General features: G+C 38.2%; 1 pseudogene across 1 annotated transcript; it reads left to right on the top strand.

Moving 5' to 3' along the window:
• Positions 1 to 71,288: 71,288 nt before the first annotated feature.
• LOC307060460 (solute carrier family 23 member 2-like) lies at positions 71,289 to 71,628 on the top strand (annotated as a pseudogene). The gene has a single exon. The product of its transcript is annotated as a solute carrier family 23 member 2-like (transcript).
• Positions 71,629 to 144,179: the final 72,551 nt, after the last annotated feature.

Below are 144,179 nucleotides of genomic sequence, written 5' to 3'. Positions count from 1 at the left end.
ACATCAGCAGGCCTCAGACAACCGGGTGCAGCAAGGCCGTATGGGAATGGGGTTAGAGAAGGGGCGTCTAGGTGAACATTCAAGGGAACATGGATAATTTTCTGGTGACAGCACTGAGACCCTCCAAACCACCAGGCAATAAAGAATTCTATTTTACATTCTCAGATGCAGGGTTTTTGATGACCAGCCCACATTAATCAATCAATAATTAAGTCATGCAGGGAGTTTGAATAATAGTAAAATTCACAGTTGGTACTAATTTACCTATGATAGAAATATTTCACCTACAGCAGAAGCTCTTTTAAACAATCTCCACTTCATCATGTCACCAAGTTAATAAACATTCCCCATTTCCTCTGTAAAACATATCAGTGGATATCCACAACCTAGTAAACATTCTCTAGTAGCCTGTGCACTTCTGCTCACAAAATTGCATGACTGATCAGAGGCAGCTGAGTTTATTCTCAAATTTATCCTGGTTGTACTTTTTGATCAAAATTGCATAAATTAAAGTATCTATAAATTGATAAAATACACATATGAAAAGGACTAGTTGCTATTTTTACAAAAACTACGTAAGTGATGTGGAAAGATAAGGTCATGATTGCTCAAATAATTGCTACTGAATAAGGTATGGGGAAAACAACTGTAAGAAACTGGAAGAAAATATAAAAATCTCAAATTCTCTAAACAGATTGATATGCAACTGTGTTTAAGTTTTCCTTCTACTTCAAAGCTATCAAGATTCATAATGACTAATTATCATTATTAGTGGGTTTATATAAGAAAGATGAAGTGTATTCTGAGCAGTGGGCTCTTAGAGAAAAGTCCTTGGTCTAACATTAAAATATTGATGAATGAATGCATATTTGCTCATTTGAGGTTAAAACAAAATGTATAAGATTATGTACAATTTGTTTTATGATTCTTCATTTTTAACTGACATTTAAAATTAATCAGCCAGCTATTGGCCAAGTACACTTAGAGGGTTCTTTCTGTACTTTATTCAGGCAGGCTCACTGAATTTCTTCTGTGGTTTTATTGGAGGACTGCTCCGTGTAGGAATAGTAAGCTGATTTTCTATGGTCACTGAAGGAGAAATATGTATAACTTCTTATTTGCATCCACTGTAATGAAATGATAGAAACTCCTCAAAATAACTGGGGTTTATTGTTACAAAATGGCTCCAACTGAGTTACTCCTCTGTGATTTCATACCCTTGGTGTAACGATCTTCCAATGTTAATTTCTTGGGCAGACAGAATATGGCAAAAGCAGTGCTGCACAACTGGGCCTTGGCTTTGAGAAGCCTCAAACCTTTTGTCCTCTTGTTGTCACAAGATGCCATACAAGGAAGCTCAAGCCAGCCTCCTCATGGACTGCAAGCCATGTAAAGAGAGAGAGTCTGGAAGATAAAAGACCGGTTTGAAGAAAGAGAGGCCAAACCAGCCCCCTCTGTTCCAGCCATCACAGATGAGATGTGAAACATACGCATTAAGTCCATCTTGGATGCTCCAGACCCAGTCACAACACCAGCTGACTGCAAATACATGAGTTTGCCCAGCTGATACCACATGGAGCAGAAACAGGCTGCCTGACTGAGCCCAGCCTGTTTGCAGAATTTTGAGCAAATAAATTATTGTTGTTATTTTAGGCCGCTGATTTTGGGGGTCAGTTTGTTACACAATAATAAGTAACTGTCACAAAACTGAATGGTCACAAAACTTTGGAAGCCGATGGCAGACGTCCCAGTGCTTCTCTGATGTCCAGAAATATATGATTACAAGCCTTAATGCACCAGCTATAGTAAAAATAAGAAAGCCGCCTCCACACTAAAAAAGAAAGCTAGCACTTGTGTTTGTTGAAGCTTTAAGAAAGGGGTTCTGATATTTTTCTTTGATTCAGGCTTAAAATTAAATCTATAACCTTAGAAGCAGCATTTTCCAGGGATGATTTTGCTCATACTGCAGAAATAAAATATGCTATGCTAAAAAGAGAAAGTGCAGTGCTGGTTCTACATTATTTTAAAAGTAAAACAAAAAGATGAAGAAGCAGAACAGGTAATCTATGAATATAAATTTAATATTGTACTAATTTGAAAAATATAAGTCAGACAAAACAGACTGGTTGTTATAGATAAATACAGCCCTGATGACAATTGTAACTATTGTCTTTGGAATCAATGTGCTCATGGCAGCAGCAAAAGACCATTGTTAGAAGTGATTTCATACTATCACCTTATCCCTGTATTTCCCCAATTATTCTCCCCCCTGCTGTGTGTGAATATGGAAAACGCTAGAAACCTGCACTTAGGGTGGGAATGGGAAAAATGGGAGAGGAGGAATACCTCCCTCAGGAACTGCTACAAAAACCAGCAATATCAAAGTAAAAACAATCTTCCAATCATTTGTGTAAATAATCATTAAAATGATGAACCATCTGCATTTTCCCCTTTCTCTCCAGTGCACATTAAAATATGACAATTTATTTTAAAAATGACCAACATTCTTTGAATATTTGCAACAAGGGGGTTTCACACCAAAATGCTAATATTTTCAAAGCAGAAAGTGCTTTCAGCCTGGTATGAGAAGATAAAATATTTCAAAAATTACTATGCAGTATTTTTGTAGCTTTATTTTCTTTCCTTCCTCAAGAGACGTGTTTCTTCCAGAAGCACAGTTGATAAAACATGATTTATTTTTATAATTTCACCAGAGAGAAGACGGAAGTACCTAGCAAGCTTCAATAATTCTGTAAAATTAACTGCCGGTGATTTTTGTTCATTTCATATCCTTATTCTGAGCTTTGCTTTAAGGACTGCCTTATTTTTCTGTTTAAGTCTAACAGAAAAATAAACTTTTAGAATAAAAAGAAATTACTAAAATATTTCTTTCCATCCTATAGTTTTCAGATAAACTTAGAACTCTTTTTCTTCATTCTAGAATGCCATCTAAAATGACTAAATGTTAATTGTTAAGATCAACATCACTAATCTGTGTCCTTTCACTTCAAAGTGACATTTTCCAATAGCTAAAGTAATGACATTCATTATAGAACATTTCGCAGATAAGAAAATCTTAAAAAGAAAATAAAAGTCAAGAATAATCTCATGACCCAGAGATAATCACTGTAAATTTTGGTAAACTGTCTCCCAGTGAAGGAATATGAATGTTTATTCAATCTTAAGCGTATCTTCTGTTCCTCAATAAAACATCAAACTTTGGTCTGATTATCTCTTTGTAATTTATATTTCTTGAAATCTTTGGGAAAGTTTTTGATGGATGCTGTTTTAAATTATTTGCCAGGCCGAGTGTTAAGCTAGTGATGAACAACACCCTGTGTGGAATATGGTGGAAGAGGATAACTCTTGATACACTCATGTAATCACAACACAATTGAGACATAAAACATTTCCATCATGCCTGTAAATTCCTTTGTGCATTTTTGCAGCCAATCTCTTTTGCTCATCCATGGCACCAGGCAAAAATTGATCTGCCATTTATTGCTATAGCTTTGCTTTGCCTTTTCTAGAGTTTCACATAAATGGAATCAGACAGGATATGATCTTTTGTGTCTGCCTTCTTTCCCTTAACAATCGTTTTGAGATTCATCTATATTGTTGCATGCAATAGTACAATGTTATTTTCATTAGTAAGTAGTAGTCCATTATATGGTTACACAATGGTTTGTTTATTCACCAGTTGATGGACATTTAGGTTGTTTCCAGTTTAGGACTATTATATTTAAAGCTACTATCAACATTTGTGTAAAAAGTTTTGTGTGGAGATGTGTTTCATTCTCTTGGGTAAATAAATACTTAAGAGTGGGATTGCTGGGTTCAAATACTGGGTAAATATATGTGTGACTAGATAAAAAGCTGCCAAAGTGTTTTCCAAAGTGATGCAAACCATTTACATTCTCATCAGAAGTATTTTGTTAGAATACTCCCCCAAACTTGTAGCCATTTTTGTGGGTGTATAGTGCTGTATCATTAGGGTTTTAATTTGAATTTACCTAACAACTAATGATGTTGAGAATTATTCATGTGCTTATTGGCCATTGATATCTCTTCTTTGGTTAATTTTTATATATGGTGTGAAGTAAAGGTTAAGGTTCGTTGTTTTCATACAGATAACCGATTTACCAGCACCATTTATCAAAAAGATGAACTTTTCCATCATTCAGTTACTCTGGACCTTTATCAAAAATCTATTGACCCGGGCTTCCCTGGTGGCGCAGTGGTTGAGAGTCCGCCTGCCAATGCAGGGGACATGGGTTCGTGCCCTGGTCCGGGAGGATCCCACATGCCGCGGAGTGGCTGGGCCCGTGAGCCATGGCCGCTGAGCCTGTGCGTCCGGAGCCTGTGCTCCACAGCGGGAGAAGCCACAACAGTGAGAGGCCCACATACAGCAAAAAAAAAAAAAAAAAAAAAAAATCTATTGACCCTATATGTTTGGATCTATCTCTGGATGCCTTATTCTGTTTCATTGATCTATACGTCCATGATTAAAGCAATACACACTCTATTAATTAATGTGACTTCAACAGAAGTCTTTAAACTAGGTAATGTAATTCTTCCAATTTTTTTCTTGTTTTTCAAAATGATTTTGTCTATTCCAGGTTCTTTGTATTTCTATATAGGTTTTACATTCACCTTGTAAATTTCTTCAGAAAAACCTGATGAGATTTTTATTGTGACTGCATTAAATTTATAAATCAATCTGGGAATTTATGACATCTTAATAAAATTGACCAATCTTCAATGAATATGTTATATTGTTCCATTTCTTTAGGTTTACTTTAATTTTTCTCAGCAATGTTTTATAGTTTTCAGTGTACAAGTTTTGCATATATTTTGTTAAATATACCTTAATTATTTATTTTTGGTGCTATTATAAAAGTTATTCTTTAATTGCAATTTCCAAATATTGGTTGCTAATATATAGTAATATTGATTTCTGTACACTGATCTTGTGTCTCATTACCTTGCTAAACTGACTTTCTAGTTCTTAGGATTTTGTACATAGACAGTCACCTTTTCTGCCTTTCAAATAAATATGCATGCTATTTCTTTTTCTTGCCTCATTGCACTGGCTAGGAACTCCAGAGAAGGTTGAGTAAAAGTAGAAAGAGCACACATCCTGACCTTCTTCTGGACCTTATCAAGAAAATATTCAGTCTGTTACTCTTAAGTGGTTATCTGTGTGGTTTTTTTTAATAGATATTCTTCATCAAGTTGAGGAAATTATTTTCTGTTCCTAGTTTGTTGAGAATTTTTTCATGAATAAATGTTGAATTTTGCCAAGGGTTTTTTCTGTATCTATTGAGATGATTGTATGACATTTCTTTCTTAATCTGTTAAAATGTTGAACTATGATTTAGTTATACATTGTAAACCAACTTTCTATACCTGTGATAAACCCCACTTGTTCAAAGTGCATTAGTCTTTTTCTGTGTTGTTGGATTTAGTTTGATTTTTTAAAAATTAATATACAGCATTCATATTCACAAGGATATTTACTGTAGTTCCCTGTTCTGGAACAGTCTAGGTCTACTTTTGTTATCAGAGAAATGTTGGCCTTATAAAATAAGTTGGGAATTCCATCCTCTTTTATTTTTCTGAAAGATTTTGTGAAGAAATGGGATTATATATTTTTATATGAATTTTTATATAGAATTCACCAGTAAAGTCATCTGGGCCTGGAGGTTCTTCTTGGGAAGATTTTAAGCAATGAATTCAATTTCTGTAATAAATATGGAGCTATTTAAATTAGCCATTTAATCTTGAATGAACATTGATAGTTTGTGTCTTTCAAGAAATTTGTTCATGTCATATAATTTGTGAATTTATTTGTCATAAAGTTGTTTATAATATTCCCTTAATAGTCTTTTAAGATTGTAAGTGATACCCTCTTTCATTCTTGGCAATTTGTGTTTTCTCACATTTTTTCCTTCATCAGTCTGGCTAGATGTGTATAAATTTTAATGATCTTTTTAAAGAACTAACTTTTGGTTTCTCTGACACTTCTCCACCTTTTTTTGGGGGGGGGTTCATTTTCTATTTCATTGATATTTCTTTTCATTTTTCTTATTTTTTCCTACATTTTCTGGGTTCAATGTTCTACAGTTTGTTAAGGTGAAATTTTAGATATTTAATTTTAGACTTTTTTTCTTTTCTAATATAAGTAATTAACATTATAAATTTCCCATTTAACACAAATTGTGATATGCTGTTTATTTTTCTTAATCACTTGCTTTGAAATATTTAAAAACTGACACATAGATCATTTAGAAATAAATCATTTAATTTTGAAATATGTAGGTAATTTTAGATATCTTTCTGCTACTGGCATCTAATTTGATTCTGATATGGTCAAAGAACATACTGTATATAATTTTGATTATTTTAAATTTCTTGAGAATCATTTTATGGCCCAGAATATGTACTTTATTAGAGAATTTATATATGCACTTGAAAAGAATTTTTCTGCTATTGCTGAAGAAAGGGTACTATTAATGTCCATGATATAAAATTGCTTGATTGTGTTTTTCATCTTCCCTATCAAGAATTTATTTTTTGTCTATTTACTCTAACAAATATTGATTGATAGAGGAGAGCTGAAGTCTCCAGCTAAAGTTATGATTCATCTAATTTCTTCTTTTAATTTTCCTTTATTAGGTGCAAAGTCATTTAGAATTTTTTTGTCTTCTGAATTGATCCAGTTATCATTTCTGAAGTTTCCTTCTTTATCTCTAGTAACATTCCTTGCTCTAAGCTCTTTTGTCTGACTTTAATAAAGTCACTCCAGTTTTATTTTGATTATATGTGTACAGTACATCTCTTTACATTCTTTTACTTTTAACCTATCTGTATCTTTATAGTCAAAGTATGTTTTTAATGGGTATCATATAGTTTGCCTTGATTTAACAAAAGCCCAATCTTACAATATCTGCCTTTTAATTGAAATATTTAGACTGCTTTTCTTTAGTGAGATTATCATTTTTTTGGATTTAAATTTATTATCTTGTTATACTTTCTATTTGTTTCTTCTGTTCCTTGCTCTCCTCCTCCAACTTTTCCTGCTTTCTGTTGAAATAATCGATCCTCTTTTGAATTCTACTTCATTTCCTCTTTTGGCATATTAGCTCTTTGTTTTTCACTTTTAAGGACTGCTCTAGTGTTTACCATATATACATGTTTTATTATTATTAGGTATAGATGATGGCTTATCATATACTATTATTATTATTAAGTACAGAAGAGGACTTACCTTGCTTTGTCTCGCTCGTATTTGCAAGATCCAGAGGCAAAGTTTATTTACCAAGTCTCTAACATGTTTAAGGGTAAATACATTTCTAATCCGAAACTTTTCTGAGATGATCATTGTGAAAAGTCAGTGTCGTGATGTGAGCAAAGTGCCTGCGAGCACTACATCCAGCTGTGGATTAACACAGTATTTAAATCTTTGCTTCCCCAATAAAGTCAGAGCATGCTTGGTGTCCTGCTACCCAATGAAGAATATAAAGAGAGTATAAGAATTATGTATTCTTATAAGGGTAAATATAATTTTTTTAAGTTTCACATTCCCAACATGGCAATTAAGTGCTGTCTCATTTTATTCTCAATCTAATATAACTAACAAGGTAGAATATTTCAACTGCATTTAAATGTCTCCACAGAAATCCTTCTCAAACTGTGGAAGCCTAGACTATATCAGATACGTGTCATTAGTGATTTTCAGAAAAAATGACCTAAGAACTCACCAAAATATTTTGACAACCGCTTTCTGTTTACTTCCATATATTAAACTGTTACTTTTCATTTCTTAAGATAGAACTACAGAAGCTTTTTAAAGTAAACATAAAGAACTAAAATACAATTGAAAGTTACTGTATTTAATAAGACTTGAAACTTGAGCAAAAGACTTGGGGCCCAAGAACTATACCACCTCCAAGGGAAACAAACAAAACCACTCCTAGACTGATAGGAGACAAGTGAGATGATGTCTGAAAAGCATTAATGTGTATCATGTACTTATTTGAGGATAGTGGAAGATTACTTTGCTGTTCCAACCTTGAGCTTTCAGGAAATTATCATCTAAGAAGTATACCTAGGTCTTGTGAGGCAGAATTGACTTCTGAGCTGAAAATAATGAAAACAAAGAATGAAGTTAGGAATTTGTCATTTTACCTCATTTTTAAATTCATGGCTTTGTGAACTTATATTTGGAATGATTCATTATCTTTAAGGCAAGGCTTCCAAAAGAAGTGAACTACATGAATTATTAAACACACCTATACTCAAAACTATGAAGAAGGCAAGAGTACCCATCTGAACAAATATGCTGAGTGCATACGAACCAAATGCTGTTAGCATGTAAAACATAAGCGTTTGTATGTGCCAGAAACACACTTGGAGCCTCTTCAGGGCTCTGTTGTCTCACACAAGGATCTCCTGAGCATCTTCAGGAGCACAGCAGGGCCCAATTATAGACCCGAGGGCACATCACACAACCAGGGAAACATGTAACTCAAAATCATCTGGCCAGTCTGGCTTTCCTGATTTAGGGTGTGGTGGGCAGAAAATGTGATGATGACACTGGGTCTGCACTGCTGCAAAGCTAGACTCCACAGAGGACAATGACAGGCACTCAGCCTGCTAGGGGAGCCAGCATTAGGCAAACCCTTTCTTCCTTTCATATCTATCCATTTAAAAAGGATAGCTTTTTAATTATGGAGCTTTGAAGAATAGCTCCAGTTGAACAATGTGAGCACAATAAAAAGAGGACTAATTGTTTTTTACAACATGAAAATAACCTAAAATCACAACTTCCTCTGCAAACTAAAAATGAGCAGTATGTCTTCATTCTCTGCTTTCTTTACCTTCATTAGTTCCTCCATTCTACTTCCTTCAACATTAGACTCAATTCAGTTGGCATATTTGAAGGTTCAAGGACTCTCTCCCTCTCTCTCCATGTTTTCACTTTTGTTTGCATAAATCTCAGGGGGTTCGTGCTTGGAAGGAAAACACATTCGAGACCTGGAGGCTGTACACGGGGATTTGCAAAGCTCTTCAAGTACATAATTATGATGATGGATAGAGATGGGCTTAGCTGAGATAATTATCACACACCTGGTCTGGAAAAAGTGGGGAGAGTACTAAGTAATGGAGGAAGGAGGGGTAAAGGTAAAAAAAGTATGTGTGAGCCAACACAAAAGCATTAAAAGTGGAAATTCCTGAGCTGAAATATTTTGGTCAAATTAATTTCAAGCATTCCTGTGATCTGAGTAATAGGTATAGTCATTCAATATTTTTGCAGGTCCTGCTATGTGCCAAGCACTGTGCTAGGCGCTGGGGACAGTCTGAGTTCCTGCCCTCAAGGAGCTTACAGGAGGGCAGGAAATCTGGGCAACTACAACACGGCTTGTAAGAGTGGTGACCAGAGTCTAATGGGAGCAAAGAGAGGGACATCTAGTTAGAGGTGGGGACCAGGAAAGTCTTTCAGGAGGCAGTGATAGCTAAGCTGAAACTCTAAGAATAGGTAGAAATTAGCCTCTGGAGAAGGAGGAGCACCTAGGGAGAGAGAAGCATCCCCTAAACAGGGGATCCAGAGAGAAGACAGTGTGGGGCTTTTGAGAGATTGAGAAATTCAGGCTGGCTGGCTCGTAGAGAGAAGTCTGGAAGTGGAGCAGTCATGAAGCAGCCTTGTGGTCACATTAGAGACCTTGCACTTTAAGAGCAGTGGAAAGTCACTGGAAGGTGATAAATAGATGAGTGAGACCAACTGTATAACATTTTAGAAAGACAGCTCTGAGTGCAGAGTGGAAACAGATCAGAAGGAGGCAAGACTGGAAGTCGTATCAGGGTTGTGTTTCCATAACTTAGGAAAGAGGGAGACTGTCCAGAGCCACAGTAGTGCTGCTATAAAGAATTACTACAACCTTAGCAGCTTAAAACCACACAAACGTATGATCTTACAGTTCTGGAGATCTGAAGTTCAAAATGGGTCCCCTAGGGCTATAAGCAAGCAGTCAGCAGGGCTGTGTTCCTTTCTGGAGGCTTGAGGTAAGAATCTGTTTCCTTGCCTTTACTAGCCTCTGGAGGCTGACCCATTCCTTGTGCCATGGCCCCCTTCTTCCATCTTCAAGGCCAGCATGGTTGATCAACTCTTTTCCATATTGTCATCTCTCTGGTTCTGAATCCTCTCTCTCCCTCTTCCCATTTAAGGGCCCTTGTAATTACATTGGGCCTAACTGGATAATCCAGGTGAATCTCTTTATTTTAAGGTCAGCTGATTAGCAACCTTAATTCCATCTTTAGCCTTAATCTCCCCTTACCATGCAACATACATCCAAAGACTGGGGATCAGGATGTCAGCATCTTTGGGTGATGATTATCCTGTCCCCCACAGTGGGCACTGGGAGAAGGATTCAGGAGATATTCAGGAAACTGAAGTAATACCACTTGGTGATAAATGCTTCCTCAGGAATCAACCTTGTATGCTCAGTCAATTTGTTTTTGTCCTCTCTTATTTCCTTCATTCACCTATAGCCTTGCAGTATATGAGGGAAAGAAAATCAAGGTGGCTGACAAAAATGAATCATTACAAAAGGGGAAAAAGAGATCAGAGCAGAAGTGGCTCAAGGAAAAATCCGAGTAAATGAGCAAACCTTACCTCTAGAAATAGTTCTGAGATTCCCAACAAGGGAGTGATTTCTATGTTTTACTCATAGTCATGATGATTTTACTCTGGGAAATTTTCAAAGAAACATTACCACTCATCTTTGATAACTCTTCAGAAGAATCTCAGTAATTACCCATAAAACATCTAGGTTTAAATGATGTAACTTCCTGGTGCTATTACCAAGATAAATTACCACATTTCCTCAATTCTAAAATGCACAATTTCCCCACACTCTAATGTTTCTAAAATCAGGATGGATGTAAACATTTAATGTAGTTATTAGTTTTTTCCTCTCAAAAGCTATTTTCAGCTGAAGTTGTCTTACAATTAAGGAAATATGGTCATTATGAAATGTCCTTCTAAAAGTTGTCCTGCTATACTGGGTTACTGGTTATATAAGAGTTTCTGTGAAACTGAATATAATTATTTTAGAGTAATTGATCTAAAGGTAGTTATAATAGGCTGAGTAATGGCCCACAAAGATATCAGATTCCTATCCCTAGAAACTGTAAATATTATTTCATGTGGCAATATCTTTGCAGATGTAATTAAGTTAATGGTCTTGAGACAGGGAGACTATCCTGAATAACTGGGTGTGGGAGGGGGGTGGTTAAATGTAACACATGTAGTCTCATAAGAGAGAGATTTGATGTGAAGACAGAGCAGAGAGCAATTTGAGGATGCTGACCTTGAAGACTGAAGTGATGCAGCCACTAGCCAAGGAATGCCTGCAGACACCAGAAGTTGAAAAATGCAAGAAACAGTCTTCCCTTGAGACTCCAGAGGGAGTGTAGCCCTGCTGACACCTTCATTCAGCTCAGTGATACTGATTTTGAATTTTTAGTCTAGAGAACTATGAGGGAATAAATTTAAGCCACCAAGTTTGGGGTAATTTGTTATAGCAGCCAAAGAAAACTAATACAAGTTTTCCTGATAGTAATTGTGCAGCAGGACCAGCTGTGTGTTTAGAACAATCTTATCTCTGTCTTGTGACTATAAAACAATACCCTGGAGGCCTAGGAGAATGTTTACTGTTCAATCCTAATTAAGGTAACTATACATTTTTCTTGACTATTTCAGTGATCACAGTGAATTTTGTGTTTGTCTCTTTAGCAAATATCCCACTGTTCCCTGAGATGTAATAGACATGTAATCTGGATAAGAAAATGGACCCCATCCCCAAACTTAGGGTAAGCTCTGCTTTACCTATCCAGGTTGAAAACCCATTTCTCCAACCACAGTGACTGTCCTAGTAAAGGCAGACTGTGTTAATAAGTAAACGGCATTCCCTTTGCCAAAGAAGTTAGTATAGACCCAAATCAGACCAATGAGCTGTGAGATGTTTGAGAAAGATGGTTCTCCATACTGGGAGAGAAACTAGAAGGCAGGTACCTTCCTACTGGATGTGAACAAGGAGGAAGCTAAAAACATGGTAGGCAGAAGACAAAGATATGGCTTCTGGATAAGAACGTTAATGTAACAAATCCTTTATTGAGCATCCATTATGTGTTAGCAGCTATTTTATGTACTTTACAGGATTAATTTATTTAATCCCCATAACAATCCTATGAGGTATGTTGCCAACTTGAATCCGGTTACATAAAAAAAAAAATCCCCTCTATTATCTCAGTCAGTTTGAGTTTTTTTTGTCACACACATTCACGATGATACAGCTAGATAGCTTTATCTGGGGTGGCTATGGGAAGGTAGCCACCACCACCCAAAAAAAACTAAACTTTGAAATCACACACTGTGGCATAAGCAGAAAACTCCCGCCTGATTTTCTGCAGCACAAGTCTGACCAGTCACAAACTCTGAATCAGCCCAACTTTCTGCTTTCTCCTCAGTGGTCAAACAGTGTTGGTGAAACTAAATACTTGAATAGCATAACATGCCATAACCCCATGGTTCCCCATTTCATTTTAGACATCAGTGCTGCTCAGATTTTTCTTCACTTTCTACTAGCTATCTTTGAATTGTCCAATGCAATAATCTAAATATGTATTGCTTTCCTCTTGGGCCCTAATCCACTTCATTTTCCTGCTCTCAGCAGAACTTTCTTACCCTGTATTGAGATGTTGGACTTCACCTGTGAACATCCTTAACTCCTCCACCTGTTTTCCTTGCTCACTCAGTCAGGGGTTTCACCTGGATTCAGCTGCACCTTTAGATATAGTTGCAAATAATTTATCCAATATGGTGTTAATATCCACAATATTCAAAGAACTCATACAACCAGATCAAATAAACAAGCAACCCAATTAAAAAATTGGCCAAAGTAGGCATAGAGGGAACTTTCCTCAACATAATACAGGCTATATATGACAAGCCCACAGCCAACATCATCCTCAATGGTGAAAAACTGCAACCATTTCCACTAAGATCAGGAACAAGACAAGGTTGCCCACTCTCATTACTATTATTCAACAGTTTTTGAAGTTTTAGCCATAGCAATCAGAGAAGAAAAAGAAATAAAAGAAATCCAAATTGGAAAAGAAGAAGTAAAGCTGTCAGTGTTTGCAGGTGACATGATACTATACTTAGAGAATCCTAAAGATGCTACCAGAAAACTACTAGAGCTAATCAATGAATTTGGTAAAGTAGCAGGATACAAAATTAATGCACAAAAATCTCTAGAATTCCTATACACTAATGACAAAAAATCTGAAAGTGAAATCAAGAAAACACTCCCATTTACCATTGCAACAAAAAGAATAAAATATCTAGGAATAAACCTACCTAAGGAGACAAAAGACCTGTATGCAGAAAAGTATAAGATACTGATGAAAGAAATTAAAACTGATACAAATAGATGGAGAGATATACCATGTTCTTGGATTGGAAGAATCAACATTGTGAAAATGACTCTACTACCCAAAGCAATCTACAGATTCAATGCAATCCCTATCAAACTACCACTGGCATTTTTCACAGAACTAGAACAAAAAATTTCACAATTTGTATGGAAACACAAAAGACCCTGAATAGACAAAACAATCTTGAGAACGAAAAATGGAGCTGGAGGAATCAGGCTCCCTGACTTCAGACTATACTACAAAGCTACAGTAATCAAGACAGTATGGTACTGGCACAAAAACAGAAATATAGATCAATGGAACAGGATAGAAAGTCCAGAGATAAACCCACGCACATATGGTCACCTTATCTTTGATAAAGGAGGCAAGAATATACAGTGGAGAAAAGGCAGCCTGTTCAATAAGTGGTGCTGGGAAAACTGGACAGCTACACATAAAAGAATGAAATTAGAACACTCCCTAACACCACACACAAAAATAAACTCAAAATGGATAAAAGACCTAAATGTAAGGCCAGACACTATCAAACTCTTAGAGGAAAACATAGGCAGCATACTCTGTGGCATAAATCACAGCAAGATCCTTTTTGACCCACCTCCTAGAGAAATGGAAATAAAAACAAAACTAAACAAATGGGACCTAATGAAACTTCAAAGCTTTTGCACAGCAAAGGAAATCATAAACAAGACCAAAAGACAACCCTCAGAATGGGAGAAAATATTTGCCAATGAAGCAACTGACAAAGGATTAATCTCCAAGATTTACAAGCAGTTCATTCAGCTCAATTACAAAAAAACAAACAACCCAATCCAAAAATGGGCAGAAGACCTAAATAGACATTTCTCCAAAGAAGATATAAGATTGCCAACAAACACATGAAAGAATGCTCAACATTATTAATCATTACAGAAATGCAAATCAAAACTACAATGAGATATCATCTCACACAGGTCAGAATGGCCATCATCAAAAAATCTACAAACAATAAATTCTGGAGAGGGTGTGGAGAAAAGGGAACCCTCTTGCACTGTTGGTGGGAATGTAAATTGATACAGCCACTATGGAGAACAGTATGGAGGTTCCTTAAAAATCTAAAAATAGAACTACCATACGACACAGCAGTCCCACTACTGGGCATATACCCTGAGAAAACCATAACTCAAAAAGAGTCATGTACCAAAATGTTCATTGCAGCTCTATTTACAATAGCCAGGACACGGAAGCAACCTAAGTGTCCATCAACAGATGAATGGATAAAGAAGATGTGACACATATATACAATGGAATATTACTCAGCCATAAAAAGGAACAAAACTGAGTTATTTGTAGTGAGGTAGATGGAGACTGTCATACAGAGTGAAGTAAGTCAGAAAGAGAAAAACACGTATTGTATGCTAACACATATATATGGAATCTAAAAAAAAAAAAGAAATATAAGAAAATGGTCAGAAGAACTTAGGGGCAAGATGGGAATAAAGATGCAGACCTACTAGAGAATGGACTTGAGGATATGGTGAGGGGGAAGGACAAGCTGGGACAAAGTGAGAGAGTGGCATGGACATATATACACTACCAAATGTAAAATAGATAGCTAGTGGGAAGCAGCCGCATAGCACAGGGAGGTCAGCTCGGTGCTTTGTGACCACCAGAAGGGTGGGATAGGGAGGGTGGGAAGGAGGGAGATGCAAGAGGGAAGAGATATGGGGATATATCTATATGTATAACTGATTCACATTGTTATAAAGCAGAAACTGACACACCATTGTAAAACAATTATACTCTAATAAAGATGTTAAAAAAATTTTTTTAAATGCTATTAAGGTGAGGATCAAGGATGGACATCTGATGGGGTCTTGGTAGAGGAGGTGCTGCAGTGAATGGGTGTCCTCCAGCCCCATAGGATACTGGGCACCTGCTATGATGGTGAGGGGGTGGCATTAGAATGTCAACTGAAAAAAAAAGCACAACCTTAGAGTTGTGAATTAAATTTTATTTGGGGTGAAATAAGAACTGTAGCCCAGGAGATAGCATTTCATAGAGCTCTGAGAAACTACTCTGAAGAGGGAGGGGGAAAATTAGTATTATATATGATTTTGGTGAAGGGGGGACGTGCAGTCAAGCACACATTTTGGCAGAGACTTGCTGCTAGTCATGAGGAACAGATGTCGCTGTCAATGATTTTAGTGCTTTTCTAAATGAGGAGATGGGAGAATTGGGCTCATAGAATCCTCTCCTGAAAATATCTAACTATCTGAAGACCTGTTCTGCCAGTTTTTTCCAGAACATAGAGTGTGTCATTCCTGGTCTCCACTCTGAACTCCTTTCAGGGTGTGTTGAATGTCAGCAGCTACAGCAGCTTGTGACTTAAGTTTTGTAGAGGCGGATGGCAAATGCCAATTTTTAGTTGGCAGGAAGGAGTAAAGAAGAGAAAGGGAGGGGCTTCCCAGGTGGAGCAGTGGTTGAGAGTCCGCCTGCCGATGCAGGGGACATGGGTTCGTGCCCTGGTCCGGGAAGATCCCACATGCTGCGGAGTGGCTGGGCCCGTGAGCCATGGCCACTGAGCCTGTGCGTCCGGAGCCTGTGCTCCACAACGGGAGAGACCACAGCAGTGAGAGGCCAGCGTACCACAAAAAAAAAAAAAAAAAAAGGAGAAAGGGAGAAGGAAATACTAGCAACAAGTTTATCAATTCTCAGTGTTGCCTTAAGCCAGTCTTGGGGCCCTTTCTCGGGTTTAGAAAATGATGAGAAAAGGAAAGTTTTTTAAAACTTTTAATATTAGAGGCACTCATTTGGCTGAGTTTTGTTTGGGAGCTTTGTGCATTTCAAATATTTTATTTAACTCAATAATTAATGAAGGTACTAGTAGATGTTAAAACTATCTCAAAGGAGAATTCCACGAACACACATACAAAGACACACACCCATAAATCAGGGATGATGAAATATATTTGCTAACAAGCAAAAGTGGTTGGTACCATATAGGGCGGGAAAATGTAATATCTTGAGGGTTTCTTTTCCACAGGGTAGAAGTCAATTGTATATTCATAATACAAAACTTTGGGGCATTTTTTATGACAAAGATGTTTGGATTACTCTGAGTTTTTCATAACTTTTTTCCATGCAATATTGTAAAATAGTCTAATCAAGGCAAAGATGGTCAAAGTTGTCCACAGCTATAGAGTCAGATAATCCCTGGAGGGTCCACTGGACAAGATACCAGCACTCCACTGAAAGGATAGCCAGCAAACCTTTTTGCCCACTTATAAGTCTGGGATAATTTTCCTGACAAAATGAGGTGAAAATGAAAATGACTCTGAGTAGGTAGTTGATTTCACAAGAATGTAGTTAAGTAGGCTAAGGACAGTAGCCTTATATGTATCATCATTATTTTAAGTACTTTAAATTTATTATCTACCTTCTTTCATCTCTGTAACCCTATGAACTGTGTACTATCATTCCCAAATTACTGATTGAAAAAACACAGAGATGTTGAGTTACTTGTCTTGAGGTCACACAGCTGGTACGCAGCAGAGCTGGAAGCCCAACCCAAGGAGTTTGGTTCTACAATCTGTTCCCTGGCCTGGACTGAGGTAGTTAAGAGAGCAGCCAGGAAGGAAGATAAAATAGTGGAAAGAATAGAGAATGTTTTAATCCATGTTTATCTGGTATTTTGAAGATTGGAGAAGGGTTTATCAAATCATATTGTTATGGTGTCATTTTATTGCAAACAAATGTCAAGTACTATAAAGTGTAATTGTCCCTGGCTGGACACTGCAGTCATCACTGTTTCCAGGATATAACACGCTTCTTGTTAATAGAAATTAATTTCTTGATGATATAATTATAAACATCTCTTATTTATATTGGACATAGATTAGGTTGGAAAATGCCCTCCTCTCCCAAACAAAAATGGGGCGGAGTTTAACATTTTTTAGCTTTTAAATCAGATGTGGGTTCAAACCTTGGCTTCCTGTTTTACTAGCTTTGTTAATTTGGACCACTAGTTGCCCTCATTGGTTAAACACTGTGGGTATATCATCGATTAGAATGCTGGCAGACACCCTTATAAATGGTCTCTGTCATTAGCATTACCCAGCTTGATGAAACCCAAGTGCTGTGTTCCTGTGGTCCTCATTGTTCTTGCAAATGGAGGCACATCACTCACAAAGCTGAGGAGACAGACCTTGTATCTGTTTCTCCTGAAAATGCACCAGACGGTAGGATTTCTTTTGTACAAAGAAGGTCATTTGAAAAAGCTGGGACTTGAAAAAAATTTGTGTTTTCTCTAACACAAAGGCTTATGCTAGGATATTCTGTAAGACTGCTTCCAGTACAGACCATCCTAGATGCAAGTCAGTGAGATATCTTTGGGCTATTGGCATAATCTGTGGAGGGTTTGAGCACCAATCCTTAATCCTTGAAATAAAATGCTATCTGACAAAGATCTAGTCCCCACGGAAATGCTGCTATTAGACTGTGGGTACTTTGATTAAGCAGCAGCCTGCCCCAGGACAGAACGACCTTCAAGTTTCTTTAAAAATTGCTAACACTTAAAAGATGAAAGAAAAATGAAGCAGAGGCTAAGAGGAAGTTGAAGTGCTGAATGTCAGCGCACCTGTGTTTACCGAATGATCTTGGTTAATGCATAGTCTAAGGCAGTGGTCCCCAACCTTTTTGGCACCAGGGACCAGTTTCGTGGAAGAAAATTTTTCCACGGACGGCGTGGGAGGGATGATTCAGGCGGTAATGTGAGCGATGGGGAGCGATGGGGAATGATGGGGAGCGACGGGGAGCAACAGGGAGCGACAGGGAGAGATGGGGAACGATGGGGAGCGACAGGGAGCGATGGAGAGCGACGGGGAGGGACGGGGAGCGATGGAGAGCGACGGGGAGGGACGGGGAGCGATGGAGAGCGACGGGGAGGGACGGGGAGCGACGGGGAGCGACGGGAAGCGATGGCGAGCGACGGGGAGGGACGGGGAGCGATGGCGAGTGACGGGGAACGACGGGGAGCGATGGGGAGTGATGGGGAGCGACGGGGAGCGATGAGGAGTGGCAGATGAAGCTTCTCTCGCTTCCCCGGGCTTCACCTCCTGCTGCGCAGTCCAGTTCCTAACAGGCCGTGGACCTGTAGCGGTCCTTGGCCCGGAGGTTGGGGACCCCTGGTCTAAGGGAACGAGACCATTGGAGTCTGTGAGAAGTGTGCGGAGAGGGGACCTGTAGGATGATAGTGACTGAACAGAGCCAACAGCAAAGGGCCGCATGAGGTATCTTGGGTGATCTGCTCGCCCTGCCACTGTTACACTGCTTCCCTGCCGCCGCCCCAAAGACTCCATCCGTAAAGTCTAAAGTCTCTGCAGGCATTTAGTGCCTCTTGTAAGAAACTGAGCTGGCATCTCACGATGCAGGGGTGAGGGAAGAAGCTGGTTTCCCACCCGTTTCAGAGAAATGACTACATGCTATACATGGCAGAGACAACAATGACGATGACAATGACGATGGTGGTGGCTGGCGTTTATTGAGTTCTCACTACATGCCAGTCACTGCCTCAACACATCCTCACTCCCCACATTTGCGGGGCCCAGGGCAAGTGCACAGAGGCCATATGCTCTATGTTTGCATATTTTAAAAAAATATTAATCAAGCTAAACACTTAAAATCAGTCTGTTTTCCTATTTGACAAATATTCCTTCATAACAACCTGGAGAACCTAAGGCTCAGGCTCCCCGACGTTCTGTGTAAGAACGTGGAAGCCCGGGAAAAGTCAGCTCCTAGCTCACCACCTTCCTACTCACTGTGTGACATGTGAACATCCCATATCACAGGGCCAAGCCCTCCCCAGCCTTACTAAATGCCACTCTCTTGGCCCCCTCAGGAGGGGAGATGCTCACACCAGCAAGGGCTCAGCTTTCAGGAGGAAGTGTGCAGAAAAGAAGGCTGCAAAGGCCCTGGGGACGTGGGAACATTTGGGTCCCTGCAAGGGGATGTGGGGACATTTGGATCCCTGCCCAAATGGAGTTCTTGGTGCTCACGTTTTTTCTAGGAAGGATAGAGTGAACTGGAGACAGGGAGGGCCCTCCTTGCCAACCCTCCACCCTTCCCAGATTCCTCTCTTTGTGGGAAAGAGCCCTGCTATAGGAGGGCTAGAGTAGAGTCCCCTAGAGTCTAAGGTCCAGGATGGGAGCCTCGTGCCTGGGTCTGAGGTATACTGGCTTTAAGTGTATCATCTAATTTTAAATTTTAGTGCTCCTAAAATCCCATGAAGTTGTAACTGTTATCTGCTTACAGATGAGGAAACTGAGACTTAGAGGGTTCTGTAACTTGCCCACAAGTAATGGGATGAAATCAGGGCAGTCTTGCCTCCGGAGCCTGTTCCTAACACAATACAGTAGCCCAGAGATATCTATATAAAATAAAACTGAGATAACTTTTTCAAAATCACTGAAATGAGATATGGTTTAAAGAAGCCATAATTCATCCAAAATAATCACTACTCAGTTTTGAAAATATCTTGACAGGTGTCACATTGCTTAAGATCCTAGCAAAAATATTATAGAGATTAAGATGCTTCTCCAACAAGAAAGATGTTCAATATCTGGTTTAATCCACACCTCATCAGTCCAGGATATTGAGAAGAGTACTCTCTCTCCATCTCTAAGGAGCAGGGCGAGGCCTCTTTTTTTAAATGGAAATTCAAGTGAATAAGAAACAGTGTGCTTTTCTGGCCCTTCGGGAGATGAAACCAGAGCTCAGCGGTCCTGATTGTGAGGAAAACCCAGGGCTCTGGCAGGAGATCTTTGTCCAGAGCACAAAAGAGCCAATGTAAGCTACTGACACATGAGAACCATAAGATAAAGTCTGGTTGCAAATGTCTGGTTTTGCTCCATACTAAGAATACAAGTTTGCACTTTCAAACATGTACTTTCAAAGCATGTTGAGAAGTGCCACTGCAGTCTCAGGGAATGGAGCTTGTCCCTGGCACATAAAGGTGAAGATTCTTTTGCAGACTAATGGTACCTCCAATTTTGAACATAATTTTATTGACAGGAAGTTCAGAATTCAATGCTTAGAATAAGTAAAGATACTGTGCTTCTCTCACTTATACTTTTATGGTGCATGTCCAAAGGGGATTTATCACGACAGGCAAATTAGGAATATTTGACTGTTCAAGTTAGAATAAATCCAGTTTTCTAGCTAAGCTTTAAAACCTGTCATTTTAGAACTTTCTGAGCATTTAATTTCTGTGTAGATTGTACAGATGCACTTTCATTAATCACCCCAGAAGCTTTTAAGTGATGAAAGAACAATACTTTCCATTCTGACTTACATAAACAACTTTCTAATTCTGGGTCAACCATATTATGGTTTTTATGATTTTGCTGTGGCTTCACTCTTTGATTTAATCACATGCTGCTAAAAGATCCTCTTTTCTGCTACAGAGTACTGAACTTCTACCTTTTTGCATGTTAATAAGTTCACAATCTGCTGAGAGTACCTATAAATAACATTAATGATATGAGACAGATACAGTTTTACCACCTTATTGTTTAAAACAGTCACAGGTACTTTTCCAGATTAAAGGACACTAAAGAGACTCTACAAATATGTGCAATACTTGATGCTATACTGGGCCCTGTACCAGAGCAGACAGTGCTATGAAGGACATTATTGAATCAGTTGACACAATTGGAGTGCAGGTGGCATATGAAATTAGTGTGTGTGTGTGTGTGTGTGTGTGTAGAACGTGAGAGCATGCAACTAATAAAGAAAACAGAATAAAGTGTTAAATATCAGCAAGAGGTGAATCTGGGTAAGGGGATATGGGTGTCTTTTTATTATTCTTATTTTTACAACGTTTTGGTAAGTTGGAGATTATTTTCTAATAAAAAGTTTTTTAAATGGCAGGTTACAAAGAAAAAGCTCTATTAGAACATTTTCCCCTGGAAAATTCTTTCATGCATTATTCACAAGTTTATCTATGTACTATAAATAGATATTTAATATTTACTTTCATTGCCTTACTATAATCCTGTTGGTTCCAGCTGAGTCTGGGGAAACCTGGCCGAGTCACTAAGGCATCTGGTGACAGAGCTGGAGTTGCCGAAGAGAAGCTTGGGAAGAAAGAGGCCAGGCCATGGCCTCCCCGCTTCCCGGGCCGCTCCTCCTAGCTGGAAGCCTTCCTGTACTGACACGTGCGGCTCCCACTCAGCGCTCCAGAGTGACTGAGCAAGTAAATGAACAATGCAAGGAGAAGGATGGGTTTTTTAACTAATTTCATATCAAATGTAAGCAACTGACTTCCACTTCTGGGAAAGTGGAATATACATACTTTTCCCTATTCTGCTTGTTAAGTACAACTAAAATCCCTGGACTTTATAAAGTCTGAAAGGTGGTAAGAAGAAGGCAGACCTCCTAGGTCCATTCAGGACCCAAGGAATGGCCCAGTGGTAAGTTCCCTGGCTCTCTCTTTGCCTTCTGTATTCCTGATTTAGAAATGGGGAAGCCAGCAACTCAGAAATTCCAACAGTGCAGACACAAAAGGCCCACTAAAACCTGCTCTCTCCAGCTAAAGGACCAGAAAGGGGCGTCCTGGCAAGACAAGACACTATGACACAATAATTGCCCTACTCCAGCCAGAAATCCCAGACAAAACTGTGTCTGTCAATTTAAAAATTGAAATGTAGTTGACATACACTATTAAGTTAGTTTCCGGTGTACTACATAGTGATTTGATATTTGCATACATTATGAAATGATTACCACGACAAGTCTAGCAACCATCTGTCCTCATTCTTCTTCTTTTTTTGTCTTATTTGGTCTCATACTTATGAAAACTCTTTCATGGGCCTAACCAGTATTTGGGAATCGCTGAGTTGGCCCAAGGCTCTGGTTTCACAGATGAGAAATTGACTGATTTACCCAAGGTTACTAACCAATCAATGGCATATGGGGCATAATGATTTCTGGTTCAATGTTCTTTTCACTACATTTGCTAAGTTAAGTTTCTGGTCACGTTAAATGATCACCAACTATATTTAATCTCAATTAACCATTTCTCTCTTCTAGAACTGCTGAGACTCTGAGAATCTTAGAGTTCATGTCCATAGATGTCTCACCAGAAGGGATCTCGCATATCAGATACAAGAAGTAGTGTGACTTCCATAGCAGCTTCCCTGGTTTTGTAATTCCAAGAAATAAATACTGTAGCATCATTTTAGTAGCAATTCTTATTAATAAAAGTTTGCTTTTTAAATTGAGTGCTTTGATTTGAAGATTTTACTCAAAACTAAAAATAACAGAGGCTGCTCTTTTCAAATTTTTTTCATATCTCCTGTGTGTGCAAGCTCAGGGACTAAGCAGTCAAACAGCATCACTTCGTAAACTTAGAGCTATTTTTAATTTTCCTCTCTTTCCCTAACAACATTATCCAATTTCTACTCCCATAGTCATGTTATTTTTGAGCAGTTCTATCCTAAGATATGAATTCAGCTTTTCTCTTTCTAGTCTATTTTTCCACATTCTTCTCATTCATGTTTTCCTAAAGTAGTTTAGGAATTTGCTCTTGGGCCCTAAAGTGAATAAATCACCCTTAATCTGGCATGTGAATGAATATCTGTTCACATTCTATGACTTTATTTTGAAAGCTCTCAGCAGCTATTTCAGTTTCACTAATCCTAAGAAATTTTAGACATTTGACCCATTCTAACATGGGTTTTATAAAAGACAAAAAAGGAGCATAAATATATGTTATTCTTAGGAAAATAATAAGAGATCAAAAGTTTCAGGAAGAATAATACAAACCACAAAGACTCCTGCCTATTCAAAAAGGGCATCTGTAATCTCTGTTCTTTTTTTCTGCCCTTTTCCCCCTGTCACAAACTAAATATTTTCCTGGTTCCAGAAACTCTATATGAGAAAACAGTTTCTTCACTTGCAAATCTTTGTTACACAAAACTAGACCACTGGGATTTTGATGGCAGGATTCTTGGAAGTATCAAATTTTGATCACTTAACAGAATTAAAAGAACTGAAATATTTTACTAAGTTTTATCATTTTTAACTATTAGATAGAAATATACTTTAGAAGGTAAGAAATTTGGCATTAAACACCAATTAACTCTGCTGCTTAAGAGCTGTGTGACTGGGCAAGTTACTTTACTATTCAAAGCTATACGTTTCTGTATTACCTATCTGATAGAGCTGAGAGTGACAACAGTAATGATAAATAGCTAACATCTATTAAACATTTACTATTCCAGATATTGTGAAATATTTTACATGATGATCTCACTTAATTCTCAAAATACTTCAGTACAATGAAGCTTGAAGTTATCACAGTTAGTGTTTAAGATGGAATTCAAATATGGAATCTCTGACTGTAGAAGCCATGCTGAAAAAGATGACTTAAAATGAGTATTGTATGAGGCAATGTGCATAGCATATCTGACATATTATAAGGACTCGGTAAAACTTTGCTCTTTTTTGTTAATATCAAAAGAAAGTTTCAATTAATATGAAGGAGAATTAATATAATAACATTCTGAGGGCTATTACAGCTTATAGAGTATTCTGCTTAAGCACTGACAATGACTAGGTTCCTTGGGGACACACACAGAATGACATTTACTTTTGTTGCTCAGATTCTAATACTAAGCACCTACTTTAGTGAAGGTGGTCTATAAACATCAGTTGAATTAAAAGCTGTTCAGAATGATCATGAATATTTAATGAAGTCCATATTTAATCTATCGCAATAATCAAAACCCCTAAAGAAGACCTTGACATTAACAACTGGCCTACAACAAAGGTCCCTGCCTTCTTTTTCCTGTCTGTAACATGGTTATAGCCTTCATTATGGCAAGGCTTCATAAGACTGTTATTTTAAGACCCATTCAAGATGCAAATGACTTTGCCTAGTTTTGCCCTTATCAAATAGTATTTATTAAGTAACCACCTGATTCTCAAATTGTAATGAAGTCATATAAAGCAAGCCAAGGGATGATTGCTTTCTTAATCAAGCCCAACCGAACAAGACCCTGAATTGTCTCAAGAGAGCTTGAATTATAGGTTTTGGGGAAATAAGATTTTGAAATGCATTTCTAAATAAAATATATGGCTGTGATCATTTCTAATCAAAAAAGAAAAAACTTATTATTTCTTTATATTATGTGGATTTATTACATTCCCTTCCAGTAAATATCATTATTATATATTTTTCATAAAGTAAATAATTTTATATATTGTTCAGTGAAATGCCTCCATTCTGCAAATGAGGTACAAACAAATTTTGTATCATCTTATAGTCACACAACTGATTAGTGGGAGAACCAAGTCTCTCTCCAGATTTAGGGAATTTCTAGGCATCTGAAACGAAACACATCCTCAGAATGATGCAGGTTGAATAATACAAAAGACAAGCTTCAAAACAGTTCAAATATCCAAAAATGAAATGGCATTATCTAATCATAAATACCTGAATACTGTTAAAAACTTTCAACCTTATACTATGTTTCTTAAGGCCACATTCTTATGAGAGTTCCTTATCTTTAATTTTTTATAGAGGAAAAGTTTCATTGAAACTAAGTTCTGCAATTAAACACAATTAATGATTTTATGCAAATCAACACATTTCTAGACAACTACTTTAATTATATTCCAGAAAACGTAGATATTTGGTCAAAGACTTTGTGCTAAGCTGTTGCTGCTAAGAACCTATATGTACCCAAATCAATATTTAAAATTTCCTGGAAATCTTTCAATTGTACACAAAGCCTTAATAACTAAAGTGAGTGGGCCTGAATTTAATCTTGTACAATAGCTTGTGAGGTTGTTTTTAAAGCTGTTGTAATAAAAACCTTAGATTCACGTGGATCTGTTTTATGCATAAAGATTTTTTCCTCTCTGGACAAAAAGATGGAGGGCAGGTCTCATTAAAAAAGAAACCAAATACCATAATCATTTAGGTATGTAAAAAACTTTCTGGGCCACCACAAAACCCACCCTGAAAAAGAGTTTGCTGGCTGGAAAGAATGGGAAAACCAGGAATAACAAGTCAATTAAAATTTCTTTATGCTCCAGTGTAGCAGATTGTAATTTCTAAAAATGGCCGTAACAATATTTCTGGTCCCTCATGTTCCTTCTTGAATTTGAGCAGTGCTTTGTGGCAGCCAGAATGAATGGAAGTGGCAGAAGTGATTCTGCATAGTTTCTTGGGCTAGGTCATAAAGGAGATATGTTTCTGCCTGGCTCCTGGTCTCAGGACGCTCATCTTGGAACCCAGCCACAATGTGTGAGGAGGCATAGGCCACAGAAAGGGGTCACCTGTAGGTGACACAGGTGACAGCTCCAGCTGAGCTCTCAGCTTATGGTCGGCATCAGCTGCTGAAACAAGAGGAGGGAGACTTCGGGTAATTCAACCCCAGTCTGAGCTGCCTGGCTGACCCCAAGTGGAGCAGAGATGAGCTAGCCCCACTGAGCCCAGCCCAACTTGAAGATTCCTAAGCAAAGTAAACGTCGTCGTAAGCCACTGCTTTTGTGGTCTGCTACTCAGCAAGAGATAACCAGAGCATCCAGTTTTTGAAAGGCACAATCACAAAGTACAAACTAATTTTCATTGAATTCTATTCTATTGGCTTTTAATTGTCTCTCTCATTTTCAAATCCTCATTGAAGGAATGAACAGATTAGACCAGTGTGAACTTTTGTAGATCGGTGTGCTGAATATAACAGAGAAAACCCACAGGTGAGAACTCGGCACATCAAAACATCCACGTGTTGCACCTCTGACGCGACTGCCATCCAGAAACAGCTGATATTTCTATGGTGCAGTCACTGGGCTGGGCCTAAGCAAAACCCTAAGCAGAGGAGACTGCTTCAGTAGCCCCTGTTCTTTGCTTTCTGCCCCTTTGAGCATCCCTGTCACCCAGGTACCTAGTCCTCCCCGGCAACAAAGGAGCTGGAAAAGCCAGTCACAGGAAGGTACCAACAGAATTTTAAGCTGTTGTCTTCTCAGAAATGATATGAATTACGGGGTGGGGAGGGGCGAAGCACAAAGAGAAGCAAAGCTGAGTATAAAGGGAATTAATGTGTGTTTCAGGGGCCTGTGTAGGAGACTGTTTGAGTCGGAGAGCTTCCTTGGCATTTTTCAAATTCTACCAGCAACATTCTAGGCAGAAGTTCCAGAAGATACAAAGACAGGAAGATGTAGAATGCCACAGTGTTTTTACAAGCCATTCTGTGTTTCTTGAGTGTATAGGGGCAAGGGAGGAATGGCAGGAAATCAGACCAGATTTGTGGGCCGGAGACTGAAAGTGAGGGTTTCACATGCCCTGCTTGCAGTCAGCCCTCACCGAGAAGCCAGTGGGAAGCTACAGAAGAGTCCCAGGAGCACGGGAGGAAAAGTCCCCAGGTCAGGGGTCAGCAGCCTGGGAATCAACTCGTGGCTCTTCCTGTTTTAGGGGCCTGATAAGGCTCAGGGTTCAGTGGGGCTGAGTCACTGCAAAGATTCTCCAGTTCTGAGAATCCACGTTATCTGAGCTACCGTACCCTGAGACAGGGGGCCATCATGGGGTGATGGAGGTGGAGATTCCACAGCAGCACGAGCTGTGAGCTACGGGGTCTGACCTGCCTGACGGGTGAGGAGCAGATCCATGCTTTTCTTTATTTTTTTTTTAATTTTTTTTAAATTAGTTTCTGCTTTATAACAAAGTGAATCAGTCATACATATACATCTGTTCCCACATCCCTTCCCTCATGCATCTCCCTCCCTCCCACCCTCCCCATCCCACCCCTCCAGGCGGTCACAAAGCACCGAGCTGATCTCCCTGTGCTCTGCGGCTGCTTCCCACTATCTATCCAGTTCAAGACCATGACAAAATGCCCACACTCCGTGGGGTTAAATTTGAAAATAATATTCACCAATGCTTCTTTAGCTTCAAATTCTACTGTTCATAACACTATTTTCCCTCCCTCCTCCCCGGTCAGCCAAGTTGGATTTAAAATATTTAAGATGATATTTCTTTAAATTGCACATGCATCTGCGAAGTAGAAAGTTGGAAAATTAGGCAAAAATATGTCACTGAGATGAGTCTGAATTTCTAAGGACAAGAAAGACTGGGAAAGCAGCCCAGTTTTGAAACTGGGAATCAAAAATTGGCTAAACTTTTTTGTAGCTTATTTGACAAAATTGTCTTCAAAATTATAGCTTATTTTAGCCAAATAAATTCAGATGAAACTCAAACACAATGCAAAGGACCATAAATGAGGCATTTGTGGCATTTTCCAAAACAAACATAGTGCATTCGTTTCTAGGAAAAGAGACCAATGGAAAGGTACATATTCCAAATTACAAGGAACAGAAGAGACATGAGAATTAAGACAGCTAATGACACTGCCACCTACGACACACAGGATTTCTGCCTTTAATTAACTATGTGGCTTTAGACTTTTTTATATTTTAATCTGTCACATAGTATATGTTAAAAAATACAGTCATTACAGACCTATTCTACCTCCTAGCAAACTTGTGGAAACAATTGGTGGGACATTAATAGATTCCCACAGTAGGTATTACTGAGCTTGAATTTCATTTTCTGGCTTGGGCAGGTCTTCCTGACCTGCAAGGAGGTAAGCATCTTTTCTCAACACTCCTGTTAGAGTCTCTGAGGTGACTGAGTGTCAGCACAGAAAGTGGCTTAGCTGCCATCGGCACAGCCGTGCATCTGGCCAAGCAGCTAACAGAACAGCAGTGGCCTTGCTCGGTGCTATAAATGACCACAGAGGAAACCCAGCCTGGCGCTTAAGTGTAGCCTGGAAGCCTGGCTTCCAGAGCATGGGGCAGAGTGGGGGAAATACACACACAGATACTCACACAGTCCTCCACATGTATCCACAAACAAGACAGAGACAGAATTACACACAAGCACACATGTATATGAAGACAAATACACAGATGCATGCCCAGTCCATAAAGATACACACACACAGATGCACACACACACATAGACAAGACAGACATGGACGGACACACACATACACACAAATACATACATATCCACATGTGTACACAGACAGATGCACACAGATACACACACACCCCCCACATACACATACACAAAGACAGAGACAGACACACACAAATCCGCATGTACACCAATGTGAGGCATTCTCTCCAGACTCTGTTGTGGCGGGCAGTGTGGGGTTGAGTGTACATGAGAGGAAGAGGGCTCCTGCCCACCCAGTGCAGACTCCTCCCCTGCAGGCTGTTCACATGCTCTACCTCTAAACAGGATCCTGATGTGTTTGGGGCATGAGGGTGTTTCTCAGAGTTCCACACATAGCAGCTATATTTCGATCCTAAAGATCTGTTTGACAGCCAGAGGCCCTAGCTGTCTGCATGTAATTTATAAATTTTCGGAGAAGCTGATGACAGTCAAGCTCCCCACTTCAGTCCTGGATTAAGACACTTGCCAAGCTGACAACTGGCAGGGCTACATCTCTGCTTACTTAGACTCCCTGCTGCATTCACATCAGAGGCCGCATATTCTGAAAATTCATAATCCTTTCCAAAGAGAAGTATTAGACACAGCCATCCAGAAAAGGCATGCCCAACAGGTGTGAGGCAAACCAGGAAACAGTGAAGCCTGCAGTTAGGGGGGTCTAAGCATCCCTCTTTGAGGCTTCCTCTCCTTTCTGCCTCTCCTCCTGCAATAAATATACTGTATCTTTCCTCATGCTTTCAATTACAATCCAGAGAGTGAAACACGGGAGACACAGATCTAAATGTATGGGTGTTTTCTACCACTGTGTTTGTGTTTTTATGCTGTTGCAAGACAGTTGGCGATTTGTAGTATTTCAGATGTCTTAGTCACTCTTTAAGACGTGTTCCTCTTCTCCAAGAAAGCTTCCCTGACTGCTCTACACACACCTCTCTTCCCATTGTCTAGGTTAGATGTCCCTCTCCTGGAAAATTCTAATACCCTCTACAAAATTCTGTCATTGTCCTCCATCTCAGGTGGCCTCAGCCAGCAGCAGCTTGAAGCAGAATTTCAGTTCCTGGCCAGAGCTTGACATCAGGCCGTGGCAGTGAGAAAGCTGAATCCTAGCCAGTAGACCAGTGACCAGTGACAAGGCCCTGGCCCTTTGGCTTTGCAGAAATGAATTCCCACAAAGATGGAAAGTAGTGAAGCAAAGTGTTTATTAGGAGGAAAAAGATTACGTGTGGATAGACACACAGGCAGACTCAGAGAGAGAGTCACACCCTCGTGGTAGCTTAAATCAATTTTATGGGGCAGTTCTTCCAGGCTTCCCTTGGCCAATCATCTTGCTTTGCCTAGTTCTGAGTCCATATTTGGTACATCTCAGGATCCTCCCAGGTGTGCCCGCGCATCTCTTAGCCAAGATGGACTCCAGCGAACAGGCTTATGGGTAGGTTGACATGTCTCCCCTTTTGAACTCCAAGGAGCCTTTCTGCACATGTGTACTTGGGAAGGTCTCCTTGATCTCAAGAATGAGTAATATGTGGTCTTTTATCTCTTATCTGGACAGGGCTCAGCCTCTCCTATTATCCTCCTGTTATCTTCATCTTGGAATATCTGTCAGTAGGGGACACCCTCCAACTTCTCAGCCTGGGGCCCATCTATCGCCTGCCTCATCTTTTTTTTTTTTTTAACATCTTTATTGGAGTATAATTGCTTTACAATGGTGTGTTAGTTTCTGCTTTATAACAAACTGAATCAGCTATACATATACATATATTCCCATATCTCCTCCCTCTTGTGTCTCCCGCCCACCCTCCCTATCGCACCCCTCTAGGTGGTCACAAAACACTGAGTTGATCTCCCTTTCCTATGTGGCTGCTTCCTACTAGCTATCTATTTTAGATTTGGTAGTGTATATATGTCCAGGCCACTCTCTCACTTCATCCCAGCTTACTCTTTCCCCTCCCCGGGTCCTCAAGTCCATTTTCTACATCTGCATCTTTATTCCTGTCCTGCCCCTAGGTTCTTCTGAACTATTTTCTTTTTTTAGATTTCATATATATGTATTAGCATACAGTATTTGTTTTTCTCTTTCTGACTTGCTTCACTCTGTATGACATTCTCTAGGTCCATCCATCTCACTACAAATAACTCAACTTCATTTCTTTTTATCACTGAGTAATATTCCAGTGTATATATGTGCCACATCTTCTTTATCCATTCATCTGTCGATGGACACTTAGGTTGCCTCCATGTGCTGGATATTGTAAATAGAGCTGCAATGAACATTGTGGTACATGAATCTTTTTGAATTATGGTTTTCTCAGGGTATATGCCCAGTAGTGGGATTGCTGGGTCGTATGGTAGTTCTATTATTAGTCTTTTAAGGTACCTCCATACTGTTCTCCATAGTGGCAGTATCAATTTACATTCCCACCAAGAGTGCAAGAGGGTTCCCTTTTTTCCAAACCCCCTCCAGCATTTACTGTTTGTAGATTTTTTGATGATGGCCATTCTTACTGGTGTGAGGTGATACCTCATTGTAGTTTTGATTTGTATTTCTCTAATGATTAGTGATGTTGAGTATCCAATCATGTGTTTGTTGGCAATCTGTATATCTTCTTTGGAGAAATGTCTATTTAGGTCTTCTGCCCATTTTTGGATTGGGTTGTTTGTTTTTTTGATATTGAGCTGCATAAGCTGCTTGTATATTTTGGAGATTAATCTTTTGTCAGTTGCTTCATTTGCAAATATTTTCTCCCATTCTGAGGGTTGCCTTTGTGACTTGTTTATGTCTTCCTTTGCTGTGCAAAAGCTTTTAAGTTTCATTAGGTCCCATTTGTTTATTTTTGTTTTTATTTCCATTCTCTAGTAGGTGGGTCAAAAGGATCTTGCTGTGATTTATGTCATAGAGTGTTCTGCCTATGTTTTCCTCAAAGAATTTTATAGTGTCTGACCTTACATTTAGGTCTTTAATCCTTTTTGAGTTTATTTTGTGTATGGTGTTAGGGAGTGTTCTAATTTCATTCTTTTAAATATAGCCATCCAGTTTTCCCAGCACCACTTATTGAAGAGGCTGTCTTTTCTCCATTGTATATTCTTGCCTCCTTTATCAAAGACAAGGTGACCATACGTGCCTGGTTTATTTCTGGGCTTTCTATCCTGTTTCATTGATCTATAATTCTGTTTTTGTGCCAGTACCATACTGTCTTGATTATTGTAGCTTTGTAGTATAGTCTGAAGTCTGGGAGCCTGATTCCTCCAGCTCCATTTTTCTTTCTCAAGATTGCTTTGGCTATTAGGGGTCATACAAATTGTAAAATATTTTGTTCTATTTCTGTGAAAAATGCCATTGGTAGTTTGATAGGGATTGCATAGAATCTGTAGATTGCTTTGGGTAGTAAAGTCATTTTCACAATGCTGATTCTTCCACTCCAAAGATATGGTATATCTCTCCATCTGTTTGTATCATCTTTAATTTCTTTCATCAGTGTCTTATAGTTTTCTGCATACAGGTCTTTTGTCTCCTTAGGTAGGTTTATTCCTAGGTATTTTATTCTTTTTCTTGCAATGGTAAATGGGAGTGTTTCCTTAACTTTTCTTTCAGATTTTTCATCTTTAGTGTATAAGAATGCAAGGGATTTCTGTGCATTAATTTTGTATCCTGCCACTTTACCAAATTCATTGATAAGCTCTAGTAGTCTTCTGGTAGCACCTTTAGGATTCTCTATGTATAGTATCATGTCATTGGCAAACAGTGCCAGCTTTACTTCCCTTCTGATTTGGATTCCTTTTATTTCTTTTTCTTCTCTGATTGCTATGGATAAAACTTCCAAAACTATGTTGAATAAGAGTGGTGAGAATGGACAACCTTGTCTTGTTCCTGATCTTAGAGGAAATGGTTTCAGTTTTTCACCATTGGGGACGATGTTGGCTGTAGGTTTGTCATATATGGCCTTTAGTATGTTGAGGTAAGTTCCCTCTATGCCTACTTTCTGGAGGGTTTTTATCATAAATGTGTGTTTCATTTTGTCAAAAGCTTTTTCTGCATCTATTGAGATGATCATGTGGTTTTTATCCTTCAGTTTGTTAATATGGTGAATCACATTGATTGATTTGCGTATGTTGAAGACTCTTTGCATTCCTGCGATAAACCCCACTTGATCATGGTATAAGACCCTTTTAATGTGCTGTTGGATTTTGTTTGCTAGTATTTTGTTCAGGATTTATGCACCTATGTTCATCAGTGATATTGGCCTGTAGTTTTCTTTCTTTGTGACATCTTTCTCTGGTTTTGGTATCAGGGTGATGGTGGCCTCATAGAATGGGTTTGGGGGTGTTCCTCCCTCTGCTATACTTTGGAAGAGTTTGAGAAGGATAGGTGTTAACTCTTCTGTAACTGTTTGATAGAATTCGCATGTGAAGCCATCTTGTCCTGGGATTTGGTTTGTTGGAAGATTTTTAATCACAGTTTCAATTTCAGTGCTTGTGTTTAGTCTGTTCATATTTTCTATTTCTTCCCGGTTCAGTCTCGGAAGGTTGTGCATTTTTAAGAATTTGTCCATTTCTTCCAGGTTTTCCATGGTATTGGCATATAGTTGCTTGTAGTAATCTCTCATGATCCATTGTATTTCTGCACTGTCAGTTGTTACATCTGTTTTTTCATTTCTAATTCTATTGTTTTGAGTCTTCTCCCTTTTTTTCTTGATGAGTCTGGCTAATGGTTTATCAATTTTGTTTATCTTCTCAAAAAACCCAGCTTTTAGTGTTTTTGATCTTTGCTATTGTTTCCTTCATGTCTTTTTCATTTCTTTCTGACCTGGTCTTTATGATTTCTTTCCTTCTGCTAACTTTGGGTTTCTTTGTTCTTCTTTCTCTAATTGCTTTAGGTGTAAGGTTAGGTTGTTTATTTGAGATGTTCCTTGTTTTTGAGGTAGGATTGTATTGTTATAAACTTCTCTCTTAGAACTGCTTTTGCTGCATCCTATGGGTTTTGGGTCATTGTGTTTTCAGTGTCACTTGTTTATAGGTATTTTTTCATTTCCTCTTTGATTTCTTCAGTGATCTCTTGATTATTTAGTAGCGTATTGTTTAGCCTCCATGTGTTTGTATTTTTTTACAAACTTTTTCCTGTAATTGATATCTAGTCTCATAGCATTGTAGTCGGAAAAGATGCTTCGTACGATTTCAATTTTCTTAAATTTACCAAGGCTTGATTTGTGACCCAAGATATGATCTGTCCTGGAGAATGTTCCATGAGCATTTGAGAAGAAAGTGTATTCTGTTGTTTTTGGATGGAATGTCCTATAAATATCAATTAAGTTCATCTTGTCTAATGTGTCTTTTTTTTTTTTTTTTTTTTTGCGGTACAGGGGCCTCTCACTCTTGTGGCCTCTCCCATTGTGGAGCACAGGCTCCGGATGCACAGGCTCAGTGGCCATGGCTCACTGGCCCATCCACTCTTTGGCACGTGGGATCCTCCCAGACCAGGACATGAACCCACGTCCCCTGCATCGGCAGGCGGACTCTCAACCACTGCGCCACCAGTGAAGCCCGTAATGTGTCATTTAAAGCTTGTGTTTCCTTATTACTTTTGTGTTTGGATGATATGTCCATTGCTGAAAGTGGGGTGTTAAAGTCCCCTACTATGATTGTGTTACTGTCGATTTCCCCTTTTATGGTGTTAGCCTTTGCCTGATGTATTGAGGTGCTCCTATGTTGGGTGCATAAATATTTACAATTGTTATACCTTCTTCTTGGATCAATTCCTTGATCATTATGTAATGTCCTCCTTTGTGTCTTGTAATAGTCTTTATTTTAAAGTCTATTTTGTCTGATATGAGAATTGTTATTCCAGCTTTCTTTTGATTTCCATTTGCATGGAATATCTTTTTCCATCCCCTCACTTTCATTCTGTATGTTTCCCTAGGTCTGAAGTGGGTCTCTTGTAGACAGCATATATATGGGTCTCATTTTTGTATCCATTCAGCCAGTCTATGTCTTTTGGTTGGTGCATTTAACCCTTTACATATAATGTAATTATCGATATGTATGTTCTTATGACCATTTTCTTAATTGTTTTGGGTTTGTTATTGTAGGTCTTCTCCTTCTCTTGTGTTTCCTGCCTAGAGAATTTCCTTTAGCATTTGTTGTAAAGCTGGCTTGGTGGTGCTGAATTCTCAGCTTTTGCTTGTCTGTAAAGCTTTTTATTTCTCCATTGAATCTGAATGACATCCTTGCTGGGTAGAGTAATCTTGGTGGTATGTTTTCCCTTTCATCACTTTAAATATGTCCTGCTACTCCCTTCTGGTTTGCAGAATTGCTGAAAGATCAGCTGTTAACCTGATGGGGATTCCCTTGTATGTTATTTGTTGTTTTTCCCTTGCTGCTTTTAATATTTTTCTTTGTATTTAATTTTTGAGAGTTTGATTAATATATGTCTTGGCATGTTTCTCCTTGGATTTATCCTTTATGGGACTCTCTGTACTCCTGAACTTGATTGACTATTTCCTTTCCCATATTAGGGAAGTTTTAAACTAGAATCTCTTCAAATATTTTGTCAGTCCCTTTGTTTTTCCTTCTTCTTCTGGGGCCCTGATATTTTGAATGTTGGTGTGTTTAAAGTTGTCTCAGAGGTCTCTGAGACTGTCCTCAATTCTTTTCACTCTTTTTTCTTTATTCTGCTGTGCAGTAGTTATTTCCAGTATTTTACCTTCCAGGTAATTTATCCATTCTTCTACTTCAGTTATTCTGCTATTGATCCCTTCTAGAGAATTTTTATTTTCATTTATTGTGTTGTTCATCATTGTTTGTTTGCTCTTTAGCTCTTTTAGGTCCTTGTTAAACTTTTCTTGTGTTTTGTCCATTCTATTTCCAAGATTTTGTATCATCTTTACTATCATTACTCTGAATTCTTTTTCAGGTAGACTGCCTATTTCCTCTTCTTTTGTTTGGTCTCGTGAGTTTTTGCCTTGCTCCTTCATCTGCTTTGTGCTTCTCTATCTTCTCTTTTTGCTTAACTTACTGTGTTTGGGGTCTCCTTTTTTCAGGCTGCAGGTTCATAGTTCCCATTGTTTTTGCTGTCCGCCCCCAGTGGCTAAGGTTGGTTCACTAGGTTTTGTAGGCCTCCTCGTGGAGGGGACTGGTGCCTGTGTTCTGGTGGATGAGACTGGATCTTGTCTTTCTCGTGAGCAGGACCACCTTTAGTGGTGTGTTTTGGGGTGTCTGTGACCTTATAATTTTAGGCAGCCTCTCTGCTAATGGGTGGGGTTGTGTTCCTGTCTTGCTAATTGTTTAGTATAGGGTGTCCAGCACTGTAGCTTGCTGGTCGTTGAATGGAGCTGGGTCTTAGCTTTGAGATGAAGATTTCTGGGCGAGCTTTTGCTGTGTGATATTATGTGGAACTGGGAGGTTTCTGGTGGACCAGTGTCCTGAGCTCGGCTCTCCCACCTCAGAGGCACAGGCATGACACCCACCCAGAGTGCCAAGACCCTGTCAGCCACATGGCTCAGAAGAAAAGGGAGAAAAAAATAAATAAATAAATAAAATAAAGTTATTAAAATAAAAAGTAAAAGAAATATTAAAAAGTAAAAAGTAATAAATAAAGAAAAAAAAGAAAGAAAGAAGAGAGTAATCAAACCAAAACCAAATCCACTATTGATAATCAGCACGAAAAACTATACTAAAAAAAAAAAAAAAAAAGACAGAACCCTAGGACAAATGTTAAAAGCAAAGCTACGTAGACAAAATCACATAAAGACGCATACTTGTACACACTCACATAAAGAGAAAAAGAAAAAAGAGGAGGAAAAAAGCCACCAAATCAATACAAATCTACCAATGATAATAAACTCTAATACTAAACTAAGATAAACATAAAACCAGGAACAAATTAGATGTAAAAAGCAAACCCCAAGTCTCCAGTTGCTCCCAAAGTCTACCACCTCAATCTTGGGATGATTCATTGTCTATTCAGTTATTCCACAGATGCAGGATACATACATCAAGTTGATTGTGGAGATTTAATCCACTGCTCCTGAGGCTGCTGGGAGAGATTTCACTTTCTCGTCTTTGTTCGCACAGCTCCTGGGGTTCAGCTTTGGATTTGGCCCTGCCCTTGCTTGTAGGCTGCCTGAGGGCATCTGTTTTTCGTTCCGACAGAACAGGGTTAAAGAAGCAGCTGATTAGGGGGCTCTGGCTCACTCAGGCCGTGGGGGAAAGGGGTACAGAATGCTGGGTGAGCCTGTGGCAACAGAGGCCAGCGTGACTTTGCAACAGCCTGAGGTGCACCGTGTGTTCTCCTGGGGAAGTTGTCCCAGGATCATGGGACCCTGGCAATGGCAGGTTGCACAGGCTCCTGGGAGAGGAAGTGTGGATAGTGACCTGTGCTTGCACACAGGCTCCTTGGTGGCTGCAGCAGCAGCCTTAGCATTTCATGCCCATCTCCGATGTCCGTGCTGATAGCCGCAGCTCGCGCTTGTCTCTGGAGCTCGTTTAGGCAGTGCTCTGAATCCCCTGTCCTCGCGCACCCCAAAACAATGGTCTCTTGCCTCTTCGACAGTTCCAGACTTTTTCCCGGACTCCCTCCTGGCTAGCTGTGGCTTACTAGCCCCCTTGAGGCTGTGTTCACCCAGCCAATCCCAGTCCTCTCCCTGGGATCCTACCGAAGCCCAAGCCTCAGCTCCCAGCCCCGACCCGTCCTGGCAGGTGAGCAGACAAGCCTCTCGGGCTGGTGAGTGCTGGTCGGCACCGATCCTCTGTGCGGGAATCTCTCTGCTTTGACCTCTGCACACCTGTTGCTGCACTTTCTTTCGTGGCTCTTAAGCTTCCCCCCTGCCCACCCCCCGTCTCCACCCACGAAGGGGCTTCCTAGTGTGTGGAAACCTTTCCTCCTTCACAGCTCCCTCCCAGAGGTGCAGACCCCATCCCTATTCTTTTGTCTCTGTTTTTTCTTTTCTTTTTTTTTCCCTACCCAGCTACGTGGGGAGTTTCTTGCCTTTTGGGAGGTCTGAGGTCCTCTGCCAGCATTCAGTAGGTGTTCTGTAGGAGTTGTTCCATGTGTAGATGTATTTCTGATGTACTTGTGGGGAAGAAGGTGATCTCCACATCTCACTCCTCCGTCATCTTTAAGGTCTCTCCCAGGCAGTATTCTGATAGGAAGCCTCCATGCCTTGAGCCACTAGTCTTTCCTCTCCTGCCTCATCTTTAACTCATTTTTTTGTATCTGTTTATGTGGCTGTTTTTCACATTACACTCAAATTCCTTAGGAATATGCCCAGTATATTCAGATCTGTCATCTCAGGACCAGGCACATACAAAATAGGCACTTGATAAAAATGTGACATGTTCAGAAAAATTCACAATTAGGGCTGCACGTTTATCACAGGGATTTTTTGGGGGCACTCGTGTGGCTTTATGGGCCTTCCCATGAAGGTAATCTATCTCTGATAACCCACTGACACCACAGTAGATGGGACAGGAAGTTAAGGTGGTAAGTTCTCAGGCTCTGAGCACACAAGAGTGTTTCAGATGGTCTGACAGCTTTGACACTTGCAGGAGAATTTTTCATCAGTGTACATTTTCCGCTGTCTGAAATTCTTTAATTACATTCATTACTCTTTTTTACTATTTGTCCTCTGATGACTGTAATAATTTTCTTGCTTGGAGTAATCAACATATTTCAGAGACATTTACTGTTTTCATTGTTAAAATAAATTTTAAATAGAGAATGCTAAGTCTTTGTAATCAACTGAACCCATATACATCATCTGATTGCACAGTCCTTTGACATCCTTGAGAAGTGTGTTCACAGCCCAGTTACATGGGTGAGGGTGTTGCACCATTTTTAATTCTTGGGGGCTGTTAAGAGGATTCAGTAAAGGAAAAGATATAAAATTTTTTTTTAATTCTTAAAAAATGGGTCATCAGATAGGCATTCACTAGTTAAACACTTCCTATGTGTGAATCTTGAGCATGGCAATCCAAACTCATACCAGGTACCAAAAAATGCTCATATCATCCTCATAATACTGTGATGGAGGTAAGTATTATCATCCCCATTCAAAACCAATATATATCTTAGACCTTTGGGTCCCTCACAAATAATTTTAATAACTAACATCAAGCCAGCAAATGTGAAGACTCTGAAGGGTATGCAAACAGCAAAAACTCAGGAATTGCCATGTGCTTGTTAAGAATTTTCTGCAACCTTTCCAGTTGGCTGCAGAAAATGAAATGAGGGGTTGTTAATGGAGTAAGTCAGAGGGCCAGGTATACTTAAAACAGCATAGAACTTTGAATCCAAGAAAGTCTTTATACTTGTTAATAGTACCAATAGTGAAGCTAATTAGAATTACAGTAAGCTTTTACAATTTACAAATTTTACAATTTGGCCTCTTCAAAGGCCAATTTCTTCTGCAAGAGGTGCTACCCTATGCAGTAATGATCAAGGAGCTGTAAGTAGAGGGAAATTCAGAGTGTTCACATACTATTTTGCACTTTTGGTTTTTGAGTTCTGAACTAAATCTTTTGAATGGCCCTTTTAGTGTTGTTTTGTTTTGTTTTTAATTGATAGTCTTAAATTTCTCACAAACTAGGCTGTGAGTTTAAAAATCCTAATCTCATAAAAATTATGATCAGTGCATTTTATTGTGTGTAAATTATATCTCAGTTAAAAGCAGAACTCTTTAATCTTACAAGAACAAAATTTTACTATCCTGGGTTAAGTGGGGTGGAATACTGCAGCTCTAAGATTTTTTTTTGTTTTTACTATAAACATGAATGAACAAATTCATGAACAAAATGTTTTTACTATGAACATGAATGAACAAGCTATATTTGGAAATGTGGGATACTTTCTGCTTAAATGTTTTGAAATGTTCAAAGGAAAACAAGTCAAAACCCTTTTAAAAATCACTTCTCTGGAAGCAGCAAGATTGGAAAAACACAGGGACTAATGCTGCACTCCACTTATGGTGTGAGGCAAGCAATTACTAGAGAGAAAGAGGTTTTAGGGAATTACAGCCATAAATAAGTCTTTTTCCAACTGGAAAGAAACCATTATAGGGCTTTATGGCAATCTGGGGAGTATCTGATAACATGAAATTTCTTCATCATGCAAGGTAAGACTGTAATGGTGTTTTAGAACTACCTCTACCCTCTGGGTCTCTAACATGAGGCATCACTTCACTTTGCCAGCTGAACGGAGACACAGCTATTTTATAACCTAGAGAGATATGAATAGAGAATACGAGATACCAATTAGTCTATCCCATTATTTATATGGACCACTTGTTTATGTTAGCACTCAGCATCTGGGAGACTAGACACTTGATGTGCACTAGCCACAATATGTTACCTTAGGGAAAAAAAATTACATACTAACATCTGTCTCTCCCTGTTTATTTTAACATAAGCATTCAAATGCTCTGTTGAAATTGCCCTTTGCAGTGAGAAAAGCCAGAGAAAGCTGGAGAACATTCACATTCCAGAGACCACAGAGGGCACATGAACAAACAGCACAGTTGGAAATCTGCCAGGTCGGTCGAAGGTCTTCTTCTTTTTTTTTTTTTTAATTTTTGCAGCAGTTTTTTAATTTTTATTATTTTTTTATTAGTTTCTGCTTTATAACAAAGTGAATCAGTCATACATATACATCTGTTCCCACATCCCTTCCCTCCTGCGTCTCCCTCCCTCCCACCCTCCCCATCCCACCCCTCCAGGCGGTCACAAAGCACGGAGCTGATCTCCCTGTGTGAAGGTCTTCTTAAAGTCTAAGCCCACACATACTCTATTCCTTGTCATCACAACCACAATGTTTCTCTTTAATACACAATCCTTTACTCCATAAAATTTTCTATTAACTTCTCAGTAATGTCATCTTATCATGACCTCTCAAACTTGTATTTGCTACAGGAAATTATATTTTTCACTGATGTAATATAATATATGCTATAGGATTCTGACTTTGTTCAAATTAAGTAGTACATAAACTCACAAGATTGTGTGCATTCTTCTATCATTATATAGAATATTATTCATTTATTCATTCACTCAACAAATTCATTCACTCAAAAAAAACCATCTAGTCTGTGCAAGTCCCTGTCTTGCCATCAGGGATGCAGCAGTGAATAAAGCAAAGTCCATAGATTTCACATGCTAACTAAGAGCTAGACATCAAAGAAATTAATGTATGCACAGTAAAATGTCAGGTAGTTGTAAGTGCTATGAAAAAATATCAATTAAAATAAGGCTATGGAGGATGACAGAGAGTGTTATTTTAGATGGTGGTTGGGGAACGTTGCTTTGAGAAGGGGCATTTGAATATAGACCTAAATTAAAATGCGGGAATAAACCCTACAACTATCAGGGGAGAGCATTCCAGGCAGAGGGAACAGCAACTGCAAAAGCTTTCTGTTAAAAGGCTTTTTGGTTGACTCTTTCCCATGACTACAGTAAATAAAATCACTTATTGGAGCTCTGATCCAAAGTCAACATGAAGCCTCATTTTTCCCCACAGCATATATATATATATATATATATATATATATATATATATTTATATTTATATTTATATTTATATTTATATTTATATTTATATTTATATTTATACACACACACACACACACACACACATACACACACACAGAGGCAAATACAAATGCAAACACATACATTTATAATAGTGTTGAGTTTGAGGTACTACAACACAAGGCAGTGTATTAGTCAGGGCTCTCCAGAGAAACAGAACTAATAGGATGTACATGTTTATAGGAAGAGATTTAGTATAAAGAACTGGCTTATGCAGTTATGGAGGCTGGCAAGTCCAAACCCACAGTGTGGCTTGGCAGGCTTGAGACCCAGGAGAGCTGGTGGTGCAGATGAAGTCCAAAGGTAGTTTGCTGGAGAATTCCTTTTTGCCTGGGAAGGCTGGTCTTTTTTGTTCTATTCAGGCCTTTAATGGATTAGATGAGGCCCACCCACATTATGGAGGACAATCTGCTTTACTCAGAGTTCATCAATTTAAATGTTAGTCTCATCCCAAAACACCCTCCTAGTTAACAATTAAAATTAACCATCACAAGCAGTATGGTTCCTAAGGCAACAGGAAGCCACTGTGGGAGGAGCTGAAATCAGGAAGATGTGGGGAGAGAAAATCCACTCAGCTATCAATTTTCACTTGTGTGAGGATGGCTGCGTTTTTAGTATTTCAGAGTATTTGATGCTGGGTATTTGTTCTGGTGGGCAGAGTTGGAAAATCTAAGCAGTGCCTAAGAGAGATGTGTTTGCACGCAGGACCAAAGCCAGCTGAGTAAACTAAGGGTCAAACAGGATCCGCATCAGGACCACCTGACTTAGGGGAAAGCTATGGCATGAGCATAAGCACTAGGCAGGGCACTAGACAGGGTAACCCATGAGCACTAAGGAGAGAAAACCTAAGTAAAGCCCCATTCCTGTGCTCAGAGCCAATCTAGAGCACACAGGGAAGAGGAGGGTATGCAACAATTCAAGGGCTTCTCAGAGGCCCAGGCTTGCACCTCATTCACCACACCTCAGTCCTGGTTGGAGATGAGTGTGGCTCAGGTAAGGTCGGGGCCATGGACTCCTAGCTCCAGAACACTTAAACTTGAAAGTGGAGCCATCAATGAAGTTAGCTTTGAGGAAGAAAACAGAGGTAGAGAAAATGAGAAGATGGCTAATATATATTTGTGTAAATCAGGTGCATGTATTAATAGGTTTATTTCTATGGAAAGGTACATACCTGGACATGTAACCTCTACCAATGCTTAGCACTGTTTTAGGAAAACATTTGTCAACCAAACTCTTCCTAGTTATCCTCACTCAAGGAATGACTTATTCATCTGTCACTAAATTTTGGTGCATGGAAAGTGGTGCTCTCTCTCATTCTATAATCTAAAATGAACAAAGGAAAGTACCAAAAACTCTACAGTTTCACTCAGTGAAGGTCCGAATAGTTTAGAGCAATGTTTCCTAAAGGCAGATAAGAATTTACTATGCTTTATCAAACAAAGTTGCAGTGAAATTCTTGGCCACATTATATGAAAGGGGTGATAAATTTAGTAAGCATCTATCTTAGCAGCTAAAAAGATGTGAGAGATTTATTTGTATAGTGGAGCTTTGCAGGGAGCTACTATTAATGGTGTAGTTGATTCATGTTATAATGTATTCATTCAAAAGTAAAATATCTTCTAAATCAAAATATAGTGAGCGTATCTCTTTGGACAATATCCACTTTCCTATTTCCAAGTTCATGGTGATAAAGCATGATGAATTATTTAGCTTCTTAAGAGGTGGTTAAAAAACTACTTTTAGAGAAAACTTACTTGAGTGAACAGTTCCCTTTCTCTACTTTTAACTGTGCAAATGCCTACCTTACATAGCTTAAAAGGGAAGTGTTAATGGGCTAATAATATGTAGTAAAAGTCCTGTGTCTTAAAATTGTTCAAATATCTGTATTTTTCTGAATTCAGATATTCACACAACTATTTGCACTGTTTCATGGTATGGAAAATGCATTCTTAAAAGGACTGTTTTCCATCAAATGGCATCAATCTACATCTCTTAAGTCTATATAAAAGAGGAAGTTTGTATGTTTCATATAATGCTTAAAATTACATTAATGAGGAGAGTGAAAATGCAACACATAAATTATTAACTGAGAGTTATTTCTTCCCCGAAAAAAAATATATATATTTACACACACACACACATATATATATATTTCACAACTTCTTTATCCATTCATCTGTTGAAGAACACTTCAACTTCAACTGTTTCTATATCTTGGCTATTGTGAATAATGTTACAATGGACATGTGTGTGCAGATATCTCTTTTTTTTTTAATATAAATTTATTTATTTATTTTTATTTTTGGCTGTATTGGGTCTTCGTTGCTGCTCATGGGCTTTCTCTAGTTGTGGTGAGTGGGGGCTGCTCTTCATTGCGGTGGCTTCTCTTGTTGTGGAGCACGGGCTCTAGATGCATGGGCTGCAGTAGTTGTGGCACGCAGGCTCTAGAGCGCAGGCTCAGTAGTTGTGGTGCACAGGCTTAGTTGCTCCGCGGCATGTGGGATCTTCACGGACCAGGGATCCAACTTGTGTCCCCTGCATTTTTTTTTTCTAGTTAAGCAATGAATTTACTGCTTGAGTACAACAGACAAATTTATGCAACCAGGGAAGAGGCTGTGGATGACTCGTATTTCCAGTTGGGGGGGAGGACTCGTTTGGTCTTGTAATATCGAGCCAACCGGTGAATATGGCTCTCAATCAGAATCAGACGGAACTTGGCATCTTTATCCTTTCTGTTTCTCTCGAGATGCTTTTGAACAGCAACAGCTTTCTTAATTAAATGATAGAGATCCTCAGGAAGATCAGGAGCAAGCCCTTTGGACTTAAGAATTCTCAAGATTTTATTGCCTGTCACAAAACGTACTTGTGCAACACCATGTGAGTCTCTCAGGATTACACCTTAACCACTGTGCCACCAGGAAAGCCCCAAAGTTTTGTTTTTTAAAAACTCAAAGAATGATGTAAACTTTTTTTTTTGAAGTTTATACTTTATTGGCCTGTAGTTTTTTTTTTTTTTTTTTTTTGCTTTATAACAAATTTAATCAGTTATACATATACATATGTTCCCATATCCCCTCCCTTTTGCGTCTCCCTCCCACCCTCCCTATCCCACCCCTCCAGGCGGTCACAAAGTACCGAGCTGATCTCCCTGTGCTATGCGGCTGCTTCCCACTAGCTATCTACCTTACGTTTGGTAGTGTATATATGTCCATGCCTCTCTTTCACTTTGTCATAGCTTACCCTTCCCCCTCCCCATATCCTCAAGTCCATTCTCTAGTAGGTCTGTGTCTTTATTCCTGTCTTACCCCTATGTTCTTCATGACATTTTTTTTCTTAATTCCATATATATGTGTTAGCATACAGTATTTGTCTTTCTCTTTCTGACTTACTTCACTCTGTATGACAGACTCTAGGTCCATCCACCTCATTACAAATAGCTCAATTTCATTTATTTTTATGGCTGAGTAATATTTCATTGTATATATGTGCCACATCTTCTTTACCCATTCATCCGATGATGGACACTTAGGTTGTTTCCATCTCTGGGCTATTGTATATAGGGCTGCTATGAACATTTTGGTACATGTCTTTTTTTGAATTATGGTTTTCTCAGGGTATATGCCCAGTAGTGGGATTGCTGGGTCATATGGTAGTTCTATTTGTAGTTTTTTAATGAACCTCCATACCATTCTCCATAGTGGCTGTACCAATTCACATTCCCACCAGCAGTGCAAGAGTGTTCCCTTTTTTCCACACCCTCTCCAGCATTTATTGTTTCTAGATTTTTTCATGATGGCCATTCTGACTGGTGTGAGATGATATCTCATTGTAGTTTTGATTTGCATTTCTCTAATGAGTAAAGATGTTGAGCATCCTTGCATGTGTTTGTTGGCAGTCTGTATATCTTCTGTGGAGAAATGTCTATTTAGGTCTTCTGCCCATTTTTGGATTGGGTTGTTTGTTTTTTTGTTATTGAGCTGCATGAGCTGCTTATAAATTTTGGAGATTAATCCTTTGTCAGTTGCTTCATTTGCAAATATTTTCTCCCATTCTGAGGGTTGTCTTTTGGTCTTGTTTATGGTTTCCTTTGCTGTGCAAAAGCTTTTAAGTTTCATTAGGTCCCATGTGTTTATTTTTGTCTTTATTTCCATTTCTCTAGGAGGTGGGTCCAAAAGGATCTTGCTGTGATTTATGTCATAGAGTGTTCTGCCTATGTTTTCCTCTAAGAGTTTGATAGTGTCTGGCCTTACATTTAGGTCTTTAATCGATTTTGAGCTTATTTTTGTGTATGGTGTTAGGGAGTGATCTAATCTCATACTTTTACATGTCCCTATCCAGTTTTCCCAGCACCACTTATTGAAGAGACTGTCCTTTCTCCACTGTACATTCCTGCCTCCTTTATCAAAAATAAGGTGACCATATGTCCGTGGGTTTATCTCTGGGCTTTCTATCCTGTTCCATTGATCTATCTTTCTGTTTTTGTGCCAGTACCATACTGTCTTGATTACTGTAGCTTTGTAGTATAGTCTGAAGTCAGGGAGCCTGGTTCCTCCAGCTCCATTTTTCGTTCTCAAGATTGCTTTGGCTATTCGGGGTCTTTTGTGTTTCCATACAAATTCTGAAATTTTTTGCTCTAGTTCTGTGAAAAATGCCAGTGGTAGTTTGATAGGGATTGCATTGAATCTGTAGATTGCTTTGGGTAGTAGAGTCATTTTCACAATGTTGATTCTTCCAATCCAAGAACATGGTACATCTCTCCATCTATTTGTATCATCTTTAATTTCTTTCATCAGTGTCTTATAATTTTCTGCATACAGGTCTTTTGTCTCCTTAGGTAGGTTTATTCCTAGATATTGTATTCTTTTTGTTGCAATGGTAAATGGAAGTGTTTCCTTGATTTCACTTTCAGATTTTTCATCATTAGTATATAGGAATGCCAGAGATTTCTGTGCATTAATTTTGTATCCTGCAACTTTACCAAATTCATTGATTAGCTCTAGTAGTTTTCTGGTAGCATCTTTAGGATTCTCTATGTATAGTATCATGTCATCTGCAAACAGTGACAGCTTTACTTCTTCTTTTCCAATTTGGATTCCTTTTATTTCCTTTTCTTCTCTTATTGCCTTGGCTAAAACTTCCAAAACTATGTTGAATAAGAGTGGTGAGAGTGGGCAACCTTGTCTTGTTCCTGATCTTAGTGGAAATGGTTTCAGTTTTTCACCATTGAGGACGATGCTGGCTGTGGGTTTGTCATATATGGCCTTTATTATGTTGAGGGAAGTTCCCTCTATGTCTACTTTCTGCAGGGTTTTTATCATAAATGGGTGTTGAATTTTGTCGAAAGCTTTCTCTGCATCTATTGAGATGATCATATGGTTATTCTCCTTCAATTTGTTAATATGGTGTATCACGTTGATTGATTTGTGTATATTGAAGAATCCTTGCATTCCTGGAATAAACCCCACTTGATCATGGTGTATGATCCTTTTAATGTGCTGTTGGATTCTGTTTGCTAGTATTTTGTTGAGGATTTTTGCATCTATGTTCATCAGTGATATTGGCCTGTAGTTTTCTTTCTTTGTGACATCCTTGCCTGGTTTTGGTATCAAGGTGATGGTGGCCTCGTAGAATGAGTTTGGGAGTGCTCCTCCCTCTGCTATATTTTGGAAGAGTTTGAGAAGGATAGGTGTTAGCTCTTCTCTAAATGTTTGATAGAATTCGCCTGTGAAGCCATCTGGTCCTGGGCTTTTGTTTGTTGGAAGATTTTTTATCACAGTTTCAATTTCAGTGCTTGTGATTGGTCTGTTCATATTTTCTATTTCTTCCTGATTCAGTCTTGGCAGGTTGTGCATTTCTAAGAATTTGTCCATTTCTTCCAGGTTGTCCATTTTATTGGCATAGAGTTGCTTGTAGTAATCTCTCATGATCTTTTGTATTTCTGCAGTGTCAGTTGTTACTTCTCCTTTTTCATTTCTAATTCTATTAATTTGAGTCTTCTCCCTTTTTTTCTTGATCAGTCTGGCTAATGGTTTATCAATTTTGTTTATCTTCTCAAAGAACCAGCATTTAGTTTTATTGATCTTTGCTATCATTTCCTTCATTTCTTTTTCATTTATTTCTGATCTGATTTTTATGATTTCTTTCCTTCTGCTAACTTTGAGATGTTTTTGTTCTTCTTTCTCTAATTGCTTTAGGTGCAAGGTTAGGTTGTTTATTCGAGGTGTTTCCTGTTTCTTAAGGTGGGATTGTATTGCTATAAACTTCCCGCTTAGAACTGCTTTTGCTGCGTCCCATAGGTTTTGGGTCGCCGTGTCTCCATTGTCATTTGTTTCTAGGTATTTTTTAATTTCCTCTTTGATTTCTTCAGTGATCACTTCGTTATTAAGTAGTGTATTGTTTAGCCTCCATGTGTTTGTATTTTTTACAGCTCTTTTCCTGTAATTGATATCTAGTCTCATAGCATTGTGGTCGGAAAAGATACTTGATATAATTTCAATTTTCTTAAATTTACCAAGGCTTGATTTGTGACCCAAGATATGATCTATCCTGGAGAATGTTCCATGAGCACTTGAGAAAAATGTGTATTCTGTTGTTTTTGGATGGAATGTCCTATAAATATAAATTAAGTCCGTCTTGTTTAATGTATCATTTAAAGCTTGTGTTTCCTTATTTATTTTCATTTTGGATGATCTGTCCAGTGGCGAAAGTGGGGTGTTAACGTCCCCTACTATGATTGTGTTACTGTCGATTTCTCCTTTTATGGCTGTTAGTATTTGCCTTATGTATTGAGGTGCTCCTATGTTGGGTGCATAAATATTTACAATTGTTATATCTTCTTCTTGGATCTACCCCTTGATCATTATGTAGTGTCCTTCTTTGTCTCTTCTAATAGTCTTTATTTTAAAGTCTATTTTGTCTGATATGAGAATTGATACTCCAGCTTTCTTTTGATTTCCATTTGCATGGAATATCTGTTTCCATCCCCTTACTTTCAGTCTGTATGTGTCTCTAGGTCTGAAGTGGGTCTCTTGTAGACAGCATATATATGGGTCTTGTTTTTGTATCCATTCAGCCAATCTGTGTCTTTTGGTGGGAGCATTTAATCCATTTACATTTAAGGTAATTATCGATATGTATGTTCCTATTCCCATTTTCTTAATTGTTTTGGGTTCGTTATTGTAGGTCTTTTCCTTCTGTTGTGTTTCTTGCCTAGAGAAGTTCCTTTAGCATTTGTTGTAAAGCTGGTTTGGTGGTGCTGAACTCTATCAGCTTTTGCTTGTCTGTAAATGTTTTAATTTCTCCCTCAAATCTGAATGAGATCCTTGCTGGGTAGAGTAATCTTGGTTGCAGGTTTTTCTCCTTCTTCACTTTAATTATGTCCTGCCACTCCCTTCTGGCTTGTAGAGTTTCTGCTGAGAGTTCAGCTGTTATCCTGATGGGGATTCCCTTGTGTGTTATTTGTTGTTTTTCCCTTGCTGCTTTTAATATGATTTCTTTGTGTTTAATTTTTGACAGTTTGATTAATATGTGTCTTGGCGTATTTCTCCTTGGATTTATTCTGTATGGGACTCTCTGTGCCTCCTGGACTTGATTAACTATTTCCTTTCCCATATTAGGGAAGTTTTCAACTATAATCTCTTCAAATATTTTCTCAGTCCCTTTCTTTTTCTCTTCTTCTTCTGGAACCCCTATAATTCGAATGTTGGTGCGTTTAATGTTGTCCCAGAGGTCTCTGAGACTGTCCTCTGTTCTTTTCATTCTTTTTTCTTTATTTTACTCTGCAGCAGTTATTTCCACTATTTTATCTTCCACCTCACTTATCCGTTCTTCTGCCTCAGTTATTCTGCTATTGATCCCATCTAGAGTATTTTTCATTTCATTTATTGTGTTTTTAATCGATGCTTGATTCATCTTTAGTTCTTCTAGGTCCTTGTTAACTCTTTCTTGCATTTTGTCTATTCTATTTCCAAGATTTTGGATCTTGGAAATAGAATCTTGGATCATCTTTACCATCATTATTCTGAATTCTTTTTCAGGTAGACTGCCTATTACCTCTTCATTTGTTAGGTCTGGTGGGTTTTTATCTTGCTCCTTCTCCTGCTGTGTGTTTTTCTGTCTTCTCATTTTGCTTATCTTACTGTGTTTGGGGTCTCCTTTTTGCAGGCTGCAGGTTCGTAGTTCCCGTTGTTTTTGGTTTTCTGTCCCCAGTGGCTAAGGTTGGTTTAGTGGGTTGTGTAGGCTTCCTGGTGGAGGGGACTAGTGCCTGTGTTCTGGTGGATGAGGCTGGATCTTGTCTTTCTGGTGGGCAGGTCCACGTCTGGTGGTGTGTTTTGGGATGTCTGCGGACTTTTTATGATTTTAGGCCACCTCTCTGCTAATGGGTGGCGTTGTGTTCCTGTCTTGCTAGTTGTTTGGCATAGCGTGTCCAGCACTGTAGCTTGCTGGTCGTTGAGTGAAGCTGGGTGCTGGTGTTGAGATGGAGATCTCTGGAAGATTTTCGCCATTTGATATTATGTGGAGCTGGGAGGTCTCTTGTGGACCAGTGTCCTGAGGTTGGCTCTCCCACCTCAGAGGCACAGCACTGACTCCTGGCTCCTCAATTTGGGATGATTTGTTGTCTATTCATGTATTCCACAGATGCAGGGTACATTAAGTTGATTATGGAGCTTTAATCCGCTGCTTCTGAGGCTGCTGTGAGGTTTCCCTTTCTCTTCTTTGTTCTCACAGCTCCTGGGTCTCAGCTTTGGATTTAGCCCCGCCTCTGCGTGTAGGTCGCCGGAGGGCGTCTGTTCTTCCCTCAGACAGGACAGGGTTAAAGGAGCAGCCTCTTCGGGGACTCTGGTTCACTCAGGCCGGGCTGGAGGGAGGGGCATGGAGTTCGGGGCGAGCCTGCAGCGGCAGAGGTCGGCGTGACGTTGCACCAGCCAGAGGCGCGCCGTGCGTTCTCCCAGGGAAGCCGCCCCTGGATCCCGGGACCCCGGCAGTGGCGGGCTGCACAGGCTCCCGGAAGGGCGGTGTGGACAGTGACCTGCGCTCGCACACAGGCTTCTTGGCGGCGGCAGCAGCAGCCCCAGCGTCCCACGCCCGTCACTGGGCTCCGCGCTTTCAGTCGTGACTCGCGCCCGTCTGTGGAGCCCCTTTAAGCAGTGCTCTTAATCCCCTCTCCTCGCGCACCAGGAAACCAAGAGGGAAGAAAAAGTCTCTTGCCTCTTCGGCAGCTCCAGAGTTTTCCCGGACTCCCTTCCGGCTAGCTGTGGCACATTATCCCCCTTCAGGCTGAGTTCTCGCTGCCAGCCCCAGTCCTCTCCCTGCGCTCTGACCGAAGCCCGAGCCTCAGCTTCCAGCGCCGCCCGCCCCGGCGGGCGAGCAGACAAGACTCTCGGGCTGGTGAGTGCCGCTCGGCACCGATCCTCTGTGCGGGAATCTCTCCGCTTTGCCCTACCCAGGTATGTGGGGAGTTTCTTGCCTTTTGGGAGGTCTGGGGTCTTCTGCCAGCGTTCAGTAGGTGTTCTGTAGGAGTTGTTCCACGTGTAGCTGTATTTCTGGTGTATCCATGGGGAGGAAGGTGATCTCCGCGTCTTACTCTTCCGCCATCTTACCCGGAAGTCTCCAGATATCTCTTTGGGATGCTGATTTCAATTTCTTCAGATATATACCCAGGAACAGGATTGTTGGATCATATTGTAGTTCAATTTTTAATTTTTGGGGGAATCACCATATTCTTTACCATAGTGGCTATGTCAATTTAGATTCCCACCAGCAGTGCATAAGAGTTCCTGTTTCTCCACATTTTCACTAACATTTGCTATTTCTTATCATTTTGATAAAGGTATTCATAACAGGTGTGAGATGATATCTCATTGTGGTTTTGATTTGTGTAATGCAAACATTTATGAGCAAGTAGATACAAAGAATCTACATCACCTGCTCTTGGATGCTCAGGAAATCCTCCTCTGTCTCTGGGCTCTCTCACAAGAACCTTGCATGACAGATTCACTCAGAGGAGGTTGACCAATACCCTGAGGCAAGATCAGCTCACCTTCTAGTCAGGATGGTGGACAGAGTCTCTTCTGCAAGGACACACAACCAAACAGAGCTGGGGTTCTAGCTCCATAAGGCTGTTGGGCTTGCCAGAGTTGGACTTTTTCCACTTCAGGGCGATAGTGCCTGTAATTCTTTCTGGCCAACCACTTAGATTGACCACTATTTATTTCAATCATATAATATTATTTTCTAACAACCCTCATAATGAAGAACAAACCTCTGGTATAGATCTCGGCAACAATATTGGAAGTGCTTGTGTAAACCCTGTGATGTTTGACTTGCTATAGTGTCCAGAGGTCAACTTGGCTAAGTTACAGTGTACAGTGTTTGGTTAAACACCAGTCGAGATATTGCTGTGAAGTTAGTTTTTTAGATGTGATTAAAACTTCTAATCAGTAGACTGTAAGTAAAGGTGATCACCCTCCATAATGTGGGTGGGCCTCATCAAATCATTTGAAGGCTTTAACAGCAAAAGTTGAAGTTTCCTGAGGAAAAAGTAATTCTGCCTCAAGTCTGCAACATAGAAACCCTTCCTCTTTAGTTTACAGCCTGCCCTACAAATTTCAAACTTCCCAGCCCCCATGATCACATAAACCAATTCCTTAAAATAAATATCATATATATATATATATATGAGATAATATATATTAGATTTATTTTAAGGAAATATATATATTATATATATTAAAATATATATATTTTATATATACTAAGGAACCTTAATATATATAAAGGAGTCCAATATATTGGACTCCCCAGCTCACGAGTCCTTTCAGAAAGACAAATATATATACATACTGTTTTTCTGGGAAATTATACCTAATGTAGCTGCCTAAGGAGCACAGAATCTTGATTTGGGTACTTCAAATGCTAACTATCCACCTCTAGAGTATACATTAAAATTCACTTAATCTCATACATATTCAACATAGTGTTAAAGTAAATTACCACACAGACAATACATCACCTTGTTCTGTGGATCTCTTCCCTCATCATCCCTTCTAGCAATATTTAATTTTTTTGTCTCGTTTCAAATTGACATATACATGGATGCAAAGATAACTTCTCCCCAGTACATATTTCCAGTTATGTATAAATAGCTCCTGAAAGATTCACTCAAAAACTTGAGAACTTACTAAGGTAACTAGAAGTATGTGACTAAGGTAACTAGAAGTATGTGAAAAGTTATGCAAGATGATGCTTTCACTTTCCATGGGGATGCTGTCACTTAATATAGTGATGAGCAAGATTTCAAGGTGAAATTCTCCTGCCAAAATTATTCCATCACATGATGGTCTTGTACTTACCTCTCATTTCATTAGGAGCCTTCAGAGTTGCATTCATCACTAGAAAAAATCTGAACATTTATAATTATAGCCTCTGCCTCCACTGAAAACAAAAATAATATATTCAGAAACCAAAATGAGGATTAAGATTCCATGAATCAACTTCTGATTCTGAAAACTCATTGATGTCACTTCACTATGGCTCACTGGACAATATTTAAAACTATAAAAGAAATAATTCCAAAGGAATACATATTTAAGTGATTTTTTTTAAAAAGGATACCTTGAATCCCTTCTGAAAATGGCAGAGTAAGACGACCCTGACTCACCTCCTCCCAAAGGCGCAACAATTACAACTATTTACAGAGCAATTATCAATGAGCAACCTAAAGATTGGCAGAAAAGACTTTCCACAACTAAAGATATAAAAAAGGAAACACAACAAGATGGATTGGAGGGTCAGAGACTCAGTATAGTCAAGATCCACAACCCCAGGTACTGAGAGGATAATCACAATTGCAGAGGTTCTCCCCAAGGAGCAAGGGGGCTAAGTCCCACATTGGACTCCCTAGCTCAGGAGTCATTCCAGGAAGACAAGCCCCAGAATCTCTGGCTTTGTAGGCCAGCAGGGCTTACAAATGGGAGACTGAGAGGGCTGTAGGAAACAGAGACTCCACTCTTAAAGAACATACACAAAATCTCCCGTGCTCTGAGACCCAGCACAGAGGCAATAATTTGCAAGAGTCTGTGTAAGGCCCACTTACTGATCTTGGAGAAAACTCTCATAGAGGGAGGAGGCCACTGTGACTCCCCATGGGAAGAAGACACTGTCAGCAGCCATTTTGGGAGCTTGTTCTAAAATGAGGACACTGGTGCTGGAAAGCACCATTTTGGAGTCATCCCTCTAGAATATTAACAGCCGGTTGGCACTAGTCCTGGGACCTTCAAAGGCCCTGAAGCCAATCACATGGGGACTTAGTCCCACCCACCAGTGGGCCAGCACCAGCCCCGGTACTTTCAAGGCCGTGTGCACCAGCAGGCCAACACCAGCACTGGGACCTCCTGGGCCCCATAGCCAGTGGTGCCGAGACCTGGTCTAACCCATCAGCAGCTGGCAACTTCTGCATGAGGCAGGACCAGTAAGCCAATTAGGCTGGGGACTAGCCCCACCTACCAGTGTGCTCAGAGTTGTCAGTCTCACCACAAAAGAGGGGCCCAATCATCCCACACAGGGGTTACCCCTAGATTATAAAGCTCTAGTGACCAGAGGGGAGTGTTCTGCTTGGCCCCACAGAACATCTCCCACACAAAGCCACTTCTCCAAGATCAGGAAATGTAACTGACCTACCTAATACATACAAATAAACACAGAGATTTAGGCAAAATGAGGAGACAGAGAAGTATGTTCCAAATGAAGGAACAAGACAAAACCTCAGAAGAAGAATAACACAAAGTGGAGATAATCTACCCAGCCACTTTGGGGAGCTAATTGTATCATAAAGATCCTGATGCTGACAAATACCATTTGGAATCCTCCCTCTAACCTATTAGTGCCAGGAGCTTACCTGCCCATGAGCAGGCCAACATAAGTCCCAGGGACATTGGACCATGCACCCAGTCACATTGGAACTCAGTAACAGCCACACAAGTCAGGCCTGGCAGCCAACCAGGCTGGGAGTCATTCCTACCTATCAGCACACCTATATTTGTTGGCCCTGCCACAAAAGAATGACCCATACGGCCCAGAGTTGTGTCTGACGCTGTGCCCTATAGGATATCTCCTATATATGGCCATTTCTCCAAGATCAGGAAATGTAACAAACTTACCTAATACATATAAAAAAGAAAGAAAGAATTGGGCAAGATGAGGCAACAGAGGAATATATCCCAAACAAAGGAATAAGACAAAACCTCAGAAAAAGAACTAAATAAAATGGAGACAAGCAATCTACCCAATAGAGTTCAAGAAAATGATTATAAAGATGCTCAGTGAACTCAGGAGAAGAATGGATGAACACAGTGAGAATTTTAATGAACAGTTGGAAAATATAAAGAAGGATCAAACAGAACTGAAGAATACAATAACAGACATTTAGAAATACACTAGAAGGAAACAACAGTAGATTAGATTATATAAAGGAATGGGTCTCCAACCTGGAAGACAGAGTAATGGAAATCACCCAAGCTGAACAGAAAAAAGAAAAAAAAAATTAAGTAAAGACAGTTTAAGAAACCTCTGAGACAACATTAAGTGTACTAACATTTGCATTATATAGGGGTCCCAAAAGGAGAAGAAAGAGAGAAAGAGGTAGAGAACATATTTGAAAATATAGTACCTGAAAACTTCACTAACATGGGAAAGAAGAGACATTCAGGTCCAGGATGCACAGTGAGTTCAAACAAGATGAAGCCAGAGGGATCCACATCAAGACACATTATAATTAAAATAGCAAAAATTAAAGATAAAGAGAGAATATTAAAAGCAGCAAGGGAAACGTAACAAATTACCTACAAGGGCACTCCCATAAGTCTATCAGCTGACATTTTGGCAGAAACTCTGCAAGTCAGAAGGGAGTGACATGATATATTCAACATGATCAAAGGAGATAGCCTCATCCACCAGAGGGCAGACAGCAGAAGCAAGAAGAACTACAGTCCTGCAGCCTGTGGAACAAAAATCATATTTGTAGAAAGACAGACAAGATAGAAAGGCAGAGGACTATGTACCAGATGAAGGAACAAAATAAAACCGCAGAAAAACTACTAAATGAAATGGAGAGAGGCAATCTTTCAGAAAAAGAATTCAGAAGAATGATAGTGAAGATGATCCAAGACCTTGGCAAAAGAATGGGGGCAAACATTGAGAATATGCAAGAAACATTAAATAAAGATCTAGGAGAATTAAAGAACAAACAAACAGAGATGAACAATACAATAACTAAAATGAAAAGTACACTAGAAGAACTCAATAGCAGAATACCTGAGGCAGAAGAATAGATAAGTGACCTGGAAGACAGAATGGTGGAATTTACTGCTGTGGAACAGAATAAAGAAAAAAAGAATGAAAAGAAATGAAGACAGCTTAAGAGAACTCTGTGACAACATTAAACACAACAACATTCTCATTATAGGGGTCCCAGAAGGAGAAGAGAGAGAGAAAGAACCCGAGAAAATATTTGAAGAGATTATAGTCGAAAACTTCACTAACATGGAAGAGGAAATAGCCACCCAAGTCCAGGAAGTGCAGAGGGTCTCATACAGGATAAAACCAAGGAGAAACACACGAAGACAAATAGTAATCAAATTGGCAAAAATTAAAGACAAAGGAAAATTATTGAAAACAGCAAGGGAAAAATGACAAATAACATACAAGGGAGCTGCATCAAAGTTAACAGCTGATTTCACAGCAGAAACTCTACAAGCCAGAAGGGAGTGGCAGGACATATTTAAAGTAATGAAAAGGAAGAATCTACAAAGAAGATTACTCTACCTGGCAAGGATCTCATTCAGATTTGATGGAGAAATCAAAAGCTTTACAGACAAGAAAAACCTAAGAGAATTCAGCACCACCAAACCAGCTCTACAACAAATACTAAAAGAACTTCTCTAAGTGTGAAACAAGAGAAGAAAAGGACCTACAGAAACAACCCCAAAACAATTAAGAAAATGATAATAGGAACATACATATAGATAATTACCTTGAACGTGAATGGATTAAATGCTCCCACCAAAAGACACAGGCTCACTGAATGGATAGAAAAACAAGATCCATATATATGCCGTCTACAAGAGACCCACTTCAGACCTAGGGATACATACAGACTGAAAGTGAGGGGATGGAAAAAGATATTCCATGCAAATGGAAATCAAAAGAAAGCTGAAGTAGCAATACTCATATCAGATAAAATAGATTTAAAAACAAAGAATATTACAAGAGACAAGGAAGGACACTACATAATGATCAAGGGATCATCCAAGAAGAAGATATAACAATTAAAAATATATAGGCATCCAACATAGAAGCACATCAATACATAAGGCAACTGCTAACAGCTGTAAAAGAGAAAATCACCAGTAATGCAATAATAGTATAGGACTTTAAAACCTCACTTACACCAAAAGAAAGATCATCCAAACAGAAAAGTAATAAGGAAACAGAAGCTTTAAATGAAACAATAGTCCAGATAGATTTAATTGATATTTATAGGACATTCCATCCAAAAACAGCAGATTACACTTTCTTCTCAAGTGCACATGGAACATTCTCCAGGATAGATCACATCTTGGGTCACAATTCAAGCCTCAGTAAATTTAAGAAAATTGAAATCATATCAAGCATCTTTTCTGACCACAGCACTATGAGATTAGAAATCAATACTGGGAAATAAAATGTAAAAACCAAAAACACATGGAGGCTAAACAATACGTTACTAAATAACCAAGAGATCACTGAAGAAATCAAAGAGAAGTAAAAAAATACCTAGAAAAAATGACAATGAAAACACGATGATCCAAAACTTATGGGATGCAGCAAAAGCAGTTCTAAGATGGAAGTTTATAGCTATACAAGCTTACCTCAAGAAACAAGAAAAATCTCAAACAAACAATCTAACCTTGCACCTAAAGGAACTAGAGAAAGAAGAACAAAAAACCCCCAAAGTTAGCCGAAGGAAAGAAATCATAAAGATCAGAGCAGAAATAAATGAAATACAAACAAAGAAAACAATAGCAAAGATAAATAATAATAAAAGCTGTTTTTTTAAGAAGGTAAACAAAATTGATAAAACATTAGTCACACTCATCAAGAAAAAGAGGGAGAGGATTCAAATCAATAAAATTAGAAATGAAAAAGAAGTTACAACAGACACTGCAGAAATACAAAGCATCCTAAGAGACTACTACAAGGACTCTATGCCAATAAAATGGACAACCTGGAAGAAATGGACAAATTCTTAGAAAGGTATAACCTTCCAAGACTGAACCAGGAAGAAATAGAAAATAGGAACAGACCAATCACAAGTAATGAAATGGAAACTGTGATTAAAAATCTTCCAACAAACAAAAGCCCAGGACCAGATGTCTTCACAGGTGAATTCTATCAAACGTTTAGAGAAGAGCTAATACCCATCCTTCTCAAACTCTTCCAAAAATTTCAGAAGAGGGAAAACTCCTAAACTCATTCTATGAGGCCACCATCACGCTGATACCAAAACCAGAAAAAGATACTACAAGAGAAAAAAATCACAGACCAATATCACTGTAGAACATAGATGCAAAAATCCTCAACAAAATACTAACAAACAGAATCCAAGAACACATTAAAAGGATCATACACCATGACCAAGTGGGATTTATCCCAGAGACGCAAGGATTCTTCAATATATGCAAATCAATCAATGTGATACACCATATTAACAAATTGAAGAATAAAAACCATATGATCATCTCAATAGATGCAGAAAAAGCTTTTGACAAAATTCAACACCAACTTATGAGAAAAACTCTCCAGAAAGTGAGCATAGAGGGAACCTACTCAGCATAATAAAGGCCATATACAACATGCCCACAGCAAACATCATTCTCAATGCTGAAAAACTGAAAGCATTTCCTCTAAGATCAGGAACAAGACAAGGATATCCACTCTCACCATTGTTATTCATCATAGTTTTGGAAGTCCTAGCCACGGCAATCAGAGAAGAAAAAGAAATAAAAGGAATACAAATTGGAAAAGAAGAAGTAAAACTGTTACTGTTTACAGATGACATGATACTATACATAGAGAATCCTAAAGATGTCACCAGAAAACTACTAGAGCTAATCAATGAATTTGGTAAAGTAGCAGGATACAAAATTAATGCACAGAAATCTCTTGCATTCCTATACACTAATGATGAAAAATCTGAAAGAGAAATTAAGGAAACATTCCCATTTATTATTGCAACAAAAAGAATAAACACCTAGGAATAAACCTACCTAGGGAGACAAAAGACCTGTATGCAGAAAACTATAAGACACTGATGAAAGAATTTAAAGATGATACAAACAGATGGAGAGATATACCATGTTCTAGATTGGAAGAATCAATATTGTGCAAATGGCTATACTATCAAGAGCCATCTACAGATTCAATGCAAGCCCTATCAATGGCATTTTCACAGAACTAGAACAAAAAAAATCTTAAAGTTTGTATGGAGAAAGAAAAGACCCCAAATAGCCAAAGCAATCTTGAGGGAAAAAAAATGAAGCTGGAGGAATCAGATTCCCTGACTTCAGACTATACTGCAAAGCTACAGTAATCCAGACAATATGGTACTGGCACAAAAACAGAAATATAGATCAATGGGACAGGATAGAAAGCCCAGAGATAAATCCATGCACCTATGGTCAATTAATCTTTGACAAAGGAGGCAAGGATATACAATGGAGAAAAGACAGTGTCTTCAATAAGTGGTGCTGGGAAAACTGGACAGCTACATGTAAAAGAATGAAATTAGAACAATCCCTAACACCAAACACAAAAATAAACTCAAAATGGATTAAACACCTAAATGTAAGGCCAGAAACTATAAATCTCTTGGAGGAAAACATAGGCAGAACACTCTGTGATATAAATCACAGCAAGATCCTTTTTGACCCACCTTCTAGAGAAATGGAAATAAAAATAAAAATAAACAAATGGGACCTAATGAAACTTCAAAGCTTTTGCACAGCAAAGGAAACCATAAACAAGACAAAAAGACAATCCTCCAATGGGAGAAAATTTTTGCAAATGAACATCGGACAAAGGATTAATCTCCAAAATGTATAAACAGCTCTTGCAGCTCAATATTAAAAAAACAAACAACCCATCCAAAAATGGGCAGAAGACCTAAATAGACATTTCTCCAAAGAAGACATATAGATAGCCAAGAAGTACATGAAAAGCTGCTCAACATCACTGATTATTCGAGAAATGCAAATCAAAACTACAGTGAGGTATCACCTCCCACCAGTTAGAATGGACATCATCAGAAAATCTACAAACAACAAATGCTGGAGAGGGTGTGGAGAAATGGGAACCCTCTTGCACTGTTGGTGGGAACATAAATTGATACAGCCACTGTGGAGAACAGTATGGAGGTTCCTTAAAGAACCAAAAATAGAATTACCATATGACCCAGCAATCCCACTACTGGGCATATACCCAGAGAAAACCATAATTCAAAAAGAGTCATGTACCATAATGTTCATTGCAGCAGTATTTACAATAGCCAGGTCAGGGAAGCAACCTAAATGCCCATTGACAGACAAATGGATAAAGAAGCTGTGGTACATATATACAATGGAATATTACTCAGCCATAAAAAGGAACCAAATTGGTTTCTTTGTAGAGATGTGGATACATCTAGAGCCTGTCATACAGAGTGAAGTAAGTCAGAAAGAGAAAAACAAATATTGGATATTAACACGTGTATGTGGAACCTAAGAAATGGTACAGATTAACCAGCTTGCAGAGTAGAAATGGAGACACAGAAGTAGGGAAAAAAGGTATGGACAACAAGGGTAGAAAGTGGTGGGTGGTGGGGTTTGTGGTGTGATGAATTGGGAGATTGGGATTGACATGTATACACTGATGTGTATAAAATGGATGACTGATAAGAAAAAATAAATAAATAAAAAATAAACATAAAAAATAAAGTAGGCATTTATAGTTTAAAAAAAAGAAAACAAACAAAAAAACAAAATGATGAGAGGAAAATGCCTACAACCAAGCATAATCTAACCAGCAAGGCTATTATTCAGGTTTGAAAAACGGGATGAAGCATTTTACATACAAGCAAATGCTTAAAGAGTCAGTGTCACTAAACTGGCTTTTCAAGAATTGTTAAAGGGATTTTTGCTAAGTGGAAAAGAAAATACTACAAGTAGAAATAGATAGAAATATGAAATTTACAAAAGGAAAAATTTCATTGGTAAAGGAAAATATGTAGTAAAGTTGGCAGATCAAGGACTGATAAAGCTAGTTAGAAGACTAGAAAGCAAAAAGTAGTAAGAATCATCTATATCCAGAAAAAGTAGTTAAGGGACACAGAAAATAAAAGTAATTAAAATAGAATGTCAAAAACATTAAAGCTGGGTAGGGGGAGTAAAAATGAAGGGTTGTTAGAATGCATTAAAACTTAAGAGATCAGCAACTTAAAAGAATTAGGTATACACATAGGTTGGTATATATCACCTCATAGTAACCACACACCAAAAACTTATAATGGATATATACAGAAAAATGAGAAAGGACTCCAGATGTAACACTAAAGATAGTCATCAAATCACAAGGGAAGAGAGCAAAAGAAGAAAGGAATGACAATGACAATAAAAACAAAAAACTGGAAAATAATTAACAAAAAAAGCAATAAGTACATACCTATCAATAATTACTTTAAATGTAAATGGATTATTTTTACATTCAAAAGATGTAAAGTGACTGAATGGATACAAAAACAAGACCCATATATATGTTGCCGACAAGAGACCCACCTTAGATCAAAAGACACATTCACAGACTGGGATGGAAAGAGGTATGTCATCCAAATGGAAATGAAAAGAAATCTGGGGTAGCATTATTTATATCAGACAAAACAGACTTTAAAACAAAAACTAATAAGTGACAGAGAAGGACATTACATAAAGATAAAGGAATATATCCAAGAAGAAGATATAGCAATGTAAATATATATGCACTGAATATAGGGGTACCTCAATATATAAGGCAAATGTTAACAGACATAAAGGGAGAAACTGACAGAAACATAATAATGGTAGGGGACTTTAACACCTCACATCAATGAACAGATCATCCATACAGAAAATCAACAAGGAACACTGGCCTTAAATGACACATTATATGAGATGGACTTAATAAATATAGAGAGAGCATTCCATCCCAAAACAGAAGAATACATTCTTTTAAAGTATACATGGAACATTGTCCAGATACATCACATGCTAGGTCACAAAAGAAGTCTCTGTAAATTTTAAAAGATTGAAATCATATCAAGCATCTTTTCGACCACAACAGTATGAGACTAGAAATCAACTATAAGAAGAAACTGCAAAAAACATAAACACTTTAAGGCTAAATAATATGATGCTAAGTGACCAATGGGTATGGTATGCAGCAAAATCAGCTTAGGGAAATTTATAGTACTACAAGCCTACCTCAGAAAACAAACAAAATAATCTCAAATAAATAACCTAACCATACACCTAAAGGAATTAGAAAAGGAAAAACAAACAAAATCCAAAGTTAATATAAGGGAAGAAATAATAAGGATCAGAACAAAAATAAATGTAATAGAGACTAAAAATAGAAAAGATTAATGAAACTGAGAGCTGATTCTTTGAAAAGATAAACAAATAAATAAACCGTTAGCCAGACTTATAAGAAAAAAAGAAAGAGGACCCAAATAAATAAAATCAGAATAGAAAAAGGAGAAGTTACAATCAATACTACAGGAATACAAAGAATTATAAGAGATTACTGTACACAATTTAATGCCAATAAAATGGACAACCTAGAAGAGATGGATAAATTCCTGGAAACATACAATAATCTAAGACCAAATCAGGAAAAAATAGAAAATCTGACAAGACCAATTACCAATAATGAAATTGAATCAATAATAAAAAGACATCTCAACAAACAAAGTCCAGGGCTAAATAGCTTCACAGGTGAATTCCACCAAACATTTAAAGAAGAGCTAACACCAATCCTTCTCAAATTATTCAAAAAATGCAAGAAGAAGGAAAGATTTTGAACTCCATCTATGAAGTTAGCATTACCCTGATACCAAAACCAGACACTACAAAAAAAGAAAGAAAGAAAGAAAGAAAATTACAGGCCAATATCCCCAATGAGCACAGATGCAAAAATGCTTAACAAAATATTAGCAAACTGAATTCAACAATACATTAATAAGATTATACAATATGATCAAGTGGGATTTATCATAGGGATGAAACGATGGTTCAATACTTGCAAATCAATCAATGTGACATGCGATATTACCAAATTGAAGAAGAAAAATCATATGACCATCTCAATAGATGCAGGAAAAGTTTTGGAAAAAATTCAACATCCATTTATGATTAAAAACTCTCAACAAAGTGGGTATAGAAGGAACATACCTCAACACAATAAGGGCCATATATGACAGACCTATAGCCAGCATCATATTCAACAGTGAAAAGCTGAATGCATTTCTTCTAATATTAGGAACAAGACAAGGATGCCCACTCTCACCACTTTTATTCAACATAGTATTAGAAGTCCTAGTCATATGAATCAGACAAGAAAATGAAGTAAAAGGAATCCAAATTGGAAAGGAAGAATTAAAACTGTCACTGTTTAGATGACATAATGCTATATATAGAAAATCCTCAAGCTGCCACCAAAAAACTATTAGAACTAATAAATAAATTCAGTAAAGTTGCAAGATACAAAATTAATATACAGAAATCTGTTTCATTTCTATACACTAAAAGCAAGTTATCAGAAAGAGAAATTAAGAAAAGAATCCCACTTACAATTGCACCAAAAAGAGTAATATACTTATGAATAAATCTAACCAATTAGGTAAAAGGCCTGTAGTCAGAAAACTACAAGACATGGATGAAAGAATTAAAGATGATACAAGCAAATGGAAAGATATACCATACTTATTGATTAGAATAATTAATATTATTAAAATGACCATTTTAATGCAATATTCAATACAATGGCAATGGCATTTTTCACAGAACTAGAACAAATAATTCTAAAATTTGTATGGGAATACAGAAGACCTCCAATAGCCCAAAACAATCTTGAGAAAGAAGAAAAAAGCTGGAGGTATCATGCTTCTTGATTTCCAACTATGCTACAAAGCTGCAGTAATCAAAATAAGGTGCTACTCACACAAAAACAGACTCATAGATCAGTAGGGCAGAATAGAGAGCCTAGAAATGAATCCACACTAACATGGGCAATGGACTTATATGATGGGAAAATGGACTGCTACATACACAAAATCAAGCTGAACTACTTTCTCACACCATATAAAAAAATAAACTCAAAATGGTTGAAGAACTTAAATGTAAGACCTGAAATCATAGAACTCCTAGAAGAAAACATAGGCAGAATGCTCTTTGACGTTGGTCTTTGCAATAATTTTCTGGATGTCTCCTCAGGCAAGGGAAAAAAAAAACAAAAATAAACAAATGGGAGCACATCAGACTAAAAATCTTTTGCACAGTGAAGGAAACTATCAACAAAATGAAGAAGCAGCCTACTGAATAGGAGAAGATATTTGCAAATGATATATCCAACAAGGGACTGATATTCTAAAATTATACTAAAAACTCATACAACTCAACATCAAAAACATGAACAACTCAATTAAAAAATGGGCAGTGAACCTGAATATGTATTTTTCCAAATAAGACATACAGATGGTCAACAGACACTTTAAAAGATGCTCAACATCATTAATCATCAGGGGAATGCAAATTAAAACCACACTGAGATATCACCTCACACCTGTCAAAACGGCTGTTATCAAAATGACATCAAATAGAAGGTGTGTTGGTGAGGATGAGAAAAACGAATCCTTGTGCATTGTTGGTGGGATTGTAAATTAGTGCAACCACTATAGAAAACAGTGCCTCCTCTAAAAAATTAAAAATAGAACTGGTATATGATCCACAATTGCACTTCTGGGTATTTATAGAAAGAAAACAAAAAACACTAATTTGAAAAGACATGTGCCCACCAATATTCCTTGCAGCATTGTTTACAATAGCCAACATATGGAAGCAACCTAAGTGTTCATCAATAGATGAATGAATAAAGAAGATGTGGTATGTAATACATGCACAATGGAATACTACTCAGCTGTAAAGAAAAAATCTTGCCATTTATGGCAACATGGATGAATCTACAGGATATTATTCTATGTGAAATAAGTCAGACAGAGGAAGACAAATGCCACACTTAAATTGGAATCTAAAAAAAAAAAACCACAAACAAAACAAAATGAAAACAGACTCATAGATGCAGAGAACAAATATGGGATGGGTTGCCTGAGGCAAGGGGTTGGGGGTGGCTGAAACAGGTGTAAGGGATTAAGAGATACAAACCTCCAGTTATATAATTAATAATCATGGGGATGTTATATACAGCATAAGGAATATGGTCAATAATATTGTAATAACTTTGTATGGGGATCGATGGTTATTAGACATATGGTGGTGATTATCTCATAAAGTATGCAAATGTCAGACCAGTATGTAGTATACCTGATACTAATATATGTCAACTGTATTCAAATTTTAAAAAGTGAGATATCTTTGTGGAGATATTTGTTGTTTTTAAGAGTAGGAATGTGGTAATTGAGAAATATTTTTAAACATTGCACAAAAGTTCACTTAATTTACCACCTTCAAATATATAGATCAATATATCTCCAAAAAATTAACACAGAATGCCAATCTTTTTAGAAGACTCTAAAATAGGTCATATTATCAAATAAATGTTAAAAATTCATTTTACTATAGATATCCTTACCTTCCATTAGATACTCACAACACATAAACCAGAGTAAAGGCCTATGAAGCCCTTCAGTAAAGAAGTTTGTTTAACTTTATTAAAGCTAGTGTTTCTGAAATTTATTTGATAAAAGAATCTTTATTTTGATTAACTTCCCTTAACAGTCCATAAAATGCTAGAATATACTTTGAAAAATGTTGACATAAACTATTCCAGGCAGAATGAGGTTATAAAGAAGTTTCCTCAGCAGGAGATTCTATAACATCTCTCAAGAAGTTGTCTAAGTGTCCATCAAACAGAAATCTTTCTGTATATGAGATAAATCCTTCATGCTACATTTTAAGCATTTCCTGCTGTTGTGTACTCAATGGAGAAAAACAACAGCTGGTCACCATTTCCTGTGTAAGAAATCATAATTCATTTAGAGACCTTTATTGGGACATCCATCTAACCTACTTTGCCAAAACAGAAGGAATAAGTATAATGATTAAACTTTTCTTAGATATTCATCTTTCATAGTGTTAAAACTATCTTTGTGGATCTACTTGAAATCATCTGATTTTTCCTTTACCTTTTTAAGTTAGAAAAACCATAAATTTAGTTACCCTATGACCTGTTCTTTGTACCATGGTGCTTACAGATTACTTTGGAATTGAGTATCTTGTGTAGGAGTTGAGTACAAAAGTCAGGAAATGAAGCAAAATTATATAAAGTCAAAATGACTCCTAAATCCTGTTAGAAAGTCTTGATGATGGAGAGGGACATGCCATCTCTAAGAATGCCCTAAAGACATGAGTTGCTGTCCAGATCTGAGACAGATGACTGTACCAAATAAAGTAGTTGGCCTCTTCTCAGAGGCCATGTTGCATGAAAAATACACATCTTTTAGATGTGCATCTTTAGAATCCTGTTCACCACAGCAGATGCTCACACCATGAGGCATCACAGGAACTGAAACTGAAACTGACTGAGAGGACAAATCCATATCTCTCATCTCCTGCTCTCCCCTGGGACTGTGCTTAATGAGGGCAATAGTGAGAAATTGTCCTCACACTATTGAAATTGTTATTTTTCTCTCTCTCTATTTTTCTCCTTCTCTATTTATTTTTGCTTCTGATTTTTAAAAATTGATCTAGTATAGTTGAATGTCTGTAAATGTACCTATAGTGCAAATAACTATATGTCAGAATGTGTTGATTACCATTGTAGTTAAATTTTTTTTAAATCTATTCAATATCTTCAAAGTACAGGAAAGAAGAATCATTATTTTTACTTAGTTTTATTTTGTTTCAATAAACATTCAACTGAAAATTGTTACATGGAAAGAGTGGGGGGTCTGTTGGACAAAAAAATAAATGTGACCCAACCCTTGGTCTCAGACTTCATACTTGATGGACAAAAGCATAAAGACTAAAATCCAAATAGGACTGCATTAAGTATCATGATAGTATAGAAAGGGAAGTTTATTCTGCTTAAGTCAGGGAAGAATGTTGCCCTTAGAAGTGATCTTTGAATCAGGCCTTATACAATGAGAAGGATTTTTCTAAATAGAGGAAGGGGTGTGTGTGTGTGTGTGTGTGTGTGTGTGTGTGTTCATACATGTAAATGTATTTGTGTGTGGGGGGGTGGGGCGGGGAATTTATACCAATGGAGCAAGAGAAAAGACAAATAGACCTGAAGTGAAAAGTCTGTGAAAGGAAGAGCCCACAATCTGGAACTTTGTTCCTTATGCTGTTGGAAGGTTAGACAAATAAGGGGAAGCAAGAAGAACTGAAACTGGATGGGTGGCAGGGCCCAGGTTGTGAAGGGCTTTGAACGCTCTGCTAAGGAATATAGACTTAATAGAGAACAAAGAGACCACGATAATTTCTTGGCAGGGGAGTGGTATGTTTAGATCATATCCATAGTAGGGGAATGGAATGTAAGTAGGGAAAGCCAATTTCCTCAAGGCAGCTATTAGGTCTTATTCCATTTTTATTCACCACTGTTAGCAAAATATCTAATATTTTGTCTTGTATGTTACCACTGTGTGATGGTGACTGGAATTAGGGTTGTAGTGGTAGAGGCTAAAAGCATATCATTATACCAAAGAACATTTCATTGTTTTAGGCAAGTCAGATCTTCTCTTACATACCCAACCCCACTCAGAGTTCTCCAGTTAGAAGTATGCCACATGAATGTAAAATGCATAATAAAAATAACCTCAAACCTCAAGACACCCTGTGAGAACATAATGAAAAACCAATACAAAATAAATTATTCATAAATAAAAGTCAATGATATTTCTTCGTGTTATGCAGAGAAACCACATTAGAAGACATAGGAAACAGAACTATAAAAAATAGATTTAATGACATTAATTCTGCCAATCAAAATTAGATTGGCTATTTTCCTGATTTATGTTACTATTTATTGCAAACCAACATGTTTAGTCCAGCTTAAATCTGTACAAGTCATAAAGGAAACCCTAGTGTGCTTTCAGACTATGGTCCTCCTGGGGTATAACATTAACTATTCATAAAAGGAAATGGAATAATCAGGCTTCATAGTTTTAATTCTTTTTATCTCTACTGTACATACATTCCAATGGGGGTGATTATTCTAATCATAATGGTCAATGACAAATTAGTTCACTTAAAAATGTATTGCTAACAAAGGATACAATCCAAAACTAAATTCCTAAATCATTGTTTATATGTGATAATATAACTTCAAATTCAGTCTTATGCATGCAGAATGGGAATAGTAGGAGGATATTATGGAAAGACACAGAAAGGGCCAAATTCTATACAAAAATTCTCATTGTGATTCCCTTTAAGGGGCACAATCCTCAGAGACGCAACCTGAGCTTTTCGATAAATAAGAAATTAAACTTGAGGTCTTAAATTTCTAACTCTATGAAAAAATAACACAAATTCAAAACAATCTGTATTTTCAATCTGTAATTATTCTAGAGAAAAACTAACATATCTTAGTTCTTCTACCCAATCTGGACAATACCTTGTAAAATTCACATATCTACTCACTGGGTCTCCTACTTATGCTAACCCTCCAACTAGTTTGTGGGAAGTTTAAAATGAAGAGGAGGCTTGATCTGTATCTCTGTATAGTCCTGCACCTCTCTCACTTCATCTAGTGCCTCTCCACCCTGACTCACTCTACTGCAGCCTATCTCTTCCCTGTTGCTCCTGAATATGTCAGCCAGGCTTCTCCCTCAAGACACTGGCACCTAATTTCCCTCTGCTGGAATGCTCTTCCCTCAAATATACAAGTGGCTCACTCCCACACTTCCTTCCTGTCCCAAGTGTCATCTTACTTGAGAGCTCCTTCTTGATGTCTACACAGCATTTATCAACTCTTCATTCTGATACACACATACAGTTTTGTTTAACTATTCGTTTAACTATTCCCCTCTACTATAATCTAAATCCATGAGGCCAGAACCTTTGTTTTGTTCACTGCTTTAATCCCAGCAACTGGTCAAGTTCCTAGCCTATATTAGACACTCAACAAATATTACACAAAGGAAGGGAAAAAAAAGAAAGACTAGAAAAAGGGGCTGCCCTCCCTTTACTGGTAAAGGTGGATTTAGCATACTTGAGAATCAAAGAAATATTCTGTCTGATACTCTGGACTCTGTGTATGTGCTTTCTCATCCAATAAAAGATACTCTTTCTGGTAATGGACTTCCATGCTATCAAAATTTAAGAACATATTTAGAAACTATAAGATAAATTTAACCGAGTACTTACTGAATACAAGTGAGCATGTTACTGAAAACGCTTCTAGGTCAACAAACTTGTGCTTATTTTGCTGACAATTTTGCATGTATTTCTTTCACTGTTCTTTTTTAACACAGAAGAATATCTATAAAACCAAAACTTCTATTTTCCTAAAAGTTCACACCTACTGGATAATAAACAATGTCATAGTCCTTAAGATCATTGCCTTAGTAACTAATCATTGCACATGAAAAATTGGATTGTTGGAAATAACAATTGCGGCAAGAAATAACCTGCCTCAAGAGGTTACTAAGCTGCAGAGACTCTTACTTTTAAGGCCTGATTCTCATCTCTCTTCCAGTGAATAAACAGACCAAAAAGGAGAGAGTTCAGGCCACAAAAACATGAGCTAGAAGCCAAACCTCTGTCTCCAATCTCTAAAGGAACAAAATATAGAGAGTATAACTTGCCTCCAAGGATTGCCTGAGGCATTAGCTAATGTTTGCAAAGAATTGTCGGGATGAAAGCCACCGTAGAAGGGCTATATCTTACTATCTCAGTAATTGGAATGCTATTTTTTCATGCTGCTTTAAAGAATCTTCTAAGAAGATTTCACCAAAAGAGAAGCCATAACAGCCTTCCAAAGGGAAAATTTCCATTCATTCATCATGTTAACAAAGACACCCTGGGGAGGGCCAGGGCTTGCTTTATGTGAGTCTACTGCCATCATGAAGGTCCATATTTAACACACCTGAACAAAATGACAGCCTATAGGGACTCAGCACTCTCCTTAATTTGTTGGGAGAGAGTCAAGGAAACTACTTACTGCCATACCAATCCTATGCTCCATCACATTTGGTCTTGCAGGTTAATTACAATATAGCAGATGTACTAAGCCATGAGCTAAGGCCAGATGCTAGCAATTCATATCCATCCCCAATATTTCATGGTGCTATTGAGTTTTGGTTTCTGTAAAACTGTATTTTTTTTTTTTTTTTTTTTGCGGTATGCCGGCCTCTCACTGTTGTGGCCTCTCCCGTTGTGGAGCACAGGCTCCGGACGCGCAGGCTCAACGGCCATGGCTCACGGGCCCAGCCGCTCCGCGGATGTGGGATCTTCCCAGGCTGGGGCACGAACCCACGTCCCCTGCATCGGCAGGTGGACTCTCAATCACTGCGCCACCAGGGAAGCCCTAAAACTGTATTTTTTGAAGTGTTTCCTCTACCTCCAGCATCAGCATGATCTAGGAACTCATTGGAAATGTAAATCCTCAGGCCTCATGCCAGATCTACAAAATCCAAACTTTGGGGGTAGAGTTCAACAATCTGTGCTGTAACAAGCTCTCCAGTTGATTTTGATGCATTGCTTTATAAGTTCTATTTAGTTTACATAAAAAAAAGAGACCTGGCTCTCTGTCAATATCCAATTGAACAGAATAATTTGACTTACTATGAATTTATTAATTTATTTATCCAATAGATATTAAGTGCCCATCATGTGCTAAGCATTGCTCTGGAGGCTGGAAATTCAGCAGTGAACAAACAGACACAAACTCTGACCTCATGGAGCTTACATTCTAGTTGAAGTCGGCAAACAAACAAAATAAGCAAATTAAATCTTGACACATCTGATATCCAGTATTTCAGATGATCTGTTGTGGAAGACATAAAGCAATGAAAGGAAGATGGAGAGTTGATGAGAAGAAGCATGAATAATGTGGCCAGGGTCTGCATTACTGAGTAGGTAAAAGTTGAACTTTGGGTCACATAACTAACTGGTATGTGAGTTTATTAGAGGTTGACTTTTTTACATCACCTTTAAAAGGTCCATTTATAAATTGATTTACAGAGGTATTTATGTCAGAGTTCCTTTTAAATAATTATGTTTTTTTAAGTACTTTACGAAAAGTCTCAGAAATGCGTATTACGTTTTGTACGCAAATCTTAGTTCTAAATTTATCCTGACTTTTACTCTATTTGTATGCGTTTAACTATATTTTTTAGTACTTAAAACTATCTAATTTAATCATTATATTAAATCGATTGTTTAAAAAGTTGATAATCACAGGGCTTCCCTGGTGGTGCAGTGGTTGAGAGTCCGCCTGCTGATGCAGGAGACACGGGTTTGTGCCCCGGTCTGGGAAGATCCCACATGCCGCGGAGCGGCTGGGCCCATGAGCCATGGCCGCTGAGCCTGCGCGTCTGGAGCCTGTGCTCCGCAATGGGAGAGGCCACAGCAGTGAGAGGCCTGCGTACTGAAAGAAAAAAAAATACTTTGATAATCACAGAAAAATAAAATTCATATGTATTAATTTTAAACTTCTGATCCAATTTTCCTAGGGTGGTAGAAACAGATGAAAGAATGTTGTAGTTAAGCTGGTCTTTTAACCCTGATAGAGTCTTTTAAAATATGAGTTACCTGGAGGGGGCAGTGGGCACCCCAAAGCTGCAGCCAGGTGCTAAGAGATGGCACTTATGGGGCTCATCTCTGCCTGAGAATCAGGGGCTCCAGGCACTGGAAGAGCCGACTCTGATCCTGGGCTCCTCCCTTGAACAAGCCTTAACTAGCAGCCACTTCAGTCCAAAGGCCAAGCTTCTCGTTTTCTGTTAATGATGAGTATTGGTAAAAACACTACATCCAAATCCATGGAGGCTGGAAGTTCAGCTGAAGGCAAGATGAAGATGAAAAGAAGCACCCCGCTTTCTTTACTCTTCTGGTGGTGTTCAGTGGAGGTGCCACATCCAGCGGTTAACACGACGATGAAGACACCGAGCTCATGGCAATATACGTGACAGAAAATGGCATCACAGAAAAGAGCTGTCTCACCAAGAGACATTGGATAGCCCTGGCAGTCTAGACCTCCAGAAATCAGACATGATTTACACCGTAGAAGACATTCCTCTCTGGCCCCTGTGCATATTTCTGGGGTTGCAGCACTACCTGACATGATTCAGCAGCACGATCGAGGTGCCCTTTGCACACTCTGAATGGGACATATTCTAAGGACAAAAAAAAAAAACACAGAGAAATCTTAAGCTTAGTAGTCTTGTTAGTAGTGACATTGGTGTAATTCTGGAACTGTACTGTATGATGTTACAGATTGAACAGATGAATGAGTATGTTGATGTTGAAAATCAGGATTCTCAGTGTAGGAGAAGGGGAGATAAGAATATGGAAAGAAAGAAGGTAATTCAGTGGTATTGGATTGAACTGGTGCTATCATTATGACTCCATGATTCAAAAAAGAGTTGTATCTCTGTTCACTGACTAAATGCCATCCCAGTAATGGTGAGCCCACCCAGTGCTCAGATCTTGGTTTCTAAATACCATTCTCCACTAAAATGAATCAGGGTTCCTTGGAGAAATGGTTGACTCCAGTGTTGAGGCTGAGAAAACTAGAAGTTGAGCCTGGAACATCTTGTGCCAGAAAGGAACCACTTAAAAAATAAGGAAGAGGTGGTGGGAAGAGCTATGTCAGAAAGAATGGGAACCCCCTTGAACAGGCTGCTTTGGACAAGTTTGGGACAATTTAATTACTGAAAGAAATAGTTATGGAAGTGTATTATTAAACTGAATTTAAAAATGAAAAAAAAAGTCACATTTCACTAAAGATTAAAAGGAAACAAAATGTTTTGTAGTTAGCAGAGGAGGTTCAGTTTAGACCCAGACCCCTGGGGAAAGTGTTACTGAGTTGTTATGGACTGAATTGTGTCCCCTCATGTGTTGAAATTCTAACACCCGGTGTGAATTTATTTGGGATGGTTATTTAAGGAAGTAATTAGGGTTAAATCAGGTCATGAGGGTGAGGCCCTAATTCAATAGAACTGATCTCCTTATAAAAAAGGAAAGCAACACCAGAGACCCCTCTGCATGAAAAGCCATGTAAAGAAAAGCCCACAGGAAAAGCCATGTGAGAGCAGAGTGAGAAGGTAGCTGTCTGCAAGCCAAGAAGAGAGGTCTCAGCAGAAACCAACTCTCCCAGCATCTTGATCTTGGACTTCCAGATTCCAGAACTGTAAGAAAATAAACTTCTGTTGTTTAAGCTCCCCATTCTGTGGTATTCTGTCATGGCAGCCCAAGCAGACTAATATATGAGTTTAATCATCTCCTTTTAAACTCAGAGTTAATTGCATATTGAGAAAATCTCCATGAAGACTGCCAAGCAACGTAGGCTTGCAAGGCCATTAAGACCACCTGAAGAAAGGTGACTAAATTCCGCATGTCCATTACGGTCTCTGCCAGAAAAATACTGACCACCTGTCAGTCGTATCACAGGATAGTGCGAGAAAAAGTAGCCACAAGTGGAAGGCCAGGAGGTAGGGGTCAGATAAAGAATAATTGAAACACAACTCAGGATTACCTCCTTTGTATTAAATAACATTTAATAAGATAAAGGTGGATAGGATTCATTAAATTGACTCATTTAAGGTGATCATTAGATTCATCATTTTTTGATACAAAATGATCAATGGCCAACTTAAGTGAAAAAAAATGCTATAAGAACATATGATGGGCTCCTGCCCTGGTCAGATAAGGCTTTCCTAAGAAAGAGACATTTCAGCTGAGCAGCCAAAAGACCATTCTAAGTACAGGTGAGAAAATTCTGCTCTGGGTGGAGTGCAGACAGCTCTGTGTGAGATGAGATTGAAGAGTCAGGCAGGGGCAGATCATACGATGATCAGATTAGTAAAGAAATGCAAGAGACGGAGCAAGACATTAAATAAAGATATGGGAAAACAGTCTATATTGTGAGAAAATCTACAGGAATAAATAACCAGTTTCTCCAAAAAAATGTATTGCAAGGAAAAAAAAGAGGAAGGGAAAACCTATAATTAAAAGGGATTTAAGTGACATATTGACCAAATATTATACGTAGACCTTGTTTAGATCCTGATTTGAATAAATATACTATAAAAACCATATGAGACAAAATGGAGAATTTGAGTTGGATATTTCCTGAAGGAAATTACTCTCAATTTTTAAAGATGTGGTAATGATATTAAAGGAATCATAATTTAGAGATCATGCTAAAATATTTACACATGAAATGACTTGAACGTCTGGAACTTGCTTCAGAATAACTGACTGTAGGGAAAAGGAGAAAATAGGTTGGAGTACAGATGAAAGAAGATTGGCCGTGAGTTGATGATTCTTGAAGCTGAGTATTAGCTACTTGGACATTTACTATGTTGTTCTCTTTTCTTTTGTGTATGTTTGAAATTATGCATAATAAATTTTTTCAAAAGGAAAAAAAAAGAAAAGCATTACAGGAAAAGGGCAGTAGAGCTGCAAATGCACTAGCAAGAATCAGGACTATTTATCCAAACTCGTGTCTCTTTTCAATCTGTGAATACTGTGCTCAGAAAATTCAAGATACCACCTACAAATGCAATGCATTCGAAGTCAGATCAATGCTGCTTATAAAGTTTTTTCAATACTGTTTGAAATATTGACACAACATTGGGAAATTTTGCAAATTTAAGTGGAAAGAATCCATTTGGAATCACTCCAAAAGTGAATTACATTTTAGAAGGTCTATTTGAGCTAGCTGTAATCAGTAACTCGAGTATATTTTTAACTCATTGACTATGAATTACATTTCAAACTAATCATCTTATTTATTTCTGCTAAAATTTCAGAAACTAAGTGATCAGCTTGAAAGGTCTGCTCTGCCAGGTCTCTTTTTCAAAGCAAAAGCAATTTTCTACCATAAATTCTGCTAATGGGAGGAAAGCCATTTAAATATCTTCCAACAAAATAGAATATACAGCAAAAATAAGCCTTGAATCAAGCTTAAGCAGTTTAGTCATGCATTTTCATTGGTTAATCTGGAAGGAATAAAGAAATTCATAACAAGGACACATGAATGGGAGAGGGAAGATGACACAATGGGGCAACAGGCATCCATCAACTGGCACTTAATTAGATTGTGTGGCCCTTTAAATTCAAATTGTCATTTTAATCAAGAAAAAATTTTAAATGTCCAGAATGCATTAACTTCAAAAATATAATCAGAGCTCTGTTCTTTTTCCTTTGAGAAACTCTTTTCAGGGAAGAAATAACAGGAGCCCCAAATACTTCCTCAGCATGGGAATATGCTTGTGATAAGTATGTATAAAAATCAAAAAACAAAAGCAGCAATGATTTGTCCTATATCAGAATGTTACTGCTCAAAGCTAAAAGATCCCTCTGATTCTTTCGCTTTAAAACTGCTTGTTTCTATAAAGACACAGTAGGTTGGTCTATTTCATAAAATTTGCTTTCTTGGGGAAAGATAGAAGTCTCAATATCTAACACCTTTAAGACAAACATGTGGCCCATCCCCCCACCCCAACCCCTTCTGTTCTACTTATCAGGTGTGGGAGATCTGACCTGTCTGCCAAGGCTATCCTCGTATTTTTGCCCTCAACCCTCTTGAGATAGCACTGATGATTCAAAGGGCCTCCAAGTCTTACCTAGCACCAGCTACAATAGCTCTATGCAGGTATCACCTGCCCTCTACTCAAGAACATCTCTACCTTCTCATTTCCTTGTCAATTATCTTCTCCAGGACCAATCAAAGAAAGTTATGCAGCACTTTTCTCTTCAATAGAACCACAACTACAACTTAAATTCAATAGATGTGCAGAACCTGCCCCCCATATGTTTATGCTTACACTCCAGTGGTAATAATCCCATACACATACATACTCACACAGCACGATTGAATGGTTTGGTGTCACCAGCATCAAGTGTCAGTGAAGTTCAAGAAATGAGAGATCAATGAAGAAGGGAAGAACATGAGAAGATCTGTTAATTTTCTAGGCAGAATTTAGTTGGAATGGTGGGACAGGGTCAGATCCAGCAGGGACCACTGAATAAAAAAGCCTTCATATTATGCACAAAAGTGGCATTTTTCTAAGAATAGTAAAAATACAGTTCAGACTGTGGACCATACAGTAGCAATAATTATGAAATTATGTAGGAGAGGTTGCCATTTGTAGCAAGCTATAAAAAACCTTAAAATCCAGAATGGCACAATAAAGCTCATTTTTGCATCTTTCTCTGGAGAAGATTTTGAAAAGCAGAGGAGAGCTCTGGCAAAATCAATGAGATAGAAAAATCGATCTGGTGTGAAATTTATTGACAGAGCACAGAATAATGAAGGTCTTGATGGGGATAAGAGAGTGATAACAGAGAAAAAGGAAGAGGATAAAAACTGCTTTGAAGAAAGAGAACAAAACAAAACAAATCAAAACAAAACAAACCAGGATTCTGTCATTAACACACAGAAAAGGAAAGGTCAGAGATGGCCATTTCTGGCTTAGGTGACTGGAAATTGGTAGCGTATTGTCAGAATAGAGCCTGTGGGAAGGGATTCAAGTTTATAGAATAGAGCACGTTGGGGGAGAAAATGTTCTCTTATTGGCAAGCTGAGTTTGGAATTACAGAAATTATGGGAATATGGCAAGCTTGCTGCTGAAGGGCGTTCATTGTAGAGAGAATATTTGCTTCAGACAGCAAATGGGGCTAGATCTGCCCCAGGGTCCTAACTCTTGTATGTCTAGTCCAGCAGCTGGTGTGTGTTGAGTTAGAGAAGTTGTTTTCCTGATTATCTCAGGAGTCTGAGTCACTTCAAGAGCCAGAAGACATGGGTTCTGCTACTGACTAAAACTTCATCACCTCCAGGCTCTAAAACCTGTCAAATATGGATAATCAAATCACAGCTTCCGTTGGGTAGGGGGGTCTTCCACCTTCTTGTGAACCATGAGATTTTATTTCCATCCTCTTGTCACTGGGAGTGTCCCATTAGCTTCACTCTGTGTCTTTATGCCTGCTGGCCTCACCTCCACCCATCTAACCATCCCCCATTCACTGACGTTATCTCACATCATGCAGTGACCAATGACAGTTACCATTTTTGCTCCCTTCTTATTTTGGAAGAAAAAATAAAAATGAAAGTAACACTTTATATATTTGGGAATTTTTATTCTAATAACCTCAATCAACTGACATCCAAATGTTAAACTGGAGAAATAGGGGTGCTCAGATTACCTCCTAGTGACTTTGTAAGAGTCATATGGCAATATCGCAGCAACAATGTCACCTGGAGAAGGGGTGACAATCATAGATCAAGGTGATGTAGAGTCATGGCAAATTCCAGTAATCACTAAGCAGACATCAAGAAAAAGGGCACAGACCATGGCGCTTGAAAAGCTCTGGGAGCAAACGATGAATGTGCAACAAAGGAGGCTCATTTGAGGAAAATGATATAAAGCCAAGGTTGAACTGACTGGGAACAGGGCCAAACCTCAGGGTCACAGGACAGGCAATTCCCAGTCAATTGATAAGATAGAGGATGGTGCTCCTCAGTGACCTGTCCCCCTAACAGGACACAGAAGAGTCTCTTGAACCCATGGGAGGAGAGTAACAAGTCCAGACAAGAGGCGTAGCTCTCCCAGGGGTGCTTTCCAGGGTTTTGACCCAATAGGAGCACAATGCTTCTGCACATAGGGGTAGAGAAAGCAAGACTGTTCAGAAAGAAACATGGTAGACATTCTGGCTGGCCTCCCACTGAGTTCAAGATCTTCTGGCTCCTGAAGCACAAAGACCCATTCAAGCTAGTTCATGTACAGATAAGGTCGCTTTGAGAATTGAGGAATCTCACAGGAGCCAAAGACAGGAAATAATAGTAACTGCAGGAGTCTTGGAAATCAGACTGGGCAACCCTCCCAGAGGAGAGGCAGCACCCTCTCTCCTTCATGCCCCCAGGCTTCACTTCCTGCCTCTGCTCATGGGCTTCACACTTTTCATAACTGAAGCTGGAGCATGGTCCTCTGGGCTTCCACTGACCTCTCCTCTTCTCTTGTCTTCACATACCTGTCACTTCGGTCTTCATAGCTCATTCCCAGGTTTCAGATTCCTGAGAAAAGCACCTGATTAGCTCAATTCATCTGGAATCAAGTCTCACAGGTCGCTAAGCTCCACCACCTCTCGATCTTTCAAGTTCCAGCAAAGATGTCCCTTCCTCTGACCAACGTCCCTTTCACAGCCCCTTCCTTAGCCAGACTGGTTTCCCCACTGTGAGCTCCCATAGGCTCAGGGCTTACAAACTGCCCCATAACCGCCTGTCTATCTTCCCACTAAAACAGAAGCTCCAGGATCAGGAGCTATGTCTTTGTATAGTTATCTCCCCAGCGCCCAGCTTTTTCAATAAATAAACATGGACTCGATGGGTTTTGATAAATTAACTTGTATTAAAGAAATACCTACAAATCTAGAAATACTTTGTTTATACATTTTGTTCTTGCTGAGGCTCCCTTATAAATCTCGACATTTCTATAAAAGCACCTGCTATCCTTCCAATCGTTCAGGCATCTGGCAGAGGGCACACATTGAAAAACTGCTTCTTTTGTATAACAACTTAGTGCCTAGTGACATTAACCAGTGAGGAATGAATGAGAATGCAGTTCCTTTTCCAGGCTGCAGAAATATCAACATATAAATAAAGTTATACCAGATTCTTTTTTATTTCACATTGAACAATAACATAGTTTAAATGGGGATTTTTCTTACCCTGGATAAATCTAAAGTGGACCTGAAATGCCATTAAGACACTCTGAGTTTTCTAGCATGACATTAATACAGTTATCTTATTAACAGAGACAAAGTCATAGGGATTTTAAAAAAGTAAATCTCTACATCTAACACTGCTAACAATGAATTCTAAACCACATACCTGCAAAAAGCAAATAAACCCTTCTGCAAAACATATACTTGGTTCATTTCTTACCTACAGTCTAGTTCTGCTCTTTAAAGCTTTGTTTTATATATTGGTTTATTTTAAACCAATCATTCTCTCAGTTTCACTCAAGAATCATATACAGGTTGCAGAGCCTGCACCAGGCACCAGTCTGTTTCCAGGACTTCCAGACAAGAATCTTTCTTATCTATTAATGAACACATTCACGAGCACATCAACCATGCCATAAGTGGGGACAATGCTGTCTGGTTTATGAAGCACCTTTGTATAAGAATCATGTGGTACCAACAAAACCCCTTCAATCTTATGGTAGAAGAGACAGCCCAAAGAGGTTGTTGTGATTCTCTCAAGGTCACTACAAGTGCACAGCACACTCCCACGTGACACTGGGTTGTCTGGCTCCAAATCCAATTCTGTGCTGTCGCAGGTGGCCTCTCATTCCCACTTCTTTATTAATGTGGAGAATGGACAGGGAATATACTGTGTCAAATATTGCTTCTGTGGAAGCACCTGCCTGAGCCCCAGGCTGTTCAGCAGTGCAGCCCAGGTGAACTTGACCTTCCACGTGGCTAAATCAGGGCTGACATGAGCTTACAATGAGGGTGTGATCTCTTTGAACAGCATGGTCAATAGATGATTATACTGCTGAAAATTTTTGTTCGAGCATCACACAACCAGAAATAAAACTGTAAATTAAGAGCTTTACAGAGAGTTCACTAGAGCCTGGCATTTTTGTCATTATAAAAACTATTTTTGTCATTATGTTCCAATTTTTGAAGAAAAGGATTGTTCCCTTAACTTCCATTGGTTTCTCAGCAGCTAAAAATTTAATGGAAATATTAGTATGTAGGATTATGCCGTTTTCTCTGAGAAGTAAAAAGGCCAATTGTTAGACTGAATCAGTATTTTCCAACTGCTGGAAGGCACATTTTGTCAGTCATAACCACTCCCTCTTCAGACACCATCCCCAGAGACAACATAGGTTGCTCAGCTGTCCTCTTCACCCTACTTAATATTATTTCCTAGGTTTGAGATATTTTTTAAATTAAATACTTCACCAAACCATTTTGTCATTTGAGTTTTGAAAACCAAACTAGCAAGCTAGATGATCTCTTCTAAACCCATGAAACTATTATTCTATGAATAAAGCATTAAGTATATGCTTTAAGTATATAAGCTATAAGTAATAAGTATTTTTTTATTAGTTTCTGCTTTATAACAAAGTGAATCAGTCATACATATACATCTGTTCCCACATCCCTTCCCTACTGCGTCTCCCTCCCTCCCAACCTCCCCATCCCACCCCTCCAGGCGGTCACAAAGCACCGAGCTGATCTCCCTGTGCTCTGCGGCTGCTTCCCACAATCTATCTACCTTACGTTTGTTACTGTATATATGTCCATGCCTCTCTTTCACTTTGTCACAGCTTACCCTTCCCCCTCCCCATATCCTCAAGTCCATTCTCAAGTAGGTCTGTGTCTTTATTCCTGTTTTATCCCTAGGATCTTCATGACATTTTTTTTAATTCCATATATATGTGTTAGCATACGGTATTTATCTTTCTCTTTCTGGGTTACTTCACTCTGTATGACAGACTCTAGGTCTATCCACCTCATTACAAATAGCTCAGTTTCATTTCTTTTTATGGCTGAGTAATATTCCATTGTATATATGTGCCACATCTTCTTTATCCATTCATCCTATGATGGACACTTAGGTTGTTTCCATCTCCGGGATATTGTGAATAGAGCTGCAATGAACATTTTGGTACATGACTCTTTTTGACTTATGGTTTTCTCAGGGTATATGCCTAGTAGTGGGATTGCTGGGTGATATGGTAGTTCTATTTTAATTTTTTTAAGGAAGCTCCATACTGTTCTCCATAGTGGCTGTACCAATTCACATTCCCACCAGCAGTGCAAGCGTGTTCCCTTTTCTCCACACCCTCTCCAGCATTTATTGTTTCTAGATTTCTTGATGATGGCCATTCTGACTGGTGTGAGATGATATCTCATTGTAGTTTTGATTTGCCTTTCTCTAATGATTAATGATGTTGAGCATTCTTTCATGTGTTTGTTGACAGTCTGTATATCTTCTTTGAAGAAATGCCTATTTAAGTCTTCGGCCCATTTTTGGATTGGGTTGTTTGTTTTTTTGCTATTGAGCTGCATGAGCTGTTTATAAATTTTGGAGATTAATCCTTTGTCAGTTGCTTCAGTTGCAAATATTTTCTCCCATTTTGAGGGTTGTCTTTCGGTCTTGTGTAAGGTTTCCTTTGCTGTGCAAAAGCTTTGAAGTTTCATTAGGTCCCATATGTCTATCTTTGTTTTTATTTCCATTTCTCTAGGAGGTGGGTCCAAAAGGATCTTGCTGTGATTTATGTCATAGAGTGTTCTGCCTATGTTTTCCTCTAAGAGTTTGATAGTTTCTGGCCTTACATTTAGGTCTTTAATCCATTTTGAGCTTATTTTTCTGTATGGTGTTAGGGAATGAGCTAATCTCATACTTTTACATGTCCCTGTCCAGTTTTCCCAGCACCACTTATTGAAGAGGCTGTCCTTTCTCCACTGTACATTCCTGCCTCCTTTATCAAAGATAAGTTGACCATATGTGCATGGGTTTATCTCTGGGCTTTCTATCCTGTTCCATTGAACTATCTTTCTGTTTTTGTGCCAGTACCACACTGTCTTGATTACTGTAGCTTTGTAGTATAGTCTGAAGTCAGGGAGCCTGATTCCTCCAGCGCCGTTTTTCGTTCTCAAGATTGCTTTGGCTATTTGGGGTCTTTTGTTTTTCCAAAAAAATTTTGAAATTTTTTGTTCTAGTTCTGTGATAAATGCCAGTGGTAGTTTGATAGGGATTGCATTGAATCTGTAGATTGCTTTGGGTAGTAGAGTCATTTTCACAATATTGATTTTTCCAATCCAGGAGCATGCTATATCTCTCCATCTATTTGTATCATCTTTAATTTCTTTCATCAGTGTCTTATAATTTTCTGCATACAGGTCTTTTGTCTCCTTAGGTAGGTTTATTCCTAGATATATTATTCTTTTTGTTGCAGTGGTAAATGGGAGTGTTTTCTTGATTTCTTTTTCAGATTTTTCATCAGTAGTGTACAGGAATGCCAGAGATTTCTGTGCATTAATTTTGTATCCTGCTACTTTACCAAATTCATTGATTAGTTCTAGTAGTTTTCTGGTAGCATTTTTAGGATTCTCTATGTATAGTATCATGTCATCTGCAAACAGTGACAGCTTTACTTCTTCTTTTCCAATTTGGATTCCTTTTATGTCCTTTTCTTCTCTGATTGCTGTGGCTAAAACTTCCAAAACTATGTTGAATAAGAGTGGTGAGAGTGGGCAGCCTTGCCTTGTTCCTGATCTTAGTGGAAATGGTTTCAGTTTTTCACCATTGAGGACGATGTTGGCTGTGGATTTGTCATATATGGCCTTTATTATGTTGAGGAAAGTTCCCTCTATGCCTACTTTCTGCAGGGTTTTTATCATAAATGGGCGTTGAATTTTGTCGAAAGCTTTCTCTGCATCTATTGAGATGGTCATATGGTTTTTCTCCTTCAACTTGTTAATATGGTGTATCACATTGATTGATTTGCATATATTGAAGAATCCTTGCATTCCTGGAATAAACCCCACTTGATCATGGTGTATGATCCTTTTCAAGTGCTGTTGGATTCTGTTTGCTAGTATTTTGTTGAGGATTTTTGCATCTATGTTCATCAGTGATATTGGCCTGTAGTTTTCTTTCTTTGTGACATCCTTGCCTGGTTTTGGTATCAAGGTGATGGTGGCCTCATAGAATGAGTTTGGGAGTGGTCCTCCCTCTGCTATATTTTGCAAGAGTTTGAGAAGGATAGGCGTTAGCTCTTCTCTAAATGTTTGATAGAATTCGCCTGTGAAGCCATCTGGTCCTGGGCTTTTGTTGGTTGGAAGATTTTTAATCACAGTTTCAATTTCAGTGCTTGTGATTGGTCTATTCATATTTTCTATTACTTCCTGATTCAGTCTTGGCAGGTTGTGCATTTCTAAGAATTTACCCATTTCTTCCAGGTTGTCCATTTTATTGGCATAGAGTTGCTTGTAATAATCTCTCATGATCTTTTATATTTCTGCAGTGTCAGTTGTTACTTCTCCTTTTTCATTTCTAATTCTATTGATTTGAGTCTTCTCCCTTTTTTTCTTGATCAGTCTGGCTAATGGTTTGTCTATTTTGTTTATCTTCTCAAAGAACCAGCTTTTAGTTGTATTGATCTTTGCTATCGTTTCCTTCATTTCTTTTTCATTTATTTCTGATCTCATCTTTATGATTTCTTTCCTTCTGCTAACTTTGGGGTTTTTTTGTTCTTCTTTCTCTAATTGCTTTAGGTGCAGGGTCAGGTTGTTTACTCGAGATGTTTCCTGTTTCTTAAGGTGGGATTGTATTGCTATAAACTTCCCTCTTAGAACTGCTTTTGCTGCATCCCATAGGTTTTGGGTCGTCGTGTCTCCATTGTCATTTGTTTCTAGGTATTTTTTTATTTCCTGTTTGATTTCTTCAGTGATCACTTCATTATTAAGTAGTGTATTGTTTAGCCTCCATGTGTTTGTATTTTTTACAGAACTTTTCCTGTAATTGATGTCTAGTCTCATAGCATTGTGGTTAGAAAAGATACTTGATACAATTTCAATTTTCTTAAATTTACCAAGGCTTGATTTGTGACCCAAGATATGATCTATCCTGGAGAATGTTCCATGAGCACTTGAGAAAAATTTGTATTCTGTTGTTTTTGGGTGGAATGTCCTATAAATATCAATTAAGTCCATCTTGTTTAATGTATCATTTAAAGCTTGTGTTTCCTTATTTATTTTCATTTTGGATGATCTGTCCATTGGTGAAAGTGGGGTGTTAAAGTCCCCTAGTATGAGTGTGTTACTGTCGATTTCCCCTTTTATGGCTGTTAGTATTTGCCTTATATATTGAGGTGCTCCTATGTTGGGTGCATAAATATTTACAATTGTTATATCTTCTTCTTGGATCGATCCCTTGATCATTATGTAGTGTCCTTCTTTGTCTCTTCTAATAGTCTTTATTTTAAAGTCTATTTTGTCTGATATAAGAACTGCTACTCCAGTTTTCTTTTGGTTTCCATTTGCATGGAATATCTTTTTCCATCACCTTACTTTCAATCTGTATGTGTCTCTAGGTGTGAAGTGGGTCTCTTGTGGACAGCATATATATGGGTCTTGTTTTTGTATCCATTCAGCCAATCTGTGTCTTTTGGTGGGAGCATTTAGTCCATTTACATTTAAGGTAATTATTGATATGTATGTTCCTATTCCCATTTCCTTAATTGTTTTGGGTTCGTTATTGTAGGTCTTTTCCTTCTGTTGTATTTCTTGCCTAGAGAAGTTCCTTTAGAATTTGTTGTAAAGCTGGTTTGGTGGTGCTGAACTCTCTCAGCTTTTGCTTGTCTGTAAACGTTTTAATTTCTCCATCAAATCTGAATGAGATCCTTGCTGGGTAGAGTAATCTTGGTTGCAGGTTTTTTTCCTTCATCACTTTAATTATATCCTGCCACTCCCTTCTGGCTTGTAGAGTTTCTTCTGAGAGATCAGCTGTTAACCTGATGGGGATTCACTTGTGTTTTATTTGTTGTTTTTCCCTTGCTGCTTTTAAGATGATTTCTTTGTGTTTAATTTTTGACAGTTTGATTAATATGTGTCTTGGCATATTCCTCCTTGGATTTATTCTGTATGGGACTCTCTGTGCCTCCTGGACTTGATTAACTATTTCCTTTCCCATATTAGGGAAGTTTTCAACTATAATCTCTTCAAATATTTTCTCAGTCCCTTTCTTTTTCTCTTCTTCTTCTGGAACCCCTATAGTTCAAATGTTGGTGCATCTAATGTTGTCCCAGAGGTCTCTGAGACTGTCCTCTCTTCTTTTCATTCTTTTTTCTTTATTTTGCTCTGCAGCAGTTTTTTCCTCTATTTTATCTTCCACCTCACTTATCCGTTCTTCTGCCTCAGTTATTCTGCTATTGATCCCATCTAGAGTATTTTTCATTTCATTTACTGTGTTTTTAATCGATGCTTGATTCATCTTTAGTTCTTCTAGGTCCTTGTTAACTCTTTCTTGCATTTTGTCTATTCTATTTCCAAGATTTTGGATCTTGGAAATAGAATCTTGGATCATCTTTACTATCATTATTCTGAATTCTTTTTCAGGTAGACTGCCTATTACCTCTTCATTTGTTAGGTCTGGTAGGTTTTTATCTTGCTCCTTCACCTGCTGTTGTTTTTCTGTCTTCTCATTTTGCTTATGTTACTGTGTTTGGGGTCTCCTTTTTGCAGGCTGCAGATTCATAGTTCCCATTGTTTTTGGTGTCTGTCCCCAGTGGCCAAGGTTGTTTCAGTAGGTTGTGTAGGCTTCCTGGTGGGGGGGACTAATGCCTGTGTTCTGGTGGTTGAGGCTCGACCTTGTCTTTCTGGTGGACAGGTCCACGTCTGGTGGTGTGTTTTTGGGTGCCTGTGGCCTTATTATGTTTTTAGGTAGCCTCTCTCCTAATGGGTGGGGTTGTGTTCCTGCCTTGCTAGTTGCTTGGCATAGGGTGACCAGCACTGTAGCTTGCTGGTCGTTGACTGAAGCTGGGTGCTGGTGTTGAGATGGAGATCTCTGGGAGATTTTCGCCCCTTGATATTATGTGGAGCTGGGAGGTCTCTTGTGGACCCGTGTCCTGAAGTTGGCTCTCCCACTTCAGAGGCACAGCACTGACTCCTGGCTGCAGCACCAAGAGCCTTTCATCTACCCAGCTCAGAATAAAAGGGAGAAAAATTAGAAAGAAAGAATTAGTAGAAGAAAGAAAGAGAGAGAGAAAGAAAGGAAGAAGGAAAGAAAGGAAGGAAGGAAGGATGAGAGAAAGAAAGGAGGGAGGGAGGGAGGAAGGATGGAAAGAAAGAAAGGGAGGGAGGGAGGAAGGAAAGAAAAAGAAAGAGTGGAAGGAAGAAGGGAGGGAGGGAGGAAGGAAAGAAAGAAAGAAAGAGAGAAGGAAAGAAAGACAGGAGGGAGGGTGGGAGGGAGGAAAGAAAGAAAGAGAGAAAGAAGGAAAGGAGGGGCGGGGAGGGAGGGAGGAAGGGAAGGTAGGAAAAAAAGAAAGAGCAGGTAAAGTAAAATAGAATAAAGTATAAAATATAGTAGCATTATTAAAATAGAAAAGTAATTATTGAAAAAAAAAAAACGGACAGATAGAACCCTGGGACATATGGTGGAAGCAAAGCTATACAGAGAAAATCTCACACAGAAGCATACACATAAACATTCACAAAAAGAGAGCAGGGGGAAAAATCGAAAATCTTGCTCTCAAAGTCCACCTCCTCAATTTGGGATAATTTGTTGTAAAAAGAGGAAAAGGGGGAAAAGTCTGAAATCTTGCCCTCAAAGTCCACCTCCTTAATTTGGGATAATTCGTTGTAAAAAGGGGAAAAGGGGAAAAAATCTTAAATCTTGTCCTCAAAGTCCACTTCCTCAATTTGGGATGATTCGCTGTCTATTCATGCACTCCACAGACGCAGGGCACATCAAGTGGACCGTGGAGCTTTAATCCGCTGCCTCCGAGGCTGCACAGAGAGATTTCCCTGTCTCTTCTCTGCTCTCACAGCTCCCGGGTCTCAGCCTTGGACCTGGCCCCGCCTCTGCGCGTAGGTCGCCGGAGGGCGTCCGTTCTTCGCTCAGACAGGACGGGTTTAAAGGAGCCGCTGATTCGGGGGCTCTGGCTCACTCAGGCCGAGGGGAGGGAAGGGCACGCAGTGCCGGTCGGGCCTGCGGCAGCAGAGGCCAGCATGACGTTGCACCAGCCCGAGGCGCTCCGTGCACTTTCCTGGGGAAGTCGTCCCTGGGTCCCGGGACCCCGGCAGTTATAAGTATTAAGTATAAGCATTAAGAATATTAAGTAGGAGTCACAGCTCAGAGGATGTTGTTACACCTGTGGATCCCAAAAAAGTGATCCATCCAGAAATCCCCAAAACACTTGAATGCTTTGTTAAATACACGGATTCCCAAGCTCAATCCCAGATACGCTGAGTCAGAATTTCTGGCAGTGAAGCCTAGAATATATATTTTTAACATGCTTCCTTGGGTGATTCTGATTTTCACCTTGGTTTGGGAAGTATTAATGAATCAGTGCTTCTCAAAATGTGGTCCCTGGACTAGCAGCATCAGCATCATTTTAGAAATGAACATTTTAGAAATGAAAAATTTTAGAAATGAAAATTCCCAGGTCCTGCCCCAGACCTACTGAATCAGAGACTGTTTAGAAATAAAACATTTTAGAAATGAAACATTTTAGAAATGAAAATTGGGAACATTTTAGAAATGAAAATTCCCAGGTCCTGCCCCAGACCTACTGAATCAGAGACTGTCAGGGCAGGGTCCCAGAATCCGTGTTTTTTTTTTTTTTTTTTTTTTGCGGTATGTGGGACTCTCACTGTTGTGGCCTCTCCCGTTGCGGAGCATAGGCTCCGGACGTGCAGGCTCCAAGCGCGCAGGCTCCGGACGCACAGGCTCAGCGGCCATGGCTCACAGGCCCAGCCGCCCCGCGGCATGTGGTTATCTTCCCGGACCGGGGCACGAACCCGTGTCCCTTGCATCGGCAGGCAGACTCTCAACCACTGCGCCACCAGGGAAGCCCAGAATCGGTGTTTTTTCAAGTCTTTCAAGTGGTTTTGATGCACAGTGAAGTTTGAGAACCACTGACTTAAATAAAAGAATAATTAAATTTCAATTCAAAAAACATATACTGACACCCTGCTGAGTAAAGTCCCTGGATTAGTTGCTGTGGGGAAAAAAAAGCAGCTCATTTCATACTGTCGAAGCAGATTTTTTCGAACATTTCTTGAGAATTACCTCTGTGCCAAGCACTCTGTTAGAGGTTTCTTAGGATATAGGTATTTGAAATACAGTTCCTGGACTCAAGGAGCTTACAGTCTACTAAGACAAACTTTTTCTGTAAAGGACCAGAGAGTAAGTGTTCCAAGCATTGTGGACCATCTGACCTCTGTGTAGCTACTCCAGGGGTCCCCAAGCCATGGGCTGCAGACCAGTATGGGTCAGCGTCCTGGTCAGCAGCCTGTTAGGAACCGGGCTGCACAGCAGGAGGTGATGGCGGGCAAGCGAGCCAAGCTTCATCTGCCACTCCCCATTGCTCCCCATCGCTGACATCACCACCTGAGCCATCATCCCCCCCACCCTGTAACCGGTCCCTGATGCCAAAAAGGTTGGGGACCGCTGAGCTATTCAGTTCTACCATTGTAAAGAGAGCCTGAGATAATATGTAAATGAATGAGCTTGGCTGCATTCCAACAAAATTGCATTTATAGATACTAACATTTGGATTTCATGTAGTTTTTACATGTCATGAAATATCACTCATCTTAGAGTTTTTCCCACCCATTTAAAAATGTAAAAATAATTTTGGGGGTCTTGCACAAACAGGTAGGAGCCAGAATTGTCCTGTGGGCGGTAGTTCCCTCTGAAGTGAAGCCAATAAGGCAGTAACAAACAAAATCTCAGGGTTTGAGTCTCTGTGATGTCATCAATAGCAACTGAAAAGTCAGGAGAAAGCTTTCTGGAAAGAAAAATGTTGAATTTTGTCTTAAATAGCCTTTTTGGTCACTTCCTATCTTATTGTTTTCCTAAAAAAAGTAGCACATGTCTTTTCTTCCATTTCTCTATAGCAGAAACAGACCTGTCCACTTAAATATAACTATTTTGTCTTCTCTCCCATACCACACCTCATGAAAATAACATGATGCTGACAAAGGGTCTTTCCGTTCTTTCCCTATGGGTCCAATTTTATCCATTTATGTAGATATGGAAGCCAAGATTTTCCATATTATAAAAACAGAACATCTTTGATCAGCATACACTGCATCACTCCTCTCCATCAAGTACTAGGAGGCAGAGATTGGCTACGCCTGGAAAAGTGTCAGCTGTGTCATCTACTGCAGGCTGCAATCCTTTGGAGATTCATAGTTAACTCAGGCTCTTTGTTTGTTTTTAATCTCAGATTTACACAGTTAAGAGCTAAGTATCCTGCTTATAAAGATTAATAATCACAGCAATATACATGACACTACTCGAACAGGACAAGTTACATAATGAATCTATGACATTAGTTCCCGAATTCAAGTCCACCTAGTGTATTAAGCCAGAATCTCCAGGCACAGCACCCAGAGTTGGTACTTTTAACATGCTCCCCTAGTGTACTTGATGCCCAGTCAGCTTTGGGAACTGCTCTGTATACAATGGATGGTAGAAAGTGAACCAGACAGCTCTGCGTGGCTACAGCCAGGGCATGCTCTTGGGTGGTCAGGCTCAGGATGTAACACAGCAACACGTTGCTGGGTCATGAAGGAAACATTTTCAGATGGAACTAAAATTCTCTTATTCATCACAACAAAAGTGGAAGTGAAACCCAAACTTCCCACCACTCAGAATAAGCTAAACAAAGCATGAGTTGGAAGATTATAGAACATCCAAACCAGAGGGAGACAGGGGATGAAGTTCACTGCATCTGCTCCACCTGGCCTTTTTGCCTGCCAACCCACCCACTTACCAAGTCCTTTCCAGCTCATAAAGTCAAGCCAAGCACCCCAGAGCTTGTTCTAGACAATAGCCCCAGCCCACAACCTTATCTTCCACCTTTGGCCATTTTTATATGCCTTTTTCACCATCTTTTTAAGTTCAGGATTACTGACTCTATACTCACTCTCAATAGCTGGCTTTCACCTCCTTCCACTCTCAAGAGTCTCCAAATCAACAACCTGGCTTTCTGTCCCTCATTCTTGCTTCATTGCTTTGCCTCTACTTACTTCCTTTGTTTTGGTGAAAATTTTATTCTAGCACCTGCTCCTATAGAAATTCCTGCTGCAGTAGAAGAGATATAGGACTTTGGACATGTGAGAGCTAAACGTTTTAATTAAGAAAAAAGGTGACTTAATGTCTAACCATTGAAGAACTACATGCAAGATAGAGAGAAATCTCTGAGATTAATATAAACATGCTGTTATACAAAAGCAGCTTCACTTTTTCAGACTTTCAAGATGGGAGAACTGTGTAGAACACATTTGGTGAGTATCAGAGAACCAGACTGACAAAAGCAAAAATCGAGACAGACCGGGTCAGCCAGAGGGGATTCACCAACTCTTTAGGGAATTTATATCTTGTTTTGTATAAAATTATGTTTAAATTAATTAGAAAGTCATGTTTCCCTTTTCACTGCTTAAGTTCAGGAACTCTCGAGGAAACCTACGAGCATACAAACTTCTGTAGATACTATATTTTAAGACAGAAAACAGGATAAGAAATAAGACATGAAATTTTAAATTATTATCAAAACTCTGATGCAGCATGAAACAACAGGTAGATGACCCTCCTTCAGAAGATACCTTGACAAGTCTCACTCCTGTCTTGGTGCTAAGCATATCACAGGTATATCCTTCATTGCATAAGACACAGAGAATTTTGTTAGAGCCAGGTCAGCTAAATTATTTCCATTAGCCAAAGCCAATAAGTGTGCTAAGAAGTTTTGGGTGCCACCAGTGCTATTGCTACTTCCAGGGATATAAGAAAAACTGGGCAATAGGTTTATCATTAGCACACCCTCCCACCTAACTTACTGATACATTTCTGTGAATGAGTGGTAGCTCCTCTTGACTTCAAGACTTGCATCCCCTCAGAGCATATGCCTGCCCCAGACCTCTCGTCACATCACCTGTGCTTAGACCTGCTCTCCAGAGAGGGCTCATGCAGCAAAATCACCAGGCAGAACACCTTGATGCTCAGGAACCAGATCCTAGATGTGCTTTAAAAAGAAAGCAATCTGGGCTTCCCTGGTGGTGCAGTGGTTGAGAGTCCACCTGCCGATGCAGGGGACGTGGGTTTGTGCCCCGGTCTGGGAGGATCCCACATGCCGTGGAGCGGCTGGGCCCGTGAGCCATGGCTGCTGAGCCTGCTCGTCTGGAGCCTGTGCTCTGCAACGGGAGAGGCCACAACAGTGAGGGGTCCGCATAAAAAAAAAAAGAAAGCAATCCGATTGAAGTGATTCACAATGGGTACAAATAACTAGTGTGTTTAGACAACTAGGAAGTGAAAGGTCAATGTGAGTTTTATGTCAGGAAAACCTTTCTCTGAAAGAGGTTAAGACTTGAATTGAGCCTTTATGAATGGGTGAAACTTATGGGCAGGAATCAGAATGGAATACCTATGGGTTAAATAAACAATGTATGTCTGTGTGTCTGTCCCAAATTTCTGAGATGTCTTGTGCCAGTAGTTAATCCAGCATCACTCAACATGCTTGAGAATCTTTATTGATATATAAATATAAGAGAAGAAAAAAATGCTTGTAAAGAAACAAAGTTAGCTCAGAAATTTACCTGATGTTAGGTTGTATTCACCAAGTCCTGCTTCATAATGCTTTTCCTGGGTACACAAAAAGACTTCATTTCCTAGCATTTCCCAGCATTGAGTTGGAACCTTGTGACTAGATCTGGGCAACAGATGTGAGAAGAAATGTTACATGTTACTTCTTAGCTAAAATACCTAACAGCTGGTGAGGTTAACTGAATATTTAATGATATTAGGACATTATGTCATCTTTAGGAGTGATAATGATATTGCGATAGTGCTTTTAGAAAGAATCTGTATCTTTTAAAGGTAGGTACTGGAATATTTACAGAGGAAATTTCTGGGACCAGTTTCAAAGTAGTCCAGCGAGAGTAGGCAGGGTGAGTGGGGACACAAGTGAAGCAAAATTGGTCCTGGATTGATTATTGTTGTATATAATTGAAATTTACTATTATAAAAAGTTTTTAAAAGATGAGCTGGTAGGGATTCCCTGGTGGAGCAGTGGTTGAGAGTCCACCTGCCGATGCAGGGGACACGGGTTCGTGCCCCGGTCTGGGAAGATCCCACATGCCACGGAGCGGCTGGGCCCGTGAGCCATGGCCACTGAGCCTGCGCGTCCGAAGCCTGTGCTCCACAATGGGAGAGGCCACAACAGTGAGAGGCCCACGTACGGCAAAAAAAAAAAAAAAAGATGAGCTGGTGTGAGACTCTCTCACTTTCCCCTCCTGCAGTAGTGACCCAAAAGCCACCTATTTCAGAGGTAAAGCTATAGGACACCACACTGTGGAATCCCAGGTCACTGCTCAGAAAAGAGTTGCTCTGATGTCCTAAAGTGGATCTTGTGTGAACAAGATAGAAATCTTTATGTGTTAATTCCCTGAGATTTGGGAGTTGCTTGATACCTTGGTGTAGCCTCTCCTAACCTGAATAACACATAGGTAGAGTTGATTCTAAAGATAGTTTAGCCTAGAAAAGCCTATATAGTCTGGAGCTAGACAAAGAGATAATATATAAAATAACTCACTGCATAAGAAACTAGCAGGAATTTGAGAAGGCATAACACAGAGAAGGGAATTGAGGGTAAGAAGGAAAGGCCAGGCAACATATGGAAGTCAAAGGGCTTACAGAAAAAAAATATCAACCAACAAGAAATCACCTGTGACAGGGGTGGCTAAAAACTTTAAAAAATGGGAACATCTAAAAAATTGGATAATCTAAAACAAACAAATAAATTCCTAAAAACATAAAACCAACCAGGACTGAATAATGAAGAAACAGAAAATCTGAACAGACCACTAATGAGTAAGGAGATTAAATTAAATTAATTTAGATTAAATCAGTAATCAAAAACCTCCTAACATTCAGATGACCATCCCAGTCAATGCAGAAAAAGCATTTGACAAAATTCAGCATGGTAAAAAGTCTCAACACATTAGATATGGAAGGAATGTACCTCAGCATAATAAAGGCTATATATGACAAATCCACAGCTAATATCATCCAGCAATCCCACTTCTGGCTGTATATCTGAAGGAAAGGAAATCACTCTCTCCAAGAGACATCTGCACTTCCACATTCATTGCAGCATTATTCAAAATAGCTAAGACGTGAAAACAACCTAGGTGTCCATATCATTGGATGAATGGATAAAGAAGATGTATAGATTTAGATACATACAGAATAGAATAGTATTCAGTCATAAAAAGAAGGAAATCATGCCCTGTGCAATGATACTGATGAGCCCAAAGGACACTATGCTAAAGGAAATAAGCCAGACAAAGAAAGAAAAATTCTGTATGATCTAACTTACATGTAGAACCTAAAAAAAGTCAAACTCATAGAAACAGAGTAGAATGGGGGCTACCAAGGGTTGGGCAGTGGGTGAAATGGGAAGATGTTGGTCAAAGAGTAAAATCTTTCCATTTTAAGATGAATAAGTTCTGGAATCTAATGTACAGCATGGGGACTATAGTTAATAATATTGCACTGTATTGAATACTTGAAACTTGCTAAGAAAGTAAATCTTAAGTATTTGCACTCCCTCTAAAAAAAATAACTATGTGAAGTAATGGTGATGGATATGTTAATTAGGTTAACTGTTGTAACTATTTCACAATGTATATGTATCATCACATTGTACACTTTAAATATATATAATTTTATTTGTCAATTATACCTCAATAAACCTGGGGGGAAAGAAAACACTTATTGTAGGTCTATTCTGGGTTCAACAGTATCAAATCTGTTGGAGATACAAAGGAAGGCATGGTCCCAGCCCTCAAGGACCTCACATCAAAGTAGAAAAGAGCCATCAGCCATTAATAAACAATGATAAGTGTAATAATCTAGAAGTAAGAAAGTGTAATAAGCTAGAAATAAGTATATGGTGTTGGGGCATCAGACATAACAAACACTGGGGAGAAGAAAGTTCAGGCAAGAAGTCCTAAAAGCAATATGTAAAGAAGGAGCATGAACTAAGGATAAAGGAAAGGGCATTCCAGAAAAAGGAAGCTTGTGAAAAAGCTTTGAGCCAAATGGAATTTGGTATATTTGGGGGAACTGAGAGTAACTTAGGATGGATAGTGCCTAGCATTAAAGGACGGGTGTCAAGAGGTAAGGCCAAAAAGATCAGCAAGGGCCAAATCACAATCATATATCTTGCCAAGGAATATTAGTCTCCACCCTAAATATTACAGGAAACCACTTACTATTTTAAGATAATTAGGAAAATCAAGTGCCAGCAGTGTGGGAAATGGATCTGAAGAGGTGCAAAACTGTGGTCAGGGAGACAAGCTAGGAGACTATTTGCAGTAACAAAGGTAAGACTTGATAAGGGCTTTAACCAAGATGATGGCAGTGAGGGGGAGAAAAGTGGTCAAATTCTGGAGAAACTGAATGATCAAAACCACAGGCCCTGGTGACTGCTTGACTGTGATAGGTGAAAGAGAGGCAGTAGACAACATGATTGCCAGGTGTTTGGGCCTGGACAACTAGTAAGGTGATCTGAACCTTGGAGGTTTCTATAGGGTGGGGAAGTTGTTCAGAGAGTGCACCTCTCTCCTCATAGGGTGCTAATGCATAGGCTGCCTTTCACTTTCCTTCCAATCAAAATACAATGACTCCTTTATCCTCTAACTTTTTTTTTCTTTTTTTTTTTTTTTTTTTTTTTTGCGGTACGCGGACCTCTCACTGTTGTGGCCTCTCCTGTTGCCAGCTGGTCCGCAGCATGTGGGATTCTCCCGGACCGGGGCACGAACATGTGTCCCCTGCATCAGCAGGCAGACTCTCAACCACTGCGCCACCAGGGAAGCCCTATCCTCTAACTTTTAATTACAGATTCCTACACAATTTGAAAATAGACACATTTGCCATTCAATGTCATGTCATTCAATTGATCAACACTCTTTATTCACTCCAGGTCAGAAAAGTTATTGATCAAACACACAGAAGTGCTGCCAGCTTATAACTGGCCCCTGGAGATAAAATAGGAATGTGAAAGATTAAAGGGTTCTTGTTACTGGCATATCTTGAATGATGATCCCTAATTAGTAGTGGTCCTCTGTGTGATTTGACAGGCCAACTGATCAAAATTAAGAAGTCAAGTTCCAAAAGTCATCCAAAATTGATAATATAAATTATTTCTCAATTATTCTCTTTTTAGGTAAGGCTTAAGCTGCTGATCTTCAGACTATCTTACTCATAAGCAGCATGATTAGTTACCAGCTCAGCATGACGTTAGGGCATTAGAAAGACCCCACTGGAAAAAATGATCTTTACTGGACTAAGAGAGAATCTTTTCTGCTTAGTGGTGAGTCCTAGCATTAACTTAAAATTAGGATATTATAGTAGATAGATATCAAGCTTTCCAGCCAGAATACGTAAGTTCACAGTCTGGCCATGCTGGGTGACCAAAAGCAGGTCATTGAAACAGATTTACCAATGACTATATCACTCTCATTAATGTGTGTGCTGAATCATCCTGCATCCCAGTGATAAATTGCACTTGATTGTGGTGTATAATCTTTTCAATACACTGTTGAACTCAGTTTACATATTGGTAAATTTGGGAAACCATTTGTCCATTTTATTTACCACCCAAGATTATAACATAGGTGATAACTGGGAAAGCACTCTACAGTTGTGTAATTTTTCATTGCTGACAAATTTTCATAAGTAATAGTGTCATTATTATTATCATGACCCCTTCATTGAAAGTAATATGGTGGAAGGGATTATTCTAGAAGGTACCACATAAATGCATTTGAGATGACTATGAAGGAAAGATTAATTGTGAGGGAGTACTCTCTGCCTTCTCATGTAAGCATACCAAAATTTTCTTTCTCCTCAGTTCAGTTAAAGCAAAAGAGAAAAACTTTGAAGAAAGACTAACAAACAAATGACAGAGTACTTTCTCCTAGCTAAATTCAGAAAAAGAGAATATCCAAAAGAGAAGAAAACTCAGAGAGGAATTCATAAAAAGATATTTGAAACAGGAAGATGTAATAACAAGTATCAAAAAGTTACATATAGAACACAAGATTTTAGAAAACCCAGGCTTTGGTAGTAGGGCAACTACTAAAGGTATGGGAAGTTAGAGAAAGCATCCATCATCTGAAACTGCTTCACATGAATGTAGAGCAATATACTCCCACTACTTTAAGAGATAATTATTACCAAAACAAGGTGTAAAGACACTATTAAAAGTTTTGTCAAATTTACAAATGCTATAAAAGAAGTCAAGCATCAGAGGAGTCCATTAGGAGAAGAACTGACATCCAGAATGAAGAAACTGTGATAATAAAAACAGATTAATAGAACAGGTAAAGGCACAACACAGTCATACAATTGTAAAGAAAGAAATCTAAAGAACCAAGCATATCCAATTTGAAAATAATCAATGTACTTATTTCAAAAACCTGAAAAAATTCTCAATGAAGTCTTACAGCTAGAAATGTTCCAATGAGGAGAAATGAATATCTAAAAACAATGACAGATAACTATTAAGGACTGATGGATTGCAAGCTTAATAAAAGGAATGGTCAGAAATACCACATAAATTAGTTAATTCAACCACATTTTGAGAAGCATAAAATATAAACAGTACTTAATAAAGTGGTCCAGACTATGCTAAACAGAAATGCCAGCAAAGAATTTAGATATCATATCACCCTCCAAAGCATAGTCAAGATGAACTTATTTAATTGAAATATATTAAAAGTAATGACAACAATTGTGTCAAAATGTATTGTTGTTAAAAATACGTAATCTTTTCAATGGGAAATAAAAAGTTTAAAATCAGCTACAGAAACATTATAATAAAATGGAATAAAAAAAGCCACAATAAAGAAAAGTGTACAGGACAAAGGAATTAGCAGAGAGTGAATTAAAATGTATAAAGCAAATGAACTAAACTCTAATATAAAGCATAGCTCACTAATTGGCATAAAAAGCAAAATCCAACAATCTAATGCCTATACAACACACACAAAATATAAGTGGGCTAAAAGCTACAGGATAAGTTAAAGTCTGTAATATCTGTGCAAATACAAAAAGAAAAAATCTGGAGTTTTCTACTATGGTAAAAATTAGGACAAATTAATAAGTTTACTATTATATTAAATAAAGTTTCATAAAGTCATATTAAACAAGAGAATATCTAACAATATTACATATGTCAGTTCCAACCAAGATGGTAACAATATATTCTGAAGGAAAATTGATTAAAAATGAAAAATATAGTTGTACCTGGAAGCCTCATCAGTATACAATGTCAAGTTTAGTAAATATGAAATTAAGAATAAAGATACAATTTAAAAAACTGTATCAAGTAACAAATGACATAAAGTTAACCCTGTAATAGCAAAAAGTTAATGACAAGACAGAAGAACCACTTTTTAAATTAAGTTCATATAGATTATTTTTTAGAATTGCTTAGAAAAGAAAAATACAATAAGTATCAGAAAGGGAGAAAATCTATATATCCTATATCACCTTGTAATATTATAAATAACAAAAGCAGACTCTAAAATTGCTCTATGTAAGCATTTAAAAATTATCCCCATAATGTCTATGTCATGGAAAAATCCAGATTACAATAAAGTATTATTTAAAGGATATATATATATATATATATGCATATATAAAATTTACATATAGCGTAAGAGACATACTACTAGGTATATATTGATATTGTGTAATATAATATTATCATAGGATAGTAAATGCTAAGAAGATATAAATAGAATCTAAGGCTCATTGTTTTATTTTTTTCTATAGAGCTGCTTAAGTTTATTAAAAATCACAGAGAGTATAGTCCTGTGGAAGTAAGGCCCAAAGAAGGCAAATTTCTTTGCTCTGTGTGTGTGTGTGTGTGTGTGTGTGTGTCATAAGAGGATTTATCAAGGCTCTGGAGACAAAATAATATTATAAATATAATAATAAGAAGAAACAATTAAAACTCTCACATATGAAACACTCTAGATCAGTCACAGTGCTGGACACTTTTCATTTTTATCTCATTATCCTCCAACTCTCCATCATCTATACCGCTTATTACTCTCAGCTTCCACCAAGTCACATGCGATAGAAGTTGGCCCATCAAATAAAGTAAGGGTAGAAGGCTGGCATAACACTGCTGGGGGCTTTTGTTAAAGGGTAAATTTGGATGACAAACAGAAAAACTTATTTAAGTCATTTTAAAGCAGCTAAAACAAACATCTAAACAGCTAAAACAAAGAAGCTGGTTTTAAGATAAAAGGGAAAGAATCAGAAGTGTGACATTTTATTAAATATGACGTGTTATTTATATTAGATACCGTGTTTTTATAAACAGTCTCAATGATGTAGAAATTAAGATGTTGATATTCATTAGTATTTCACTTTCTCAAGTGAAATTCAACTATGCTTTAGTCTCACTTCAAATAACTGCCTCTAGCTCTCCCTATGCTCTTCAAAATTGATTTTAGAGGTTTCAAAAGAACATGAAAGAAAGTTTATTAAATGCTTCTAAATATATTTTTCATGATTTTTGTTGCAATCATCATTGTTAGTGTGGTGGCAATCAATAACCTCCTTCACAAATAAAACTCTTGAGTTCCTATTTTTCTAAAGGTAAACCTCAAAGTGAGGTTAAACGTAAAGAAACAAAAAGTACCACAAAATAAACTAGTTGAGGGATATACTTATATGTATAGCTGATTCACTTTCTTATAAAGCAGAAACTAACACACCATTGTACAGCAATTATACTCCAATAAAGATGTTAAAAAAATAAACTAGTTTAGCATTATTTAAATAGCTTCCCATATAAGTACCATATGTTATGTATACTATATAATAGAATGTTTAAATAGCCCCTTAACCAAACCAACAATGCCATTGATTTCTATGAAAACCTTATCATTGAATCAGACAACATTACCCTTTGTCCTAATACATCTAGAACTCTTGCAGACAAATGGTGACATAATCAAATGTATCTTTGCAAAAATAGCTATTCATTTCTATTTGCCACTTTAACATTTCCAGATCTTGAATAGGATGTGATTGTTCTTTCTTCAAAGTACAAAACCAAAATATAACATTGGACGATTATTAAAAACTATCTAATGTATATCAAGATGAGTTTTCAAAAATGTTATTTCTACTGATTTTGAAAAAATGTAAGTCAAGAAGAATAGATTCTCTTGCTCTGAAAAGAGTAGAACCCACCCTTACATTATCCACAGGCAGAAATACAGTAGCATAAGCACAGTCACTGAAGAGAACAACAAAAAAAATTGGTTAGTAAATAACCATCCAGTGGACACATTCAGACTGAAAGTGAGGGGACGGAAAAAGATATTCTGTGCAAATGGAAATCAAAAGAAAGCTGGAGTAGCAATACTCATATCAGATAAAATAGACTTTAAAATAAAGAATGTTACAAGAGACAAGGAAGGACACTACATAATGATCAGGGGATCAATCCAAGAAGAAGATATAACAATTATAAATATATATGCACCCAACATAGGAGCACATCAATACAGAAGGCAACTGCTAACAGCTCTAAAAGAGGAAATCGACAGTAACACAGTAATACTGGGGGACTTTAACACCTCACTTACGCCAATAGACAGGTCATCCAAAATGAAAATATATAAGGAAACAGCTTTAAATGACACAATAGACCAGATAGATTTAATTGATATTTATAGGACATTCCATCCAAAAACAGCAGATTACACTTTCTTTTCAAGTGCGCATGCAATATTCTCCAGGATAGATAACATCTTGGGTCACAAATCAAGCCTCAGTAAATTTAAGAAAATTGAAATCATATCAAGCATCTTGTCTGACAACAATGCTATGAGATTAGAAATGAATTACAGGGAAAAAACGTAAAAAACACAAACACATGGAGGCTAAACAATATGTTACTAAATAACCAAGAGATCACTGAAGCAATCAAAGAGGAAATCAAAAAATACCTAGAGACAAATGACAATGAAAACACAATGGTCCAAAACCTATGAGATGCAGCAAAAGCAGTTCAAAGAGGGAAGTTTAAGCTATACAAGCCTACGTCAATAAACAAGAAAAATCTCAAATAAACAATCTAACCTTACACCTAAAGGAACTAGAGAAAGAAGATCAAACAAAACCCAAAGTTAGCAGAAGGAAATAAATCATAAAGATCAGAGCAGAAATAAATGAAATAGAAACAAAGAAAACAATAGCAAAGATCAATAAAACTAAAAGCTGGGTCTTTGAGAAGATAAACAAAATTGATAAACCATTAGCCAGACTCATCAAGAAAAAGAGGGAGAGGAGTCAAATCAATAAAATTAGAAATGAAAAAGGAGAAGTTACAACAGAGACTGCAGAAATACAAAGCATCCTAAGAGACTACGACAAGCAACTCTATGTCAATAAAATGGACAACCTGGAAGAAACGGACAAATTCTTAGAAAGGTATAACCTTCCAAGACTGAACCAGGAAGAAACAGAAAATATGACCAGACCAATCACAAGTAATGCAATTTTTAACTGTGGTTAAAAATCTTCCAACAGACAAAAGTCCAGGACCAGATGTCTTCACAGGTGAATTCTATCAAACAGTTAGAGAAGAGCTAACACCCATCCTTCTCAAACTTTTCCAAAAAATTGCATAGGAAGGAACACTCCCGAACTCATTCTATGAGGCAACCATCACCCTGATACCAAAGCCAGATAAAGATACTACAAGAAAAGAAAATTACAGACCAATATCACTAATGAATATAGACGCAAAAATCCTCAACAAAATACTAGCAAACAGAATCCAACAACACATTAAAAGGATCATACAGCATGACCAAGTGGGATTTATCCCAGGGATGCAAGGATTCTTCAATATATGCAAATCAATCAATGTGATACACCATATTAACAAATTGAAGAATAAAAACCATATGATCATCTAAATAGATGCAGAAAAAGCTTTTGACAAAATTCAACACCCATTTATGATAAAAAAAAAACTCTCCAGAAAGTGGGCATAGAGGGAACCTACCTCAACATAATAAAGTCCATATATGACAAACCCACAGCAAACATCATTCTCAATTGTGAAGAACTGAAAGCATTTCCTCTAAGATCAGGAACAAGACAAGGATGTCCACTCTCACCACTATTATTCATCATAGTTTTGGAAGTCCTAGCCATGGCAATCAGAGAAGAAAAAGAATTAAAAGGAACACAAATAGGAAAAGAAGAAGTAAAACTGTCACTGTTTGCAGATGACATGATACTATACATAGAGAATCCTAAAGATGCCACCAGAAAGCTACTGGAGCTAATCAATGAATTTGGTAAAGTTGCAGGATACAAAATTAATGCACAAAAATCTCTTGCATTCCTATACACTAATGATGAAAAATCTGAAAGAGAAATTAAGGAAACACTCCCATTTACCATTGCAACAAAAAGAATAAAATACCTAAGAATAAACCTACCTACAGAGACAAAAGACCTATATGCAGAAAGCTATAAGACACTGATGAAAGAAATTAAAGATGATACCAACAGATGGAGAGATATACCATGTTCTTGGATTGGAAGAATCAATATTGTGAAAATGACTCTACTACCCAAAGCAATCTACAGATTCAATGCAATCCCTATCAAGTTACCAATGGCATTTATTATGGAACTATAACAAAAAATCTTAAAATTTGTATGGAGACACAAAAGACCCCAAATAGCCAAAGCAGTCTTAAGGGAAAAAAACGGAGCTGGAGGACTCAGACTCCCTGACTTCAGACTACACTATAAAGCTACAGTAATCAAGACAATATGGTACCAGCACAAAAACAGAAACATAGATCAATGGAACAAGATAGAAAGCCCAGAGGTAAACCCACGCACCTATGGTCAACTAATCTATGACAAAGGAGGCAAGGATATACAATGGAGAAAAGACAGTCTCTTCAATAAGTAGTGCTGGGAAAATTGGACAGATACATGTAAAAGAATGAAATTAGAATACTCCCTAATACCATACACAAAAATAAACTCAAAATGGATTAGAGACCTAAATATAAGGCCAGACACTATAAAACTCTTAGAGAAAAACATAGGAAGAACACTCTGTGACATAAATTACAGCAAGATCTTTTTTGATCCACCTCCTAGAGTAATAGAAATAAACACAAAAGTAAATAAATGGGACCTAATGAAACTTCAAAGCTTTTGCACAACAAAGGAAACCATAAACAAGACAAAAAGACTACCTTCAGAATGGGATAAACTATTTGCAAGTGAATCAACAGACAAAGGATTAATCTCTAAAATATATAAACAGCTCATGCACCTCAATATTGAAAAAACAAACAACCCAATCCAAAAATGGGCAGAAGACCTAAATAGACATTTCTCTGAAGAAGACATACAGATGGCCAAGAAGCACATGAAAAGCTGATCAACATCACTAATTATCAGAGAAATGCAAATCAAAGCTACAATGAGGTATAACCTCACACCAGTTAGAATGGGCATCATCAGAAAATCTACAAACAATAAATGCTGGAGAGAGTGTGGAGAAAAGGGAACCCTCATACACTGTTGGTGGGAATGTAAATTGATACAGCCACTATGGAGAACAGTATGGAGGTTCCTTAAAAAACTAAAAATAGAACTACCATACGACCCAGTAATCCCACTACTGGACATATACCCTGAGAAAACCATGATTCAAAAAGACACATGCACCCCAATGTTCATTGCAGCATTATTTACAATAGCCAGGTCAGGGAAGCAGCCTAAATGCCCATCAACGGACGAATGGATAAAGAAGATGTGGTACATATATACAATGGAATATTACTCAGCCATAAAAAGAAATGAAACTGAGTTATTTGTAGTGAGATGGATGGATCTAAAGACTGTCATACAGAGTGAAGTAAGTCAGAAAGAGAAAAACAAAAATCGTATATTAACGCATATATGTGTAACCTAGAAAAATGGTACAGATGAACTGGTTTGCAGGGCAGAAATTGAGTCACAGATGTAGAGAACAAATGTATGGACACCAAGGGGGGAAAGCGGCAGGGTGGTGGTGGTGGTGGTGTGATGAATTGGGTGATTGGGATTGACATGTATACACTGATATGTATAAAATTGATGACTAGTAAGAACCTTCTGTATAAAAAACAAAACAAAAAAACCCATCAAATTCCCCAAAAAAAAACTAAAAAAAAAAAAACTAAGAAAACCCATGCATACCACAAGGCATGTTTACTTTTCATAGGTGAACTACAAATTGGGCTCTGAGTTTCCCAGCAGCCAAGAGCAGTTAGAATTAAACGAGTTAATAAAGAATGATTATTATATTAATTACTATTAATAAAATAAAATAATATTATTATTGCAGTAGTCTAAGTGATAATAGAAATAAGAACAAAAACAACAAAAAATAACCAGCCAGTGGACATCTGAAGACACTTTACAAACACTTCTTATGGGGAGCACTTCTATTCCAATGATGAACTGAGTAGGAAGAGTGGAAGTAGCTGCGTAAAAGGAGAGTCAGTAACAAGGTGATGGAACAAAGGCAAAGTTGAGTAAAGGGAACAGCTGCTGGTCCCTCTGCCTTTGCGGTCAGTGTGCTAAATGCCTCACATTTTATTTTATCCTCATAGCACTCTAGAACATAAATATCATTATTTCTGTCACCTCCCTACAAACAGATCAGGGCATAGAGTAGTTAAGTGATGTGTCCTGGGACACACAGCTAATAAATTGCAGATGCTAGCCTTTAAAATTCAAAGAGTAAGCTCTCAAACATTCTGCTCACACAGCCTCTGGTAGTTATTTTAATGTGACTTATAATATTGTTTTTTGCATGAAAACAGTTGGAAGAACTCCAATTCTTGAATGTCCTGAGACAAAACACTAGCAAAAGTTTATTTCAACAGACCCCAAGGAAAGATTTTTCTTTTCATTTTTTCATCTCATTCACTGGCGGGGCCCTGCGGCTACCTTGGCCAACAGAACTGTAGAGGCTGAAGTGACAGTGATGCCGTGATGAATTCTGTTCATAGGTAAGTCTGGGCATTCTTCTCATTTCAGTCAGGACCAATTACATTGTCATTGTTGAAGTCACTGAGCGGTCTTTGATGGAATAAAAGTAAAAAATTATATTTTGAAGTGGTTATGGCTGGATATTTAAAAATGAATATCATGGACTTATTTGAATAAGTAGCCCCAAAATTGGGTTGAACGTGTGGCAGCAGTCCAATTATCTCATCAGTGTAAGAGTGGGTATGCATTAATTTAACATCATCTCAATTTCACACTTATACAATGTCCTCTTTTAGGGTGGATCAAGGTAATTGGCAAAATTTCAGACTAAATTTAAATTCTTAAAGACATTTTAGAGGCAACACCAGCTACCAAACAGGTAGGAAAAGTATCTTCAAAGAATATGATTTCACTGAAGATAGTATGAAAAGAAATATGATAATGGAAACAAAAATAATGAATAAAAAGAAAGTAGGCTTTTGAGACATGAATTATTCAATGAATAGATGGATTGAACTTTGACATTTTTCATCATCGTAACACACACAATTCCCAGATCACACACACACAAACACAAATAAAGACTTTTAGGGCAGGCAATGTTATCTTAATTCTATCTGCAAGAGCATTCTCTAGACACAAGTTTCTGCCTCTTTTTAAAAAAACTGATCTCCATTTTATTCCATTTTTAGGATAATCCTCTTCTCTCACAAATATATTTTAATGTTGGATAAATAATCACATTATGTCAGTGGCTAACATTACAAATAACCAGAAAGATATTCTTATGTATAACTTTCAATAGGAAATTTATGAGAAAGAGCAGCATCACACAAGGCTGGCCCCCTGAACCAGTCGATTAAGAGACTCCAACAGCACAAGAGAATGATTGGGTTTGTGGGACTATTTATTGATTTAACAACTTGAAGTGGTTGGGCAAATATCGTTGCTATTAGGTTATGTTATTAGACTCCAGTGAAAAGTTTATTAAATATTCCAGGTCATGTCTCTGAGCCAAATTAAATTAAAAACATCTTTTATCAGACAGTCCAAAACCATATATGTACTTACATAGCTTACGACCAAAATAGTCCTTTTTTAAAAATGGTCTCATGCTGCTTTTAGCCATATACCTGAACAGGAAGGAAAATATTTCCCCCAAAACAATGCTAAGAAACTACCACATATGTAGTGTCTTCTTTCAAAAGAAATATGCCTTAGTCTTGAGAAATGTTTCATTCAACCTGCATTCATTGCAGATAGCTGAAAAGGACTGTTGCAGGAAGTCATCAAGAGGATGGAACCGCTGGTTGACCCATGAACTGGACCTGGGCAGGCAGAGGCTCCTCACTCCCTCCCTGTGCTTGGAATGTACACTCTGCCCCTAGTTCCCACAGTGAGAGATGTTCCAAGGACACAGCCCTGAGAGAGTAAAGTGTTGTTGAGGCCATGTGGACTGGACCCAGTTAAGGCTTTTCTCTCTATTGTTTTAAGATTCTGGTGGGTGGGGCCAGAGATCTATTCATCTTGCAGCCACTTAAGACAAGCCTCATACCTAAGTTCCCTTGCTTATTAAACTTGATACCTTCCGATCTAGAGTGGTTGTCTCTTTCTTCAGTCTCTCCTTTCCCCCTGTGTTCAATTTTCAAACCAACAAAGACCAAAGTTAAGAGCATGCCCTCTGGAGCCAGACCACCTGCGTTTCAACCTCCCAGCTCTGCTGCTCACTGTCTGGGAGACCTTGGGCAAGTTTCATAACCTCTCTACACCTCTGTATTTTTCTCAACTATGAAATGGTATCTACTGAATAATTCTATTCTGAAGAATAAATGATTTATTTTATGTTATTGAATATCTCCCCAATAGACCCATTTCGTACACTAAAAAAGAGAGGAAATACCATGGTTCGGTGAGGTTATGTGATTTCCACAAAGTCACAACGTTAATAAACATCAAACATGGGCTCAGTGGCCACCTGCTTTACGTCATGTGTCATTTTCTCCATGACCTTCGGGCCACAATTTTAAATTATGTGATTGTTTACTTCCTTTTCAATGTCAACTTTTGCATAAATTCTTTGATGATATACAGAAGTAATTACTCTCCTTGGTTACCAGAATATGATCTTCCAGAATGGGCAGACAGTGTAGGGCCCTGAGTCTGCGATAGTGCACTGGCTCAGTCCATGTTCTGTATATGGGCTGGCAGACTAACTAAGGACAAGTAAAGGGGAGAGGCAGGAGGCTATGAGCTCACAACTTTAGATTATGTGACTCTTTACTTTCTATTCAATATCAAATTTTGCATAAATTCTTTGGTTATATCCAGAGGTAATTTCCATGTGCAAACTACATGCAAATTAACTAATATTAAAGGGCAGAGAGGAGACAGAAAGAGTTGTATCTAATCCTAAAATCTTGCAACCATTTCCCTCACCCTTACTTTCCACAGACTTTTGCTTTTCCCCTACCCTTTTACTCTTTTTTCAATATAATTTTTCCTCAGAGGATTTTCCCCTACCTCCCTCAAAATTTTGCACTTGAATGAGATCTTCTGGGAAAATCCTCCTGTAAGGCCTAACGGAATGAATTAGAAACTCCAAAACACTTAGAAGGTGTACATGGCCTCATATATTCTCTAACAGTGAAATATGCCTAAATGGCACAGGGAGGAAATGACCAACTTGGATCATGTCTTTTTTCCCCATTCTTCTTCCCTGTCCTAACATCAGGTCCTCTGTTACTATAGCAACAATTCTGGCAGAAGTGGTATGTACTTAGAAAACTGTCCAAGTATTTAGGGACCAGAGGTACTGTCAGCTCTCCCAAAACAGGCACAGTTCCTGCCCCAAGATGGTCTTAAGGGAGTCCACAGCCCTTGAAGTGGTAAGTAACATTTTGCACATATGTGCATTAATATATTTTTCTGCGGTAAAAGTCTAGCTTTGATTTTCAATCTGAATATGATCTGTGATCCCTAATTGCTAAGATCCTGCTAAGCATCCTCTTCCTCTCAGCCCGGGCTCCCTTATGGGTATTGTTTCAGCTCAGCACCACAAAGAACAAACTCTGGATATTCCTGAAATTTGTTTACGGGATTAAAAGAAACAGTAGGAAGGGAGAAAGAATGACAGTGTGGAGAAGGTGTCAGGAGGCTGGTACTGAATGGAAAAGTGTTCCTGAAGGCTCATTTCCTCAACTTCTTCTGTTTGTTCATTTTAACATAGCAGATGAAATCAGAAGTGGTTCATCTTTTTCTAAACCAACAGACTCCATGTTTGGGGAGTTCTTTTAAAATGTTATATTGAGGTAAATTTCATGTATTCTACTTCCCTGAAAGTATATTGGGGGTGTTATTTTGAGGACTTTTATGTATGAGGCTATCCCTTGTTTGTCAATTCTTCCTCCATGAAAATTTCTATTTCCTCAAGAAGCGAATCTGAAGGGATCAAGTAATTTACTCTTAATAAAAAATTAGCTTTCCATAGCAATGATGAGTAGAATGATCAGTGGTTCTATAAATGACCTCTATTTCAAGGTTTCTATTTCTCTTTGTCAACCCATAATAAAACAGAAAATAAGCCAAAAGTGATCTGGCTTCCCCTGTCCAGGTCAGTGGCTGAAATTAATAAATTAATCCAGAGAACACTCCAGGAGTTGAGTTCTCTAAATCTCTTCCTCTGCTCCTCACCTCTGTAAAATTGGCAATTTTCCTCATTGGTCCATTATATATGAGCTGCAGAACTGGAACTTAACTACAACAAAACCAAAAACAATGATGGAAAACAATTTGTATGTGTCAGACACTATTGTAATTTAAATATATTAACTCATGCAATATAATTCCAGGGGGCAAATCATTATAATCCCCATTTTATAGATGAGAAGAGCAAAGAACTAGAAACAATACTTAATCATTATATCAAGTGTTCTCAGCTATAAAGAACCTGATTGTGTTATGTAAACATAAGGCACTTTCAAATATCATTAGTTACTTTTCAATTTCTGCCAAGTTCTCCAAGATTTGCTGCTGCAAAGACAGCCAACATGCCAACAATAAAAGCACCTCAAATTCTCTGAGCCTTAACATCCACCTTCTCAGTTAATCAGGTTCAAAACCTCAAAGTCATAAATTGCTTCTTCTTAAAGTTCACCCTCCACAGTAAATCAGCCCTTCCATCTTGTTGATTCTACCTTCACAAAGGCTCTTCAGTCTCTGCTTCCTTTTCTACTTTCCCTGGAGTTTCCTTATTTCAAGTCCCGGTTATCTCTCCCCTTAATACCTTCAGTAGCCCTCACTGCAATCACAGGAAGCTTCTTGGGCAAGACATTTGTCTAGGTCAAAGGATTTGAAACCTAGTTCTAGATCTACCACTTACTGATTCTGTGGTCTGGAACAGCTTGTTTAACCTCTTGGAAGCTAAATTTCTTTAGGTATATAATGAGATTATGTAATATTTGCCTGACCTACCTCAGAGTCTACAATGATTTTTTTGAATGTTTGAGAAGGCTCTTTGAAAACAATGAAATTCATTCCAGATACGTAGCTCATACTAAAGTCCAAATTTCTTGACCATTCAAAACCTCCAAAATCTGACCATGAGCTGCATATCCAGGTGATCACCCACTACAGACACACCCAAATCTCCTCTACCAATGCTCTCTAGGTCCTCCTTTGCAACCTCTGAATATACAGCTTCCTCTGCCCTGAATTCCTTTCCTTTCCATGGCTCCTGTCAGACACCTGCTCAATATTTAAGACAAAAATAAAATCTCACCTTCTCCAAGAAGGTGTCTGCAATCCCCCAGTAGGAGTTGATCTCTCCTTCTCTGGATTTTCACACCACATAGTTAACCATTTTGTGAACTCTTACTATATGTCTGACATTGTGCCAATGCATATAGCTAATTTTGCATATAATCCTCTATGCATATAATTATATAACCCTCCATGCCTATGATCCTCACACTGACCCTTAGAGGTAAACATTATTATCTCCATCCATAGATGAGGAAACTGACTCTTTAGAACAGTCAATACCTTGGCCAAGGTTACCCAAAATATAAAGAGCAGAGCTTGGCTTGGTCAGGTCTGTCTTCTTTGGGAGACTCTGCTCTTAACTTTGTATATACACATCCTCACTGTCTATATAATAGCCTTTACCGAATCAGCCTGGTAGTAGTAAAAAATGCATCTATCCATCTCTCTCACAAGTTTGTGAGTGCCTGGATAATTAAGGAGTTTTCTTTCTTATCCATTTGTAGTACCAAATGACAGCTATATAACTTACATATAGCAAGATGATAAATGAATATTTATTAAGTTGAAATGAACTTACAAAACTTTTATTGCTCCTCCAATTTAAACTTTCTCTCTCCACCCCTGTTAACTCTCTATCTCTTGCTCTCCCTTTTTCTTTTCTTACCATCTAGCGCTAAACCAAGGTGAAAAGTGAAAATACTCACAGTTTGGGCTATGGACAGCAGGATGGAGGAGAAGGACCACTTGGAATGTATCATTTCCCCATCTTAATTTCTGGTGTTTTAAATGAAAATATCCTGTTAGAGTCTCAAGCCTTTCACAGAATATGTAAACACTTGATAACTTTTTGCCTAAAAACTGGCTATAGTGACCAAAATATTCACATTGCAAAGGATTGTTACTATTTTACATTACACCCATACATTGAAAAGAGCTTTATATAAAATTTCTTCTACAATGTTAATTATACTAAGATAATTTTCCTTATTCTTTTACACAAAAAAGGAGAAGAGAGACTCACAGCTTCAAGAATTTGAATTCAAAAATTTTAGAATAAAAGTTCAAAAATCCTATTTCCTTTTAAGCAGTAGGAAAAAAGATTTCTCGGTTGACCAAAATAACAAAGACAGAGTGCACATCAGGAAAGATTACAGTTTAACAAAAACAGCAAAGAGCATTTGTGTCTATGGGTTCTTTCTGGAATGTACTCCCTTGAACAAATGAAGTGCTTCATGTAACCCTTAATAACCAATGGCATCTACAGAGGGGCAGAATGACCTTTGATGTCGCCTTTGATATTCAAAGGCAGATTCTGAAGGAAACAACCTGTCCAACCAGTCAAAGAAAGCACTCATAAATGTCTCCACTGTGCAAAAGCTCAAATTAACCTTCAATATTCTGTTCTGCAGCTACAACGTTTCCTCCTGAACTGTTAAACTCTTATTCTAGCATGTTATTTACAAAGAAAGGATTATGGTCAAGAAAATACTTCCCTTTATCATACTGGGAATTGTAGAAATAGGGGATGTGAGAATCAAGTAGGAATATAATTTCAGTTCTCTAAACCAATTTGAAAATCATTAAAGAGATGACAAATTATAGTATAATTAAAAAGGACCATATGAGCTCTTGTAGTTTTACAGATAAGAAAAATGAAATCAGAGATATCAAATGACTTGCATAAAGCCTTAGTCATTTAATGTCAAAATGTTAAAAGTCAACTGGGGTTCAGGTTCTTTATGCTTATTCCAGTGTTTTTCTCAATATACCATATGAGCAATTTAGTGAGAGATGCCAGAGTAATAATTTCTATTCCCGATTAATAGCTTTAGGGAATTCCCTGGCTGTCCAGTGGTTAGGATTCTGCGCTTCCATTGAAGGGGGCATGGGTTCGATCCCTGGTCAGGGAACTAAGATCGTGTGGCACGGCCAAAAAAAAAAAATTAATAGCTTTAATCAGTTTTGGTGCTATTGACCACTTCTATCATTAACAACCTCAGAGAAGTTTCACTTTAATAACGAAATCTGATGTTTAGTGTATTTAATATGTACTAGTCCCTGTGTGAAGCACATTGTATGTTTCATCTTATCTAATCCTCACAATAGCCATCTGAGTCATAACTCTTTTCTATTTTACAGATGAGGCTGAGAGAGGTTTTTATCCAGGAGTCCAGAGCTGGAAATTGGTAGAGGTAGGACCCAAACCCAAAGCCAAAGCCATCAACTAATCTGTACCCTCTACAAATAAAGTTTTATTTATTCAGCATAATTTCAACCTACCTTTTATTCACTGGTACTTCTGAGTGTCTGTGATACAGTGATTATTGTTTGTTTGTTTGTTTTTGATTGAAGTATAGTTGATGTACAATATTATATAAGTTACAGGTGTACAGTATGATGATTCACAATTTTTAAAGGTTATACTGCATTTAGAGTTATAAAATATTGGCTCTATCCCCTGCATTGTACAATATATCCTTATAGCTTATTTTATACATAATAGTTTGTACCTCTTAATTCCCTTCCCCTATATTGCCCCTCCCTCCTTCCCTCTCCCCACTGGTAACCACTAGTTGGTTCTCTATATCGGTGAGTCTGTTTCTTTTTTGTTATATTCATAGTTTGTTGTATTTTTTAGATTCCACATATAAGTGATATCATACAGTATTTGTCTTTTTCAATCTGACTTATTTCACTTAGCATCACGCTCTCCAGGTCCATTCATGTTGTTGCAAATCAACAACCTCATTCACGTATCTTTGAGGTCTCCTTAAATTAGAATTGTCCCTGGCACACTGTTGGTACAAAATAAATGTTCACCAAAAAAAGAATGAACTTAGGTGGTGTACAGGCCTAAAGGGACTTCTGCAAAATATTTTAAAATATAAATGTACATATTGGATACTGAAATTTAAAACAGAACCCCAAGTAGAACAGGCTGATTCAGAAAGCCTAAGTGAAAACAGCTGAGCATAGAAAGAGAGTACATACAGAGGAGAGGGCAAATCCTAGGCCAGCTGTCTGCATTGTAATTTCTGAGAGTCAACCAGCCCCAAAGACTCAAATCTGCACCCCAGGCTGCAGCCAGCACAAGAAGGATGATGATGAAGAATGTGACTTGGAGGGAAGAGCATACACAAAAGCTTAGGCTTGAAAGAAAGCAGGGCATGTGGGGAAAAACTCAAGGAAATCAAATATAGTGGGAGTATCAACCACTGGCATAAAGGTGAGAAGAGAGGCTGGAGAAAGAAAAAGAGAAGGGTCAGAAGAAACTGGACTTTTGAGGCCTACTGAGGAGTCTGACCTTTATTCTGAAGGCAGTGGGGAGCCAGGAAAGGGCTTTCAGCAAACAGATGACACAATCAGATTTCAAGCAAGGTAACATCTGCAGCATATAACATTTGTACAGTGGCACTCTGAGATCCATGGCAGAAAGCACCACAGTGGTATAAGATAAAGGATGGCAAGGCAAGGCCCAAGGACCAGAGGGAAACATAACTGATGAGAGCCAGAATAAAAAGTAGACAACAGTGCTTTGGGGAAACATCTGAGATATAACCAGATGAACTTTTAGAAATCTTGAGGATGCTCTAATTGTGGAAAAGAATGAATTGAGAAAAGTATATAATATATATATATATCAATATGATTTAGGTGCTTAGTATTTTCTCAATACATTTTAATCTTCTACTAATTGGTTATTAACTTGTTATGTATGAGAATTCTCTCTTATCAGAACATTTAATTTGCCAGAATATTTAACCACTCACATAAATAGACCCATTATGTATTTGTATTTCATAGGTTACATAGGGCTTTTTTCCATCCATGTTCTTATTTAATGAGCGAAAGATCCTTTTGAAGTTGGCAGGACAGCAAGCACTGTCCCCATATTACAGATGAGGCTCACAGAGGTAAAGTGGCCAGAGGCAGTGAACAATGAACCAGAATTTGAGTCTTCTGTAGTTCAGTGCTCTCTTAGCTACATGATCATAAGGATACAGAATTTAGTGAGTTTTATCTTCGATCTCCATCTGTCCAAACTTGTTGCACAGCACAGACTCAAGGAATCCATGCCAATAAAATCACTGCTACTTGCAGCACATACTCATGCACATGCATAAGTAACCTTAACACTAAGAAGATTAAAAACAGCCAAAGGTGCTGCAATCATATTTTATGAATCTTCAGTTAGGATACAGGGGTCAATAAATTTTAGTGCAATTAAGCTAATGAAACAATATTTGACATTGGGGCTCTGTTGGAAATTTGGGGATATACCACCTTATAATAACAATAATTATGATAATAAATAACATTTATATAATGATTACATTTGCAAGGGACTTTTCTAAGTGCTTTACTTGCATTCATATGTCAATCCTCAGCATAACCCAATGACATGGGTAGTATTATTATTTGTATTTTACAAAGGTGAAACTAAGGCTCTGAGTGGTAACTTGCTCGAGGTCCCTCAGCTAGTAAGTGAGTAAGTAGAGTCACATTTAAACCTGGGCCATGTTGAACCAGAATCTGTGCCCTTAACCACAGATTCTCTGCTACCTCTCAATTATCATCAACAAATTCTCTGTCGTCACCTTCCCAGGAGGCTATTTGAACTTCAAATATTATTCCAAGAAATACAAATCACTGATAATATGTTAGAAAGAATGATAACTCAGGATAACAGGATATCGCTGCTCAAGTTGGGAAACCAACAAATGAACAGCTATTGCTTCATCACTATGAAAATGGTGAACAAGTCAGACATCAATATTCTATATGAAAAGCCACTATCTGCCCAGCCCTTTGGTGGACCTAGAGGTAATGCAAAAGATAGAAAAAATCTCTGTGAATCTCTGACCACAGGAATATCCAGGGAAGCCTGAAAGAGATGTACACATTGAATATTTCAAAAACAATAGCTAAAAATTACAGAAGGCATGCTGGGGCCAGACTCTGTTCTAAACACGTGTGTGTATAACTTTTTTAATCCTCACAAAAATACTAGGAAGCAGGTGCTATTGTAATCCCCATTTTATAGAAAAGAAAATTGAGGCACAGAGCCATGAATTCACTTGCCCAGGGTCACCTGTTCAGTAATTAACAGAACAGAGACCAGACCTGTATGGGTCTAGTTCCTGAGACCACACTCTCAACATTAGCTCTCTTTCTCTTTATCTCAATTTTGTGCTTGTAATGGGTGAATAATTTAGTCTGGGGCTGGATTACACCCCCAGATATCTCAGATTTAAAGCAGGGGAAGAAGAAGCCTCACTTAAGCCTTAAGCCCAAACCAATTTCATCCATGCAGCATTGAAGAGAGGGCCCCGAATCAGGGGTATCTAATGGTGTTCTGATGTCCAGCCTGCTATTGTCCTTTATATTTACCTTTGTGCACCAAAAATTCTACATAAAGGAAGAATAAGCAGAAGGATAGGGAAGGGCCCATCTTCCTATGATTCCACCTCTGGATACCTCAAACCCAGGAACAAGCCAAACGTTCACCAGCAGGTAAGCAAATAAACAGATTGTAGGGTATTTCCAAACTTGGCAATAAAGGAAAAGGACTACTGATACTACAACATAGATGAATCTCCAAGGAACTATACTGAACACAAAAAGCCAGATGCTGAGGCATATACGTTATATGATTCCAGCTATTTGAAATACTTGACAAATCATCTACAGTGACAGAAAGCAGGTCAGTGGTTGCCAGGGCTGCAAGTGGGTGGAGATGGACTAGGAAAGGACACAATACACTTTGTGGGGTGATGGAAGTATAAGGAATATTTGGGGGTTAGTGAAAGCGTTCTACTTACTAATTTTGGTAGTGGCTACATGGCACATAATTTTTTTCATTGAAATGTACACTTAGGATGAATGCATGTTTATGTGGGATTCTAGGTTGGATATTGGACCAAAGAGAGGACATTAGTGGAAACAGTGGCAAGTTTTGATAAGACCTGTAGATTAGCTAATAACATTGTAGCAATGCTAATTTCCTAGTTGGTAAGATCTTTTTCAATTTTTTTCTGTCTAAAATGATTTCAAACTAAAGAGTTAAAAAAAATTAAAGCTCATGTGTTTCTTGAGCTGAGTTCATGCAGGGGCCACAGAAGACATTTTGCAGCCTCAGCTTCCCACAGACCACAGCTCTTCCTCAAATAGATCACCTCACAGTTGAGGTCAAAGCCCTTCCGCAGAGTAAGTGACCCCAATAAAACACAGTGCAATTTAAAGGGTAAAAATAATGCTGATACAAGAGAAAATAAATCTTTTTTAGCCCAAACAAAACTCATCCAAAGAACAGGTTGCAGTCCCCCTCCTGCTCTCAGTGTGGCTTTATATTTAAGGTGCGATGATTAATCATCATTGCAGATGGGGCTGGAAAATGGGAAATAAGTCATTCTCTACACTCTCTTGCCAACATCTTCCAAGTTCATTTTTCCTACAAAAAAACAAACAAACAAAAAAAACCCACACAAAACATTAGGCAATGAAAGCCAGCGACCGCTGAGAGATGGAAACAATCATCCCAGCTTACTGTCTTGGAGAAAGTTTCCAGATCACAGTAGAGATAGAGGGAGGTCTCCTGGGCGGAACTTGAGCTGGGAGTCCCAGCAGGTCATAGTGGCCAGAGATCAAAGGGCATGTAGAGGAAAGAGCTGCCTGGACAAAGTGCTCCATAGGTCTTCACTTGGACCTCAGATTATTTTTACCTTGAGAACAAAGAACTGTGTTATGTTAAAAACAGCCTGTAGATTTTTTCTAAGGCTTCACTTCTAGAATATTTGATGTGTATTCAATTTGATTTTTTATTTTGAATTTTCACTCAATGGAAAGCTAGCTCCTTAGGGGAATGCCATAAATAACATTTTGGAGTAGAAATAAGAACCACATTGACCCCAGCACTGAGTTTTCAAGACATATATACAAACATTATTGATGTCAGGATATAAAAATTTGATTACCATGTCTATGAGTATTGTAGAATTAATGTATACAGCATAATCACAGCTTATATAAAAATAAAATATACAATTATTTTGGTTATGTAATTTTTGAAACCCCCTAATTCCTCCATAGACCCATAGGTCTATATTGAAGACATGGAAAAGAATTTTACATTGGAAAGTTGCTAAAAATATAGAAATTCTGGTCTATTTTCTTATGCAATATGTTTGCATATTTGCTTTTAACTTAACATTTCTAATCAACTCAACCAAAGGATAAGATATTTCCAATGCAAAAATCAGAAATCAGTGGAAAATACTCCAGGTTGTCCAGCTGTAGATGTCCATATCTGTGATGCATCCTGAGAATGAGGAATCCTGTCTGCAGAGCCCTAGCCTCCTCCCTGGTCCTCAGGTGGTCTGGGTGTGGGAGTGGATAGTAATTACATGGCCACACTGCCAGAGGGCACACACAAAAATACAAATGCAGACAAAAATAAACCAAAAAACCCTCAAATGTATCCCCTAAACCTCTTTGTGTCCTTATCAAAAGTAGGTTTTTGGGTTTTCTTATTCAGACATTGTCTCTGGATTCCTGTATGACTCAGACTGCAAATAATAGTCATGATTATACACTGATGGCCCCACATGATCTTTCCTCTAAGCAGGTAGGAGCTATTATTCCATCTTCTACTGGAAAATGGAGATGGTCACACAGCCCAAAGTCACACAGCAAGTGAACAGCAGACCTGGCATGTCACTCTGGCCCAGCTGACCCCACGAGACCAAGCCCTTATCCATGGCAATGATCTGTCTCTTTCTAGCCCCTAAATAGTAACTACATACTCGTCCAAGCTACTCACTGACTGGGCTTCCTAATGACAGCTGTGTTCTGATTCTTAAGATATGTTAATCAGGACTCTTCTTCTTGGCAAAATTTTTAATTTTAGTGTTCTGTGAGTCTGGGCAAGTGTCTGGTCCTTCTGGTCCTGTTTCCAGAGTGATCTCTACTGCTTCCTCTCATTCTAAGCTCTCAGAAAGTCTGTTAATCTCCTCTTTACTGGAAGGAAAAGCACAATGGAACACAACATTGTTCCAAAAAATAAAACTTTAATTTGACTTTCAACATTCTCCTTGTTAATTCAGCTTTTATACTGAGGTCAGACCACTACAGTGCAGTAGTGTAAGGGTGCCCAGCTGAGGAGACAAATGGGGCAGAAGACTGCATCAGTACTGGGGAAGGGAAGCCTACATAGCAACGTACAAAAGGTGCCCTCCACACAGCAATCGTGGGCTCTGTGCCCACACTTCATTCTAAAGCACATACAGGTGCCTTGATCTTACTATTATTTAAAACTTAGGGACTAGACAGCTTCATATTACTAATGACCTCACAGAGACTTGTTTAACCTAATGTTTCCATTTTGTTTACAGCCAATTTCATTTTCTCACCGATGTGCTATCACACTGTTGCTGCATTTCCAATCACCAAGCCATATAAATTAATGTCCAAATAAAGAAGGTCATTTAATTTTTCTAGCTATATAGGAGCAGTGAGTGTCTTATTCATTTGTGTTTCCATCCCAACACAGGGCTTTACACAGTAAGCATTTAATTCAGCCTTCTGAATTTATGAAAGAAAACTTTACAAGTGAGACTAAATTGGCATCCTCCAACAAGTGGGTACAATGCAAAAGAATCAAGCAATAAAGACTAACCAAAAGTGCAAATAGAAAGCAACAACACTTCCTTCATCTTCAATTGAACAGGTCTTTTGGATCCACAATTAATCCACTGTCTGTAAAAAGTGTGTCAAAAGCAAGTGTTTCTCCAGTGAAAAATAAATACTAACTGGTTTCAGCTCATTCATTCTGAAAATAGAACTAGAATTTCCTCATCCATACTTTATTACTGTCAGACAAATTCTTTCAGCATGCTGAAATCAGCCAATATAACATACTTCACATTTTCATTTTTTAAAAATAACAAGAAGAAATGGGAGGAACAAAAGTTTAATAAGTTCTAAGACTATTTGGAATAAACTATTATGTACAATCCAATGGGTTTTAATAGTTTTACTTAGTGAACCAAAATGTCACTTGATTATTTACAGTGGAGGTTCATATTTTAAGAGCTGAACTCAAATATAACATACATCATGGACTAAAAGGATTCTACCATTAATTTTCATTACATATATCCTGCTATACTGGACACTGTGCTACCTATAACATTAATCCAATTTTAAAAGACAAAATGAAACAAACCATACAATTTGTATATATACCATGTTTTTATTTATGAATCAACTTTATTGGGTATAATTTACATAAAATGCACACAGTTTATGCATACATTTAGATACATTTGGACAGATACATACATTTTTATCTCCCTCAAAAGTGTTCCTATGCAGTCATTCCCTACCTTCCCCTTCATGGAGATCAGCTTTTTGTCACTATAGGTTAAGTCTGACTATTCTAGAAATGCATACAGCATATACTCTTTTATGTCTGGCTTCTTTCACTCAATGTTATATTTTTAGGATGAATTCATAGCAGTGTATATATCAGTAATTCATAGATTTTTGTTGCTAAGTAGTATTCTATCGCATGGACATGCCACAATATGTTTATAAATTCCCTTGTTGATGGACATTTAGATTGTCTCCATTTTGGGTATTATGAATGAATCTTTCATAAACATTCATTCACATGTCTTTTTGTGGACATGTGTTTTCATTTCTCTTGGGTAAATATCCAAGGAGTGACATTGCTGGGTCTTATGATAAGTGCATATTTAACTTTATTAAAAACTACCAATTATTTTTTAAGCACCTGAACTAGTTTACACTTTACCAGGAATGTCTGAGAGGTCCAGTTGCCTTACTTCCTCACACTTAATATTATGAGACTTTAATTTTGACCATTCAAGTGGGCAAATTGGGCTCTCATGGTTTTAATTTGTATTTCCTTGATGAGTCATGACATTAAACATCTTTTATGTGTTTTTTGGCCATTTATAGATCTAGTTTTGTGAAATGCCTGTTCAAATCTTATGCCCATTTTTCAAATTGGTTGTTTGGCTTATTATTGTGCTGTAAGCTTTCTTTATCTATTTTTGAATACAAGGCCTACATATCTGTATTGTGGTATTTTCTTCCAGTCTGAGGCTTGCCTTTCTGCTTTTTTGTTTGTTTGGGTTTTTTTGTTTGTTTGTTTTTGCAGTACGCGGGCCTCTCACTGTTGTGGCCTCTCCCGTTGCGGAGCACAGGCTCCGGACGCGCAGGCTCAGCGGCCATGGCTCATGGGCCCAGCCGCTCCACAGCATGTGGGATCTTCCCAGACCGGGTCACGAACCCATGTCCCCTGCATCGGCAGGCGGACTCTCAACCACTGAGCCACCAGGGAAACACTGAGGCTTGCCTTTTCATCTATATTTTCTTCATAATGCTTTACACTTTGATGAAGGATAGTTTATCAGTTTTTTCCTTTTATGGTTAGGGCTTTATCTCTCTTATCTAAGAAATCTTTGCCTACTTCAACCTCACAAAAATACTCTTTTTTTCTTCTAAAAGTTTTATAGATTTTGCTTTTACATTTATGTCTATGATCCATTTAGAATTAATTTCTGAATATGGTATAAGGGAATGATTGATGTTGGAGTTTTTTCCCTATAAGGATATTCAATTTTCCCAGAACTATGTACTGACATACCAATCCTTTCCCCATGAAATTACCTTGGTATATCAACTGACAAATCATGTGTGAGTCTGCTTCTAGACTCTATTCTGCTGCGTGGTCTATATGTCTGTCATAGGCCAAAATCAGTAAGTTTTGAAATCACATACTATTAGCTCTCCAACTTTTTCTTCTCATTAAAATTGCTCTAACCATTCAAAATCCTTGAATTCCCCAAATTTGCATTCTAAAATTTGAAAATAATTTTTTGTAAACAAGGCTGGTGAGATTTTAATTAGAATGACATTGAATCTTTAGATCAATTTGAAGTGAATTGACATCTTAACCATATTTAACGTTTTGAACCATGAACATGGTATTTCTCTACATTTATTTTGTTTTCATTGATTTCTCTCAGCAGAGTTCTGTAACTTTCAGTGTACAGCTTTGGCATGTATTTTGATAAAATTATCCCTAAGTATTTCATGGTTTGGGCTATTGTAAATGATATTATTTTAATTTCATTTTGCAGTTGTTTATTGCTAGTATATGGAAATACTTCACACACTTTCTACCCTATCACCTTCCTAAACTCACTTTTTAGTTGTAACAACTTTTTTATATACAGATTCTTTTAGAACATCTAATAATTCCATGATCATGTTGTCTGTGAGTAAAGCCAGATTTTTTTTAATTTAATATTTTTATACAGCAGGTTCTTATTAGTTATCTATTTTATACATATTAGTATATACATGTCAATCCCAATCTCCCAATTCATCCCACCACCCCACCCCCTTGACACTTTCCCCCCATGGTGTCCATACATTTGTTCTCTACATCTGTGTCTCTATTTCTGCCTTGCAAACCGGTTCACCTGTACCATTTTTCCAGTTTTATTTTTTCCTTGTCTTATTACACTTGCTAGGACCTCTAGTAAAATTTTGAATACAAATGATGGAGTAGTCATTCTTATCTTTTTCTCAATTTTGTTCAGACATTCCCACTAAGTAAGATATTAGTTGTAGAGGTTTTGTAGATGCCTTTCATCAGGAAAGTTCCTTTTAATTTTTAATTTTCTGAGAGTCTTTTCATTAAATCATGGATGAATGCAGATTTTGGTCAAATGTATTTCTGCATCTATTAAGAAGATCATATGAGTATCTTTTAAAATTTTTAATCTTATTATGTTAATATGGTGATTAGTAGATAAACCAACTATTTGCATGTATGTGTGCCTGTGTCTGTGTGTGTGTGTATTTACCAACCATCTTGCCTTGTTGAGGTAAACCCCATTAGATCATGATGGTGTATTATCTTTATATGTATGATTGAATTCAATTTGCTAATACTTTGTTACCCATGACTACTATAATCTCGAATTTGTCTCACTTCAGGCCATGCTTACTTCTTCACATTCATCGTCCGCATTCAACTGAAACTGCATGTTCCTTTCACAGATAACCTCCAAATAGCTGAGTGCTATTTTCTTACTCATTTTTAGCCTTTAGTCTCATTAACTTTCTGGTAATAATCAATAGTGCTGGTCAACTACTCCTTCCTGAAATTCCCATTCTTTCCTTTCCTGACCTTGTACTATACCTATCATTGCTCTGTGATTTCCTTTGATTCTACTATGGGTCCCCCTTTTTCCTCTAGTCTTGTAGCACTTGGCATAGCATCTACCTTGATATGTCTCCTACCTTTACATGAACATGCCCTGCCTCTCTAGATTTCTATTATAAGACTCTCTTTGCATTGTCAGTGTCCACTACAGTATCCTCTCACAACAGATTTCAGGAACTATTTGTGGATGACAGCAAGTGTAGATTGTGAAGACTTTTCTAATATTTCTAAAGGATTTGGTGTCCAAAGAGTATATCTCTACAAGACTTGCATGTTACATTTTTTCTGGAGACATTTATATATAAGCTGACTCTTCATTCTTATATTTTATACAGAACTTCATAGGAAAGCCAGGAAGAGAATTTTCTTCTGTAGCTGATCCAGTATCTCATTTAGTTGACCCTCCAAAACAGTCACACTTCAGCACTGACTCTTGTCTCAGACACTGACACTCTTGCACAGACCTCTGATATTACCCATCACTATATCACCAAATCCAAATAAATATCTCAGTCTTGCCACAGTCTTTCACTATCATGAAAATATGAATACCTCTGTTATGAATCCTTGGAGCCCAACTCCTCTTTGTAAAGTCAAGAGGGAAGTGAGGAAAGAAAGGGTTAAAATCTCATTGATGGAATGTACCCACTACCCTCCAGCTGTGAACAATTAGGTTTGTCAGCATTCCCTTCAGGAAACTCCTGCTGCTTTATTAGGACTAATAGGCAACAGAATTTTGACTCTTTGATATGTGGGGTTATAAATCTACCATTAAGACTGGAGAGGACAAGCTACATGCACAAATAGAATCTTTATGGACCCCACAAGATGCTCAACCTAGGAATGTCCTTTTTGTTCCAAGGTAGGAGTGGGAGGAGATGGAGGAACTAGATATGGACTAAGGAATTATTTTATTTTAACCAAATTTACAATAGGGCAGGTAACAGCTGTGCAGAGCAAGGTCTGTAAATTTCTCTGGTGTGTCAACCAAAGAATCTTTGTTTATACGAAATTCTTTCCTTTACACATCTAGAGAAGATTTTATTACTTCCATTGAATTTCATAAATTGTTTTGTATACATTCTTTTTTTTTTTTTTTTTTTTTTTTTTGCGGTATGCGGGCCTCTCACTGTTGTGGCCTCTCCCATTGTGGAGCACAGGCTCCGGACGCGCAGGCTCAGTGGCCATGGCTCACGGGCCTAGCCGCTCCACGGCATGTAGGATCTTCCCAGACCGGGGCACGAACCCACATCCCCTGCATCGGCAGGCGGACTCTCAACCACTGCGCCACCAGGGAAGCCCTGTATACATTCTTTTACATGAAAATAGCACTTCAACTTTTGGCAGAGAACACAGTAAAGGTGAAGGAAACAAATGAAGTTTTAGTGTATCTTATTAATAAAATAAGAACCTATATGAGAGAAAAAAAGTTCTATTAAACCATAAAGTGTTTTCAACTCCCTTTGAATGCCACTTTATTTTGAAAGACTCCATGTTTAATTCAACAAATTAGATAAATATAGCTTCTCTTTGCACAGCAGTTTAATAAAAAATGCATATAATTGTAACCCAAATTTTATTTTCAAACGTTATTTCTTTTCAAAAGCCAAGAAGTCCATAGTTGTTTTAATTCATGACCAGGAAGCTTTTAAACTGGTAGAATATTCATCAAGAAATATTTCCAGCTCTCCAGTTGGTGGTCTGTGGCCTCTCCCGTTGCGGAGCACAGGTTCCGGACCCGCAGGCTCAGTGGCCATGGCTCACAGGCCCAGCCGCTCTGCGGCATGTGGGATCCTCCTGGACCGGGGCACGAAACCATGTCCCCTGCATCGGCAGGCAGACTCTCAACCACTGCGCCACCAGGGAATCCCCAGATACCTATTCTTAAAGAGTTCTGTTAGGGGAAATTATCTTAAATATCTGATGATCTTTTTCTGATCTCCTTATATCAAAACTTGCTCTGCCACATCTTTAGTCTCAAAAACTCTTGATCTTTCTAGAAAATCAATCATTCTTATTACTTCCTTGCTTAACATCTTCAACATTTCCCCATAGAATTCAGAATAAAATTCAAATGCCTTCCCATGGTATACAGGTATACACAGTCCTTCATGATTCGGTTCTAGCAGCATTTCTGTCTCCCTACATTTATAGAGGCAGGATCTTCTTGAGGGTAAGACTCTACCCATGAAATTTTTTATTTCTGTGTCCCAACACCTAACACTAACACTTAATGCTTCTAAATAGGTGGATGGGTGAAGGAATGAGTGAATGAGTGAATGAATGAATGATTTTATGTCTTTCAGGCCTTTGTTCATTGTTCATTGATGGTGCTCTCATTAAAAAGAGTTCATATGATGTTTATTAATATGATTTCATACTTCTGGAAGTGGTCCTGGGAAGTGTGATGTATTTGCATATCTATTAATTCAATAAAATTTTGAGTAAGAGCAAGAGCTTCAGATTAATTGTTTTGATTTAATTAAATTAATTATTGTGCTCTATACACAATAATTTCTCAAAAAAATATTGAACAAAATTGAATGCTGCTCCTGTTTTCTACATATCCTCTTCCTATGCTTTCTAGAAGTAAAATCAATTTTTGAGGCTGTTTTGTGTGTGGCACTACCACAGAGGGAGATAGAATTGTGGCATGAAACAAGTAACTGAGTTTTTGGTGCCCAAATAACACCACCATCAGCTTTCAGAGAAAGGTGCATCTAGTGGTCAGGAAGAGCTTCATGGAGAGACTGAAACTGATCTGACACCTGCAGGAAGGGAGGGGCTTAAATGGGGAGGGAGGTGTGCATTTCCCAAAGGGCAAGAGCTCAAGCAGCCAGGAATATTAAAGGCAGAGACAAAAGCAAAAGTGATACAATCCTATACAACCCCCGTCACTATTCCCTTTATGTTGAGACATTAGTGTAATAGGATTACATATTCCTTCTGCCCAACAATTCCACTTTAATTTTATCACCATTCTAAAGGCATTAAAAAAACACTCTGGCTCCTCACTGAACCACAATGCTAATGAGGTAGTGCCATTAGTATCAGGGCTTAGTCTGAAGTAATTACTCTGAGCTACATTTTGACTTCTTTACTGAAATGTGGGGATGTGAAGAAGTGATTCTGGAAGTACTTTTAATGGGGTTTAGAGCAGATGCTTTCATCTGGAACACTGAGTCCAGGAACCGTCAACCACTTGGGAACGGGCATCCACAAAAATGATTATTTCTGTGCAAAATGAATGACCAGAACCAGATTCCCAGTTCCCAGGATTTTATTGTTGACACTATAGATGACACTCCCTAAGGGTATTCTTGGTAAACTTCAGTTTCTGTGCTGTGGTTTCTCACTCTACAAAGCACCGCCCTCCCTTTTTTGTAAGTTGATGGAGTTTTTTGTTGTAATTCTTGTTTTGTTTTTAAAATTGTGACCGAACCAAAAAAAAACAAAAAAAAAAGAAGAAGAAGATTAAGGGAAATGAAACCTGTAGATCAGGCTTCACTTATGAAATGTGATATGGGGGGAAAGAGCAATGAGGAGAGAAAATAACAAACTGCTAGCAGAGAAGTGGACTTTATTACTTGTGGAAAGTTTGTGATTAGGAGGTGTAGTGGATGAAGGTGTCAGTGTTTCTGTCCTTGAGAGGATAAAACAGTTGTATCTGGGAGCTATCTTGGGTCTCATGAGGCAGATATGTGTGTGGGGGGGGGAAGGGATTAGAGGGAAAACAATTACTAGACAGAAGGTGAAATTACCCCAAATAGACATGAAGTGGATGCTTAGGGGTTTTGCTGGGATGTCTTGGTTTTAGTCACACTGCAGTATCCACCACATATGCAGGTCGCCCAACTCCAAAAGGCCCCTCTCCCAGCATGGGCACAGTGATGGTCCTTCCTTGGCTTGGCTTCTTCCCCAGCCATCCTATTTTCATCCTGATGAGGTTTATGAGACACATAGATGATGCTTGGCTCGTGGGTATTCTGTCTCCTTCTAGAACAGAACTTGCCTAGCTGCCATTATGCATTTCTTTTACCATCTCACCCTTGTGCTCCCACGCAAGTCTTGCCCTTCTCTGCTCTCCACCCTGGGGCATCCTGTGCTCCAAGGCTATCACTCAGAGCCCTGCTATTGGTCCCAGTGCTGCCCTTTCTTCTTTTTGAAAACATTTGTCCCCATCACAAATTTCCAACAGTCCCCCAGGCTGTCCATGGCTCCAGCTCTTCACCTACTGACATTGGGCAAAGTCCTTGTTTCTCCCATGAGGGGAGAGGCAGAGACAGCACAGCAATTGGGAAAATTCCGCAGACTCTAATGTTATCCTTGTGTTGGTTTCAGCATCATCTTTCTTGCTGATCCTGCTCTTCAGGTGACCTTGACATGGTATCTCCTCACAAATCCTTCTCCATGTCAGGCCTCCCTCCACTGAGTAGCCCTTGTTGCTAGCTACCCACTCTCCTTTCCCTTTTTCTCCATCTCCCACAGCACTTCACTGAGAGCTATGAGTTTGATACTTCCTTTACCTGGGCTGAACTGTACACAACCTGAGGTAGTGATCATGTTGTATTTCTTCTTTTTCTACCCCTTCAGCACTCCATAGTGATTACTTGTTCACAACAGATATAGAATGAATCTCAGTTAGGTACTAGACTCTGCAAGGGGACACAGAGATATATTCATTCAACACTGATATTTTGAATTCTTACTATGTGTCAGGCAGTGTGCCCAATGCTGAGGGACCCTGGCCTACTGCAGCTTTCGATCCAGTGACAGAGACATCATACAAATACTTAATTTGCAAAGAGTGGTAAAATTACTGTGGAAAACTATGGAATAATGAGTTTCTAACAGGGTTATCTTACTTAGTTTGAGGGGACATGGTTTTGCTTTGGCACAGTTTGAATTTAACAAATGAATGAGTGAATGAATGAATACAGCTAGGAGAAGGAGGAAATATGTGCAAAGAAGCTCCCTACAAACTTAGCACACTTTATTTACTAAAAAATCCATATGAAATACGAAAAGAGAAGCTACTAATCATAATCAATAAAAATCACAATATAAATAATTCTACTGGAAGTAATTTTAAAGATCCTCCAAAGCTGTGCTGTTAATATTTTAGGGACCCCCCTGGAACTCTGAAACAAACAAATGTTTGCAGACAATTGCAGTGAGACCCCCCTAAAGCTCATGAATGCCATGATGAGCTAAAAGCATTTTTCTCAAATTATTTTAGATATATGACATAATGTGCAGTCAGGGTATATTAGAATTTTCCAGTCAGAGCTACTGCATACCCAGAATAGCAGGTCCTCTGAAAAACTTTGATTTGTTCAATAAATTCCAAAGAAAGGATGCTTTCCTTGAAAAAAAAATCCACAAGTGTCCAAAGACAAATCTAGAGTATATTCTCTTACACTTTGTTTTGGTGGAGTTGCAAAAAAAGGGGGAAAATTCTATTAAAATGACAGATCCAAGATGTTTGGAGCATTTGCAAATCAAATCCATATCTTAAATAGGAATAAAGTCAAAACTAAATGTTATCTTATTTTTCTTCTGAGTAAAGTGAGCTATTTTATTTCTCTTGTAAGAATGGGAATAAAAGAAACTACTGTGTCTGCCAAGTGTACATGCTTCCAGACTAGTTCTTTCAGGTAGGAGAAAAATCAGCAAGAAAGGATACTGAACAAGCGTAGAACCACAAAATGAGGAAGAGGCAAAATCATTGTTTTCGTTTCTTTTTGCACAGTATAACCAAAAAACATAAGTTTCAAATTTAGAGAAAAGTTTCAGAATGTAGGGAATCCATTTTATAGAGTGGTTATAATGGTATAGGTTCTGAGGCCAAGCTGCTGGATACAAATAAACTGAACAGCCTTGGTCTATGCATTTAACCTTTCAGAGCCTAATTCCCTCTTCTGCAAAATGGGGAAAATAATAATAATAACAAAAATGGTAACAATAATAGCCTCATAGGGCTGTGTAAACATTAAATAAGATAATCCATATAAAATATTTAGAATGATACTTGGCACATTTACAAGAAAGAAAATGGAAAAGAGAAAAAAAGAAAGGAAAAATATTCCACATTAAAGAGAGTTGAGTAAAAAGAGAATAAGATGTTTCCATGCACAACTACCATCTTTTAAAACACTTTTAAAATACAATATCAGAAACAAAAGTTGAGGAAAGAAAATTTCACAGATGTCCAAAAGAAAGAGGCAAAACATGGAAAAGAAATCAGAGAATCCCCGGGGCTGAGCCTGTTTATCCTTCTCTGCTGTTCCTTCAGAACTCAACTCCCAGGTGGCACTGGAGCCAGTCATGACCAGATTACAATCTTCCAGCTTGATGTCTGCTTTAAGAACATTGCATTAAAATCAAAATATGCCTTTATGTCTCCATTTTAAAAAATGATTTTAACAACTACATGTTTATTGATGCTGACCTGTAAGATAGGTTTATAATATACATAAATGTACATAAAACACAATGGAAAGTTAAAAATGCTATCAAATGCCTCACCATCATATGAAAACATAAGTGAAGAAAATTATGCACAGAAAGACAGGCATTCACACCATGAGGCAAGTTATCTTGAATAAGTATAAAATGGCTAATTTGCTAAGAGAGGGACCAACATTATGATAGGACCCGCCCAAAGGAGATTTTTTTTTTAGCAACTTTGCACTAAACAGGATGGACCCCCCACTGGTCTACTGTGTACAAACATACTTTGTCCCTCTTCAGAGAAGCGAGCAGAGTTCACAGTGGATCTCTGTTCCCTTGATTCTATTGAACAACGTTCTTTAATCAAGCAGCTGCCACACTGCTAGCTGGCTTCCAGATTAAGCTACTCCAGATGCAGCCTGCACCCCCTTGCCAGGGTCTGCAGAGCATCTTCATGCCTGTTAGGACACAGCAGATGCCTTGTAAGTCAGTTGGCTGCTCGTGCTCCCGCTGAGTGCCAATTAGTGTGCAGGCTGTTCTTTCTCTGCAGCCATGGAACTGCACTCCTATCTCAGGGGTGTCTCAGGAACCACATGACTGAGACGCAAAATGATGTTGAACCCAGTGTTTGTCATCAATCTGGACCTCAAATGGCCTTGGCAAAACCCTGAACCCTTAGAAGACCATTTTCAGAGTAGGTGCTATGAAAGTTAACTATTTTACAAGGTAACAAGGGAAAGTATTTACACAGGAACTAGTTTTATGTGATGATTATGGGGTAGGGGTGGAATAAAGGAGCATTCAAGGTAAACAGATTTCTGGATTTTAGTTCAAAAATGTTGTTTTTCTATTCCCTCACACCTGTTGAAATATTCTGCGTAGTTCTGTAAGTTCTAACACTAAAAAATTAAACATATTAAGCTAGGGTTTGGTCAATTTTTTTACTATAAACAAATGACAGTATATTTCTAACATGGCTATTATGAGTGAAGTTAATGGAGTAGGGAGCGCATACTCGGGGATATGGGCTTTAGAGGCAGGGCATGAAAGAAAAACTGTTGAGTTTCTGCATGCACTTGGCAAAATCCTTCCAAAGCCACTTTACAAAGCTGCCCTTTATCTGCTGGCTCATCTCAGATACTCTTTTCATGAGGGTCCACTCTCAAATGTATTGCAGCCTCCCTTGGAAAAAACAAAATACAAACAAACAAACAAAAAACTACATGAAAGAGAATCCTAAGAATGAATGCTATTTTCAGATCACTCATTTTACAACAGACAGAAAACATACTAAGAGTATCAACACTGTAGAAAGACAAATATTGTACGATCTCACTTACATGTGGATTCTAAAAAAAGTTGAGCTCATAGGAACAGAGAGTGGAATGGAGCTGGGGGTTGAGAGATGTTAGATAAAGGGTACAAACTTCCAGTTATAAGATGAATAAACTCTGGGGATCTAATGTACAGCATGGCGACTACAGTTAGGAATACTCTATTGTATACTTGAAATTTGCTAAGAGAATAGATCTTAAGTGTTCTCACCACAAAAAAGAAAAATGAGGTGATGGATGTCTCAATTAGTTTTATTGTGGTAATCATGTCACAGTGTATATGTATATCAAATTATTAAGTTGTCCTTAAATATATGCAACCCTATGGGGCCTTCCCAGGCTAGGAACTTCCCTCCCTCCATGTCCTCTGCCGGCCTCTTGTTTGTAGAAAAGCTTTAGTCTCCCAGGCTTCCCCTGAGTCACAAAAGGCTGGCTCAAGAGTTACTGATTGGAAGAATGTGAACATGTAGTAACAAAAGATAGCAGTTAGGCCAGGAGAACTGGTGACAATTTAAACAATAGATCAGCCATATAGTGGAGTCACAGAATCTTTAGTTCCTCCCTGAAGGACATAGATAACAGTGTCTGACACATGTCCCTCAGTTATTTTACAGACACTAAAAACCCTATCAGATGTTAACTGTTAACTGCATGAAGAAGAAGTTAACTGCATGATGACCATGAAGAAGAAGTTAACTGCATGATGACCATGAACACGTAGCCCCAAGACCATCTGGAGCCTAAGGATTGATGATGGTAGGGAGGGTGACACCACCCTATTAACTCACCATCAACCAATCAGAGAATTGTGCATGAGCTGATCACACACCCTGCAACTCCCCTCCCTCACCTTGCCTTTAAAGCTCTTCCCTGAAATCCATCAATGAGTCGGGGTCTTTTCAGCATTAGCCACCCAGACTCCTTGTTTGGCACTTGTAGTAAACCCTGCACTCTCTTTCACCACAACCCAGTGCCAGTGAATTGGCTTTACTGTGTGCAGGTGAGCAGAACCAAGTTTTGTTTGGTAAAATATACAACTTTAATTTGTCAATTATATCTCAATAAAGGCTTGGGAGGAAATATAAGGGGAAAGCTGGTGAAAGTTATATGGGAACACTCTGTAGTGTCACTGCAACTTTCCTGTAAATCTAAATTATTCCAAAATTAAAAAAAAAATTAAGGTAATGGAAACCAAAAGAAATCTATTGTGTAAATGTGACTTTAATAGAAAAATCAGAATCTTTCTTTTAGGGTGATGATAAGATTATGGGTGACTTTTTTACTATATTTTTTTTCTGTAATGTAATATTCTTTCTATCAGTAAATACAATAATCAAAGAATATGCACACAAAAAAAGACTATTGTTTTGTGTAAGAGACGATTTTTTATGTAAAAATATCCAGATAGGTTAACCCCTAAAGACAAAATTTAAACCACAATATGTTCTCAGCCATAATAAAAATTATTTTCTTCCTAACTTCATCTTCTCCTGTTTGCTAACAGGCTACCCTGAATGCCCCCAACAAATGGGGATGAGAACAGAGAATTCAAGCTGGCAGATGCTGGGCATGATATGTTTCTTGTTCAACACTGGACAGAAAAGAAGCCCCCTGGAGCCAGTCCTTAAACTGAAGTCCTTGTCCCCAGGCCACACATAAAGGCTTTCCATATACATTGTTTCCTTAGGTTTGCCTGAGATGGCCAGCAGTCCATGTATTGCATTGTTTCCCTTTCCCAACAGCTATTTCTACCACCTTATAGAGGGAAGGCAAACCTTTCCATCTCCCAGAACAGCACAAAGGTTCACTGCCCTGGAGGGTAAAAACTGCTGAGGCACCACACAGAGGTGTGACCCAAAAATTGCCATTGTGGTTACAAAGGAAAATGACTGGGAACACAGAGGAGAAACACTTTTGCAAGTCAGGTGGTCTCCATATCCTTGCTTTCAATAAAATGGAACCAGGTAATCCAGTGAAGGATCATTTAAAAATATTTGATGAAAAAATGGGAAGTGATTTTTTTTGGCATGTAACTTGGATGATTTTATTATACATTAAGAAAATTTAAAAACCCATTTACTGATTTATGTAAAAAAGTTTCTCTCTGTAATACTGCAAAAGAATATATAGAGATAACACTGATGCTGAGCAATAACTGATATTTAACATACATTTCCAATAAAATTTTATCTTCTGTGTAAAAGTATCAACATAAAAATAATAACAAATACATATATGGTGCTTACTATGGACCCTAAGTGCTCTACATTTTTAACTCATTGAACTCTGTTAAGATCCCCACAAGCTGGGCCTTCCCTGGTGGTGCAGTGGTTAAGAGATTCTTAACTACTGCAGGGGTCTGCCAATGCAGGGGCCACGGGTTCGAGCCCTGGTCCGGGAAGATCCCACATGCTGTGGAGCAACTAAGCCCATGCGCCATGACTACTGAGTCTGCGCTCTAGAGCCCGTGTGCCACAACTACTGAAGCCCATACCTAGAGCCTGTGCTCCACAACAAGAAAAGCCACCACAGTGAGAAGGCTGCACTCCGAATCGCTGCAACTACAGAAAGTGCGCAGCAATGAAGACCCAACGCAGTCATAAATTAATTAATTAATTAATTAACAATGGAAGCCAGAAAACAGTCGAACAAACTTTTTTTTATTAATTGATTTATTTTTGGCTGCGTTGGGTCTTCGTTGCTGAGCATGGGCTTTCTCTAATTGTGGCGAGCTCGGGCTACTCTCCATTGCGGTGCGTGGGCTTCTCACTGCAGTGGCCTCTCCCGTTGAGGAGCACGGGCTCTAGGCGCACAGCCTTCAGTAGTTGTGGCTCACAGGCTCCAGAGCACAGGCTCAGTAGTTGTGGAGTACGGGCTTAGTTGCTCCGCGCCATGTGGGCTCCTTCTTCCCGGACCAGAGCCCGAACCCGTGTCCCTTGCATAACCACTGCATCACCAGGCAAACCCCTGAACAAACTTTAAAAAAAAAAAAAAAGATCCCCACAAGCTAAATATTATTTTTACTGCATTTTACAGGTGAGGCAATACAAACACAAAGACAGTAAGAAACGTTTCCAAGGCTACACATCTGTGTAGAGCTGGATTTTGAATCTAGGCAGTCTGACTCCAAAGTATGTGTTCTTAACCATATCTTGTGTTGTCACAGTGCATTTATAATAAGTATATTTAGGTTACTTGTATTAATAACCAAATCCGGAAACCATTTTAAATATTTAGAACCTTACAGTCATAATTAATTTAAAATTTGAAAATGTATACACAGATTTTTATTGCAGAGAAATATGATAGAGTGTCAATGGAAGTCATTTGATTTTAAAAAGTATTATATTAGGATAAAATATTGCAATGGAAGTGGAATGAAAATACACATTCAAGGAGAGAAAGGGAAGATATAAAATTTAAGTTGTCAAAGGAAAAGGTCTTTGTGTATTTTTTAAGGAATTTTATAGTGAATACTCATAAACCCACCACAAAGGCTCTCCATTGACATTTTATTGTGCTTTTTTATATCACAAATTCATACATTCATCCAATTTGGTTTTTTTTTAACTCTACTGAATACCATAATTTAAATGGACAATATGAGGATTTTAATTAAATTTATAACAATTCTGCAACTATTTTCACAATCCAGTTTTAAAATACTTCCATCACCCCCCAAAAGTTCCATGCACAGTCTGCAACCAATCCATGCCCAGCCGCTGGCAACCACTGACATGCTTTCTATCTGTATAATTTTCCCTTTTCCTGAAATCTCAATAAATTTGACTCATCTGTTATGCATATTTCGTGGCTGGTTTCTTTCACTTAGCATGATGTCTTCGAGTTTCACCCAGGTTTTTGCATATTCAGTGGTTCATTCCTTTTTGTTGCTGGGTGTGGATATTCCATACTTTATTCCATTCATCAAATGATGGATATTTGGTCTGTTTCTATTTTTTGACTGGGAACAATGAATAAAGCTTCTATGTACACTTACATGCAAGTCTTATGTGGACATATGTTTCCATTTCTCCTCGGTGGATACCTAGGAGTGGAATTGCTGGGTAGATTAGGAAATGTGTATCTATCAGCTTAAGGAACTGTGTGTGCCTGTTTTCCAAGTGGCTGTAGCATTTTTCATTTCTACTAGCAATGCAGGAGAGTTTCTCCATATTCTTGCCAACGTTTGGTATTGAAAGTGTTTTTAATTTTAGTCATCCAAGTAATGTGTAGTAATATCTCATTATGGATTTAAGTTTCATTTCCCCAATGACTAATAATGTTAAGCATCTTTTCACATGCTTATTAGCTAATCATATTTTCCCCTCGGCCTATTATAATATTTGGCTCATTTTTACTGGACATTTTTTGTCCTCATCTTAGAGAAGAGAATTCTTTAAATAGGCTGGAGTGCTTTATCAGATAAATAATTTACAAATATTTTCTTCTAGTTTTCAGCTTGACTTTTATTTTTAATGGTTAGTAGTTTCATTTTCCTAAACTTAAAAAGCAAAAGTTTTTAAATGATGAAGTCCAATGTAGCAAAAAAAATATTTTTGATATCATATCTAAGAAACCTTTGCCTGCTTGAGGTTGCAAAGATTTTTCTTTTATGTTCTTTGTACAAGACATAAAGTTTTAGCTTTATATTTTGGACTATTATCCATTTTGAGTTAATTTTATGTGTGGAGTAAGGTAAAGAATTATCTAAATTCTCTCAGAAGGAGGGGTAGAGATATGGCTATCCAATTGTGTCATGTTTGTTGAAAAACCCCTCCTTTCCCAACTGAAATCACTTGGTACCTTTGTCATAATTCAACTGACCATAAATAAGTCTTTTTTTTTTTCTGGACTCTCCATCCTGTTTCTTGATCTATACATCTGTCCTTATGTAAATAATACACTGTCTTGATTACTATGGTGTTATACAGTAAGTTTTCAAATCAAGTAGGCTTTTAACAGTTTGACAATATATATCTTGGTGTGGATCACTTTCTATTTTTTTTAAACTTGGGGTTCATTGAATCTGCAGATTAATATTTTCCTTCAAAATTGAGAAACACTCAATGATTACTTTTTCAGGCTATACTTTATTATTTATTTACTTGTTTATTTATTTATTGGCCACACCGCACAGCTTGTGGGATCTTAGTTCCCTGTGGCAGTGAAAGCGTGGAGTCCTAACCACTGGACCGCCAGGGAATTCCCTCAACCGTTAAGTTTAAAATTTGTTTTGCCCCTTTCTCTCTCTCCTTTCCTTCTGGAATTCCCATAAGACATATATTGACAGACAGGACAGTTTTGTATAAGTCCCTGAGGTTCCATTCACTTTCTTCAATCTTTTTTTCTCATGATCTTTGGATTGAACAATTCCTATTGATCTATCTTCTAGTTCAGTGATTCTTTCTTCTACCATCTCAAATCTGCTATTGAGATAATCTAGGAAGTATTTAATTTCAGGGTTTTTCCTTTTGAACTGTAGAATATCCTTTTGGTTCCTTTTATAGCTTCTATTTCTCTAATGTTATCCCCTATTTGGTGAGTTACTGTCATCATATTTTATTTTAATTCTTGGAACATAGTTTCCTTTAATTCTTAGAACTGTAACAACTTCTTTGTAGTGTTTGTTTGATAAATCCAATATTTGGGGCTTCCTAATTTTATTTCCTTTTTTTCCTGAATGTAGGTCACATTTTACTGTCTTTTTGCATGTCTCCTAAACCTTGGTTGAACACTGGACGTATCAGATGATATACTGTAGAAATTATGAGCTCTATTTTATTTTTCTGAAGGTGTTGTTGTTGTCATTATTGCTGTAACTTGCCTGAACTTAAACTTTGGAATCTGTCTCCCTTGCAGTATGTACCAACTGATGTCTCTGCTTAATTTTTAATTCTGTCTTTATTTTTTGGTTTTGTTTCCTAGGGGTTGCTTCTGGGTATAATACCTTAGAAGTTAACTAATGATTTGGGCAGACATTGCCTAACAACCTTGAGCTGTATACCTACCATCTTCTGTGAGTCAATCTATATATAGTTTGGGGAGCACATTCAAAATTACAGCCAGTTCTTAGGTCTGCCTTGCCTTTTACTGTTTGCTTACATGTAGTGTTTCAGTCAACTGGGCATGAGTGCAGAGATTATCTCAGCCCTTCTATGACACTCTCATGTGCAGAATTTCACTGTTGATTCTCTGGATGATCCATAGCTCACCTCAAACAGGACATTGGGGGGGGGCATCAAAGTTTCCACTGAAGCTATAAGTTTTAGTTGACAGAACAGTGATTTTGCACCCCACCCCAAATTTTTTGCCCCCTCTAGAAGCAAAGCTGTTTGTTTGTTTGTTTGTTTTGTGTCCATCTCTACTCTAGTAAACTGGAAAAACTACAACTGGGAGGGATGACTGGGAGCAACCCCAGGCAAGAAGGCTGCAGATATCCTGATATTATTTGAATCTCTAGAATTATTTCAGTAGTAAATGCTTCTCAATTTTCTATCTGGTTTTATTCAATTTGCACAGGCCTGAAGTGGTCATTTTTGACAATTATGGGCAGTTTTATACTTGCATTTTGTGGAGACGGTCATCCAAATGCTTCACTTCGCCTTAACTGGAAAGCCCTCTTATTTGTGTGTTTTTAAAATGGATGCTGATGAATAACAAAACACTCCAGTAATTATATTCTATTAGGTATATTTAAAAGAGAACTAAAACAGTTTTGTTTTAAATCATCAACAGTATATGGGAAATGACATACTTTAACTCTTAACATGATTAAAAATTTAAGATACCAACCTAAAAATGTGTGAGGGCATGTGCAATTCATAAAAATTTAGTATGTACATAAACCAAAAGCTTAAAAGTTTAAACTCCTAGCCCTAGATAACAGGAAAGTTTCAAGATCCAACTCCTGGGCCTAGAGAACTGTCCCATAATCATTTGAAATATGCCAGGTCTGAATGGAATCATGCCTGCTGACCTTGGCTAGAATGGCTCAGTTTTAGTAAAAATGACTGTATTCTGTATCCTATTACACCCTGCTTAAGTTTGCCCACACACAAAATACGAACTAAATACATTAAAATTTTTCTAAGGGTTAAAATTAGGCTAGCAATTGCATTCTTTAGTTTCAGTGCTTCGTATTAGGTACAAGACTGTTCTTATACATATCATACAACACCCACTTATAATTAGAAAGTAGCAAGTAACAGTCATTTAGAAATTATTCTGGAATTTTCAAAAATTTATGTTAGGAGTTTATAGTTCTTTCCAAAATACATTTTATTGTAATCTAACAGACCAATAACTGCACTTCAGTTAGGCAAGTTGCCTCCTCAGCTTTCAAGAGATTTATGGTAAAGTAACAACAGGCACTTACCAAAAATAAATACAAAACATTGCAGATCACTGATGATGAGTTAAACCTCTCAAAATAAATATTATTGTACTAGTTGCTGTGCATGAGATACGTAAAAGTATCAAAACCAATACAGGGGGGCTTCCCTGGTGGTGCAGTGGTTGAGAGTCCGCCTGCCGATTCAGGGGACACGGGTTCGTGCCCCGGTCTGAGAGGATCCCACATGCCACGGAGCGGCTGGGCCCGTGAGCCATGGCCACTGAACCTGCGCATCTGGAGCCTGTGCTCCGCAACGGGAGAGGCCACAACAGTGAGAGGCCCGCGTACTGCCAAAAAAAAAAAAAAAAAACCAATACAGGGAAGTAATTTAAAAACAAGCAAAAAAACTAAGCTTCTAAGAGAGACAAATGTATTTCATAAAGTAGTGAATTTCTCCTTTTTACAACTCAGTATATGCCAAAACATGGTCTAAGTGATTCTCTCTATGGGAGGAAATGGTCATTGGAGAACAGAAGGCCAAAGAGGGACTCATTTTTTACTTACTACTTTTTTAGACATTTAGAATTTGACTTCCAATATCACGTGAATGTATTACCTAGTCTAAAATAATAAATAAATAATTTTAAAGCATAAAATGATGGAAATATCTTCTACCAGTTATAAAGACATGTTTCATTTTAACTCAGGTATAACACTTCTAATGAAATTCCCCATTATTCTTTGAATACGCATTAGTAAATCAAGTGTAAGGAAAACAACGGGCAAATAATTGGAGTCAGCAAAACCAAAAGAAAAACAAGGATGGTGAGAAAAAAGGATAAGTTTTAAGGTAGAGACAGTACAATGTGAATTAAAGGATGGAGAATGTGGAATTAAGGAAGAAGTCTGGGTTTTTATACACTGTTTCATCACTTTCTACTTTGAGACTATATGGCAGGCTGATTAGAAAAAAATGGTGATTTCAGAGCTAAAAGACATAATTTAACTCATGGTAGTACTGTTTTTTCCCAGATGATTATCTTGCAAGAAAAGCAGGTGTAGAGGTTAAGAACACCGCCTCTAAAGTTCAAATTAAGTCTCTGCCACTTATTATTAAGTGGCCTTGGCTACAGTACTTAACTCTCCTCACCCCCATTTCCATGTCAGTAAAACAGACTAGTGACAAAGTCAACGAGGTAGCACACATAAAATGCCAAACAGCCTGGGCACAAAACAAGCAGTCAATAGATGTCAGCTATCACTGTTAAGGGTTAACAGTGTTGATTTGAATGTCATGGCTTAAAAACCAGTGATAACAATTTATCACTGTGTGAAAAACCTGCTGTTCTTTTAATTTTTTGTGCATTTGATTAGACTTGGCAAATATGAGTTAATTGATAAGGTGAAAAGTTGTTAGATTTTAGAATGTTTATGACTTGCTGCTCAGGGAAAAGGCAACCAAGCTGCCATGGTGTCTTATGCACATGCTCCATTATGCCGAAATTAAAGGACTAAGGAAACAAATATGCGTAGTGTATTCAAAGAAAAACATTTTTTAATTCAAGATGAATGAAAGCTCAAAGGGCAAGGTAACTTATCCCCAAAATTAAAAGTTTCACTGTGAAAAAAGATACTTATTCTGCATTGCATAGATAACCTGACATCACAATGACTCTGTAACTGCATGAGTCCAAAAATACAGAATGCTTTAAAAGACAGCAGGAGAACGGGGATCCTGAAATACCTTGTGAACAGCCAGAGCACATAATTGGGATTCATTTCCAGGCAATCAACCAGCTTGTTGAGTACTAAAATGGAAGTGTTGTTTAAGATATGCATGCCTGGTTCAAGATCCATTGACTTCTGTCACTTAAAACAGTACAAGTTGTAGTCTACATTAGCTCTGCAGTTGCAGAAAAACTGAAAATCTTAATGAGATCAAGTCTCCTGAAATGATCTATAAATTCAATATGATTTTAATTGAAACTTTATAAATTTGGAATATTTAACATCCAAGAAGAGCTAAGAACCCACAGAAAAAAAATAGAAAGAAATTAACCAGTTGAAAGTAGTTGTTGTACCAAACATCCATAATTATTATAAGGTTATAATATTTAAAACCATGTAGTATTAGCACAGGGAAAGTAAAAACACTCACAGATATGTGGAAACTTCAGTGGGGAAAGGCTGGACCACTTTTTTCTAAATCATATGCTGATCAGTGTTTTTTGATATAGTGAAAGAAGAACTGTACTCCGGGTTACTCTGTGCACACTAAAAAAGTCAATTATAGGTTCTTTAAAAATTTAAAAATGAAAAAGCAAAACTAAAAACTTTAAAAAATAGAATATAGGAGGATCTTTATGTATTTGGAATGGAGAAGTATTTCTTAAATAAGACACAATCAGTATAAGCCACAGAGGAAGTTATTATTAAAATTAATAACAGTATTAGTGTTCCTGGGCTGCCATAACACAGTACAACAGACTGGGTTGTTTAAACAATAGAAATGTATTTTCTCACAGTTCTAAGTTCAAATCAAGGCATTGGCTGTCCTGGTTTTTCTGAGGCCTCTCTCCTAGGCTGGCAGATAGCCATCTTCTTCCTGTGTCTTCACATCATCTTCCTCCTGGACTTGTCTGTGTCCAAATTTCCTCTTATTAGGGCACTAGTTGTATTGAATTAGAGCTCACCCTAACAACCTCATGTTCACTTAACTACCTCTTTTAAGATCGTATTTCCGAATATAGTCACACGCGGAAGTACTGGGGGTTAGGACTTCAGAATGTTGAGTTTTGGGCTGACACAATTCAGCCCATAAAAATAGGCAAAAACTTAAAACAGGCTCTGCACAGAAAAGGAAATCCCAGTGGCTGATAGTGCACTATAAAAATATGCTGAATCTCATTAATATTTCATAGAAAAACAAGTTAAAAACCACAGAGACACACCATTTTACACCCAACATATTGGTCAGAATTTTAAATCTGACAGTATCAAGTATTGGTAAAGATATGGATCAATTGGATTGCATATATTTCACTAATAAGACTGAAAATTTATCTAATGACCTTAAATTTTTTTTGATTCATCCAGTAATGCTGATGGTGTCCATGCCTTAAGTTTCAGAAACGTCAATCCTAGGAATATTAACTAGAGAAAGTCTTGTACATTTACACCAATGAGCATGTAAAAATTGTTCACACCAGGACTGTTAGTGATAGGTAGCAAAATAGTGGAAAACCAGAGGGAGAGCTTCAAGATGGTGGACCAAAGTCTATCAATAGCATTATGAATACATAGTAGTACAATCCTATAATGAAGTATTCTACAGCCATTGAAAGGAATCAATTACAGCTAAAAGCAAAAATGTAGATGAATTTCAGGAACATAAAAGTGAGAGAAAAAAAATTTCAAAAAACACCCAAATAATGATGATTTGATTATATAAATTTCAAAAACATGAAAAACTAAAAAAAAAAAAATTAAGGATACAAACATATATGGTAAAGCCATAAGAAAACAAAAAAGGAAAAATAAACATAAAATTCTGGATAATGATAACCCTGAGGCAGAAAGGATTGGGGGAGAAGCATACCATACAGAGGTTTTCACTGAATTCATTTGAAGCTCTAAAATTTATCGAATGTTTTATTACAATTTTTGTTATACATTCAATATTTACCAAAAATATTGTACAGTAAAACATTAGAACACATAATACATCTATTTCACAATAGCCTATTGTGTGAAATTATATTCCATTTTCCATGTATAACATTTCAAAGTCATCAGAACTACACTGGAATTGACATGGTGGGGAGGGAACAAGGTACATGAGTTCCAATTTTTTAAACCAAATATACAAATACAAAATGCATGTGGGTATGTAAAGAGGAAAGTGATATTTCAGAAAAGGGAATTTGAATCCAAATAACAGGCTATCTGGCAGAGAGAGACAAATTTCATTTGTGGCCTCTTACTTTTATTTTATAAGCCTTCATATACAGAGCCAGGATTCCAGGGCCTGAATGGATAACCTATTATTGGTCCAAAGGAAAGGGAAAACCATATACTGTGTTCTGATGCATCTAACACTGCTCCGGAAAACACAGTACAGTCTTAGGGGACACCACCTAACCCCACAGTCCTGGGAGAGCTGCTGCCTGAATTCCTGGGCTGCTAAGAAAGGGGTGGGTAAAATATAGGAGGTTAGGCCTGGGAAGGGAGAAGCAGTCTGTCTTGTGAAGTTGCCCAGCTTTCTGCCCTAACTTCTACCTGTTCAATAGCTATTTTTAATATTTGTACTATAATCCAAAAGCAATTAACATGAAAGCTGCTTTTAGAGACACAGGGGATAGTTAAATACAGTACTTACTCTATTAGGAACAAGGATTCCACCATTTTTCCAATGTTAAGAAAATCTCAGAGAAGCGCTTCCCAGATTTTTATAGCTGTCTTCCAGATATTCCAGATTTTCAGTACAAGCGGGAATGGAGAATTTAGCCAAGAAAGACACATGGACAGAGATAACAGACCAAATGTGTTTCTCTTCAGGGGTTTTTGGAGCCATCACCCCTATCTTACTATACCCACCACAAGCTTTATAATAATTTCTGAAACTCTGTGCCTTTTATCCTAAAAATCCCATCCCTGGTTAAATATCAAACATACTAATCTTCAGTCATGGCTGGAATAATCATTGAGTATCAACAGCACATAATAAAAACATCCCTAACCACAGATCAGGTAAAATTCGGAAGCCAGATCATTCAATACCTCCAATATAGAGATCATTCTAAAGATGGAAAGACTTGTTTCTCTACTTGGAAATTAAACATACGCTTAAAAGATTGTGCTGTGCAAACATCTTCATGACTTGTAACTAACCTGGATGTAGTTAAGAGATAATGAATTGCATAAACATGATAAAAGGACAGAAACCACCCTTCTCCCCAACCTTCCAGAAGGCACTGCTGAGCACAGCAGGGGTATAATACTGCTGCTCTGGTCTGGTTAGGCTGAGAGCATCATCAAATGCAATTAGATTTCACAAAATGTCAAAATGCAGCAAGGAAACTATAATGCATAATGTCACACAGCTCTGCATCTGGAGACATTCTTTGCATAATTTACTGAGTGTGTGCTTAAGCACTGCATGATCAAAGCAAAAGGAAGAAAAAGAAGAAAGGCCCACTACTGTGGACCCTGACTGATCATCTGAAACACAAATATGTGATTTGCATAGTGAAGATAGAACTGAGGATTACAGGGAAATGGAGCCCTAAATCACAGGTACAAGACTTAGAGATTTAGGGAACCAGAACAATGAAACTTTCTTTGGAGTTTAAGTTATAAGAGGGTTAATCACTCTCTATTCACAGGTCCTCACAGTTATTACAAAAACAAAAGGAGTTTGAAAATTATGAGTTTTAAGCACAGCATTGGCTGGTCACACTGAGAGTTAAGTATCTTCTGTTAGTCTAATAGTAGAAACCCTTCTAAAAGAAGGAGATTTATTAAGATGCTAAAGATTTCTTCACAGGAATATTACAATTTGGGGCTCTAATTACAGGGCACAACAAAAATGACACAACATGGTACCTTGAGTACTAGGCTCCTTTTTTTTTTTTTTAATATTTATTTAGTTGCGCTAGGTCTTAGTTGCTGCAGGCAGGTTCCTAGTTGAGGCACGTGACCTCCTTAGTTGCGGCATGCATGTGGGATCTAGCTCCCTGACCAGAGATAACCCAGGCCCCCTGCACTGGGAGGGTGGAGTCTTAACCACTGTGCCACCAGGGAAGTCCCAGGCTCCATTTTTAGATCCAGCCCCCTAATCAGCTGTGACAGAGAATGAGAATCCATGAGGTGAAAGGGAGCAGTGCCAGATGCTGAGAGACTGCTGAGTTTTGGAAGGAAACAGCTGATAGTGGAGCACCCCTGTCCAGCCAGAAGCTCAAGCACTGTCACCTGAACTCAGCCCATGGGGAGGAGGCTGCCCACACCAGCTTCCCTCTAGGGTCTCCTATGCTGTCATGACCAGCTGGAAGGAACCTCCAGTCTGAAATCAGGAGATGAGGGGGTTTGCAAGCTTGGCTGGGCCTTAAAATCACCTGATCTGCTCATGTGACACATCAGGAAAAGGAGCAGCACAGAGACAACTGAGTGAGGGTCTTACCCTCAGGACGTGGACTCCACTTTTCTAACTGCAGGTCCTCGATCTCTCACTGCACGAAGCAGATCAACAGCACTTGGTAGAAATGCAGGTTCTCAGGCCCCACAGCAGGATCTATTGAACCAGGAATTATTCTTAAAGAGCCCCCAAAGATTCCCATGCACATTAAGGTTTGAAAATAAAGCACTGCTCTACACCACACTGCTTAACTCTTTGAATCCAGCAAAGCACAGACTCTACAGACAAACTCCTTGGGTTCAAACCTCAACTCTTTCACCTCCTAGCTGTGTGACTCTGGGTAAACTCCTTAAACTCTCTGTCTCTCAATTCCTTCTGCAAAATCATCACAATACTTACTTCACAAGGCTCTTGTGGGAGTAAACTAATGAACGTATGGAAAGCGCTAAGTATGATGCCTGGCATAAAGTAAATTCTATAAAAGCTTCAGCAATTATTATTTTAATGTTAATTTTATTTATGATGATTTGGCAAGGAAAACATCAGAAAGTTATCAACTACCAACTGCTGCATATATATGCCTCTGCTTAAAGATATGGATTTTGCAAGACTTGATATAGTGACTCCTTGGTATATTCAAAGAACAGAGAAACTGCTGCTTAGTGTCTTATCCCTTCTTCCTACTCCAGTCTCCTCTTGCCACAATGAGAAAAATTGAAAACAGCCACATTTCTTAGAGGAGGATGAATTAAGCCAAATGCCTTATTAGTTACATGTGTCACTTGAAATTCTGAGCTTGAGGCTTTGCAAAATCATTTTTCCATATCTCCTTGAAAGTTTCATTAAAATAATACTGACTCCTTAGAGACCAGGAGATGCTATCCATTCTTTTCTCCCACTCTTCCCTCCCCAAGACTGTCCCAGAGTTCTGGGTTACCCAGTGTAGGTCAACTAAGCATGTTGAAGATACCCACAAACAAGCTACATTTCCACCTCACTTCACAAAAATTAGGAAGTACAGCTCTATAAATCTGTTGCAATTTTGCAGTCAGAAAATCTAGAAGAAAAACTATTTTAATTTGTGCACACAGGTAAGTTTGGGGTTATTTCAAAATGTAAAATCTTTCTCCAATTTTTAGACGTGTTATTCCTCTTCCTCGCCTAATTACACAAGCTGGGAAAGAGTGAAATTTAGTTTTGTTTACAGACATAGGGGTATGTTTACAGCCTCTCACAGACTTAGATAGCTCCAATCATTGTGAACTACTTACGATTTTTTCCAGTGTATCAGATTCGCTCCATTTTATGAATTTTTTACATGCCTAAAATGTCCTTTCTCAGTTTTAAATGGTGTTGCTACTTTCCAGCTTCAAACCACAAGGAACACACCGTGTTTATTGACAGTTTAGTCTATTACTCATTTCAGAAAGGTAGAATGACACAGAGCTCTGGGATGCCTCAGGAAGAGGGTTTAGAAGGAACCTATCATAGGATTGGGGTTAGTCTTAGGTGAATACAGCGAGGAAGGAAGACCTTTGCTCAGGACTGGCTGCTGTCTGCAATTGAGTTTCACAATAAATCTCATCAATAAGGGGGAAGAATTGAAGCAAAGCTCAATCTGTCACTTGCAAGGAAGGAACAGTCACTCATATTTTCTAGGATGGAGGAATATTTGACCATTTTTGAGATTTGGACAATGTTCCAGCTTTTGTCTCTGTTCAGACGTGATTTCAGAGTGCCCTTGCTTTTGACTTGATCCATCTGGGCACAGATTTGTCAACATTTTCGGATGTTGCTGTTCTGTGAAATTATTTACGTGCAGCAGGACACCCAGGTCTGACCGTGAGTGCCAAGCAAGTTCCCAGCTGGCAGCAGCTAGTTTTCTCACTAGGAAAACCCCTCATCCCTCAAAATCCAGGAGTGTCCCTGTGAACCCTCCCCACCCCCCCACCCCCCAGGATGGGTGTCTGTCATCAGTGCTCCGACGGCACACGGGGGTGGCCGCTTCAGGAGCATGTGTGGAGCTGGGCGGTCCACGTCTGTTTACCCTTCCTCCCTGCTGGATGGTGAGCACCTGCTGGCAGGACATTTTACCTGTATGTGCTCAGTGTCTCCTGGTGTCCCCGAGACTGTTTCTCCACGCTGCTTCTCTCTGTTCTATCCAGGAGCCTGCCCTGTGTGGGCTACTACTGGCTCCCATGGCCTCTGCCTTCCAGTTTGATTTCACTGGGGAGCCCTGACAGGAGATGGGAGGAAGGGAGGTCAGGGAAGATTCCAGCAAGGCTGCCTCAGGATGAATGTGTCACTCTTTTCACGTCTCAACGTTTCTACAGGATTCTCTCCTCTGGCTTCGAGTAACTGTTCTCTTCCCTCTTCCCTTCAGGCCTTGGGGTGAGAACAGTAACTCTGCCCTTATGAGCCTGGGGCACCAACCCCTGTGGGGTCTATACTTTATGAACAAACCCTCCTCCAGTTATCCTAACTTGAGTGTGGCTTCTTTCCTGTTGTGACTGTGGCCCATACACTGTGTCTCTATC

The sequence above is a fragment of the Hyperoodon ampullatus genome (genome assembly GCF_949752795.1).
Source record: "Hyperoodon ampullatus genome assembly, chromosome: 11".
NCBI classification, from domain to species: domain Eukaryota; kingdom Metazoa; phylum Chordata; class Mammalia; order Artiodactyla; family Ziphiidae; genus Hyperoodon; species Hyperoodon ampullatus.
This window is presented reverse-complemented; position numbering and strand designations above follow the sequence as displayed.